Here is a 144,179-nt window from a genome sequence, read left to right as displayed (position 1 = left end):
AGTCCGTAGTCTCGCCCTCCATGGCCATGTGGGATGCAGCTCCCTCGCCTGATAATGCTAATGCACACAAGAACAGGGAGACCACAAAAAGGGGGGGACAGAAGAAAGACATGTTGAGTGCATGCATTACCGCTACCGTTGGCGGACACGACAGACACAGAAGCCCCCTCCACTACGCCGCGCTCTTGGTCTCCACTGTTCAATTCCTGGGAAATGGCCTACAAGGCTTTGGATGACATCTGCACACATAGATGACACAGGGGCATGACTAGGTGTACTTGGCACTCTACAGAGATGGGGTGGGGTGCCACATGGCCTACCTTACGGAGGGGCCTTGCATACGGAACTCGCCCTGGCCTAGGAAAACCCACAGCCCACCTCCCCCACCCAGACACCTCCACTGCGCGAAAAGTCAGCAGAATGAGAGTGTACTCACCTCTTTGTGTCTGCTGTGATGCCCTCAGGCGCCCATCCAACTCCGTGTAGGCCACCGCCAGGATCCTGAACATCAGGGGGGTCATGGTGCGACGGGCACCCCTCCCACGTTGGGGGGCCATCCCCTGCTGAGCCTCTGCCGTCTTCATGCTCTAGCGGCGAATGTCCTCCCATCTTTTCTGGCAGTGGGTGCTCCGTCTGTGGTAGACCCCCAGGGTCCGGACGTCCTTGGCGATGGCACACCAAATTTCTTTTTTCTGGTGGGCGCTGGCCTACATGAAATGTACAGGGGAAAAAGAGAAGTTATTACCAACTGCACCGTCAAGGAGATTGGCCCCCTACCTACCCTTGCCATGTGGCACATGCATTCAACATCTTTCATGCACGCAGCACTCTCCCCCCTTACTTCTTACATCCAGCCCTCTCCACACAGGCATAGCCCATACAACATGCTCCCTGTGTACTTACCTGTTTGTCTGGAGGACCGTAGAGTATCGTGTACTAGGGGAGGACCCCATCCACGAGCTTCTCCAACTCCTCCGATGTGAAGACAGGGGCCCTTTCCCCAGACACTCGAGCCATTGTCTCTTCCAGACCGAGGTCACAGCAGCAATTGCAGTGTAGGTCCTCTCCTGTCGAAGATCAGGTATTGAGTGATTGAACAGATGGAAAATGGCTGTCATGTCCGCGGCGGTGTGTACCGCCACCGCCGGCGTACATCGTCATTGGCTCCTGGGACCCATAGGGTCCAATGTTAACCAATGCAGCATTGCACCGCGGTCATCGACTGCCTACTGTGACGGTGTACAACGCCAGCGCAGTTACCTCACATCCCATTGTCCCACTTTACAGGTCAGGCAGCTGCCATTTCAGGGGCCCACATGGCTTCATTTTCAACTGCGTCACACATACCTAGGCCTACACTCTACACACATGCAGGCCATCTATTGTGTATGAATGGTGTTCTGTGTAAACTGTGGGTACGTACCTCTGAGTTGTTTGACTCTGTGCTCGTTGTTGTCCTTCATAGGCACTGTCCGCTGGGACATGTGAGGAGATGGCGGCATCCTCCGGGGAACCGACCGATAGTTGACCTGTCGACAATGGAGGAGCGACATGTGATTATCACATACAGGCTTGACCGTGCCACAATCCAGGAACTGTGTACCCAGTTGGAGCCAGACCTGATGTCAGCAATCCGCCATCCCACAGGAATCCCCCCTCAAGTGCAGGTGCTGTTAGTGCTCCATTTCCTTGCAAGTGGGTCTTTTCAAACAACAGTGGCCATAGCATCAGGGATGTCCCAGCCTATGTTTTCCAACGTATTGTCCAGAGTGCCCTGCTGAAACACATGCGGAGCTACATCGTTTTTCCTCAGGTGGAGGATTTGCCTACAGTAAAAGGTGATTTCTATGCCCTGGGACACATCCCCAACATCATAGGTGCCATTGATGGTACCCATGTGGCTTTGGTCCCCGCCCCACAGGAGTGAACAGGTGTACAGAAACCGGAAGAGTTATCATTCAATGAATGTACAGATGGTATGTTTGGCAGACCAGTCCATCTCCCATGTGAATGCCATGTTCCCTGGCTCAGTGCATGACGCTTACATCCTGCGGAATAGCAGCATCCCTTATGTGATGGGTCAACTCCAGAGACACCGTGTGTGGCTATTAGGTGAGCACCTGGAAGCAAGTCAGTGGGAATGGTTGTCTGGGTCTGGGGATATCCGGGTTAGTGCGTGTCTAACAGCTGTCCCTCGACATTTGCAGGTGACTCTGGTTACCCCAACCTGTCATGGCTACTGACCCCAGTGAGGAATCCCAGGACAAGGGCAGAGGAACTCTACAATGAGGCCCATGGGCGAACTAGGAGGGTGATCGAGCGGACCTTCGGCCCCCTGAAGACCATGGTTCAGGGGCCTCCATATGACAAGTGGATCCCTATTCTACTCACCAAAGAAGATTTGCCAGATCATCGTGGACTGCTGTATGCTTCACAACTTGGCTTTGCAATGACAGGTGCCTTTTCTGCAGGAGGATAGTCCGGATGGCGGTGTTGTGGCAGCTGTGGAGCCTGTGGACAGTGAAGACGAGGAAGCAGAGGAAGAAGACATGAACAACAGGGACACAGTGATCCAGCAATATTTCCAGTGAGACACAGGTAAGAGTACAGACCTGCCTACTACATGTACTTTAACACTACTACCTCTCTACTGTCTGTCGTTTTCACCCAGTGTATGGTCACTGAGTTGTCACTTTCCCTTACGATTTCACAGATGTGTGTCCCACTGTGTGACATCTGCTTAGATTCCTCATGGACTAGAGCTGTGTGACATAGGTATGTTGACATTACAATTGAAAGAGCATTTTGTCACTGTAATTGCTAACACACTATTTCGAAATCACAGACTGACTCCAGATTGTTTTGTGCTTTAAAAGTGTTTATTTTAGTGCTCAAAATTGAAGGGGGTAGCAAAATGGTGAGGGGTGATGGCGGAGGAATGACCATGTCATAGTCCAGTCTATTAGTCTCACGGGTGCATTGCCCAAATGGGCATAGGAAGTGGAGCTGGGGCAGTTTAAGTATGGACAGGGTGACAAAGTGGGACAGTAGGATGACCATCAGGGTGGTCTCATTTCTTGGCGAGGGTCTTGGCATCATGCTCTGTCTTGTTCCTGGATCTCAAGGACCGTTTTTGGGGTGGTTCTCCCTCTGCAGGGGGTGGGGTGCTGGTGTGGTGGTCCTGTGGCGGGCGTCCTGTCCACTAGCGCTGGCGGAAGTGGTGGGCAGTTCATCGTCCATACTTGTGTCAGGGGCCCATTGTAGTGCCACAGTGTCCCTCCTGGTGTTGAGTACTTCCTTCAGCACCCCTATGATGGTGTCCAGGGTGGAGCTGATGGTTCTGAGTTCCTCCCTGAAGCCCATATACTGTTCCTCCTGCAGGCGCTGGGTCTCCTGAAACTTGGCCAGTACCGTTGCCATCGTCTCCTGAGAGTGGTAGTAGGCTCCCATGATGGAGGAGAGGGCCTTGTGGAGAGTGGATTCCCTTGGCCTGTCCGCCCCCTGTCACACAGCAGCCCTCCCAGTTCCCCTGTGTTTCTGGGCCTCCGTCCCCTGGACTGTGTGCCCACTACCACTGCCCCCAGGTCCCTGTTGTTGTTGGGGTGGTGGGTTATCCTGGGTTCCCTGTAGTGGTGGACACACAGCTGATTGATGTGTCCTGGGGACGGAGGTATGGGCCCACTGGGTGGGTGCTGTGCTGGTGTTTCCAGAGGGTAGAAGGTCTGTGGTGGCCTGTGCCAGTGAGAGGGGAACCGACTGTCCTGAGGTCCCCGATGGGCCGGGCTGGTCATCTAGATCCAGTTGGACAGAGGTGCTGTCATCACTGTGGGCCTCTTCTGTTGGTGGTGTGGGCATGTGTGGACCCTCCTGTCCAGTGAAGTTGGGTAGGGGTCCTGCAGGGGTATAAAAGGATGGTTATTACATCTGTGTGTGTCATGGTGTGCAATGGGTGGTTGACTGTGTACCCCAGTGCTTGCATTCCTGTGTGTGACCTTGTGGGATGATGGTTTAGGGGGTTGTATGGGTATGTGCAGTGGGCATGCTTTAGTGATGGGTGTCCATGCTTTGTTGTTGCATGCAGGGCTTGGTGTTGGGATGGGTTGTTTGTGATGTTGGGACATATGTGAGGAGTTGGGGTGCGGGGGGTGAGGGTGAGGGTGGGGGTATGTGCTGGCATGCAGTTAGGGTGGGGGATGTAATAATTAAGATTTGTCTTACCAGAGTCCATTCCTCCACCTACTCCTGCGAGGCCCTCAGGATGCAGAATCGCCAAGACCTGCTCCTCCCATGTTGTTAGTTGTGGGGGAGGAGGTGGGGGTCTGCCGCCAGTCCGCTGAACCGCCTGGTGGTGTCTTGAGACCACGGAAGGCACCTTCCCCCGTAGGTCGTTCCACCTCTTCCTGATGTCCTCCCGATTTCTTGGGTGCTGTCCCACTGCATTGACCCTGTCCACTATTCTTCGCCATAGCTCCATCTTCCTTGCTATTGAGGTGTGCTGCACCTGTGATCCGAAAAGCTGTGGCTCTACCTGGACGATTTTCTCCACCATGACCCTGAGCTCCTCCTCCGAGAACCTGGGGTGTCTTTGCCATGCCATGTGGTGGTGTATGTGATGTGTGGGGTGGAGTGTGTGGTGATAAGTGTGCTGACATGTAGTGGTGTGTTGTGTGAGGTGCGTGGAAGTTCTGTGGGTGATGGCGTTGTGTGCCTGTGGATGCTGTTGTTCTTGCTGGTGCTGTCTCTCTCTGGCCTTCTTTCTGAATTTTTGGTGGTAGGGGTTTGTGGGTGATGTGGGTGTGTGTTTTATATTGTATTGGGTGTGTGGGAGTGGTGTGTGTATGTGTATCAGGTGTGTGTATTTTGAATTGTCCAATGTGGCTGTGTTTTGTATGTGTGTGTGTATTTTGAGTGCAGCGGTGTGTACCGACAATGGAATACCGTGGTTGAAACACCGCTGCGTGGATTCGTGTGTCGTGATAGTGTGGGCGTATTTCTGTTGGTGTGACGGTGGAGGTTTTGTTTTCGCCAGTTTATCACTGACCTTTGGTGTGGCAGACTTGTATGGGTGTCTGAATTTTGGAGGATTTCGTAATGTGGGTCATAATAGCTGTGGCGGAATTCCGCAGCAGTGTGTTGGCGGTCTTCTGCACGGCGGTAAGCGGCTTTTACTGCCAATGTTGTAATGAGGGCCTCTGTTTCCTTTATTGGATTTTTTTCATTTTGGTGTCATTTTATTTAACAAAATGTATTCTTTCTTTCTTTGTGATTCTTTTTGTGTGTTTGCTTTGACTTTAATTCCTTGTTGGTACTGATATGTACTTTACACAATGCATCTAATTTAAGCCTGTCAGCTATGTGCCCTAGCTACTAGTGGGTTGAGCTGAAATTTGTTTAAGGACTTTAGTAGTTCACTCTGAAAACAATTGTGTTTAGAATTTAGCGTAGGTAGTCGTCCCACTGAACTAATAACCAAATATCCTTCAATATATATTTTTTTAAAACATGAAATACATTTTCTGTTTATACTGCAGTCCAAAAATATGAAACTCAGTTGGCTTTTCTGTTGCTCATGCTTCTTACAACTGCTGGTTTTGTTGAATAGTTTTAGACACACATGCTATGGCATAGAATATTGGGTCCTCTGCAAAGTGCAGTACTCAGTCAGTCACTACTACTGTTGGTCATTTTAGAGTCCAACAAAAAGAGAAATATATCTCAAAGGGGCAATTCATCTTTCCTTATTTGGTGAAGACATTTTTTTCACTAAATGTGCCCACTGTGGTTTTCTATACAAGTCTATCACACGAATGAGGCTTCACAAGGCTGTTCTAATACTTGAAACAAATCTGTTCTTTTTATTGAAGATTTCATTCACAGATAAAAAGGCCAACATCCACTGCGCAACTAACATGTAGCTTCATCAGAGGCAGGTTTCATCAGGATCACAGCGATCCTGACTTTCCCACAACTTGGGTGGAAGATACTCGGCAGGGTGCTGCTTAAACTCTTATAGAGTGAAAAGTAATGCCTTGCTGCTGAGTCTGAAGCAAATATTTATACATAGGCTTTTCATACTAATGGATTGATATATCAAAGAAAAAACTGATAGAAATTGACCCTAATGAAGAAATGTATTGATCGTGAAGTTCATGTTTGACTTTTTTGTCTGGAAATGAAACCTTCAATAAAAGGAAAAACACAATGGATCCTCTACATCTTTCATCGATGTAGGTCAACTGAAATACTTTATAATTAAATAAATAGCTGAAATGAAATTGAAGCTTTCACTTCGAATTCTTCATAACTTTTTTATAGCTATGTGGGCTCTATAATGCTTTAAATTACTTCCGTTTCTCAAAGATTCTATTACCATATCCTGGGGAGATGTAAAGAGAAATTTCCAAAGCCAAATTCTAGATTTTTTTAAATTGTATTTTATACACAAGATAAATCCACATCAACAACTAATTCTTAACAGCGTTGTTTTATGCATACAAGCTTTAAAAACATCTTAATCTACAATATATAACTCATCTGTCTTGTTAGTCCATTAAATTCCATCTTTAAAATACATAGTTGGTTTCTGATACCATGAAACCATATTTAACCCCTTAGCTGCTCGGCCTTAACCCCCCCCACCAACTCTCTCCCCCCTGCCCCCCGTGCTGAGCCCTTTTTTGACTATTTGTGGTAATGTGCATTTAGGCCTTCACAACTTTTTGTCCACATAAGCTATCCACGCCAAATTAGTGTCCTTTTTTTCCAACATCCTAGATATTCTAAAAGTATCCAGAGTTTGTGGGTTCCCCTGGAGGAGGCCAAGAAATTAGCCAAAATACAGCCAACATTTCGTTTTTTTTCAGAAAAATTGGGAAAAAGGGCAGCAGAAGAAAGCATGTGTTTTGTTCCCTAAAAATGACATCAATAAAGGATTTGCGGTGCTAAAAATCACCATCTTCCCAGCTTTCAGGAACAGGCAGACTTAAATCAGAAAAACACATTTTTCAACACAATTTTGGCATTTTACTGGAACATACCCCCTTTTTACTATTTTTGTTCTTTCAGCCTCCTACCAGTTAGTGATAGAAATGGGTGTGAAATCAATGCTGGATCCCGGGCAGCTAAACAGTTCTAAAAAGTAAACAATAGTCTGAATTCAGCAAGGGGTCATATGTGTAGACCTTTCAAGGTTTTCTTGAAATTGAGATTGTGGTGAAAAAAGAGCCATTTCCGGCCACATTTTCTTCTAAAACTTTTTCCATCTATGCAAGTTTTTTAAAGCAATATACTGTTACGTCTGCTGGACTCTTCTGGTTGCAGGGATGAATAGGGGGTTGTAGGTTCATCAAAAACCCTAGGTACCCAGAGCCAATAAATGAGCTGCACCTTGCAATGGGTTTTCATTGTATACTGGGTTTCAGCAAATTATTTGGTGAAACATAAAGACTGAAAAAAAGGTATCAAGGAAACCTTTGTATTTAAAAAATGGGCACAACATAAGGTGTTGAGAAGCAGTGGTTATTTGCACATCTCTGAATTCCGGGATCCCCATACTAGCATGTGAATTGCAGGGCATTTCTCAAATAGACTTCATTTTTACACACTGTCTTACATTTGTAAGGAAAAAATGTAGAGAAAGACAAGGGGCAATAACAGTTGTCATGCTGTTCTGTGTTCTCCTAAGTCTCCCGATAAAAATGGTACCTCACTTAGTGGGTAGGCCTACTGCCCGCAACAGGAAACGCAACATGGACACTTCACAATTTTTTCATTGAAATCTGACATGTTTTTTGGAAAGTGCCTAGCTGTGGTCTTTGGCCTTTAGCCCAGTCAGCACCTAGGGAAACCTACCAAACCTGTGCATTTTTTAAAACTAGACACGTAGGCCTAGTGCCCCCAACAGGAAATGCCCCAAAACACAACGTGGACACATCACACAACTAACCTGTCACCCTATAAAAATGGTACCTCACTTGTGTGGGTAAGCCTAGTGCCCACAACAGGAAATTCCCCAAAACACAACGTGGACACATACATTTTTTCCAATGAAAACAGACGAGTTTTTTGCAAAGTGCCTAGCTGGGATTTTGGCCGCTAGCTCAGCCGGCCCCTAGGGAAACCTACCAAACCTATATATTTTTTTAAAGTAGGCATCTAGGGGAATTCAGAATGGGGTGACTTGTGGGGCTCTCACCAGGTCCCGTTACCCAGAATCCTTTGCAAACCTCAAAATTTGGCAAAAATACACTTTTTCCTCCGAAATTGGTGTTGAAAAGGTCTGGAACCTAAGAGGAGCCACACATTTCCTTTCACCCACCATTTCCCCAAGTCTCCTTATAAAAGTGGTACCTCATGTGTGTGGGTAGGCCTAGTGCCCGTGACAGGAAACGCCCCAAAACTCAATATGGACACATCAAATTTTTACATTGAAAACTGATGTGTTTTTTATAAAGTGCATAGATGTGGATTTTGGTCTCGTGCTCCGCCGGTACCTAGGAAAACCTTCCAAGCCTGTGAATTTTTTAAAACTAGACACCTAGGGGAACTCAGGATCGGGTAACTTGTGGCGCTCTCACCAGGTTCTGTTATCCAGAATCCTTTGCAAACCTCAAAATGTGGCAAAAAAAAAACCTTTTTCCTCACATTTCGGTGATGAAAAGTTCTGGAATCTGAGAGGAGCCACACATTTTCTTCCACCCTGCAGACCCCCAAGTCTGCTGATAAAAATGGTACCTCACTTGTGTGGGTAGACCTAGTGCCCATGTCAGGAATAAATCACACCACAGTCAACGTTGGTCCTTACTTGAGGGCAACTGTTGACCCTGTGGAGATCCATTCCTGACACAGGCATTAGGTACAGGCACTCAAGTGGGGGTAGCGTTTTTATCAGGACAGGTGGGGAAACACTGGGCGGTTGGAATTTTGTTGATCCCAGCATATTCCTGTAGTTTGTGTGACAGAAATGCAAGAACAAATAGAGTTTTTATTCAACATTTCAGCTTTGCAGGGTATTCTGGGTAAGAAAACTTTGGGGAATGCACACAAGTCACACCTCTGTGGACTACCCCAGATGTCTAGTTTCCAGAAATGTCTGGATTTGGTAGGTTTCCCTATATGGCCGCTGTTGGACTTTTTCCCTTACGCAGGGTCATCCCCAGTCTTTTTGCCTCCTTCCTCCTGGTTTTTCTGACCTCTCGCTGTTGGCTCTAGGACTCTGAGCACTTTATCACTGCTGACCAGTGCTAAAGTACAGGTGCTCTCCCATCTAAAGTTGGTATGATTGGCTGATACCTAATTGGCATACTTAATTTACCTATAAGTCCCTTGTACAGTGGTATCTCTATACCCATGGCCTGTAAATGAAATACTACTAGTGGGCCTGCAGCGCTGCTTGCGCCACCCACTGAAGTAGACTTTCAAACCTGTCTCAGGGCTTCTAGCGCAGGGCCTGTGTGTGCAGTTTTCTGCCACAGGGACCTGGCATCTAAATTTACTTGCCAGGCCCAGAACTCCCCTTTTACTACATGTAAGTCACCCCTAAGGTACGCCCTAGCTAGCCCTATGGGCAGGGTGCCATGTATGTAGAAAGGCAGGACATGTGCCAGGTTGTGTGGCCTGTCCTGGTAGTGACGAACAGCCTAACTTGGTTTCTCACTGCTGTGAGTGCTGTCTTCTCATAGGATTGCATTAGAAATGCCCTGCCTTATGTATAAGGGGTATTGTCTGATTTATGAGGGGTAGCATAGGCATGTTTGGTACGGTTGTGATGGTTATAATAAATGCTGCTTACTGATGTGGGTATATTTTTTATTACTGTCACAGAAATGCCACTTCTACCAAGTGCGCATTTATCTGTGCTTATGACTCTGGTGTTTCGCAGCTTGACTCCAATCCACTTCTGGGCAGAGTGACAGTTGGGGCTTTGTGCATACTTTTCAGACACCTGAACACAGAGAGGGTGGAGGTGTCACAGAGGTGCATCTGCATACTGAATAGACTTCCTGGGCTGAGAGAAGGGGGAGGCCAGGGCACAGCCTTTACAAATATAGGTGTGCCCCGGTTGTTAACCCCCCACTGATGTTTGGAGTCTGTGCTGAAAGGAGAGAGGGGGCACTCCCAGAACCAGTTGTAACTGGCTGGAACCTCCTCTCCCCACCATTGCAAAACATTGTAAGGACTGAGTATAAGTATTGGGGAATTTTCTCCACAATTTGGAGACTCTTGAAACACCTTGGAACTGGACACAGAACTGCTGGAAGGACTCACCAGGGACCGCCAAGGACTGCTGCTGCTGGGCTGACCTGTGACCTGCTTGGTCACTGAAAAGGACTAGCCACCTGCTGCATCCTCTTTTGTGCTGGCCTGTTGCTGGGCCCCTTTACTTGTGGGCCTTTTTCTGGAACTTTACTCCTCAGGGGCAGGGTGCTGTGGCCCCTGACCCCTGCATCCACCTACACAGCGAGGATTGCTTCTTTCTTTTACTGTATAACGCCTGGAGTGCACTTTGCGAAAATTAGCGCTGGGCACAAGAGGAGCACTTCTTCTTGTGCCCGTTTTTGCGATTGAAAGCGCTTTTACTGACGAAGATCACCGTCGCAAACCCAGGGAAGCTGTATCTACACAGCACGAGGGAAATGCGCTGACTAGTGCCCCCGGGACACGGAGAGAATCCTTCTTCAAGTAAACACGGAGCAAACGCACTCCTATGGGTGCCCCTGGGGTGAGGTCCGCTTGTTAGAGCTCCCCCGGGGCACCGGAAGGCCCTGCCTTGGGCCAGAGAGTGATCCGAGAGGAGAGGAGGACAGCTCTCCCTCGTCTGGTGAAGCCTCGGAAGGCTTAGTTTGTCCTGCGGGCGCGCAGCAGACTCATCTGAGGCTCACCGCGCCCTGGATCCTTCAGGGCCCCTGCGAGGGCCAGTCTTCACAGTCGAGGTCTCCCCCCTACAGTGGAGGGCCAGGACAGGCCCGGGGGAGACCCTTGGGGATCACGGGCCCCTGGAGGGGCCCACAACAAAGTCAGAGGGGGTGCGTGACGCCCCCTCCTCCCCCCTTATTGCGAGGACATTGGCCCCCCCTCGTGAGGGCCGGTTGAGGCCCGGGGGGACTCTAGTAATCACGGATCCCCAGAGGGGCCTGCTCACAAAAGAGAGGAGCGCCATGCAGCCCTCCTCGGGTCTGAAAAATAGAGGAGGCCCCCGTTTTGCGCACATGAGCGCCAGTGGCCCCATTTTTCACCTTCTTCGTTCCTCAGGCACTGGAGGTGCTTTTACCATCAAAACAGGTACTCCCTAAAAGGGGTCCATATATATAATCTAAAGTTCTTCCCACCGACATTGGCCGATTTGTATATTGCCTACCTGTTTTATGATGTTTTTGTTTACATGTGCAAATGTTCCTTTTCTGGACATGCTTGCTAATATGTTTTTTTTCTAACTTGACATATGTTTTCTAGTGTTCCTACTATGGGCGTTTTATGATATTCTTATGACAAGTGCCTTGGTGTAATAACATGTTTCTTGACTACAGCTTATGTTGCAGAATACTGGGTAACCTGTGTGTTATGTGTGACTACTGCTAATTTGCAGAGTAACTAATGTGTAACATTCTGACAACTACTAAGGTAGCAGGATAGTACTGATATGTGATGTTTGGTGTGATAATTGCGTTGTGTACAATACAGTATATTTTCTTATAATCTGGTGTTGTGTTTCCTTTGTGGTGGGGATATTGCATCACATGTGTTGTGGGTGTTGTCCAAACGCTTTACACATTGACTTTGGGATGAGCCTGACTGCTCGTGCCAAGCTACCAAGGGGGTGAGCAGGGGTTATCTTGGACGTGTGACTCCCTTGCCCTGACTGGAGTGGGTAAGTTCTGCCTGGCTGAGGTGCATACCCTAGCCAACCAGAAACCCCATTTCTAACAGCCGCCGAGCCCGGGACCAAAAACGCAGATGCCTGCCTTACAAAACCAGATGTTTTTGTGATAAATAATTTTGATGTCTCCACAATACGATTTGGGCGGTGGCATTTGGGGCAGAACTAAATTGGGAAGCTCCCAAGAGAGCACTCTCTCTGTGCTTGCCGCTGCATGCACCTGCTCTATTGGTTGGGCTAACCAGCTATTGTCCCTCTGCACAGACTGTACTTGCAAAGGGACAGCAGGACTGTCTTCATCACCTCCCTCATAATGACAGGAAGAGGAGTTATTGAATACTCTTCCATCTGAAAAATCTCTCCCAGTGTCTGCGCCATTGTCCTATCCCTCAGGTGCTGTCTCAGTATCTGCAGTCTCAGGCTCTGATCCTACGTCAGAGCTGTCCTCTATAACCCGAGTTTGGGCTTGAGCAGCAGTCATCCAACGAGGTGCCATTTCTGCTACTGGCTAAACTGTCATTCTAAAACACTAGCCTACGTGGACTGTCACAAAATTGCTGGTGGGTGTGTGTGTGATACCTGCAACAGTAGAGGTCACCTTACCTTTGCTTCTTCCTTCAATCAGCATGTTCTCTCAATACACTCAAAAATAAAAAAAGACACACTATTACTTCACCTTGTCACATACCATTCGTCACAGTCTTTAGCGCCTCGAGCGCCCAGTCCAAAAATCATTATTGCTTCTCCCACTTCCATTACATCCTCTTCCGATTCCCTCACTACCATCCAGCAAAAGTGAATTTCATCTCCCCATAGCCCTCCTCGCACATACACGCGCAGGTAATGACTGGCTTTACTAATCCACTCAGCTATTCACATATAATACAGTTTTGATCCTCACAGTAGGCATATAAACCTTCTGCGCTACTTTATGGCAACAAAAGTGCCACTAGACAAAAGTCAGATCCTTTTCTAGCAGAAACGTAATCAGAAGAGTTACTTGACATTTGTATTGCTGCCTAAAAGCTACAGCTGAAATGCGTGCTTTGCTGCATTGAAAAGCAACTAGTCGAACTGGATTTGTGCCGTCTCTCAGAATTGCCAGACGTAGAGTGTGCAGATTTAGGCAGACTTCCTGGGAGAGAACTGTATATAATATATATATATATATATATATATATATATATATATATATATATATATATTGGAATTAATGCATTAATATGAAATCATAACATTATAAATATCCTCGGGGGTACGACCTGACTACTGTGATGCAAGCTACCTATAATCACGTGGTTTCAGAAATCCCAATACAACATATAGTAAAATTACTGTGACATTATTGGCAAATTATCTAATTTAACCAACATGAACATAAAGTTTCTCATTCTGGTTCAATCCCCACAGATGTCTGCTATGTAATCGAATTATGTACTCTGATTCAATTTTTCTGAGAATCCGTTCCCTGTCACCCCACCTCGGGGTCAGCAGGACCCTGCCCATTCCAAAAAACAACATTTTATCAATTTGCCCTCCATGTACCTGGCCACAGTGGTGTGCCACCGGATAGTTCACATCATCATTTCTGATGCTCGCCAATGTTCCAAAATTAATTTTTTCATTAGAAAAATTGGACTCCCCACATATCGGAGCCCACATGGGCAACAAATTACATATATTGCAAAATCAGAATTACAATTTAAGAATTTTTCCATCTTGACTTCTTTACCCGTAGGTAACGTATACGTTTTACAAATCACACTATTTTTGAAAGCCTTACATCTGACACATTTGTAAAAGCCCTGTTGACTACCTAAGAAAGTCTCTCTATTCTTATTCAAATAACTGTGTACCAACATGTCCTGCCTGGAGCTACTTTTCCTGTATGTTATTCTTGGGTAAGGACTTACAATTTTTCCAATCACCCTATCTGTTCTTACAAGATGCCAATATTGTTTTAAAATTTTCATCACTTGATACGAATAGGCAATGTACATGGTAATACATCTCAGGGTATACTCATTTCCCTTCTTACCTTTGGGAACTAGTAGACTTTCCCTTTGTACCCTTGCCACTTTCTGACAGGCCTCCTTGATAACTTTCGTTGGGTATCCCCTGGATTTGAATCTCCATATCATGTTCATCTGTTCCAGCTGGAGACTCTGTGATGAGCTGCAATTTATTTTGGCTCTAAGATGTTCCCCAAAAGGGATACTCCACTTTAGTTTAGGTGGATGATGCGTACGTGCAGGTAGGATACTTTACCCTGCCATACTTTTCCTGAAAAGACTAGACTGAAGAGTGCCCCCTTCCACTGTGACCACCACATCCAAAAATTCCATAGTTTGCCTGTCCATATTGTGTGTAAAACTCAAATTAAACTCATTGTTAGATATCCAAACAAAAACATTGTGTAACATTACCTCTGGACCATCCCATATTACAAAAATGTCATCAATATATGTGGTCCAGAAAATAATGTATTTAGACCATTATTCTTTTTCGTCCAACATAATGGGGGTCATTCCAACCCTGGCGGTCGGTGTTAAAGCGGCGGCCAACCCGCAAACAGGCAGGCGGACAAAAAAATGGAATTCTGACCCTGGCGGGAACTGCCAACACAGACCACCACTTTAACACTCCGACCGCCACGGCGGGACAAACAAACAGCGCGGCGGTCACCCCCAACAGACAGGCGGCAGACAATGTACCGCCCACCCTATCACAACTCACCAATCCGCCACCTTTTCCGGGGCGGGAGCCCTGCCGATAAAAACACAGCGGAAACAGACTACGAACGGGAAAACGCTCACCCTACACACTCCACGAGGAATCTGGACAGCATGGAACCAGAACTACACATCCTACCAGCAATCGTCTACCTGCTCCTCTACCAGGAGCACGAACGCCGGCGCAGAAGACAACGGTGAGTACTGCACCTACGACACAGGGGAGGGGGGAGGAGAAAAGAATACGGGCACACACATACGCGACACCCCCCCAACTACCTACACACCAATGCAGAGCAACAACTCAGAGTGACACCCCCCAAACCCCCCGGAAGAATGCAAAGACAAAATAATATGTTATTGGAATTCAAATATATTGTAAGGCTAAGTAAATAAGTAAGTCGAACATCCTATAACTATATACACATATGTAAATTGTCCAGTCAAAATTGGCTTTCTGTCATTGTACGTGGGCCAATGGTCCTCAACACATGGGCAAAGCCCACACATGAGACCCTTATCCATTGAAGAAAACACTGCAGGGGCATCAGATAGGAAAACTACAGGCACCTTAGGGGGAAGGGAAGGGGGGGCACCTCAGCCACATGAGTCCACGATGCCAGATCCACGAGGGGCCTCCATGGCCACTGTTCAATCCTGGGGAGTGCAAAGCCACAGTCTCTCAAGTCCAGACAGTGGGTGGCTTGCCCACTGTGCCATCCTGGGGAGTGCAAAGCCACAGTCTCAAAAGTCCCTACAGTGGGTGGCTTGCCCACTGTGCCATCCTGGGGAGTGCAAAGCCACAGTCTCTCAAGTGGATGACAGACTCCAGCGGTACTGGAGGAGTCTTGGTGCCCAGAGTGTATCGTGCAGCCCTGTCCGACACTGATCCGGGCCTGCCCCTTCTGCCAATGTGTCAGCGGTGCTTGAGTTGAAGGGCCCAGCGGAGCGGTGCAGAGACGGCGGTGCCCAGCGGAGCGGTGCTTGAGTTGAAGGGCCCAGCGGAGCGGTGCTTGAGTTGAAGGGCCCAGCGGAGCGGTGCTTGAGAGGAAGGGCCCAGCGGAGCGGTGCTTGAGTTGAAGGGCCCAGCGGAGCGGTGCTTGAGAGGAAGGGCCCAGCGGTGCAGAGACGGCGGTGCCCAGCGGAGCGGTGCTTGAGTTGAAGGGCCCAGCGGAGCGGTGCTTGAGAGGAAGGTCCCAGCGGAGCGGTGCTTGAGAGGAAGGGCCCAGCGGAGCAGTGCTTGAGTTGAAGGGCCCAGCGGAGCGGTGCTTGAGAGGAAGGGCCCAGCGGAGCGGTGCTTGAGAGGAAGGACCCAGCGGAGCGGTGCAGAGACGGCGGTGCCCAGCAGAGCGGTGCTTGAGTTGAAGGGCCCAGCGGAGCGGTGCTTGAGAGGAAGGGCCCAGCGGAGCGGTGCTTGAGAGGAAGGGCCCAGCGGAGCGGTGCAGAGACGGCGGTGCCCAGCGGAGCGGTGCTTGAGTTGAAGGGCCCAGCGGAGCGGTGCTTGAGAGGAAGGGCCCAGCGGAGCGGTGCTTGAGTTGAAGGACCCAGCGGAGCGATGCTTGGGGAGGAAGGGCCCAGCGGAGCAGTGCTTGAGAGGAAGGGCCCTGTTCAGCGGTTCTTTTGACGGTGGTGCCCTGTTCAGCGGTGCTTGTCTTGAAGGGCCCTGTTTAGCGGTGCTTTTCTTGAAGGGCCCTGTTCAGCGGTTCTTGAGACGGCGGTGCCCTGTTCAGCGGTGTTTGTCTTGAAGGGCCCTGTTCAGCGGTGCTTGTCTTGAAGGGCCCTGTTCAGCGGTTCTTGAGACGGCGGTGCCCTGTTCAGCGGTGCCTGTCTTGAAGTTCCCTGTTTAGCGGTGCTTGTCTTGAAGGGCCCTGTTCAGCGGTGCTTGTCTTGAAGGGCCCTGTTCAGCGGTTCTTGAGACGGCGGTGCCCTGTTCAGCGGTGCTTGTCTTGAAGGGCCCTGTTCAGCGGTGCCTGTCTTGAAGGGCCCTGTTCAGCGGTGCTTGTCTTGAAGGGCCCTGTTCAGCGGTTCTTGAGACGGCGGTGCCCTGTTCAGCGGTGCTTGTCTTGAAGGGCCCTGTTCAGCTGTGCCTGTCTTGAAGGGCCCTGTTCAGCGGTGCCTGTCTTGAAGGGCCCTGTTCAGCGGTTCTTGAGACGGCGGTGCCCTGTTCAGCGGTGCCTGTCTTGAAGGGCCCTGTTCAGCGGTTCTTCACATGTGTCTCCAGGGCACCAGATCCGGCCAATATATGGTGTTCACTCGCCATCCGACTTCTCGCTTGCGGGTCCCTCCTGTGCTGGTGTCCCGTGCCCGTGGGTGTACTCCTTCACCCCCGGAATGAGGCTGGTGGAGCCCTCCTGGGCAGCTCGCCAGCTGCCGGACTTGTCGGCCGTGCTGCCCTTGCCATCCTTGCCTGATCCTCTGTGGCTCTTGCCTCCCTTTGGAGATGTGCCAGGTGTAGGAGGCTGGACTGGCTTGTAGTGAGTACCAAGGGGTACTTGCACCTTGCACCAGGCCCAGTTATCCCTTATTAGTGTATAGGGTGTCTAGCAGCTTAGGCTGATAGATAATGGTAGCTTAGCAGAGCAGCTCAGGCTGAACTAGGAGACGTGTGAAGCTACTACAGTACCACTTAGTGTCATATGCACAATATCATAAGAAAACACAATACACAGTTATACTAAAAATAAAGGTACTTTATTTTTATGACAATATGCCAAAGTATCTTAGAGTGTACCCTCAGTGAGAGGATAGGAAATATACACAAGATATATATACACAATAGCAAAAATATGCAGTATAGTCTTAGAAAACAGTGCAAACAATGTATAGTTACAATAGGATGCAATGGGGAAACATAGGGATAGGGGCAACACAAACCATATACTCCAAAAGTGGAATGCGAACCACGAATGGACCCCAAACCTATGTGACCTTGTAGAGGGTCGCTGGGACTATTAGAAAATAGTGAGAGTTAGAAAAATAACCCTCCCCAAGACCCTGAAAAGTGAGTGCAAAGTGCACTAAAGTTCCCCTAAGGACAAAATAGTCGTGTTAGAGGGAAAATGCAAGGAAAACACAAATCAGCAATGCAACAACGATGGATTCCTGACTGAGGGTACCTGTGGAACAAGGGGACCAAGTCCAAAAGTCACAAGCAGCTCGGAGATGGGCAGATGCCCAAGAAATGCCAGCGGTTGGTGCAAAGAAGCTCTTACTAGGCTGAAGAACTGTGAATACTGCAGGAACGACAAGGGCTAGAGACTTCCCCTTTGGAGGATGGATCCACCACGCCTTGGAGAGTCGTGCAGAAGTGTTTTCCCACTGGATGGACGCCAACAAGCCTTGCTACACGCAAATCGTGCGTTTGGCGTTTTTGGACGCTGCTGGGGCCCAGGAGGGACCAAAAGGTCGCAAATTGGACCTGCAGAGAGAGGGGACGTCGAGCAAGACAAAGAGCCCTCACTGAAGCAGGTAGCACCCGGAGAAGTGCCAGAAACAGGCACTACGAGGATGCGTGAAACAGTGCTCGCCGAAGTTGCACAAAGGAGTCCCACGTCGCCGGAGACCAACTTAGAAAGTCGTGCAATGCAGGTTAGAGTGCCGTGGACCCAGGCTTGGCTGTGCACGAAGGATTTCCGCCGGAAGTGCACAGGGGCCGGAGTAGCTTGCAAAGTCGCGGTTCCCAGCAATGCAGCCCAGCGAGGTGAGGCAAGGACTTACCTCCACCAAACTTGGGCTGAAGAGTCACTGGACTGTGGGGGTCACTTGGACAGTGTCGCTGGATTCGAGGGACCTCGCTCGTCGTGCTGAGAGGAGACCCAAGGGACCGGTAATGCAGCTTTTTGGTGCCTGTGGTTGCAGGGGGAAGATTCCGTCGACCCACGGGAGATTTCTTCGGAGCTTCTGGTGCAGAGAGGAGGCAGACTACCCCCACAGCATGCACAAGCAGGAAAACAGTCGAGAAGGCGGCAGGATCAGCGTTACAGAGTTGCAGTAGTCGTCTTTGCTACTATGTTGCAGGTTTGCAGGCTTCCAGCGCGGTCAGCGGTCGATTCCTTATCAGAAGGTGAAGAGGGAGATGCAGAGGAACTCGGCTGAGCTCATGCATTCGTTATCTAAAGTTTCCCCAGAGACAGAGACCCTAAATAGCCAGAAAAGAGGGTTTGGCTACCTAGGAGAGAGGAAAGGCTACTAACACCTGAAGGAGCCTATCAGCAGGAGTCTCTGACGTCACCTGGTGGCACTGGCCACTCAGAGCAGTCCAGTGTGCCAGCAGCACCTCTGTTTCCAAGATGGCAGAGGTCTGGAGCACACTGGAGGAGCTCTGGACACCTCCCAGGGGAGGTGCAGGTCAGGAGAGTGGTCACTCCCCTTTCCTTTGTCCACTTTCGCGCCAGAGCAGGGGCTAAGGGGTCCCTGAACCGGTGTAGACTGGCTTATGCAGAATTGGGCACATCTGTGCCCAACAAAGCATTTCCAGAGGCTGGGGGAGGCTACTCCTCCCCTGCCTTCACACCATTTTCCAAAGGGAGAGGGTGTCAAACCCTCTCTCAGAGGAAGTTCTTTGTTCTGCCATCCTGGGCCAGGCCTGGCTGGACCCCAGGAGGACAGCTGCCTGTCTGAGGGGTTGGCAGCAGCAGCAGCTGCAGTGAAACCCCAGGAAGGGCAGTCTGGCAGTACCAGGGTCTGTGCTACAGACCACTGGGATCATGGAATTGTACCAACAATGCCAGGATGGCATAGAAGGGGCAATTCCATGATCATAGACATGTTACATGGCCATATTCGGAGTTACCATGGTGAAGCTACATATAGGTAGTGACCTATATGTAGTGCACGCGTGTAATGGTGTCCCCGCACTCACAAAGTTCAGTGAATTGGCTCTGAACAATGTGGGGGCACCTTGGCTAGTGCCAGGGTGCCCTCACACTAAGTAACTTTCCACCTAACCTTTACCAGGTAAAGGTTAGACATATAGGTGACTTATAAGTTACTTAAGTGCAGTGTAAAATGGCTGTGAAATAACGTGGACGTTATTTCACTCAGGCTTCAGTGGCAGGCCTGTGTAAGAATTGTCAGAGCTCCCTATGGGTGGCAAAAGAAATGCTGCAGCCCATAGGGATCTCCTGGAACCCCAATACCCTGGGTACCTCAGTACCATATACTAGGGAATTATAAGGGTGTTCCAGTAAGCCAATGTAAATTGGAAAAAATGGTCACTAGCCTGTTAGTGACAATTTGAAAGTAATGAGAGAGCATAAACACTGAGGTTCTGGTTAGCAGAGCCTCAGTGAGACAGTTAGGCACCACACAGGGAACATGTACATGCACACCTATGAGCACTGGGGCCCTGTGTGACAGGGTCCCAGTGACACATACATATAGGCCACAAACCTATGAGCACTGGGGTCCTGACCAGCAGGATCCCAGTGACACATAACAACCATACTGAAAACATAGTGTTTTCACTATGAGCACTGGGGCCTGGCTATCAGGATCCCAGTGAGACAGTGAAAACAGTGACAAACACCCTGACATACACTCACAAACAGGCCAAAAGTGGGGGTAACAAGGCTAGAAAGAGGCTACCTTCTCACACAACCCCCCCCCCCCAAACGAAGGACAATAAGGCTAACCTTGGCCAGTTGAGACTTTATTGTCTAAGTGGTGATAAGTAGAGAGTAGCTCTGCAATAGACTGGTTACTCCCTTTATCATCCACTATATGGTTACTTCCCTGTGGGGATGTAAACCACCCTGTTTGAAGTTTTTTAGCTAACCAACAATGCGAAGATGTATTTTCAGAGTTTCTATCAGTAAGTTTTAGTTTAGAGCAGTGGGAATTATCCACTGAACCTATTTGTAATGATGGAAATGCCAGACAGGGATGCTGTCTCAGTAAAGCCATAGCTGGGCAAAAACTTTGTCCATATGGCTGGAAGAGAGAACAGGGATGCTGTTTCTCTTGGGTTGGAGCAGGGCAGGGATGCTGTCCTATCAGCTCCACACTAGGGCAGGGATGCTGTCCTAAGTGTTGTGAGGCAGTGCAGGGTGTCTGCACTATAGTTTCTCTGGGAGGGTTGGAGGGATACTCCATGTTAACTAAAATGGTGCTCTTTTTCTCACCAATGTTAGTTATCCCACAGAGAGGTACTTCCACCTCAGGGAGTACAGTTTTGCCAACTGATGATTCCCTTGGGACAGGTGCCACCCCAGGAGAGGTTTCTCCCACCACAGAAATAGTATCCTGAATGGTAGGGTGGTTAGGGGATACTGTGATACCCTTTTTACCTGTTGATGGAGAGGGATCCTGAGTTTTCAGGCCTTCTCACCTTTGCTTTTTCATTTCACTTGAAATGAGAGGGAACAATTCCTCAGGGATGCCCAGCATGGCTGCATGGGCATAAAACTCTACATCAGCCCAACCTGAGGCCTCTAGGTCATTACCTAAGAGACAGTCTACAGGTAAGCTAGGTGATACCACCACCTGCTTAGGGCCAGTAACTCCACCCCAACTAAACTGAATTATAGCTAAGGGAAGAAACTTAGTGGAGTTATGGACATCAATAATCTTATACTGTTGTCCAATGATGTGTTGTTCTGGAGGCACTAGGTTTTCAGTCACCAAAGTGAAACTGGCACCTGTGTCCCTGTAGGCCAAGGCCTCAACACCATTTATTGAAACTGTCTGCCTGTACTTATCCATTGTAAGGGGACAAGCAGCCAGTGTGGCAAGGCCAATGCCACTAGGTGTGACAGAAACTGTCTTGGGACTGATTACATCAGTTTCCACTATGGACCCATAAGTGAACCCAACTACACCCTTTGCTTGACTGTTGCCAGCAGTCCCACCACTAGTACCACTACTGCTAGGGGCACTAGAGCTTGATGTATTAGTGGTGGTAGGCTCAGGGGGTTTACCTGGACAGGACTTATCCCCTGGCCTATGGCCTCTGTTTTTACACACAAAGCAACAAGGCTTTTTAATGTGTGCAGGTTGGGAAGAAGAGGAAGAATTTGTTTTATCCCCACCCTCTGAAGAGTGTTTAAGATTTGAAGTGGGATCTTTGGTTTTACCCTTATCCCCATGCTTATCTTGAGATTTTTCACCATCTTTCTTCTTATTGCCATCTTTGTCACCCCCTGTATGAACTTTTCTGTTCACCCTTGTTCTGACCCATTTGTCTGCCTTCTTTCCCAATTCTTGGGGAGAAGTCAGATCAGAGTCTACCAGGTACTGGTGCAACAAATCAGACACACAATTATTAAGTATATGCTCTCTCAGGATTGTGTTATACAGGCTTTCATAATCAGTAACTTTACTGCCATGTAACCACCCCTCCAAGGCCTTCACTGCCTGGTCAATGAAATCAACCCAGTCTTGTGAAGACTCCTTTTTGGTATCTCTGAACTTTATCCTGTACTGTTCAGTGGTTAAGCCATAACCATCCAGGAGTGCATTCTTAAGAACTTGGAAATTATTAGCATCATTTTCTTTTACAGTAAGGAGCCTATCCCTACCTTTTCCAGTAAATGATAGCCATAGGATAGCAGCCCACTGCTTTTGAGGGACATCCTGTACAGCACAGGCCCTCTCAAGTGCAGCAAACCACTTGTTAATGTCATCCCCCTCCTTATAAGGGGGAACTATCTTGTGCAGATTCCTGGAATCATGCTCTTTTGCAGGATGACTATGGGGAATACTGCTGCTGCCACCATGGGTATCTAAACCCATCTTCTGTCTTTCCCTCTCTATTTCTAAAGACTGTCTATCCAAATCCAGCTGTTGCTTCTTGAGCTTCAGTCTGGTTTGCTCCACTCTCAATCTATTGAGCTCCCTTTCTAACAATCTGTCATCAGGGTGGGTGGGAGGGACATTTCTAGATACAGAGGTATGATGGGAATGAACAGAAGGAGACCTGTCCCTTACCAAGGGCACCCTAACAGCTTGGCTACCAGCATAATGTGAGAGCACATCATCAGTATGATGTGATTCAACCTCTGTACCAACTATGCTAGACTGTCTAGTAATGGGCAGGCTGAGAAGTTTCTTTCCTGAACCTTTTCCTGGGGGAGTCCCTGGATCAGATTGAGAACCATTAGCTACTTTTTCTACAGATTGGGCACTTATGGCCTTATCCTGTACTCTAAGCATATTAATTAACAGTTCTAAGGAAGGATTCTTCCCTACACTCAAACCTCTCTCTATGCAGAGACTCCTTGCTCCTTTCCAGCTAAGGTGATCATATGCAAGTTTGGACAGTTCAACTTTTTGGCCAGTGCCAGACATTTTTAGAGAGAGTTAAAGTGATAGACAAAGATAAAAAAGTTTTCAGAACTTTTTGGAAAGACAGAAAAAACTTTTTAAACTTTTAAGAACTTTTTGAAAGTTTAGAAGTACTTTTCAGCACTTAGAAAAGAGTGAAAAGAGGAAATGCAAAACTTTTTGGCTATGTGTATATACACTGACCTTGTTTTGTATATTTTTCTCTTATGAAAAGTACAATGACAAGAGTGGTAAGTAGTCTCAAAGCACTTATCCCACCGCTGCACAACCAATGTAGGAGGCTGGACTGGCTTGTAGTGAGTACCAAGGGGTACTTGCACCTTGCACCAGGCCCAGTTATCCCTTATTAGTGTATAGGGTGTCTAGCAGCTTAGGCTGATAGATAATGGTAGCTTAGCAGAGCAGCTCAGGCTGAACTAGGAGACGTGTGAAGCTACTACAGTACCACTTAGTGTCATATGCACAATATCATAAGAAAACACAATACACAGTTATACTAAAAATAAAGGTACTTTATTTTTATGACAATATGCCAAAGTATCTTAGAGTGTACCCTCAGTGAGAGGATAGGAAATATACACAAGATATATATACACAATAGCAAAAATATGCAGTATAGTCTTAGAAAACAGTGCAAACAATGTATAGTTACAATAGGATGCAATGGGGAAACATAGGGATAGGGGCAACACAAACCATATACTCCAAAAGTGGAATGCGAACCACGAATGGACCCCAAACCTATGTGACCTTGTAGAGGGTCGCTGGGACTATTAGAAAATAGTGAGAGTTAGAAAAATAACCCTCCCCAAGACCCTGAAAAGTGAGTGCAAAGTGCACTAAAGTTCCCCTAAGGACAAAATAGTCGTGTTAGAGGGAAAATGCAAGGAAAACACAAATCAGCAATGCAACAACGATGGATTCCTGACTGAGGGTACCTGTGGAACAAGGGGACCAAGTCCAAAAGTCACAAGCAGCTCGGAGATGGGCAGATGCCCAAGAAATGCCAGCGGTTGGTGCAAAGAAGCTCTTACTAGGCTGAAGAACTGTGAATACTGCAGGAACGACAAGGGCTAGAGACTTCCCCTTTGGAGGATGGATCCCCCACGCCTTGGAGAGTCGTGCAAAAGTGTTTTCCCGCCGGATGGACGCCAACAAGCCTTGCTACACGCAAATCGTGCGTTTGGCGTTTTTGGACGCTGCTGGGGCCCAGGAGGGACCAGAAGGTCGCAAATTGGACCTGCAGAGAGAGGGGACGTCGAGCAAGACAAAGAGCCCTCACTGAAGCAGGTAGCACCCAGAGAAGTGCCAGAAACAGGCACTACGAGGATGCGTGAAACAGTCCTCGCCGAAGTTGCACAAAGGAGTCCCACGTCGCCGGAGACCAACTTAGAAAGTTGTGCCTTGCAGGTTAGAGTGCCGTGGACCCAGGCTTGGCTGTGCACGAAGGATTTCCGCCGGAAGTGCACAGGGGCCGGAGTAGCTTGCAAAGTCGCGGTTCCCAGCAATGCAGCCCAGCGACGTGAGGCAAGGACTTACCTCCACCAAACTTGGGCTGAAGAGTCACTGGACTGTGGGGGTCACTTGGACGGTGCCGCTGGATTCGAGGGACCTCGCTCGTCGTGCTGAGAGGAGACCCAAGGGACCGGTAATGCAGCTTTTTGGTGCCTGCGGTTGCAGGGGGAAGATTCCGTCGACCCACGGGAGATTTCTTCGGAGCTTCTGGTGCAGAGAGGAGGCAGACTACCCCCACAGCATGCACAAGCAGGAAAACAGTCGAGAAGGCGGCAGGATCAGCGTTACAGAGTTGCAGTAGTCGTCTTTGCTACTATGTTGCAGGTTTGCAGGCTTCCAGCGCGGTCAGCGGTCGATTCCTTATCAGAAGGTGAAGAGGGAGATGCAGAGGAACTCGGCTGAGCTCATGCATTCGTTATCTAAAGTTTCCCCAGAGACAGAGACCGTAAATAGCCAGAAAAGAGGGTTTGGCTACCTAGGAGAGAGGAAAGGCTACTAACACCTGAAGGAGCCTATCAGCAGGAGTCTCTGACGTCACCTGGTGGCACTGGCCACTCAGAGCAGTCCAGTGTGCCAGCAGCACCTCTGTTTCCAAGATGGCAGAGGTCTGGAGCACACTGGAGGAGCTCTGGACACCTCCCAGGGGAGGTGCAGGTAAGGAGAGTGGTCACTCCCCTTTCCTTTGTCCACTTTCGCGCCAGAGCAGGGGCTAAGGGGTCCCTGAACCGGTGTAGACTGGCTTATGCAGAATTGGGCACATCTGTGCCCAACAAAGCATTTCCAGAGGCTGGGGGAGGCTACTCCTCCCCTGCCTTCACACCATTTTCCAAAGGGAGAGGGTGTCACACCCTCTCTCAGAGGAAGTTCTTTGTTCTGCCGTCCTGGGCCAGGCCTGGCTGGACCCCAGGAGGGCAGCTGCCTGTCTGAGGGGTTGGCAGCAGCTGCAGTGAAACCCCAGGAAGGGCAGTCTGGCAGTACCAGGGTCTGTGCTACAGACCACTGGGATCATGGAATTGTACCAACAATGCCAGGATGGCATAGAGGGGGCAATTCCATGATCATAGACATGTTACATGGCCATATTCGGAGTTACCATGGTGAAGCTACATATAGGTAGTGACCTATATGTAGTGCACGCGTGTAATGGTGTCCCCGCACTCACAAAGTTCAGTGAATTGGCTCTGAACAATGTGGGGGCACCTTGGCTAGTGCCAGGGTGCCCTCACACTAAGTAACTTTGCACCTAACCTTTACCAGGTAAAGGTTAGACATATAGGTGACTTATAAGTTACTTAAGTGCAGTGTAAAATGGCTGTGAAATAACGTGGACGTTATTTCACTCAGGCTGCAGTGGCAGGCCTGTGTAAGAATTGTCAGAGCTCCCTATGGGTGGCAAAAGAAATGCTGCAGCCCATAGGGATCTCCTGGAACCCCAATACCCTGGGTACCTCAGTACCATATACTAGGGAATTATAAGGGTGTTCCAGTAAGCCAATGTAAATTGGAAAAAATGGTCACTAGCCTGTTAGTGACAATTTGAAAGTAATGAGAGAGCATAACCACTGAGGTTCTGGTTAGCAGAGCCTCAGTGAGACAGTTAGGCACCACACAGGGAACATGTACATGCACACCTATGAGCACTGGGGCCCTGTGTGACAGGGTCCCAGTGACACATACATATAGGCCACAAACCTATGAGCACTGGGGTCCTGACCAGCAGGATCCCAGTGACACATAACAACCATACTGAAAACATAGTGTTTTCACTATGAGCACTGGGGCCTGGCTATCAGGATCCCAGTGAGACAGTGAAAACAGTGACAAACACCCTGACATACACTCACAAACAGGCCAAAAGTGGGGGTAACAAGGCTAGAAAGAGGCTACCTTCTCACACCAGGTGGCACCCTACTTCCTGACGGTGCCAGGGTGGTGCCTGTGGAGGCTGCCGTCTCTGTCCTCTCGCGCCAGCCCTTGCCTTTTTTTGATTTTTCCCCCAGGGGGTGGGCTGGCTGTCCCTTTGCTGCTGGCCGATGTAGCTGCCCTCAAAGGTGGTGGACTCCAATATCCCTGGACTAGGGTCCTTGTAGGTCCAGGGGTTGTGGTGGCTGAGGTGCTGATTGGACTTTTACGAGATGGAGGGGGTGGGTCAGGTGATGGAAAGAGGTTAATTTTGGAGAAGAAAAACTTTTTAGGAGCAATGGGAAGGGTAGGTGCAGTGGGTATGGGAGTGGAGGAAGAGGATGTGGTTGTAGGAGAGTCAAGTGTGCTGTCTTTGGGTGCAGGTGCTTGTGACAGAGGCTGTCGTGAGGTGGATGGCTGTTGGGTGGGTGGCTGCCTGCGTTTGTGTGGTTTGGAAGAGGGGGTGACAGACACACTGGGAGAGGACACAGGGGACGTGTAAATGGCAGTGGGGGTGGTGACTGCACGTGTGAGGAGTGTTCTGGTGGGTGTGCTGGTGATGGACGTAGTGGCTGATGAAGTGGTGCATGCAAGTGTGAGTGGAGACCTCACAGGGAGGGATGAGGGAGACGAGGAGGAGGGGGACACAGAGGAGGCAGTGGCTGTTGGTATGTCTGCATGTGGATGTTGCTTGTGTGAATGCTTGTGGGATGTGTGGTGCTTATGTTTGGATGAGCTGACCTTGGGTGTTGAGGTGTGTGCAGGCTGGTCTGTAGGTGTGTCTAGGATAGGCAGAGGAACAGGGGAGTGGGACTGGGTGGAGGGAGTTGGAGGAGGGAGGCAGGAGACAGGGACAATGGCTGCCGTCAGTGCTGAGGCCAGAGCGTTGAACGATCGCTGATGGGCAGCCTGACCCGAATGAATGCCCTCCAGGTATGCATTGCTCCGATGCACCTCCCTTTCCACCCCCTGGATGGCATTCAAAAGGGTAGACTGCCCAACAATGAGCGTCCGGAGGAGGTCAATGACCTCCTCACTGAGGGCAGCAGGGGTAACTGGGGCAGGGCCTGAGGTGCCTGGGGCGAAGGAGATGCCCGCCTTGGTGTGAGAGCGGGCACGGGGCGAACGCTGAGGGGCTGCTTGGAGGGCGGAGCTGGTGCGCTGGGTGGCGGCTGTACCTGTTGTTGCAGTGGGCACGGATGTTGCCGCCACCACAAGGGAGCTCCCTTCCGAGGACGTGTCAGTGTCGCTGATGTCTCCACGTGTCCCAGTTGTGGAGCCCCCCTCGCCCTCCGTCTCACTGGTGAAATCAGAGTCCGTTGCATGGCCCTCCGGGGCCATGTGAGATGCAGCTCCCTCGTGCTCCAATGCCACTTCTCCTCCGCCAGATGATGCTAATGCACACATGAACAGGAAGAGCAGACATAAAAAAGGGGGGGGGAGAAATAAAGACATGTTGAGTGCATGCATTGGCAACACAGTTGGCGGAGAGGACAGACACAGAAGCCCCCTGCACTACGCCGCGCACTTGGGGTACACTACTCAATCAGTGAGACCTTGCCTACAAGCCAATGGACGACATCTGCACACATAGGTGACACAAGGCCATGGATAGATGTACTTGGCACCCTACAGAGGTGGAGGGCGGGGGCACAGGGCCATGCCTTACGGAGGGGACTAGCCTACAGAAATTTCCCTGGCCTAGGGATATCCACATCCCTCCTCCCCCACCCAGACACCTCCACTGTGCGCTAAGATAGCAGAATGTGCTTGTACTCACCCTCTTGTGTCTGCTGTGATGTCCTCACGCGCCCATCCAAATCTGGGTAGGCCACCGCCAGGATCCGAGACATCAGGGGGGTCAATTGACAAGTGGCACCCCTCCTACATTGGGAGGCCATCCCCAGCAGAGCCTCCACGGTCTTTCTGCTCCCGCGGCGGATGTCCTCCCACCTCTTGCGGCAGTGGGTTCCCCGTCTGTTGTGGACCACCAGGGTCCGGACGTCCTTGGCGATGGCACGCCAAATGTCGACTTTCTGATGGGCGCTGACCTATGTGACACGTACAGGGAGAGAAAATAAAATATCATCATTTTCTGCATGCTCGATGTGAGTGTCCCCCCATCCCCACCCTTGCCATGTGGCACATGCTCTCATCTGTCGTTTTATGCATGCCTCATACGCTCCCCTCCGCACCATCGTTCATTCACCCCACTCAACCCAGGCATTGCCCACAAAGCATGGTCCCAGTGTACTAACCTGTTGGTCTGGAGGACCGTAGAGTAGCGCATACTGGGGGAGGACCCCATCCACGAGTTTCTCCAATTCTTCAGAAGTGAAGGCAGGGGCCCTTTCCCCAGTTGCAGCAGCCATTGTCTCTTCCAGACCGAGGTCACAGCAGCACTTGCAGTATAGGTCCTTTCCTGTGGATGATCAGGTCTCGAGTGATTAAGCTGATAGAACATGGCGGTCACGCCCGCGGCGGTGCGTACCGCAGCGGTGCGTACCGCGACCGCCGGCGCACTTCGTCATTGGCTCCTGAAACCCATAGGGTTCTATGTTAACCAATGCGGCTTTGCACCGCGGTCTTTGACCACCTACCGCCACGGTGTGCCACGCCAGCGCATTGACCTCACATCCCATTGTCACACTTCACAGGTCAGGCAGCCGCCATTTCAAGGGCCCACATGGCTTAATTTCTACTGCGCCACACAGGCCTAGGCCTTGCATTGCCACTCATACAAGCCATTCAATGCATAGCGAATCGTGTACTGTGCAAGCTGTGGGAACGTACCTGTGGTTTGCTTGACTCTGTGCTCCATGTTGTCCTTCCTAGGCACCGTCCGCTGGGACTAAGCGAGGAGATGGAGGAATGTTCCCATGTACAGACCGCTGGTGGACCTGTCGACAATGGAAGAAAGACATGTCATACTGACATACAGACTTGACCGAGCCACTATACAGGAACTGTGTGCCCAGCTGGAGCCAGACCTGATGTCACCCATTCGCCAACCAAAAGGGATTCCCCCTCTGGTGCAGGTTCTGTCAGTACTCCATTTTTTGGCAAGTGGATCATTCCAAACAACAGTGGCCATTTCATCAGGGATGTCTCAGCCTATGTTTTCTAAGGTTTTGTCCGGAGTGTTGTCTGCCATGATAAAATACATGCGGAGCTACATTGTTTTCCCTGAGGTGGGCGATTTGGCTACAGTGAAGGGTGATTTCTATGCCCTTGGACATATTCCCAACATCATTGGTGATATTGATGGGACCCATGTGGCTTTGGTTCCCCCCAGTGAAAGTGAACAGGTGTACAGGAACAGAAAAAGTTATCATTCCATGAATGTCCAGGTGGTCTGTTTGGCAGACCAGTACATCTCCCATGTAAATGCCAAGTTCCCTGGGTCAGTGCATGACGCGTACATCATGCAAAATAGCAGCATTCCTTATGTGATGGAACAGCTACAGAGACACCGTGTGTGGCTAATTGGTGACTCTGGTTACCCCAACCTGTCGTGGCTACTGACCCCAGTGAGGAATCCCCGGACCCGGGCAGAGGAACGGTACAATTAGGCCCATGGGCGGACTAGGAGGGTGATCGAGCGGACCTTCAGCCTCCTGAAGACCAGGTTTAGGTGCATGCATATGACAGGTGGATCCCTAATGTACTCACCGAAGAAGGTGTGCCAGATCATCGTGGCCTGCTGTATGCTTCACAACCTGGCTTTGCGACGCTAGGTGCCTTTCCTGCAGGAGGATGGTCCAGAGGGTGGTGTTGTGGCAGCTGTGGAGCCTGTGGAGAGTGAAGAGGAGGAAGACGACGGGGACGACACAGACAACAGGGACAGAGTGATACAACAGTATTTTCAATAACACACAGGTACGAATCCAAACCGCCATTGTACTTACAGTCTCCTGCCTCTCTACTGTCTGAGTTTCCCCCCAGTTTATGTTAACTGAGTTGTGACTTTCCCTTCCGTTTTCAGAGATGTGGGCCCCACTGCGTGACCTCTGCTTTGTTTGCCCATGGACTACAGCTGTGTGACAGTGGTATGTTGTCATCACAATGTAACTGAACATTTTGGCACCGTTATGTCTAATACATTTGTTCAAAATACAAGCTGACTCCAGATAATTTTATTTAAGTGCTAAATTTAGGGACATGCTTGAAAATCGGTGATGGGTGATGGTGGAGTAATGTCCATGGCAGAGTCCAGATTTTCAGTCTCACAGGTGCATTGTCCATATGCCTGTGGAAGGATGGAGCAGGGGCAGTTTAAGGTTGGACAGGGTGACAATGTGGGACAGTGGGATGACATCAGGGGGTATCCTTTGCTGGCGGGGGTCTTGCCATCCTACTCTGTCTTCTTCCGAGATCTCAGGCCCCGCTTGCGGGGTGGTTCTTCTTCTGCAGGAGGTGGGGTTCTGGTGGCCTGTTGTTGTGTGGGGGCCTCCTGTCCACTAGCGCCGGCGGAGGTGGTAGCCTGTTCTTGGCCCATGCTAGTGACAGGGGCCCTTTGTGGCGCCACATGGGCCCGCAATGCGGTGACAATCTCGTTAAGAGCCACGACGATGGTCCCCATTGCGGAACTAATGGTTCGGAGTTCTTCCCTGAACCCCATGTACTGTTCCTCCTGCAGTACCTGGATCTCCTGGAACCTGGCCAGTACCATAGCCATCGTCTACTGGGAGTGGTGGTATGCTCCCATGATGGAGGAGAGGGCCTCGTGGAGAGTGGGTTCCCTGGGCCTGTCCCCCCCCTGTCGCACAGCAGCCCTCCCAGTTCCCCTGTTTCCCTGGGCCTCTGTCCCCTGGACCGTGTGCCCACTATCACTGCCCCCAGGTCCCTGCTGTTGTTGGGGTGGTGGGTCAACCTGGGTGCCCTGTAGTGGTTGACACACCGCTGATTGATGTGTCCTGGAGACAGAGGCATGGGCCCGCTGGGTGGGAGCTGTGCTGGTGTTCCCAGAGGGTGGTAGGTCTGCAGTGGCCTGTGGCTGTGTGAGGGGAACTGACTGTCCCGAGGTCCCCGATGGGCCGGGCTGGTCATCTGGGTTCAGGGAGACAGAGCTGCTGTCATCACTGGGGGCCTCTTCTGGGGGTGGGATGGACATTTCTGGACCCTCCTGGGCGGTGTGGTGGCGTTCGGGTCCTGCAGGGGTATAAGAGTATGGTTATTGCTTCTGTGTGTGCCATAGTTTGCAATGGGTGGGTGGCCGTGTACCCCAGTGCTGGCATTCCCTTGTGGGGGCTGTTGTGACGGTGGCTTGTGGGGGAAATGGGTATGTGCAGTGGGCATGCTTTGGTGATGGGTGTCCATGCTTTGTGGACGCATGCAGGGCTAGGTTTTGGGATGGGTGGGTTGTGATGGTGAGCCATTTGCAAGGAGTTGGTGTGATGGGGGTGGGGGTATGATTTGGCATGCAGGTGGGGTGGGGGGAATGAAGTAGTGAAGATTTGACTTACCAGAGTCCATTCCTCCAGCTACTCCTGCGAGGCCCTCAGGATGCAGGATGTGTAAGACTTGCTCCTCCCATGCTGTAAATTCTGGGGGAGTAGGTGGGGGTCCGCCGCTAGTCTTCTGCACCGCGATGTTGTGCCTTGATACCATGGAACGCACCTTCCCCCGTAGGTCGTTCCACCGCTTCCTGATATCATCCCGATTTCGTGGATGCTGTCCCACAGCGTTGACCCTGTCCACTATTCTTTGCCATAGCTCCATCTTCCTGGCAATGGTGGTGTGCTGCACCTGTGTCCCGAAGAGCTGGGGCTCTACCCAAACTATTTCCTCCACCATGACCCTGAGTTCTGCGTCAGAAAACCTGGGGTGTCTTTGGGGTGCCATGGGGTGGTGTGGATGAGGTGTGGGGTGGTGTATGTGTTGTAGAGTGTGGTGAGTGTGGTGGTGTGTGGTGTTTTGTGTGTGGATATTGTGTGGGTGATGTTGGGATTTGCCTCTGTGTGATGGTGTACTCTATTCTGTGCCGTCTCTCTCTGGCCTTCAGTCGCAATTGTGGTCGTAAGGGTTTGTGGGTGATGTGGGGGTGTGTTTTATATTGTAATGGGTGTGTGGGAGTGGTGTGTGTATGTGTATCAGGTGTGTTTGTTTTGAATTGTCCAATTTGGCTGTGTTTTGTAAAGGTGTGTGTATTTTGAGCGCGACGGTGTGTACCGCCAATGGAATACCGCGGTTGAAAGAGCGCTGCGGGGATTTGTGGGTCGGAATGGCATGGGCGTATTTCTGTTGGCGTGACAGTGGAGGTTTGGTCATCGCCAGTTTTTCGCTGGTCGTTGGTGTGGCGGAATCTTGTTGTTGTCGGGTTTTTGGCGGTTTGCCAGTTGCGGGTCAGAATGACCGTGGCGGTTTACCGCGACCGCGGCGGTGTTATGGCAGTCTTCTGACCGGCGGTAAGTGCCTTTTACCGCCGAGGTCAGAATGACCCCCAATGTGTCTCCCATCACCCCATGAAAAGACAGGCATAACTTGGAGCAAAGGAACTCCCCATCGAAGTCCCTGTGACCTGTCTATGCCATTGATCCTCAAACAAAAAGAAATTGTTCTCCAAACAAAATCTCAACATTTTCAATAATAGTTTGGAATGTTCATAGAACCTTATAGGCTTGTCCCTAAAAAAATGCTTGCATGCCTGAATTCCTAGGTCATGTTGAATACAAGTGTACAAGGATACCACATCTATACTCACCAAAATATAACTGGATTTCCAAAGAATATCCTGTATTTTAGTAATAAAATCCATACTGTCTCTACAATATGATACCAGGCTAAGTACATAGGGACACAAGAAATAATCAAGGTAAATCAAGGTGTTCTCGAGGAGACTCCCTCTTGCCAATACTGTAGGTCTACCAGGTGGATCCCTGCTGTTCTTATGAATCTTTGGCAACATATAGAAACACTGTGCCACTGTTTTTTTAACTGTCAGAAATTGTAATTCATCACCCGTGAGAAGACCATAGTTGTAAATTTCTAACAGTAAATCATAAAAAGATGCCACTGAATTCCGATATGCTGTCACTGTTGACTTCTCATACCACTTTGAGAATAACAACTGTCTCCTTGCTTCTTGTTGGAATTTCTTTAAATCCCACAATACTACATTTCCACCTTTGTCATCTGGTTCGATAACAAAAGAAGTAGCTTTACTTAATGAAGTTCTTGTTCTTTGTTGACCTGATGTTAAATTACATGCATAGGTGTCCCTACTGTCCTTCCATAGTTTCATCAAATCAAAAACCACTGCCTCACGGAAAGCGTCAATATTGTCATGGGGGGTAGAGGGATTGAATTTCGATTTTGGCTTAAATTTACTATCACTTACATTACCCGTCTCGAAATCCCAGATCTCTCAGCAAATCAATTTCAGTATCCCACAATCTTTCCACAACTTCCAATTCTCTGAGGGCAGCTAGTTTACCAATGTCACCACTGGCGTTCTATTTTCTACAGTTTGTGACATATTGATGGGTCCTGATCCCGTAGCTGTGCACTGATTCCATCTGGTGAGTTCAGGAAGAAAGGCAGGAACTGGATGTGGTAAATATGTGTGTATATATATATATATATATATATACATATATATATATATATGAGAGAGAATTTTCACTAAAGTTTTATTGGGCACAAAATGCTTTTATGAGCAGCCTGTCCCTTCACAGTGTAAAAGCTTCAACCACCTCATTCCCCCGAGCTGTGCTGTGTTTAAAACTTCCTCTGGGTAGGTGTATTCCTATAGACAGCCCTTATCATATTTTTTTCTGAACAAATATGCACCGCTTCTCCTCTGAGATTAACATTTTGGTTCCCTTCTGGTAACACCGTACATCTATAAGTAGGCCTTACCTCATGGACAGCATGTACGACCCATACTGTACAGCTCGGAGTTCTTGTCAAGGGCCTGCAGCATATGGTTCTCTAACACAGAATGCTACGATGCCTCATCAAGCAGGTAATGGCCACTTATCAAACAGCTTCTGACTGACTATAAGGGAACTCCTGTAATGGTATGAAAGAGACATAAACACAGCATTTCTGATTAATAACTCATTTCTTTGCCGCAAAGTTCTAGGACAGGAGTGGAACAACAAAAATGCAAATCTTTTTTTCACCTGCTCAAATTGGAGTTTAGTTTAGGTAAAATAGTTATGATGTATGTGTTCTATTGCCTATTTCCTTCTGCAAGTGAGATCAGTATGTTCTTAAAATTTTCCCTTCTTCTGTTGAGTTCATGCACTGCTTAACAGATGCATACACAGACATGCCCGTATTAAAGCACTTCTAATATTAAAACCCACCCAAATGTTATTCACTGCTAGAACATAGATCTGCTTACTATTTCTTGTAAATAGTAGACACAGAGAAACAAATAGTACTACGTAATGTAGAATTGAATACTCATGAACAGTGAACACAAAGTTGTTCAGTATTCAATGACATTCTTTATTTATTGCAAATAGGTTATGGTCTAAAACAAAGATATGTTGCAGGAGTTTTGTGTATGAGTTTTCCTTTTATTTCTGTGTTAGCTGTCATTGCATTCATGCCTCATTCCCACTTTTTATACTTCTGATATGCATTTAAGTGCTGAAATCTTTAGTATTGCTACATCAACCAGTACACTGTTAATATTCTTTGCAGGCAACTTGTTTGGTGAATAGCTTTCAAGAAGCACGCCTTTAGGCTGTTTCATGTATGGCATGGAAGGAGTGGTTTTGGACTGTAAAAGCTATCTCACACAACTGGCAGCACTCACAAACCCCCACACCCTAGCAAGACAGAACTGTCACATCCCTCATAGACTAGCAGACTCACACTACAAAGTCTCTTAGACCGCAATGGTCACACAGTGTCAAAAACATTTACACGTGTGTCTGACTCAAGGAGCCTTCATTAATGCCCTAACTCTACCAAATACATGTGCTTGACAATACAGACCCCAGGTTCAAGCATAAGCAACTGCAGCCATTGGTGTAATGCCTACACTGGCATAATAATGATAATTACTTATCTATATTTCCCACTGTTTTAGTTTTTATTTCTCATCTACAGTTTTTCTCTTATATGTATACATGTTGTTTCTCTAAAACGTGTCAGAAAATACTCTTAATCCATCGGTGCCATCCGATGTATACACTGCATCGCACCACCCCTTTTATTCCAAACTTCTCCAATGCACTAGGTGGCATCAATTCTCTATTTACCTTGATTCAAACTTCCTGCTTTCTTGTCTTGACACAGGTTTCCCAGTCAACAAAAAAAGTAAACAATTCTTGCTGGGTTGGGTCAGAAGACGCTACAGGCACTGTACACCAGATAGTGATCAAACAATATCAGGTCAGAGAGTGAAGCAGAACACTGTATATCAACAAGGAAGCGGGTACAGTAAGTCACAATAGATGGCTAACAATATATCAGGTGAGGTATAAATTATATGATCTTTTCATGACATACGGATTAATAAATAGGATTGGGAAGTGCAGATAAAGACATAAAAGTGCCACTTTACCTCCAAAGAACACTATAGGGCAAAGAGTTGAAGACATGTTAACAAGAAATAGTGACATTTGTGTTTTGGTATTTTTCAATGAGTGGGATTTTACAGATTTCTTGAAGGTGAAGAACACAGAGATTTTTGATTTGTGTGAGGAAGGTCTTTTTAAGCTGCTCTTTCTTGTGATAAAAAAAGAGTAGAGTGGCAAGCACAAATAAGTCCTTATTTCTTAGCTTGTGTTAGCTACTTTATTAATAGTTATTTTAGTTCCAGTTTTTGCAGTGTTTGATTCAAGTGCTTAGTATGTGAACGAAACACTTCTGACTGCTCAGCATCCTAATTGTTTTATCTGTTCAAAAATAACGAGTGTCTGAGGTTTTTAATTTTTTGTTTTTGGAACCAAGCTCGTTGTGTACCATCCACACATGCATTAATAATTCACTCTTTCAGTCTCACAGGGAATGGGAGTGGATATTGCCCTAATTTCAGAATTTCTTAAAAAGCATCCTGGCCATGACACAATTGCAAAAAAGTTGTTGAGTCTGAAGCTAGATGTAAGAAAGAATAAAGAGTATTAAACTATTGACACAGTTATTTGTGAATGTATTATGGAGCTCATATCAACAGTTTGGAGAACATATTGAAAAAAATGGGACTCAGCTTGAAGCACCATTCAAAATAGATGTGAAGACAGAGAAGAATTATCCAAAATGTACTTTTGAGAATGTTCTGATGGTCCTTTGTCTGTATATCATGCAAAAACATGTCCTGCTTCCCAAATATTGGAGATCGACTATCGACTGCTAAAATATTGTGAAGGTAAGTATACAGTTTAGAGTAGGTAAAATTTCACATAAAAATAAATTTTTTGTATTCCTAATAACTTTGTTACCGTTAACAAAACTTCATGCAAATGTTAATAAAATGTCATCCACCTTGGGTACATAATGGCACATTTTCTGCATACCCATCAAGCAGGGCCCAGAGAAGGGGAGTCTCTAACTTGACATTTCCCAATTTACCTGCCATAGGATTCTTAGCTTCTCAGTACAAAAACAAAAGCAATTGAACAGAATTTCAATAAATGAAATACAACTTTACTCAAGGAACTACCTTTGGTTTATTTTGAGTAAATCAGCCAGTAATTTTCAAGGAAAAAGCATTCCGGTCTGGCATGAAGAGGTTACATTTTAGAGAAGTCTGGGCCCATATTGTAGGAAGTGCATGGAGGACGCCGTGGGCATTTGAGCACTCTTGTTGAGCCACAATAGGAGAGACCAGAGTTATTTGTGCATCGCTTTCTATAATACAGCGCACATTATAAAGCATTTCAATCACAAAGAGGCCATCCATAATTTTCATGAAAGATTAGCCCCATTTAAATGAGGAAACATTTTTCCTTTGCATCCACATCATGTTATAAACATGGGCAGAGCAACAAATTAGTGGTCAGGAGGTGCACTGAATTTGTGCTACATAGAGGTGGTGCACAGTCGAACTGCTGAGCGAACCACTCAGAAAATGGAAATAAGGGTTTCAAGGATCGTGCTTTTACTCCTCTGCAGGTATGTGCAGTCTTTCAATGAATTCACATGCAAGCAAATCTCTGCATACCTTTCAAATGCAGGCCGGGTTGTTGCTTGTTACCTTTCAGTGATGCGCTTCCCCAACAGTAGGTGTGAAATTGTGGTTGCACTGGAGACAGCAAATTTACTGTGAAAGGATGCACTTTCCCAGTATTCACCTGGTGCATCAATTTAAATATACTCCAAATCACAAACATGGCCAGCCCCCTTATATAGAATGTGGACCCTGCACCATTAATTTAAGTTCTTAAGCAAACTCAATTTTGAAGACCTATGTGGACCCAAAATTGAAAGAAAAAAATACTAGAATCTGATTGGACAAAAAAATCTTTGTTTTCCATTGTCCCTTTTCTGTTCTGCAAATCAATTCCAAACTCGAGTCTGTCGACTGTGTGACAGGGCACAACATTTGGAAAAATGTTGCACCCTCCACTACAAGATGTGGACCCTTGAATCTTGCATTCTAATGAAAAGTCCACATAAAAAAGATGTGTATATACACCCTGAACCGAGACCCCTTTGAGGGGACATAGAGATCCTTTTCTGTGATAAAAAAATAAAACAAAATCAGATTCTGGCTTGAGGTTCACAATTCCATGGCTGGATTTGCAACCCCCAGCATAATCCCTTGAATAGTTGAATCCTGGCTCAGGGCAGCAAACCTGGCACATATTTCAAGGGTAAGGACTGCAAACACATTCCAAGCTTCTTTAACCCATGGTGGCCCACTTTCCACTCCTGTGAATTGAAAACTAGCGGCCTGATTTATGAAAGGTTTGCACCGCCTTTGGGTCATTTTTTGGTGCAAAAGCGGCACAAATGTACAAAATACAATTATATATTTGTAAATGTGTGCCGCTTTTACGCCAACAAATGATGCTAAGGTGGCACAGACTCAGGCCCTAGGTTTATTGATTCAATGAAAGTTCTAACCTAGGTTAATAAAGGCATCATGTAGCGTGGTTGGTGGTTGTCAATCAAATGGGTACAAGGACATGTCTGGCAGATGGTCATGCACTGAAGCTGTTGGCATAACCCACAAAACGGCCAGATCCTGTATCCATCCCTTGCAGCTCATTGCCAAACGTACAGGGCCTGGCCAAATACTGTGTGCTGCATGGGTTAGCCACCTGTGGGAGACTGGCCAGAGGATTTAGCATACTGTCAATACTTGTGATCAGTCTCGGCAGTCAACCCCTGATGAATACATCTGAAGGCCATTTTGTACTACAAAGATGGGCTGTCCACAGTAACTATGGCACAGTAGAGGTTGATAGTGACCTGAGTACATGGTCTGCTGGTGACCAGGATCTGCTGCCAAACCCTCATCGTACATTCTATATTATTTAAATCAGTAATTTGGTTTTAGGAAGAACTGCTGATTTTTGTGTTCTATGCTTTTAAGGTATTTGTCTTTTTTTAGTTTTGGAAAACAAAGAAGAAAACTAAGGGGGTTATTCTAACTTTGGAGGAGGTGTTAATCCGTCCCAAAAGTGACGGAAAAGTGACGGATTTACCACCATCCGTATTACGAGTCCATTATATCCTATGGAACTCGTAATACGGCTGGTGGTATATCCGTCACTTTACCGTCACTTTTGGGACGGATTAACACTCCTCCAAAGTTAGAATAACCCCCAATATTTGTTTTGTTACACTTATGCATAGTAAAAATTGAAAAAGTGTAAACAAGCACTTGGTTAACTGAAATATTTCAAGCAACATTTGTCTGGAACAGAACTTGACTGAGGGAAGCACAACTGTTCTGCTTTCCATACACCATACAAAAGTATGATTGTTTAGAAGCAGTGATCAAAGCTGTGGAAAATTTGACTTTTCTGGGCCCTATTATTGATGGACTTAAAACTGGGTGCACTGTTGCCTCTGATAAACATCAGTAAGGACCCTGTTTTCTCCCTTTAAAAATAGTTGAATTGGCATACCCCTTATTAACATATTTATCTTGGCCTGTAAGTATATGATGTAGAAAATACTGCACAGGACCTGGAAGTTAAGTACTTCCTGTGAACATCAGCAAATATTGTGCCAGCCACTACAATGGCAATGGGAACATGGCTTCAGGCCTGTTCCTCCCAAATTCATCCTTTTAATATGTAGGAAAACCTAATCTCAAATATTAAATGACACCCCTAAGCACACCTAGATACTCACAACTTAGGGTGCATAATATTGTGTAGTTGGAAATGGCATGTTCCCAAGTGTCCCCAAGTGTCCAGGTCCAAAACAACAATACTTTTGGTGGGCACAACTCGCAGATTTGTACTCCAGGGAATTCAGTGGAGTTACCTAAGTTCAGTACGGAGTTCAGCCTGCAGCAGAGTTCAGCCACCCCTTCACCTTCACTCTGTGGCTAATGTCACAAATAAATGATTTCAAGACCTCTGTGACAAATATCTCTGTCACTCAGTGCGTTGTTGTACATTAACCATTGTCCATTTTACAACATGCATTTCTTGACATAAATCACCCTCTGTGACCAGACTCTGTTGGCGAGATGACATAATTCGGAAGATTCGCAGTGCACATTTTATTGCCACAAAATGCTGTTCACTCTTCTGTCCACGCAGATGTAATTTTTTAATTAACAAGTGTGACACCTATGCACATTTGCACAAGTGCAATCTAAGTTAACTGGCTCTATTAATTCCACCAAAGTGTTTAGCTGCTTTTACCAAATGTGATTATTTTCCATTTCAAATAAAACCTCACAAGTGGTCCCAATAAAATACTGTTGCAGATGTACCCACTGAAAGATAACCAAAGCCCTCAGCTTTTGGCTGCTGCTTTTGGAGGGGCATCAGCTAGTAACCCCAAGGCTGTACTTTTTTTAGAGGTTCAGTCACCCATGTAATGCAGAAGCCACTCTATCACCATCGTTCATGGAAACATAGGTGCAGGCCTAAAGTGCAGGACAGGCACTCTGGTCAGTCACACAAAAACCAGTAGGCAAGGAGGACGGGTCCTCATCTGAGTTGTGGGAACTGTTTGACCTCTCCCAATTGGAAAGATTGGCCAGCCAAGCCTGGCACTGAAAGAGGCCAAGGAGCTTTAGAGCACACAGCTGAGATGATCTTTGTTTTTCTGCAATATATCTGTCAGGATTTGGAATCAGCAAACCATGGTGCGGTTCCCACAATGCCCCCCATGCAGATCTCCTTGAAAAGGTACGCGTCTGTTGTGCCATCTCAAACCATAGATCGCGCTATTCTCGCCATCCATGTGGCATCCATGTGGCAAGTCTCATCTGTCTGGAGGCAGTACTTGATGGTGACTACGTTGTCCCCATTCTCAAGAATTCTCATTCATTGGGTCTTCAAATCCCAGAAGTCTTCAGCGGTAGCCATTTTGAAGGGTGTGGCTGTGCTATAAATACCAGCCACACCCAGGCTCCAGTGCTTACTATTTTGGAACCTTCCTGTGGGTGAGATCCTCGCTGGTTTGTCTCTTCCGCCTAAGTCGGAGCCTGAGTCGGAGATTCCTGTTTTAGCGAGTTGGACTAACTCGCTCCCGGTGAGTTCATTCTGACGGGGCTTCCCCCCGCCGGCCTTTCCAAGTTATTTATTGAATTTAGATGATTTGGAAGCGAGCGGCTTGTTGATACTTAGTTGCCGCTTCCTCTTTGATTCCAGAGATTAGCGGCTTCGGTGGAGATCATAAGTATTGAGGCTATTTGAACTTCGTTTCATAGTTATTCCGCCGCAATTTCTTTGCGATAATTTTCTTTGTAAGGATGTGACATTAATCATTGGCTAACGGACTCATAATTTTGAGAGAATGTGTGTATGTATTATTTGAAGGAATAATTCTACGCCAGTGTTGAATGCTTATGTAAATGTTCTTGTGCACTTTATGAAGATCGTGAATTATTTCAGAAAGCTGATTTTTGCTAATTTGATTTCCATTCAAGAAATAATTTGTATGACTCCTTTTGAGCTTCTGGCAAACACTCTTGGCAATGGAGTTTGGTGGTTATAATTTACTATAGTTGTTTTTGGTCTGGAGTGCCACTTTTTTGGGTTATTATCCATCTCTAGGGAAGTTTAATTTGTTCTATGTTAAATTGTGAATTCTAACACGAGGAAAAGTGTTCCATTGTAGAACGTTTTATATCAATGAGTATCATTGATATTTTTCTCTTTGCAAATAACCATCTTCCTTTGCAGATCTCACTCGTAGCTGTTCCCTTCCTAATTTTCCCTTGCCCCGCCTGGCCACTCCAATCATCAGTGCCATACCAGCAATCTGAGTTGGTGTTGCCAGGAGGTGGGCCCTTGGATAGCGAAGCACAGATCCCGAGGAATTGGGCCGTGACAATATCAATGAGTATGTGAAAATCTGCAGGGTAGCTTGAACAGAGTTAAAAAACAACTAGTTCATATAAAAACCCTAAAATACAGCATAGCAATCAGCAACACAGTACTTAAAACAATATCAAGACTAGCTGTCATCAGTCAACCAACTGCCTAGAGGTGGTGGCATGCCCTGTATGTGGTGGGCACTAAGATAGGATCTTGTACACACTTTCTTAACTGCAGACGTCAAAGCCCATGGCACCCCTTCTCATTTTCTAGGTCTGCTCTGTCTCCACCCAGATTTCCTTCATCAAGCCTACCAGCTACATAAAGACTGCCAGATGTGACATTACATAAGGAAGCTCAGCTTTCTACCATTGGCCAGCAGTAAAGCAAATAGGGTGACAACCTCCAGCACTGATTTAGAGAATGTGCTGGAGATCCACATGGGAGGAGCCTATAAGGTACTTACAGAAATGAGCTGGTCCATGAACAGGAGAGTTGAGGGCACTTCGAACACATGTGGGGTCATGACTGAAAAGTAACATTTTATTGCAGTATGCACCTGAATTGTCTGTTTATCCGTTAGCTTTGCAGTTTGTCTAAAATAATAGCTTTCTGTGCTGTGTAATAGTTAGAATCTAATAAACTAAGATATTAGTTCCACCTAGGCAAAGGTGTAATGTAGGACTATCATTCTCATTTTGGCAATAAGTGTGTATTTTATGGGATTATCTTCAAAGTGGAGCCAGGCGAAAGTATGGACTCAAAAGGAATAAATGCTAAAAATTTAACATTTTTATTTTAGTTTAATCAAGAATGGGCTGTGGGCAAAGGCACCGATAAACACCGACATGTGGCAGATGGGAATTTTTGATGAACTCTGTGCTCCAAGCAGAGTGTGGCATGGCAGGACTCAAAATATTCCACTGGCAGAGCAAAGTTTACAGCCCACACCTAGTCAAAAAGTAATTGGCACATAGGAAAATTCAAAGTATACATTATATAATCTATACCTTTTACCGTGTACCAGTTATATACTACCTGCAAAGAATTATTTTTATATTTATTAAAAATCCAATCTAATGGTGATGTCAGATTTTTATTAACTATATCGAAAATGTAACTTTTAGAAAGTTACCTTTATGCTACGTTAGGTTGCTGCAATCTAATTTGCATTAGCTCTCTATCATCTACTCAGCCTTTAATTGGCCTGAATTGTGTGAAAGAGGTACAAAACATAGCAGAGACAATATCATAAATGTGGAGAGGTGTTTTTCTTCCCATTGCAGAAAGCCCAGATAAGGTGGACCCAGTACCCATCAACTTGAAACAGGAATACCCCTTTCACAAGTAAATCTAAGGGAGACCTAGAGAAAGCAACATGTTGTCCCTCTAGTGAGATTGGAAAAAAACTTGATTATAAGAAAATGACCCCTAAAACTTTGAGTGAGTGAGTGAACTGCTAATTATCCCAACCACACCTTTGGTTGGGCACACATGTTCTCCACGAAGGGATTCCTCATCTTTGATTTTGTGAATAAGGTGCATTTTGCAATTGTTTGCAATAGGGCATAAAGGAACTGCTGCAAACGTGGGTAGTGTTGCTCCTATGAAACTTTAACCCATTGCTGGTGCTAGGCATAAATGAGGCAGTCCAACCCACCATCCGGAGAGCATTTGCTGGACCTGTAGCAGGAAAAAAGAGGGCTGGACCTGCGGTCCATGACCAGAGAGGAGTACTAAAAGACTGGACGTGCTCAGGGACTAAGTAGTAGGCTCCAAGGGTCAATTTGCTAATCTTCTTTGTGTCTATAGGGACACAACAAGCTTTTTCTCAGAAGTGCCCAGCTGACTAGTGGCAATGAGACCTGTGCTGGACTTTGCTGTTGGCCACAGACTGACAACCTGAGAGTCTCTCATTGCCTTTCCCTGAAGTCCACGGAGCCTTGGAAATGTACCCCTGTGTTAGACCTGACATGCCTTAGGGTGGTCACCCCTAACATTTTGCCTGCCTCCCTCCACTTTTTGGAGTCTGTTTTGCTGGCTTTTAGACTCTGCGCACTTTACCACTGCTAACCAGTGCTAAAGTGCATATGCTCTCTCCCTTTAAAATGGTAACCTTGGATCATACCTGATTGGACTATTTAATTTACTTATAAGTCCCTAGCAATGTGCACTATATGTGCCTAGGGCATGTAGATTAAATGCTACTAGTGGGCCTGCAGCACTGGTTGTGCCACCCACTTAAGTAGCCCCTTTACCTTGTCTCAGGCCTGCCATTGCAAAGCCTGTGTGTGCAGTTTCAGTGTCACCTCGACTTGGCATTTAAAAGTACTTGCCAAGCCTAAACCTCCCCTTTCACCACACATAAGTCACCTCTAATGTGTGCCCTAGGTAACCCCTAGAGCAGGGTCCTGTGTGGGGGAATGGCAGGACATGTACCTATGTAGTTTACATGTCCTGGTAGTGTGAAACTCCTAAATTCGTTTTTGCACTACTGTGAGGCCTGCTCCCTTCATAGGCTAACATTGGGGCTGCCCTCTTTCAATATTGAAGTGGTAGCTGCTGATCTGAAAGGAGTAGTAAGGTCATATTTAGTATGGCCAGAATGGTAATACTAAATCCTGCTGACTGGTGAAGTTGGATTTAATATTACTATTCTAGGAATGCCACTTTTAGAAAGTGAGCATTTCTTGGCACTTAAATATTTCTGTGCCTTACAATCCACGTCTGGCTGGGCTTGGTTGACAGCTCCTTGTGCATTCACTCAGACACTCCCCAAACACAGCCTCACTTGCATACATCCGCATTTTGAATGGGTCTTCCTGGGCTGGGAGGGTGGAGGGCCTGCTCCCACACAAAGGACTGCCACACCCCCTACTTGGACCCTGGTAGACAGGATTGAACTGAAAGGGGACCCAGTGCACGTCTTAGCCACTCTTTGAAGTCTCCCCCACTTCAAAGGCACATTTGGGTATAAAACAGGGCCACTGCCCTACCTCATCAGACACTTGCTGAAGAAGAAACCTGAACCAGAAACTACATCCTGCCAAGAAGAACTGCCTGGCTGCTCAAAGGACTCACTTGTCTGCTTTCTACAAAGGACTGCTGCCCTGCTGTTGGCCTGCTGCCTTGCTGAACTCTTGTCTGACTGTAAAAGTGCTCTCCAAGGGCTTGGATAGAGCTTGCCTCCTGTTCCCTGAAGTCTCAGGACAAAAAAGACTTATCTTTTTCATTTGGACTCTTCGTGCGCCGAAAATTTCAACGCACAGCTTGCTCTGCGGCGAGAAAATCGCCGCACACCGACGCAGACCGACGCGACGCCTTCGGGGCGACCGGAACTTCGACACACGGCCTCCCAAGGACAACGGCGCCCGACTTCCAGAGGGGAAATCGACGCGACGCCTGCCGTGAGAACGGAAATTCCACGCACAGCATCCCGGAACGACGCGCAGCCGGAAAACATGCCGAAGAATCCATGCACAGACCCCGGGAGATCTGGTAATGTCGCGAACCACAGAAAGAGACTGTCCGCGTGCCAGAAAACTATGCCCGACTTCCCCGCGTGAAAAATAACGACGCAACACCGTGTGTGCAGAGGAAAAATCGACGCACACACCATTTTCCACGTATCTCTTCTTCTGCGGCCCTTTGCGGAGATTTTCCACTTTAAACCAGGTACTTTGTGCTTGAAAGAGACTTTGTTTGCTTTTTAAATACTTAAGACACTTTGGGGGTCATTCTGACCCTGGCGGCCGGTGGCCGCCAGGGCCACCGACCACGGGAGCACCGCCAACAGGCTGGCGGTGCTCCCACGAGCATTCTGACCGCAGCGGTTCAGCCGCGGTCAGAAGCGTAAAGTCGGCGGTCTCCCGCCGACTTTCCGCTGCTCGGGGGAATCCTCCATGGCGGCGGAGCGCGCTCCGCCGCCATGAGGATTCAGACACCCCCTACCGCCATCCTGTTCATGGCGGAAAACCCGCCATGAACAGGATGGCGGTAGGGGGTGCCGCGGGGCCCCTGGGGGCCCCTGCAGTGCCCATGCCAATGGCATGGGCACTGCAGGGGCCCCCATAAGAGGGCCCCAAAAAGTATTTCAGTGTCTGCTTTGCAGACACTGAAATACGCGACGGGTGCAACTGCACCCGTCGCACCCCTGCAACTACGCCGGCGTCCTCGCTGCAGGGGCATTTCCTCTGGGCCGGCGGGCGCTCTTTTGGAGAGCGCCCGCCGGCCCAGAGGAAATGTGTGAATGGCCGCCGCGGTCTTTTGACCGCAGTGCGGTCATTTGGCGGCAGGACTATGGCGGACGGCCTCCGCCGTCCGCCATAGTCAGAATCAGGCCCTTTATATCACTTTTCAGTGATATCTCTACAATTTCACATTGCATCTTTATTTGTTTTGACCTACAATTATCCTGATAAATATTATATGTTTTTCTAAACACTGTGTGGTGTATTTTTGTGGTGCTATATGGTGTTATTGTATGAATTATTGCACAAATACTTTACACATTGCCTTCTAAGTTAAGCCTTACTGCTCGTGCTAAGCTACCAGAGGGTGGGCACAGGATAAGTTCGGATTGTGTGTGACTTACCCTGTCTAGAGTGAGGGTTCTTGCTTGGACAGAGGGTAACCTGACTGCCAACCAAAAAACCCATTTCTAACACCCTGTAATTGTTTTGGCACCAGAAGTAAGTTGGGAAACGGTTGAAAACGTTTCCTCCAGAACCTAAGCCGGACTTGGTGGGAAAATTATTTGACTGGCACTTTGTTAGTGTCAGCTTGAATTTCTGCTTCACCCTGCTCAAACATCCCTCCTCTTTTGAAAAAGTGACTATGTCCCATTCTGTTGTGGGATTTAAAAGGAAGTTCAAAACTTTGCCTGAAAAAAGGTGAAAAAGCCCTTTTCTGAAGTGATGCTTCAAAAACATTTCAAACTTTTTTTGACTTCCAGATTTTCTCTGGTACTAATCCACTTGGTGTATCTGAACTAGGGTCTATCATTGTTGGTATGAAATTGTGCCTAGGTCCCATTCTACTACTACCATAGACTAGACTACCATTAGTGGTTAGTGCTTTTCGACTTTAAAAAATAATGTTTTGATTGATTTTTGTTGTTTTGGTGGTTGTTTAGTCAAGTTACATTTTTGTTATTTGGTTTGAGAATTTATTTGCTTGGCGCTTTGACAGTAATATTGTTTTGATTAAGCTTGTCAGCTCTTTGCTACAGCTACCAAGAGGATGAGTTCAAGTTAATTTAGTAAATTTGAGGGTTTATCCTGATGCATAATGTTATTATTCCTTAATTTGGGCAGTCACCCATACCACGTCCACTTTAGTACATATACCATCTTGTTGCTCCTGCAAAATATTATTTGGTAACATCTCTCTAGCAGGGAAGTCATATTGAGAAGATGTACTTAACTCGTTGACATTTCTCTTCCAATTTATTTTCTCAATTATGAAATCTTTTGCATGCCAAGCATTAAGGGGCTGATTTAGATCTTAGTGGATGGCCTGTCCTCGGCCAGGGTGAGGGAGTAACCTACTTTGTCACCCTGAGAGAGGTACTGCCTGAAACATTTAAAAATATCCATGGTCCTGGTGGACATTTGAAGCATCAACAAGAACCACCATTTCCATCAAACATGATGGAGCCATTTGCCAAAGTTATACCTTTTTTTTAAATAAAATAAAATACCAAATCTGGATTTATTAAGAAAAAATAGAATAAAATAAACAAAATACTGCCCACCTTACTATGTGAGTTCTCTCCCATGGTGCGGGGGAATTGTACACTTTTCAGAAGGGCACTGAAAATCTGCTATATGACCACTTATCTAAATTAGGGGAGTGGATATAGAGCCAAATCTCATTTTGGCAGTCAGAAATTTTTTACAATAGTAGGGCATTGTAGTCTCTCCTGTCATTACAATATGGTATGCTTTATTCAAAATTGCATGGGCGGACAAAACGTTTGGCTGAGAGGAAACTCAGTCCACATTGAAGCAGAGTTACCTCACCACCAACATTTAAATCAGCCTCTAAGTTACATATGCATGTAGTTGCTGCTAAACTGTACTTGCCTCTGTCTCATCTGCTAATTTTCTACCACGAAAAAAACAGGTGATGCACTTTGGTGTAAGTTTGTTTTCATCACATGGAAAAGAACAACATTTCTCAACAATGGGTTTTGGATGATACTTTGAAACTTCAGTATCCACAACATCAACTTCCTCTTTTTCAGGATTTCTCTTCTCCTATTTTTCCTGCCATTTCAAAAATTCAGAAAGATTAGGTTCTTCATGAAACCAAAATACCTCCTCAATGATTTTGGAGCCCATATTACAGCTGCACTGCAATGCCTGGGTCTGCATAAAACTAGGGTCAGTTCCAACGCACCCAGAAAAATCCCCACCACAAGGGTGTCAAGCACGGGTGTATGTTAGTCCCCTTCTATTCAACCTGTTCATTGCCAATTTTTCTCAATCTCTTGACCTCATCAACAGCCACTTCCCAAAGATTAGTGGTGAATGGATCAGTAACCTGTAATGTGCATATGGTCTTGTTCTATTCAGCTACTCAAGAGTAGGGATACAGTATTTATTAAACCAGCTGCATTCCTATACAAATACCAGTAAACTTCAGGGCAACCTGAAGAAAACTAAAGTAGTAACATTTAGATGGAAATCATGCCTGGGTGGCTGATTTTACAACAACAACAGGTTTACGATAAATCAATCATACAAGTATTTGTGGGTCCATATGGACGCAGGAGGTTTGTTTGCAAGGCAACTGAAGGGAGGTGAAGCAAAGGCCCTGACCCTCCATGTGGCTTTATCCAAACTATCAAACTCATTGCTGGGGCCAAACTTTCTCCCCTCCTGGAGTCATGCGGGCAGGGCCAAGATCTCTCCATCATTGTCCTGTGGCAGTTTCATTTTACTGGGTAGTTTGCTGAACAAACTTGTTATTAGAATGCACAAAAAAGCCACTTTGATTCTCCCCTCAATTGCGTATTTTAAAAAAGGAGTGTAAAAGACTTGAAAGGAGATGGAGGAAAATGTACAATGATGTTTCCAAATTGGAATACAGATAATCGGTCAGATTATATTATATGGAAATCAAATCTGTGTAGGCAGTTTATTATGCTTCTAGAATAGAACAGTCTCTAATTCGCCTATTGATCTTCTCTGTATTGAAGGACGTGACTAAGAAACCTGTTGCCTCCAGTCTTATAGAAACTTCCAAAGAACACAGCAATAATTTAGTTTGCTTTTTTCGTAATAAAATTTCTGAGATCCAGTCAACCTTTTTTAATGACTCATCTAAAGAGCCTAAAACATTATCTCAGATTGAACACCAACACTCCAGACCCTCTCCCTCAGTCATCCAACCAATAACAGGCGATCTACTTGGAAATTATTTGTTGAGAATAAAATCAGGATCTCCTTTGGATCCTGCTCCTCCAGCCATTTTAGTTCAAGGTTTGGATGTTATAGCGCCGATTTTAGGATTCTTTCATAGTTGGGAGTCTACCCCAAATTTGGAAACACACTACTGTATTATTAAACCTCTACTGAAAAAACCTAAGCTGGATGCATCTCTACTAAGCAATTATAGACCTATTGTTCTTCTACCTATAGCATCCAAAATAGCAGAAAAGCATGTTAGCAAACAAATTCTGGCTTCTTAGAAGAACATAAGCTTCTACATCCCACTCAGATGGGTTTCGGACCTCAACATAGTATGGAAACCGCCCTTTTGGCAGTGACAGAAGAAATTCGACAACAACTAGATACTGGTGGCTATGCAGCAATTATTTTATTAGACTTAAGTGCAGCATTTGACACAGTCGATCACAAGATCCTTCTTTAAAGAAGTGGGATTCGAAGGTACTATTTTTAACTGCCTTTCTTCCTTCTTAGAAGGTAGGAGGTTTCAGGTTTTGGACAGGTCTTTTTTTTCTGATATCCATTCCTTTAGCTGTGGAGTTCTTCAGGGCTCCTTTCTAAGCCCCTCTCTTTTTAACATTTATATGTCTTCCTTGGCTAAAATTGTGGAACCCTATGATCTCTCTCTGATATCTTATGCTGATGATACACAGCTGGTCTATTCTTTTAGCATCAATGTAAACTCTGATCAAGAAGCGCTATTCTCCTGCCTTACACACATAGCTAACTGGATGTCAGACAGTAAGCTAAAGCTACATGATTAAAAAACTGAAGTAATGTTGGTTGGCAATTTTTCCCTACTTAAATCTCCCATCTCAATTCCAGAAGAATTGAAAAGACTTCCTCCTCCAAAGGAAACCATAAAAAAGCCTAGGAGTATGGCTGGACTCCCATCTACCGATGGAACATCATGCAACAAAATTAGCGGCTTCTTGCTTCAATCTTCTAAGAATGCTTAGAAAAGCTGTAAAACCTCTCCCCTTTCTTGCCAAAAGACTTATTATTCAAGCGCTCATATTATCCAGCCTAGACTATGGGAATGTGCTGTTCCTGTGTTCTCCCATCTGTGTATTAAGGAGACTGCAGATAGTGCAGAATGGGGCAGCCCGGCTACTCATGGTTATCCTAGAACTGCATCGGCCAAACCAGCATTAGCATCCCTCTATTGGCTTCCTATCCAGCAAAGGATTAATTTTAAAGCTTTGTGTATGGTACATCGAGCTATTCATGATAGGGGACCTTCTTTTATCAAGAGCATGATCACACCCTACACCCCCCAGAGATCCATTAGATCCTCATCTTCTGCTCTAATTAACACCTGCCATGTTAAAGAAAGAAGATGGGGAGGTAGGTCCTTCACATTCAAAGCTAAAAATCTATGGATTTCCCTCTCCTTGTCACCTCAAATGGACAATTCAGAACTCTCTTTTCAAGGTAAAATGAAGAGTTTACTCTTTCAGCATAAATTCTCACTGTGATGCCTTTGTCCTCTTTCAGCACTGGGAGGCCTTTGGTAGCCATGCACTTTATAAATCTATTAAAATAAACTAAACAAAGGTGTCCTCTGCTTGCCAGGATCCTATTCCGCCGCCAAGGTCAGTCTGTAATTGGGTCTCCCTCACCAGTGGGCAGTCAGTGCATGTAACTTATCACAGTCTGTGCCACAAAATACGAGTGGCCAGGAGTGGCTACCTAGAGGTGCCACTTTGGAATAAAATTAACACCAGTGGCCCAAGGCAATCACACCATCAGTTCCTTGAGGACTGCCAGCGCTCTTGGAATCTAAATGATGTTTGGGCTACTAGCCTGAGCCAACCTGCATTTAAACAAGGTATAAAAAAATGTGTAATCCTCTGGTCACATCATTCTGATCAGGGGTACCTTAGCCAAGCTTAATCATGCAAGGGCCATCCTCAATACTTATCAGCCAGCCACTCAAGTTTGGGGAGTGGGTGTTCTTGAAACACCTTGCCAGTTGGTTTCAGTCTTTGGGAGAAACAACCTGTAGGGGCTGTGGTCAGTGTAAGGAATCTCTTGAACACATTGCCTCTGCCCAGCTCTGTTACACTAAGGTTTGAATGGAACAAGCTGGAAGTCTGTTCATTTTGGCAGGCCATTATTGCCTCACTTAACCCAGACAACTTTTTAAACGTTCTGTTGATCAAATTTGTCTCTGGCCATCAACATGCTCAGCTGTCCAAGGCTAACACAGGAGAATTTGATTTCCTCCTCGGCACTTCCTCATCAGGCTCAACTTGGCTGGGAGGGTCCTCCAATAAAAAGAGTTGTATGTGCACCTCTTCTTGTCTGGAGTTTAGTGTGTCCATTAAGCACTTACTCTGCTGCTATTGAATGCTGCCAGATATTTTTTCTCATTCAAAGAACCGTTGTCATTCACTGAACTCTGTGTGCTTTGTAAATCTGTCAGTAGCTTTTGAGAATTTAAGGTTTGAACTTTATAGATATTTCAGGCTGGTGTGGTACTGCAAGACTGTCGGATCAAAAGATAAGATTGGATCTACAAGGATGTTTGGCAGTCATTTAGTACTAGGGGACTCAGTCCTGATGTCAGAAGAGGACAAAATAAAAAACATATAGCGGGCAGAGGAAGGCTAAATCAAAAATGTGTTTTTTTGTTAGTACCGTGGTACCGCAGGATTTTTTTAAAATGCCTGGACAACCTGTTTCAATTAAATTCAGCCCAGCTGGGCCACAGTCTCAGTGGTTGGTGACTTGAAAGTGTTTTAAAATTATTTAGGAAGGGGTGTGCTTCTGCCCCCCTCTCAAAAGTGTCATCTGACCCCATGGGCTCTTATCTCCTCGGAGGATGCCATGTCAATTAAGAGATCAGGGGATCCCATCTTCGTAACTCTGAGGTACTTATAAAACAAATTTAGGGAGACGTTGGGCATTGGGCCTCACTCAGAAGTGATTTGTGCCGCAGGGACCCTCATTTCCCCACAGACTACCATATGAGTTAAGATGTCCCGGGACCACATCCCTGGGAACCCCAGGGCAGATACATATGGGAGCAGTGCTCCATTGCAGTGTGCTCTCCTGCCCCTCATTACCGATGGAATGGGGTGAATATGACAGATGTACGCCCTTCCAGCACGAAGTGGGCAGAAAGCAGAAAAGATCAGGCTTACATGCCAGAGCAAACTGTTCTGGTCAGACAGGGAGCCACATACATGCTCCCCCTTCCTGCATGGAACAGGTAGAGAGCAGAAAGTTGCTGGCTGCTGTGCCAGTATGGATGGTGCTCTCCAGGCGGGAGTTGATTTAGAAGCATGGGGTGGGCTCTTGCACTGTCATGAGTTTTAAAATAAAAATGCTCTAGGTGACCAAGTTAAGACCAAGGCACCCAGATTTTAAAATAAAGGAAAGAAGTTGAGGCCCTGCTGCTTTCCTGCTCGTTAAAATTCATTGCACCCCATATTGTTCTGGAGCACCAAGGTGGGGGCAGCAAATTGCAAGAAGCACTGCAGCTCTTTCAAATACCTCTTTTACATTCATTACAGCATGCTGAGAACATATGCTCCTTCGAGTTTCACCACCCAATGCAGCTTGAAATACATGTTGTGGAACTGTTTCCTCCTCATTTTCATCCAGCCACTCTTTTTTCATTTTTGCTTGGGGGTACATATCCGGGTACATACCTACATTGGCTGATAATTCTAATACTGCCAACAAAGTATGTCAAAGGATGACTATCCTCTCGGACCTGGTCACAAAAATTACAAGTCACCTTTCATGTATTTACTTTCTTCTTTCCTCTGGTATGGGGTTGTAAATGTAAAAGAGGTATCTGACAGATGATCAAACTATGAGCCAGAACCAGAAGAACATAGCACTAAGCTTTATTCACATGTTTAAAGAAGTGAAGAGGAAGAAAAGTATTAAAGGCTCACAAATACTTTAAACAGAATATATAAATAAAGCTGAACATACATTAAAAAAATTAAATAATGGTTCCACTACAAGAATCGTAAAAAACACACTAAGGGCCAGATGTAGCAAAGTATTTGCACCTCGCAAACGGCGAAAATCGCCGTTTGCGAGGTGCAAATGCCTCTTTGCTATGCAGAAATGCATATTGCGAGTCGGTACCGACTCGCAATATGCATTTCAGAATCGCAAATAGGAAGGGGTGTTTCCTTCCTATTTGCGATTCGGAGTGGAATGCAATACCATTTGAGACCGCATATGCGGTCGCAAAGGGTATCGCAGTTACCATCCACTTCAAGTGGATGGTAACCCACTCGCAAATTGGAAGGGGTCCCCACGGGACCCCTTCCAGTTTGTGAATGGACCCAAAACATTTTTTTCAGGGCAGGTAGTGGTCCAAGGGACCACTGCCTGCCCTGAAAAAAAACCGAAACTAAAGGTTTCGTTTTTTTTTTTAAGTGCAGCTCGTTTTCCTTTAAGGAAAACGGGCTACACTTAAAAAAAAAAAAAAACTGCTTTATTGAAAGCAGTCACGAACATGGAGGTCTGCTGACTACAGCAGGCCTCCATGTTTGCGAGTGCCTAGACTCGCTATGGGGCCGCAATTAGCGACCCACCTCATTAATATTAATGAGGTGGGTCATTGCGACCCCATAGCGAGTTGCAGACGGTGTCTGAGACACCGTTCTGCATACCAATTTGCGAGTTGCAAATTGAGAGTCGGAATGACTCGCAATTTGCAACTCGCAAATTGGATTTTTCCTACATCTGGCCCTAAATCACAGTAGGGCAGTTGGGCACTATCTGGTGCAAACAATCAAAGAAAATGCATATTACTTTTAGCCTATCCGCAGAAGGTTGGTAGAGGGTGGGGATAGAGGGCACACCGGCACACAAATCCCCACTCTGCCAAAAAATGCACACAGTGAGTTTGACCGAATGCAGCTGGCTGGCTGCAGAACCAGCCTCATGTCAGGCCTGTGGGTAAACCTCACTGCACACAGCCAATGACCAAGCACAGGCAGGGTTGGCAGTTGGCACAGATAGGCACAGGGCCAAGATTGAAGTGAGGCCCCGCAGCCAACTGCCACTTCACATGGACAATGGGCAGGCACACAAGGGGGTTGGATCTCTGCTGCAAGTTCAGTCTAAGGCCTGGCCTTAGGCGAGGATGGTCAATATGTGTAAAATAAAAACTAAAAAGAAATTGACTAAAAACATTTAGAAACCTTATGATTCTAACTTCAATGTGACCACCCACAGAAATACATGAATTGTGACTTCTAATGCACTATATAACTTATGTCATCCTCTTGTGCTATGTATTACATAAAACATGTCATCATTAATTACATCACTTCTGACAACATCACTGACATCACTGGTGACATCACTACAATTACAAAGAAAATAAGGCAGAAAAAAAACAGGAAAATGGATTCACGTGTGTTGGCAGGGCATGACTGCAGCCCAGATAAGGCAGCACTCCTCTGTATTACAGGAATGAAGGATTTGTTTACCAGGGTTGGGCCCCAGTTGTTCACTTGCTCAGTGTTTACCAGAGGGCTTGAATATAGGCAAGGTACTATGGCAAATAATTACTTTGCATGTTCTGCTTTTGAGGTGGCAGTCTGAAGTGGTAATTGGACCCTTTTCCCAGCCCTTGCATTGTACTTGGGCCGTGGACATCAGGACTTGAAAATTAAGAGCATGAAGATCACTGAAAAAAACAGCTAAAAACAGAGGTATTGTTTGCAGTATAGTGCAAAAACCCACTGAATTGTATCTGTTATGCTTGGAGAATCACACAACAAGTCGTAACGCAGATTGTCTGAAATTCTCAAGGTACCAATTTGATAGCAGTTAATAAATAAAGGAGCAAAAAAAGCTATTGAGAGAACAATAGGGTAATCGAGCTAGGGTAATGCATGTGTGGTGCCTATGTTTGAACGTTGGTATGAATTGGTAAAAAAGATAATCAATCAAATGTCAAAACAAATTTGAAATGGAGCTAAAAGACAAAACAAACCATTTAAACTAAGACATTGTTTGAAAAAAACCTACTGTGAACAGAGAATCAGCGATTTCATCAATGATGTTAGTGGAGATGTCATAAGTGATGCCATATATAATTTCACTGGCGAAGTCATTACTGGTGCAATATGTGATAGCATATGCAGTGCAAGAGGGTGGTGTGAGTCATGATTTGCATTGTGGATAGCTAGCTAGCTAGCCTTGGCCCTTTCTAAATCCATCAGCTTCAAAACCCAAGTCAATTATGGACCTTACTTCTGTAAATATGTTGCCCATTTAGATTTTTGACATTTTCCTGCTACAGATGTGATTCAGGTTTGGGATCACATTGTTTACCTTCAATTGAAAAGTTGCTTTCAGTAAGGTTTCTCCAGCACCTACACGTAGACGTTTTCAGACATGGGAAAAGTGGGCTCTGGCTCAGGGCCCCGCCTTTATGGGCGGTTGGGGGGTTGGGTTCAGGGGGGCTGACCCTGACAAAGGCTACTCTTTTCTTCAGAGAGTGTTGTCCCGATGCACTTGAATAATTCTTCAACAGATTGTTTCAAATACCGTTTTCTTTTAAAATAGTTTTTAATTTTGTTTGTGTGAGAGTCTGTTGCTTGTAGCAGAGAAATGTATTTATGATTCATGCAGCAACCAACAAAAAGTTTTTACATCAAAAAAGGACCTCACATATGAGAAATGGGAAGATGTCAGAGAGCTTATTTGCAGTAACATCAGTGAGCTGCTAATGTGTTTCAACATTGAAAACACAGGTCATCAGTAAAGACGGTTAGCGCCCGATTCACAAAGGTAAATGTACGCTTTGTGTAAATTGATGATTGTTTACAGTTCACAAAGCAATTTTATGAGTTCCACCTTTATGACTGCTTATCATGTTATCAGTGGAGTCTCTGCCTTTTTATGTGTGGAGGCTTTTTTTACAACTTGTAAAATTCGGTTGTTAATTGAAAAAAAGCGTAAACTTGCACAAAAGTGTAAGTTTACCCTTGTGAATCATAACCTTAGAATTTGGACGAGTATGCCTGTGCCCTGCCAGGCCTGGCAAAGAGGACATGAAAGAGCTGAAATTAGTTCCGACCAGGGGCCTCAAAATAAGTTTGGCGGGGGGGGGGGGGGGAGTGGCAAAATCCTTAAGATGCCCCTGCATCCACAAACGTACCCTCAACTCTTTGTGTTCATATTTACATGAACTTGCACTTTCTCAGCACAGGCATTAAGAATGCAAATTCTGTGTTTTCCCTTAACGATTGATGCTTGTACTTGCACTGTTTCTGATCCCTGTGCCTGTTTACCTACTGGAACACCGCCACGTTTGCATTCTTCTCTTAATGATTCCTATTTCATCAACGAACGAGCTCTGTCTCTGAGTCCAATTACAAATAGCTTCTTCACTATCGCTCAGAAACTGATATTCAGCTGGAAAATGCAATCACGATTTGTATAACAATGTCTGTACAGCAATCAAAAAAGGTTAAATAAGGAAAGAAGAGAACTAAAGTCGAACTCAGTCAAGCGAACGGTTTAACAATGTTCCAATAAAGTTTCAATGAACAAGGTCATTTCTTCACCGGACTTGTATCTTCTGGAGAGCTCGCCTTTAAAGATGTCAAGATAGGTCCTGTTTGATATAATTATAGAAACGGAATAAGTATTTTGTGTTTTAGCATACGGTTTTCTAAATCTTGTCTAAACTGTACATATTCATCAGAGTTGTTTTAAATTGTTATAGAGTCAGTTATATTTCAGGTGCATTTTCCAAGTATCATTTTTTTTATTGTCTCACTTTTTAATTGTCTCACCTTCAGGGTAGTGTGTAGGGAAGTGAAAATGTATGGTGCCAGAATCTAAATGTTGTATGATGAAAATTAAGGGCCATGTTTATGGCCTAGTGTGTTTCACTTTTGCACCAGGCAACTCAAACCTTAGGTGAGATGTATGAAGGGTAGCCCTGGGTGGCTTCATAAATCGTGAGTAATGTAAAGCACATGGCACAAATTGCTGCATTACATTACTCTGTACCAGGGAGTCATTTCCATGGGTGTTGTGTGGATGTTCTTATCTAACATCAATGGATTTTGACGCATTCCCAGATTTACAAGTGTTTGTAAATCTGCGAACGCCAAAAAGATAAGAGGATAAATATTTGTATTTCTTCTTGTGTTTTCCTCTTTCTATGTGCGCTATATTCTGCATGTCAGAAATGGGGTCTTTGGTTGGCAGTCAGGTTACCCCCTGTCCAAGCAAGGACCCTCACTCTAATCAGGGTAAGTCACACACAATCCAAATTATCCTGTGCCCACCCTCTGTTAGCTTGGCACTGAGCAGTCAGGCTTAACTTAGAAGGCAATGTCTAAAGTATTTGTGCAATAAATCATACAATAACACAATATAGCACCACAAAAATAAACCACACAGTGTTTAGAAAAATATATAATATTTATCTGGGTATTTGCAGGTCAAAACGATAAAAGATGCAATATGAAATTGTAGAGATATCACTGAAAAGTGATATAAAGTGTCTTAAGTCTTTTAAAAGCAAACAAAGTCTCTTTCAAGCACAAAGTACCTTGTTTGGAGTGGAAAATCTCCGCAAAGGGCCACCGAGGAGGAGATACGTGAAAAAATGGTGTGTGCGTCGGTTTCGCCCCTTCACACACGGACTTGCGTCGTTATATTTCACTTGCGGAAGTCGTGTGTCATTTCCCGGCGCGCGGACAGTCTCCTTCTGTGGGTCACGGGATTACCAGATGTCCCGGGGTCTGTGCGTGGAATCCTGGTCTTGTTATCTGGCTGCGTGTCATTCCAGTGGGCTGTGCGTGGAATCTTCTCCCTCACGGCAGGCGTTGCGTTGATTTCCTCTCTGGAAGTCGGGCGGCGTTGTCCAGGTGGAGCGCGCGTCGAAGTTCCGGTCACACCGCAGGCGTCGTGTCGATCTTTTCCTTGCGGGGTCGAGCGGCATCTTTCTGGATCGGCGTGCAGTGAATTTTTCACCGTGGAGGAAGCTGTGCGTTGAAGTTTTTGGCGCACAAGGCGTCCAGTTAAAAAAGAGAAGTCTTTTTGGTCCTGAGACTTCAGGGAACAGGAGGCAAGCTCTATCCAAGCCCTTGGAGAGCACTTCTGCAGCAAGGCAAGAGTTCAGCAAGGCAGCAAGGCAATAGCTAGGCAGCAGTCCTTTGTAGAAAGCAGTCAGGTGAATCCTTCAGGCAGCCAGGCAGTTCTTCTTGGCAGGATGCAGGTTCTGGTTCAGGTTTGTTCTCCAGCAAGTGTCTGTGGTGGTAGGGCAGAGGCCCTGTTTTATACCCAAATGTGCCTTTGAAGTGGGGGAGACTTCAAAGAGTGGCTAAGAAGTGCACATGGTCCCCTTTCAGTTCAATCCTGTCTGCCAGGGTCCCAGTAGGGGGTGTGGCAGTCCTTTGTGTAAGTGCAGGCCCTCCACCCTCCCAGCCCAGGAAGACCCATTCAAAAGGCAGATGTATGCAAGTGAGGCTGAGTACCCTGTGTTTGGGGTGTGTATGAGTGAATGCACAAGGAGCTGTCAACTAAACCCAGCCAGACATGGATTGCAAGGCACAGAAAGATTTAAGCGCAAATAAATGCTCACTTTCTAAAAGTGGCATTTCTAGAATAGTAATATTAAATCCAACTTCACCACTCAGCAGGATTTTGTATTACCATTCTGGCCATACTAAATATGACCTTCCTACTCCTTTCAGATCAGCAGCAACCACTTCAATAATGTATGAGGGCAGCCCCAATGTTAGCCTTTGAAGGGAGCAGGCCTCACAGTAGTGTAAAAACGAATTTAGGAGTTTTACACTACCAGGACATGTAAACTACACAGGTACATGCCCTGCCTTTCACCCACACAGCACCTTGCTCTAGGGGTTACCTAGGGCACACATTAGAGGTGACTTATATGTAGAGAAAGGGGAGGTTTAGGCTTGGCAAGTACTTTTAAATGCCAAGTCGAAGTGGCAGTGACACTGCACACACAGGCCTTGCAATGGCAGGCTTGGGACAAGGTAAAGGGGCTACTTAAGTGGGTGGCCCAACCAGTGCTGCAGGCTCACTAGTAGCATTTAATCTACAGGCCCTGGGCACATATAGTTGCACATTACTAGGGACTTATAAGTAAATTAAATAGTCCAATCAGGTATGATCCAAGGTTACCATGTTTAAAGGGAGAGAGCATATGCACTTTAGCACTGGTTCGAAGTGGTAAAGTGCGCAGAGTCTAAATACCAGCACAAACAGTGTCCAAAAAGTGGAGGGAGGCAGGCAAAAAGTTAGGGGTGACCACCCTAAGGCTGTCAGGTCTAACACTGCAGAACACATAGAAAGAGGAAAATGCCTCTCAGGATTGTTTTTGCACACCAAGGTGTCCCTGCTTACACAAAAACAATCCTGCATGCAATGCAGGCACCCTTGTACCATGGTACAAGGGTGCCCGCGTCTGTGCTAGGCTGTTAAAAAGGTACCAGAGCAGGAATGGAGGGGCAGGAATGTGCCATATTGGACAAATATGGCACATTCCAGCCATTTTTCTGTGATGCAGGGCATCACAGCAAGGTGACTTGCTGCACTGCCCTGTGACACAAAGCACATAAATATAGGTCACAGTGTCGTAAACAACTACCTGATGAGAGGTCTTCGGTAGTCACAACATTTTAATTTTCCTTCTCAAAGATTTTACTGGCGAAACCAACAGCTTTAAAAGGACTTTGTCTAATGGCTATCTGACTTCAAGATGGCTTTGTCTGGTACAGCCTTCAACCTTCCACCGCTGAAGGATCTCAACTTCCACAGTGGACACTAAGGGGTATATTTACACCAGCTATGATGCACCACCTTTCTTGCGCCCCCCTAACATCACCATGGTAGCATCATATTCACATTACGATGCTCCTTGCCGCACGTTAGCACAATGGAGTCAAACATGTTGACATCATTGTGGCACATTGGTCTACTAGCGCCAACAAGTGTGGCGCTAGACCAACAATGCATGGGGAGCCTATTGGAAAGAATAGGAGTGTTATGGTAATGCCTGCCTTGGCAGGCGTTAAAAATGACAGAAAAATGGTGCAGTGATATTTCGTAAATTTCACTGCGCCATCTTTCTGGACCTTCTAATGGAGGAATGCTCCCCATGCAAACATTGTGCCTGGTGCAGACATAATGTGGTGCAAGGGATTACAAAGTGGTGCAGTGCTTGCATTGTGCCACTTTGTACTTCTGGCGTGGGGAAAAGGTCTCCTTGACACCGCCTTAATGTAAAAAAAAAGATGCTAGGACGGAGGAGGAGGCACTAGGGGCTTGTAAATATGCACCCAAGATCTTGATTTAGAGTTTGTTAGATGCGGGCAGTCTATTAAAAAATGTCTTTTGACCAGTCCACTAACATGAAGGTCTATTCTTCAGCTTCATGGAAGTTTGACAGATGAAAGTCAGTCGACTGTCCACTGCCTCTGCTTCATTTTCTTTCCTCCACCAATAGCAGTGCACTCTACCTATGACAGAGGTAGTGAGAGGAAGCCACTACTCCATCTATCATGTTTAGAATATAATTTCTGCCAATGGAAATGTGGCAGTTCATCCTTCTAGCCTGTGCCTTTTTAAATGTCCTATGTTAAGTATCAATAATGGCACTAAACGTAACATCAACAAAACAATAGCTAAGATCAGTTTACACTGTCTCTATGTCTAGTCCCTTGCCTCACAGTAAAAGCCATATTAAATACTTACCTAATACAATTTTGCTACCCACCCCCTCACCACAAGCCAGAAAATGAATGCATAATATTAACAAACCTAAAGGGGAAGAAAAACATATCAGTTTAACACTCTGTAAATAAGCAGTTTTAAATGTTTTTCAAATAATATCTGCCTTCTGGTCAGCATCTGCTCAGCTCACCTGTTGCTGCTACCTCTGCCACATTTCGAACTGAGAACCTGCCTGACTCTCCATTTGAGGCCCACCTCCACCCGCAGGATCCCGCCTGCGCCTCATCACTGGTGACCTAGTGACCATCTGCATGTAAGTATCTTGCTGTCTCTTTTTACTTTTGCCTATTTTTCTGTAATCTTTCCCGTTTATTTTATCTCTTTTTTGTCTCTTTCTCTCTCCTTCAGCCTTTCACTGTCCTCACGTTTTCTGTGTTCACTTCCCTTCTGCTGCTGCCCTTGTGGCCCCCGCCCGTCTCTCCCTGAAAAGTGATTTCCTGCCCTCCTGCCTCCCTTTCTTAATGGCAGCCGCACCAGAGGAGTGCCAAAAGCAAGACCTCCCGTGCCCATCTGCACCTAGACAGCACCCAGCACCATGAACCCTGGTTCTCCGACTTTCCATCGTTACAATTCGGAGACCCTCCAAGCACTGAATACAGGACGCTCTGCTGCCTGCCAAGTGGCATCACCCAGAGACACCCGTGGACTGTTCTCCTTCTTCTACTTCCACCGTACCCTCACCCCACGCCAAGAATTGGACTCCCATGCCACTGAGCCATCGCACCCCAACCCGGTGTGCCTCAGCTGCATTTTCCTTAACATTTGCTCCCTTCACAAACATGCCGTAGAACTCTGGGACCTACCAGCCTCCACTCGCCAGTACATTGCCTTCCTCATCGAAAGTTGGACAAACCCAGCATATGCACTGGACATCACCATTGCCATCCCCAGCAACTTCAAACTGCTTTGCAAAGACCAGCCTTCTCAGCCAGGTGGCATCATCCACTCCAGAGCCTCTACGGACCCCTGTCCTCAACACATTTACAAAAAAGCCAACACCTCCTTTGCACGAGTTCTGCCACACCCTCAACTGCTCCACAGAGACAGCCACCTTCCCAGAGGACTGGAAGCATGCCAATATCTGCTCGCTCTTGAAGAAACCTATGGCTGACCCCCTAGACCTCAAGAATTACTGCCCCATCTCTCAGCTGTCTTTCCCAGCCATGGTCATTGAAAAGGCCATCAACGCCCAGCTCCGTAAGCACATCGAGGACAACAACATCCTGGACACGTCCCAGTCAGGCTTCAGAAACAACCACAGCACGGAGACCGCCCTCCTCGAAGCCACAGATGACATCCGCTCATTCTTCGATAGTGGCTATTAAGCAGCCCTCATTTTACTGGACCTATCGGCTGCCTTGGACATGGTCTCGCACCCCACCATCTGCTCGAGGCTCCACGCTGCTGGCATCCGCAGAAAGGCCCTGCAATGGATATGCTCCTTCCTGTCTGGCAGAACTCAGAGAGCCAGTCTCCTGCCTTACCTGTCAGAACCAACGGAGATCAGCTGTGGAGTTCCACAGGGTTCCTCCCTGAGCCCCAAACTCTTCAACATTTACATAGCCCCGCTTGCATCCATCATCAGGAACCACAGGTGGAACATCGTCTCCTATGCCAACGATACCCAGCTGATCATCTCACTCATGAAAACCTCACTACTGCCAAGAAGAATTTTCATTACGGGAAGAAGCAGTTGCTGCCTGGATGAAGGACAGCTGCCTGAAACTCAGTTCTGACAAGACCGAGATCCTCATCCACATCAGCCTGGGATGACCCCTGGTGGCCATCCACCCTCAGCACACCCTCACCCCTACTAACCACACATGCAACCTCAGCCTCATTCTAGACTCATTACTCACCATGACCTGCCAAGTCAACTCAGTTGCATCATCCTGATTTCACACACTCTGACTTCTCCTGAAGGCCTACAAATGGGTCCCAAATGACTGCTGCAAAGCCATAACCCATGCCGTTGTTACAAACAGACTTGACTATACCCTGGTACCACGCAGAAGAACCTGAAAAAACTATAGAATATCTGTAACACATCCTCCAGACTCATCCTGGTCATTCCCCGCCACTAGCACATCTCCAGTCACCTAAGAGACCTCCACTAGCTCCCTATTGAGAAAAGAATTGACTTCAGACTCCTCGTCCATGCATACAAGGCCCTCCATGACCTAGGACCTGCCTACCTCAACCATCACATCACCTTCCACTTCCCCACCAGACCTCTCCCGCTCCGCTCAACAAGAACTAGCCACTGTACCCCACATACAGAAGACCTCAGCCTCGCTTACCTCGTGGCAAAGAGATGGAAAACCCTCCACCTCAGACAGACACCATTGCTACCTAAATTCAGTAAGGACCTTAAACCCTGGCTCTTCAACTGAAGCTCAGAGGACAAACCCCCTTAGCACCTTGAGACCTTTAGAGGTGAGTAGTTGTGCTCTATGAACCTGATTTGATTTGATTATTCTTTTAGCTACTGCCAAGAGGGGTTGGCCACAGACCTCAGAATCTGATGTGCTAGTTGCCTTCTGTCCAGCCCCACAACCCTCATTATCACATGATTCCTTTGTGTCAGTGACTGCATCTTCTGACTCCCATTGGCTCTCCTGCTGGTCCCCATAAATGTGGCCAGCATCTCCTTTGCTTCCTCTGGAGGAAAGTGAAAGCAGACATTAGTACACATCAGTTACGTTCTAAAGAAGTCATTAGCAAAAGGTCTGATAATTATACATTTTAGCATATTAAACTCAGTAAAGGGCAGACAATGACATTACAAAGAGCCTGATTTTGATTTTTGGTGACTCGTTGCTCCATCACAGTTGCCATGGATATTGTGTCTGCCTTTTTACAAGTGCATTAGATTATCTACTTGTAATAAAGCAAACATAATACCCTTTATTTTTGTGACAGACTACTCATCTGCAAAACTGAAAATCATGCACTTCATCTGATAATGAATTTCAAAGAAAGCTAATTTTTTGTAAGTATCCATAATTATTATCCAGTCACAACCAGAAGTCATGTGAATCTCATGAACTACTTGATGAAAAGGACAGACTACAAGTTTTTTTCATGGCATAATCCAACAGCGACTGATATTTCATCAGCAATGTCACAAATAGATTATCTACTTGTAATAAAGCAAACATAATACCCATTATTTTTGTGACAGACTACTCATCTGCAAAACTGAAAATCATGCACTTCATCTGATAATGAATTTCAAAGAAAGCACATTACTTGTAAGTATCCATAATTATTATCCAGTCACAACCAGTACTCATGTGAATCTCATGAACTACTTGATGAAAGGACAGACTACAAGTTTTTTAGATGGCATTATCCAACAGCGACTGATATTTCATCAGCAATGTCACAAATACAGTATAAATTGTGGTGGCGTGTCACAAATTTGATGGATATTTCAACCTCCATATTAAAAGTACATTATATTCAACTGTAATTGTAAAAATGAGGATAGGATATCTGCCATGTTTGTGATGAAGTAGGTGTCCAGCAAACTCTAAATCTAGGCCAAGCTCTTTTATATCCTATAGCGTTTGTAAAATGAACTTCCTTATTTTAAAAAAAAAATAGTGACTTTGTATTGCAACTTCAAAACTGTAAATAATGATAATGAACAAAATGCATATTTTTTCATGTGAATAACTATCCCCCATTGTTACTGCTTCATGGCATTGTGCAGTGAATGCAGTGCCACTTGAAGACTCCCTGTTTGCTTCTTTGCCTGGCAATGACATGCCAGATCTTCTTGTTGTTGTGGGGGCTGATCTACATAGAGGCATATTATAAAAACAATATAATAATCATTTTTAGTTATACAATACATGGTATCAGACATAGATATGTACATATGATTTATTTTTTATTTCCATAGTTTGGGGCAAGTTAAGATTTTGTTTGCCATGTTACTGCATCACTACTGTGATGGAAATGTTGTCTGAAGTATTACAAGTGTGTGATATGTTATAAATTGAAATAAGATTGATGGGATTTCCAATATGCTGCGATGTGAATGAGTAAAATGTTAAACAACTTACAAACCTTGACAATTTTTTTTAATAGTGTTTAGTAAAGTGTATGTATGTCACATGGTGCCATTCAGGACCACACTCAGCATTTTTTTAACTTTGGACAACTTACTTTATGAAAATATGATGAAATAATCTCACCATCTTATAAAAAGCGCCTCACATATTGTTGTAATTTAATAGTGATTAGATTAAGCATTAGCAGAAGACATCTTGTATTTAGCAACTATTGTGAACATTTGGCGGAATCCATTTTGTATTCATGGCAGCCATTTTCTCAGCCATGTGCTCGCCATGTGCTCTGTCCTACCTTTCTGTTAACTACTCTTGAAAATCTGTCTAGTGACAAGTTATATTTAGCACCTCCCACTTTCGCACATGCCCAGTAAGATCTGCAGCTGTTAGTAATCAGTAACAGACAGTAATGTGTCAACTAGTCCTTGAAACTGTTAGCCCCTCCTACCTCTTGACTGTGCATTTCCATATGACCTTACATGTATGTAAGTCTTGCTTCTACCTTCTTTTAGCCCCTGCGTGGGTTTAAAAGGATCATGCTCTCTTAGTTCAGTGTGCTACTACAAACATTACCGAAGGGTGCTGTTTGAACTGTAGTACCACCTCATGAGGTTTAATAAACTTTGTCTTTTATTTCAGTTTCTGTGCCAACTTCTTCCTATATGGTCTGAAGACTTTGTGCAGAGAAGGGCGAACCCCTTGCACTAGCATGCCTTGCTGAGGCTTACTTCAACAATATAACTGGATGTATCAAATTATGTTTAAGGCCCTCATTACAACCCTGGCGGTCGGTGATAAAGCGGTGGTAACAAAAATGGAATTATGACCACAGCTAAAACTGCTCAGACAGACAGCCACTTTAACACACCGACTGCCATGGCGATAGCAACAGGCACCGCCAACAGCCAGACGGAAGACAATGTACCGCACACTGTATTACAACAGGCCTATCTGCCACCTTTTCCGGGGCGGTGCCAATGACATCAAAAGCACGGTGGAAACAGTACACAGAAAGCAAAGGACTCACCCCTGGAGACACAAGGCAGAACCACGCCGCCATGGAGCCCAAGTTGCAAGTATTCCCCATGCTCGTTTATCTCCTTCTTCACTATGAACACCAACGCCGGTGAAGACGACCACGGTGAGTACTGCTGCCTAGCACACAGGCAAAGGGGGGGAGGAAAAAGAGAGTGACACACACACGCAACACCCTCACCCGCAACACTATACACATAACCAGATGCAGTAACATTACATATTCACCCCATACCCCTCAAGAAATATGCAAGGGCAAAAGGAATTGACTAAAGTGAGTGTAATAAAATAAAAGTGTAAAAAATCGTTCTTCAAAATAAAAAACAGTATCTATATATACAGGGCCACATCACACAGGCCACATCACATAGGCCAAGGCCCTACTTGACTCCTGCGACAACACGGAGAGAAAACCGCAGGGGCATCAGGTCCAAAACACACAGGCACCTCAGGGGGATGGGGAACGGGGGGGCACCTCAGCCAGAAGATGGTACAACACCACTGGTCCTGGAGGGGGCTACATGCCCTGTGCAATGTCCTGGAGAGTGCAAGGCCACAGTCTATCAAGTGGGTGATTTGCCCACTGTTTGGTCCTGGGGAGTGCAAAGCCACAGTCTCTCAAGTGGGTGGTTTGCCCACTGCTTGGTCCTGGGGAGTGCAAAACCACAGCCTCTCAAGTGGGTGGTTTGCCCACTGCTTGGTCCTGGGGAGTGCAAAACCACAGTCTCTCAAGTGGGTGATTTGCCCACTGCTTGGTCCTGTGAAGTGTAAAGCCACAGTCCCTCAAGTGGGTGGTTTACCCACTGCTTGGTCCTGGGGAGTGCAAGGCCACAGTCTCTCAAGTGGATGGCTTCTCCACTGGTTCTGGAGGGGGCCTTGTGCCCAGTGTGCTTCATCCTGGCAAGGATGGGGTGAGTGGATGGCTTCTTCCACTGGTTCTGGAGTGGGCCTGGTGCCCACTGTGCTTCATCCTGGCAAGGATGGGGTAAGAGGATGGCTTCTTCCACTGGTTCTGGAGGGGGCCTGGTGCCCAGTGTGCTTCATCCTGGCAAGGATGAGGTGTGTGGATGGCTTCTTCCACTGGTTCTGGAGGGGGCCTGGTGCCCTGTGATGCAGCACTTGGGGAGCGCAAGGTCACAGTCTCTCACCTGGGTGTCACACCCACATGATTTACAGGATGCACTACAGTCCTTGGAGGCAGGACCATACACTGCCCGCTGGCGGTGACAGCTGCTCAGTGGTGGCAGTGATGGTGCTGGTGTCAGTGCTGGCAGTGGTGCTGGTGTAGGTGCTGGCAGTGGTAGTGGGAGGCTCCAGCCCTTTCCCTGCAGCCACAGATGGCTGCCCACGAGGGCTGCTGCTGCTGGCAGTGGTGCTGGTGGCAGTGCTGGCAGTGGTGGTGGGAGGCTCCAGCTCATCCCCTGCAGCCTCGGACGGCAGCCCCAAGGGGCTGATGCTGCTGGCAGTGGTGCTGGTGGTGGTGCTGGTGGCGGTGGTGTTGAGAATGCCAGTGGTGGGGGGAAGCTCCAGCCCATCCCTTGCAGCCTCGGACGGCTGCCCGCTCGGGCTACTGCTGCTCGCAGTGGTGCTGGCAGTGGTGCTGGTGGCGATGCTGGTGGCAGGTGGAGGTGCTGGTGTCGGGAATGCCAGTGGTGGAGGGAGGCTCCAGCCTTTCCCCTGCAGCCTCGGATGGCTGAACTGCCATTGTTGGTGTTGGGGGTTCAGAATCAGTACCAGCACCAGGCCTTCTGTCCTTCCTGCCTGCAGGGGCAGGCCCCTTGCCCTTGTCCTTGGCAGCTGGTGGGGCCTCCCTGCCGTTGGCAGCTGGTGGTACCTCCTTGTCCTTGCCCCTGGCAGCTGGCAGCTGGTGGTGCCTCCTTGCCTTTCCCCTTGGCAGCTGGTGGTGCCTCCTTGCCTTTCCACTTGGCAGGTTGTGGTGCCTCCTTGCCTTTTCCCCTTTCATATGGTGCAGGCAAACTGTCATTACTGATGACTGGTTCCCTGGAGCCTCTCACACATGTAGTAGCTGCCAACACTACTGTGGCCGTCGACTGGGTGGCTGAGGTGAAGACAGGGAGGAGGGGTGGGGAAGAGGTCAAGGGAAGAGAGGAAAAGCTTCTTAGGGACACTGGTGCAGAAAGAGGGTGAAGGTTTGGGAGTAAAGGAAGAGGGAGTGGTTGTAGGAGGGGTCTATCTGCTGTGTTTTGGTGCATTTGAATAGGCTGGATGCTGTTGTGAGGTGGATGGCTGTTGGGTGTCTGATTGCTTGCGTTTGTGTACTTTGGGAGGAGGGGGCACAGACACAGTGGGAGAGGACACAGGGGACGTGTGGATGGATGTGGGGGTGGTGACTGCCAGTGAGTTGTGTGTGTTGAAAGGCGTGATGGTGATGGGGTAGTGGATGAGGATGTAGTGCATGCAGGTGTGAGTGGAGACACTACGGGGAGGGTGGTGGGAGAGGAGGAGGAGGGGGACACAGTGGAGGCAGTGGATGTTGGTGTGTCTGCATCTGGATGGTGATGTGTGAGTGCCTGTGGGATGATGTGTGGTGCTTGTGTTTGCTTCAGCCACTCCTGTGTGTTGACTTTGGTGCATGCTGGTCTGAATCCTTGCTTGGGATAGGTTGGAGTTGAGGGGAATGGGACTGGGTAGAGGAAGTTTGACAGGGGAGGCTAGAAACAGGGACAATGGCTGCCATCATGGAGGAGGCCAAGAGCGTGGATTTATCTCTGTTGGGCCGCCATGCCAGAGTGAATGCCCTCCAGGAATGCATTTGTTTGTTGCAAATGGCCTGCAAGCCCCTGGATGGCATTCATTATGGTTGACTACCCAACAGAGATGGATCGCAGGAGGTTAATAGCCTCCTCACTCAGGGCAGCAGGGCTGACTGGGACAGGGCCTGAGGTGCCTAGGGCGAAGGAGATGCCCACCCTCCTGGATGAGCAGGGAAGGGAAACTCGCTGATGGACTGCTGGGAGGGCGGTGCTGGTATGGAGGTGGCAGCTGACCTGTAGTTGCGGTGGGCACAGAGGTGTCCGCCACCAGCAGGGAGCTTCCATCAGAGGAGGTATCACTGTCAGAACTGTCCCCTCCTGTTTCCGCCGTGGTTCTCCCCTCGCCCTCCATCCCACTGGTGCCCTAATCGTTGGTGGATTTGGCCTCATGGGCCATGTGGGATGCAGCTCCCTCCATTGCTGGTGCCACTGTTCCTCTGCCAGATGATGCTAATGCACATAAGGACAGGGTGACAAAACAAAAATGGGGGGGAAAGAGACAAAGGATACACTTGGTCAATGGCTGCCCCAACAACACCGTTGGTGTATACAGCACCCTCACATAGGGAACAGGCCAACGCACTGTGAAATACACTACCAGTCACAATGCTAGTCACCAGCCCATGGACAGGAATACCACGCCAATAGCAGCACACCTGACACACACAGACCCCTGCCCAGTAGTGGATGCCTAATAGCTTTGTAGGAGGTGTTGTTCATCAGCCCCTTGCCCAACATGGGACCTACCCTACATTGTCGGGCCTGGCCTAAGGACACCCACAGGCCCACATCGCCCACCCGAAGACCACCCCACCACGCGCAAGTAGTAGATTTGGAAACTGTACTCACCCCCTTGTGGCTGCTATGATGCCCTCAAGCGCCCATCCAGCTCTGGAACGGTCACCGCCAGTATGCGGAACATCAGGGTGGTCAGGATTCGACGGACACCCCTTCCTCGTTGGGAGGCCATCCCCAGCTGGGCCTCTGCTGTCTTTTGTGCTCGTGTCCTCCCACAGTTTTCGACAGTGGGTGCCGTAGGTACCTTTTGGGTATCAGCAACTCAATCAAACAGAGGCCAGTAGGCCCAAGCAGGACCGGTTGCAGCAGGTCACATTGGCAGTTGCAGGGAGACCTCTGTAGGTTGTTGTGTCCCTGTAGCTCAAAACAGGAGGTCAGCAAACTGAAGCTTGGAGTCGCTCTGGTAGTCCTGGGTGCAAGGAGATGGTCACATCTACTTCAAGCAGCAATGCAGGCCTCAAGCAGCAGGCAGTCCTTTGAAGGACAAGGCAGATCTCAAGCAGCAGGCCATTCTTAAGGCAGTTCTTAAGCAGCAGGGCAGTCCTCTGACAAAAAAGTAGGCCTCAAGCAACAGGATAGTCCTTTGGTAGCACCAGAGCAGTCCTCTAAGAAACAAGACAGGTCTCAAGCAACAGGACAGTCCTCTAGAGGACAAGGTAGTTCCTCTGTAGTCTACCTCAGCTCCAGGAGTAAAATGAAGTGTATATCTAAGATCCACTATTTATACCTGGTGCCATTGTTAAAGTAGAAAAATCTTCAGGAGTTTTTCAGATGGTTCTGAAGTTTCATTCCTCTCTGCCACTAATAGGTCAGTTTGAATAGCAGTCAGTTTTAATCCAACCTAAATTATCAATATCTGTGAGGCAGTGTCATGTTGTATTTCTTGATAAATATACAAAAAAAAATTATTGGTTCTTTTATTTTCCGGATTCTTACTGTGTTAGAATTGGAGTCTTTGGTTGTCAGTCAGGTTACTACCCCCTTCCAGGCAGGGACCCGCACTCTGGTCAGGACAAAGGAGAAACACAATTGGTTAACCGCCACTCACCCCCTGGTAGCTTGCCATGAGCAGGAAGGCGTATCCCAGAAGCAATGTAAAACATCTGTACCAACACACACAGTAATACAGTGAAAACACTACAAAATGAACACCACACCAGTATAGAAAAATAGGTAAAAACAAGACCAAAATGACAAAAATCTGACATACACAAGTCAAGATATGAACTTTCAAAAGAATAAGAGTCTTACTCCATGCTAAACAATGGAAACAATGAATTTACACAAAGTACCTGGTTTGCATAAAAAATAAAGTCGCACAGGCGAGTGTGTGTCGGGAAAAGTCAGCGATGCGTCGATTCCTTACTCGCAAGAGTGGCCGCGGGTCGTTTCTTCTCCAGTTGGCTCGGCGATGAGTCATTTTTGTCCCTTACAAGAAAGTGATGCATCGATTTCCAGATGGGACACCTCAGTTCTGTGCAGGGTCGGGATGGCTTGGACACCCAGGAACGATGTATATGAGATCTGGTCACACGGTGTTAGAAAACCATGCTCTGTGGGGTTTGCGTCGTTATTAACAGCTACAAGCGGGTGTTGTGCATCATTTCTTGGGCTGTGATATGTCACTCTCCCATCCTCAGTGCAGGTGGAGTGATGATTTAAGCTGCGAAGCCGGTGGTGTTTCATTTGTCAGCCTCGTTGCAGATGGTGCATCGAAAATTTCCCCGCACCACGGTCTGTGCATGGACCAGCTTCTGTTCTGCCAACTTCACCTTTCAAGGGCCAGGGACTGGATAGGACAACACTTGCGGGGCAGGAGTCTCAGCAGAGAGTCCAAGTACTGGTTGAGGAAGTCTTTGATGGCCCTGAGACTTCAAAACATGTGGCAAGCTCAATTCAAGCCCTTGGAGATTCTTCCAAAGCGGGAATGCACAACAAAGTCCACTTTGTCACATTTCACAGGCAGAAGCAGCCCAGCAAAGCACAGTCATAGGCAGGGGCAGCACTTCTCCTCATCTCTTCAGCTCTTCTCTTTGGCAGAGGTTCCTCTTGAATCCAAAAGTGATCTTGAAGCAATCCGAAGTCTGGGATTTTGGGTAACCTACTTTTACCCCTTTCTGCTTTTGAAGTAGGCAAACTTCAAAGGAAACTCTCTGTTGTTCACAAGATCCTGCCTTGCCCAGGTCAGGCCCCTGACAAACACCAGGTGGTTGGAGACTTCATTGTGAGAGAGCACGCACAGCCTATCAGGTGTAAGTGACCACTCCTCCCTCCACTCTAGCACAGGTGGCTCATCAGGATATACAGGCTGAATCCGGTGACGCCGCCTGTGTTCAATTCCGTGAGCTTTGCTGGAACGCGACAAACTTTGCAGGCCCAATGCCACTGCAGCCCTGCTGAAGTCTGCGACTCCGTGGAAGTCGCTGCACCACGTCGTGACTGATGCTGCTCGAAGTGTGCGGATTCAACGTTTCACACAGACGCTGCGATCCCTGACCGCGCATCAAATTGTTTTCACTCTTCACCAAAGGTACTGTACTTGGGGGTCTACGCGACTCCGTGTCTGGCGCCACTGGTGTCGGCTTGTTGGGAACGACTCCATCACAACGCCGTGTTTACACCTCATCGAAGAATTTTGTGTTTCTAAGCGCTATCTGAGTTTAATCTTTAAAAATTCATAACTTCACTTGTGTATGTCAGATTTTTGTCGTTGTGGTCTTGTTTAGATAAATATTTCATATTTTTCTAAACTGGTGTTGTGTTATTTTGTAGTGTTTTCATTAAGTTACTGTGTGTATTGGTACAAATATTTTACACCTAGAACTCTGAAGTAAGGCCTATCGCTCTGTCAAGCTACCAAGGGGGTAAGCAGGGGTTAGCTGAGGGTGATGCTCTTTTACTCTGACTAAAGTGAAGGTCCTTGCTTGAACAGGTGGTAACCTGACTGTCAACCAAAGACCTAATTTCTAACAGTGGGTCTGAGGGCCTCTCTGTTGGATCCTGCCTTCAAGGGGTCTCTTGGAAAATCAGCTTCAATAGATGTCACGTCGTCTGCTTGACTAGTTGCCCTACTTGGTGTCTCCTCCTAAATCCTTTAGATTTCTTAACATATCCTGTTCTACCTCATCATTACATGAGTCCTGTGGAAATGTTTCCTACGCTACTCTAGAGGCCCTACCACTTTTGCTACTTTCCTGTTGTTTGTCCTGGTTTACTCTTCAGCTTCTCCCTTTGAAATTGTACACTTCCTCAATAACTCTTTTGCCTGCTCTTCATAACCCCTGATCTTTCTTGTTCTCCGATCATCCTTCTTTAATGTCTTTGGTCATGTTTAAAGCCTGTGGAAAGAGAAATCCTTCTTTTTTTTCTTTCCAATATTCATTTTCATTAGTTTGTTTACTGTTTTAGCATTGTTTATATCTTTAATTTTAGGTGTTGGGATTGCTGTGGCAGACTACTGGAGCATATCAGCTAAGTCTATTTCTTTTGTAAGGTCTCCTTCATGACAGATAGGTTGAAATTGCGACTCACTACAATTGATGCCATCAAAGAGATGGTGGTCTACTGGGGCCTACAGATCAATCTGTCTGTGACTGTATTAAATTAAGTAAAGTTTAAAAAATATATAGATAATTTTCCTGGACCACTACCTGCCTACCCGCGACAAAAAGTTTTTAAAACATTCAGAATAGAGACCAAATGCCCCCTTCCCTTTTGCAACTAGATTACGGTTGCAAAACATTGATACATACCATAGCAAATACCCTAAACACACCTGTTCCAAGCAACAATTTGTTATCCCTTTCTAAACCCATTTTCTCATTTGGTTACCTATTACTGAACAGCCAAAAGGTTTTAGGCCCATATTTATACTTGTTTTGCTCCGCAGTTGCGCCGTTTTTGACGCTAAAACGATGCAAACTTACAAAATACAATTGTATTTTGCAAGTTTGCGTCGCTTTCGCATAAAAAAATGATGCAAATGGGGCGCTAAAAAAGTATAAATATGGGCCTTAGTGCTTTAAAGAAGCCATTTTCAGGTTGCAAACCCTGTCAATTTGGGGATCACAGGCTTTGCAAATGCAAAAGGGCTCTGTGCACTTGGCCCATGGCCTCTCAGTTAAAAAGAAACAATTCATCAAGATGTTGGCTTATAACAAAGTCTTTAAGTGAGTAAATGCATATATAAGTAAACTGAATAATAACTAGCCTGTGGAATACATTTTGTTAAAGCTATCTAATGCCTTGTCTGCAGACCAACACTTCAACAAAATTTTTAAATGAAACAAAAATATTTTTACCTACATATATATAAACTGCACCTTATACATCAGCAGAAAAAAAGAAACATCTTTTTCTGGAGCTATATGTATTGAAAGTAGAAGGTAAAGATTTTGGCAACTACAATAATCTTTTTGATCCTAAACTGTAAGTGGTTCTTTTGGCTAGAGCGCTATACAACGAACGCATTCAATATAATGATTTCCTGTAATTCGTCACCTTCTTTAAACTTAATTTACTCCGTATGGAATTAATGCAAGGTAGAAAATGCCAGGATTTAAGACATCGAGGGACGGGTAAAGGCGTTCCTTTAATTAAGCCGTTATGTGTGGTAACTAATTATTTTAAAGGTCTCGTGCATTTACCTATCATTAGTACTCTAACACAAGTAGGCATTTTATTAATTTCATACCCTGCAGGTGAGAATGATTGATAAATAATATAATGACTAAAGATTTGTCTGACCGAAATTATTGAAATGTTTGCATATTTAAAATGACACTGTTAGCGGTTGTTTGGTCGAAAATGACATGGAGTTACCTTAGGTGCAGCCAAGTGGACTTCATCTGCTAGGAATGAGTAATTATCTTAAAAATTAACCATTCCATTTAAAGTTGGATTGCTGACTGAATCATCCATTTAAACCTGTTAAATGTTCTATTCTTTTGGGAGCTAGTGACACATATGTTTAGCAACCTGCAACATTCGTTAATATTTGATGATGATGCTGCAAAAAGATCACGAAGCTGGTCACCTCCCTTTGTTGCAGTTTTTGTGTTTTTCTCAAAGTTTCGTGTGATCTTTTGTCTTTCTGATCCGGACACATCTTCCAATTTATGTGTATTAAGACAAATACATCTTTCTATTAGGAAATCGATTTTCTGTGTTGGCATAATATCTTTATGTTAGTACCAATAAATTTTTAATAATGATAATGCGTAAAATTGGTTGGTAAGACGCAGTTTGATGGTCCACAATATTATAAATTATGGGCCACATCTATCAAACTTTAATGCAGCACAGCAAGCCGCTTTAGCTGCTCTGCGTTAAAGTGTAGGAATTCGCGGTATTTCACATTATACATCACATTCCTGTGCTTTCCTTGCCCTGACACCCTTTTGATGCCTAATGCCAATGCAGGCCCTCTTACACCCTGATGACCCAGGGTGTCTGGGTTGTAGGAAGGAGTTTTATCGTGAATAGTAAACTTCCTGCACAAAAACAGCCTTTAGTGGCATTTTCCTCCTTCTAAGTGCAGTGCAAAATACAGTAATCATAGAAAGAGACAACAACAAGGAGAAATAAAGATATTTCTCCTCATCCTCATTGCACCTCCCCAGGAAGGCGTAGCTTTTTTACGCCTTCTCAGGTTTCATAGTGTTGGTATATATGGAAATATGCTAAAATTCATGGATGGATGCATGTGAACTCCCTGAGGCAGAGTAACACAAGGGAGTGATTTGCGCTGCCTTGCGTTACTCCAATTTTATCACTCCACTCAGTTCCCCTTGAAGGTGGCCTTGTGTGGCTTGATAAATCTCACTTAGGCCCATATTCATACTTTTTTAGCGCCGCATTTGTTTCATTTTTTGATGCAAAAGCGGTGCAAACGCACAAATAAAAAAATTACACAAATGTGGCGCTATTTTATTTTGTAAGTTTGCACCGCTTTTGCGTAAAAAAATGATGCAAATGCAGCACTAGAAAAGTATAAATATGGGACTTAGGGCCATATTTATACTTTTTGATGCAAAACTGTGTGGACGCAGTTTTGCATCAAAAAGTTTAACGCCGGGTAACGCCATTTCCTTGTGCCATCCGGGCATCAAATTTATACTTTGACGCTCGGCGGCACAAACCACTGGTTAGAGTCATTCTTTTTTACTCAAACTAATGTGCTACGTCATAAAGAAAAACTACGTTAATGCAGCTAAAATAACTTTAATCCGGTTTACGATGTCGCAAACTGGATATGCGCCATTCACCGCAATAGCGTCAAGAAGCGGTGCAAACACAGCAAAATGTGCAAAGGAGCCCCAAAATGGATCTCAAAAGCCATGAGAGACCCCAGGACGATGACAACTGACCAGGAACTAGCCAGGAGGACCCACATAAGACTCAGGAGAGGGAGAAGAAGAAAAGGAAGTATTGGTTCAGTGCAGAGGAGCATGAGATACTGGTGAAAGAGGTGATGGAACACCAGCATCAACTTTTTGCCACCTCTAAATTGCAAACTGGTAGGAGAGAGGCAATTTGGCAACACATTGTTGATAAGATCAACAGTGTGGCAGAAGTACGGAGAACAGTCACTGAGTGCAAGAAACGCTGGCATGACTGCAAGTGCAGGACCAAGGAAAAAATGGCAAGGAACAGGAAGGCAGCACTGCAGACTGGAGGTGGGAGTCCAGCACCGCAGGAGGCCCTGGACCACATGGAGGAGATGGTGGTAGCCGTCATCCCTGAGGAGATCGTCACAGGGATTAAAGGACAGGACAGCGCAGACTACCAGGATACAACACAGATGCAGGGTAAGTGGCATGGGGAACAAAAATGCCTAATTGTTAACTGCAAGCGGCGGGGGGACATACCTACTACACAGTGCATAATCAGGTAGTGGAAAGGGCAAAGGGGCACGGCATGGATGCATGGGCGGTGCAGGGGAAACCTGAGGCACAGCACAACACTACACCAACAACCTTTGCATGGGGGTACTCGCTGTGCCAAGGATGTTGGAAAGGCAAAACCAGTCAAGGATGGTAGGGTACAACGTAAAACTGGCCTGTTGTCACACGACAGCTGATATTGTTGCTACAAGAACTAGGGCTCAATTTCCAGTCTCAGGTCATATCCGCAAGTGGTAGTTACCAATGACAACAGCTGCAACTAACACCTCTGCTGTGTGTGCAGGTCAAGTAGCTGATGGCAGTACGTGCCAGTGGATCAAACAAACCCAAGTTAGAGGGTTCAGGATAACAACGTTATCAATCCCCTGTAATTAATAAAAATGTGCAAATCCTGTCAAATGCTCATGTCTATAGGTGCTACAAACATCAGGTATTGTATTTAACATTATGAGATATACAGCAGTAGTGTCATACCCATGCAGCACATGTCTGGGTCTACCCCGTGCCTGTGTCACAACAGCTGCAATGCCACCATGCAACATCTCAAGTGTCATAGTGCTAAGACAACAGCATTGAGGGGGAGGACATATGTTTCCAGCTACTGAAAAACACCCGCACAGTCATAAGAGGAAATGGAACACTGCTAGGACCATCAGTGCAATCCAATGTAGCACACATTCCCCAACATCAGCAGTACACACTACCAATGATGACACCTGTATCGTGCCATGCCAATGCTATACATAATATATGCTAGGTCTCAGCAACATATAGGGGAATGTGAAATATCAGAGACTGGGTCAGTTCCAGAATGTTAAGTGTGGTGCAAGTGCCATCAGAACACCCACAGCTAGTGAAAGCCACACCATGATAATTGAAGTAGACGCAGGGTTGAGGAGTACAAGAAGGTGGCAACATACAACTTGAGCAGAACCTACACCTAGAGGATGTGACACAGACATTTCCCCAAACTGCCCACACTACATGTGACATTCAGGTGAGGCATAGGCCTGGGAGAATGCTAATCTTTATGACAGTAACAATGAACAGGAACCAAGATCACACTGTGCAACTAATAGGAAGTCAGGCACTTCACATTACTAATGCCACAACACAGACAGACTAATTGTACAATATCTCATTGCAGAGGACGATGGCTCTCCTGGGGATAAGCCTGTCCTGGACTTCCCTGATGACATGAATGACAAACATCAGCCAGCAGATCCTCCAAGATATCCTTGGAATCCTCCAGACCCCACCTTCAGTCGCAAGGAGGAGCCCCGAAGTAGCAGCCATCACAGAGGGCCCACCCACCACCACAATTGTACGACCTGCCAGCTCCAACCCAGCTGAGGACTCTGAGGACACTGGCACCACCTTTGAGAGGACTGTAGTTGGAGCACAGCGGGAGCTGGCCAAGGAGGTGTGGGTGGGGATGCAAAATATGGCAGGCAGCCATGAGGGGATGCGTTCATGCATGATGTCATCTGCAGAACAGGCAGCAGTCATGCAAGCGCGAACATCTATCTTGCAAGATCTTCAACAAAGTGTAAAGGAAATCACCACTGCAGTAAGGGAATTGCCACAACACCTCGCACACCAAACCTTTTACTGCGTGCACGAATGCAACCATGACCCCCTCAGGGCCGACCTGGATGCCTACCACAGTGATGTAGCTGCTATACTTAAGAACCAGCAGCACCTCCTTGCTGCGCTACTGCCCTTAATAGCCCCACAGTTGGCAGCTACCGGGATTTCTGACTCCACATCTTCAAACACTGAAGTGTGTGTTGGCCCTTCAAACCCACCACCTCCAAGGTCAGAGGAGACGACACACACATCAGAAGATGAAGACGTGGAACAGATCACCTTCACCCGTAAGAGTACCCAGTAGCACAAGTCCATGTCACATGGGCACTTATATCCTAGGTCCTGTGCTGATTAACATGCCAGTCTTCCAACAGCTGCTCACATGCACTGTTCTCCAGCCCACTGTTTACCTTGACACCATGCTCTGTGATTGTCTCTCACTACCTCATTGGCAATTCATGTTCCTCTGTACTGTATGGCACTTCACCCCAGCATGTCCAATGACATGTCCCATTGCACCTGTTTAGTATCACAATAGAAGGTGTCACACTAATGGACTCACAATCGTGGACTATGTAAATATTGCAGTACAGCACTTTAAAATAAATACCACTTTGTCTCTGTGTAATGTGACACATCAACTGTGTAGGAGATTAGTGATGTATGTCACATGTCAATGGCCATAAAATGTCAATACAACTGCGTTGAAATATAGTGGGCTGATAACTATGCACTGGGGTCTGGATTGTATCATCATCTGCGCTTCCTGAGGGTTATTTCTGAAGTAACTAGAAAACTAACAGTATAATGCTGTGTTGGACTGAAAAAGTCCGCTTCAAGGTATGTTTAAGCTGAAAATCAATGTGTTCAAAATTCCATTCAAGACAATCTTTATGTATGTGACATCTGACTATAAACTTTCATCACACACACACACACCAGACAGCAGGAAGAGATGTGTACGAGTATGTGTACAAATATGTAACCTAGGAGTACAATGTAAGAAATGATATGTGTGAGCTATGCATACAATACTACATAAGATTATACCATCACTCACCTTATCAGGGTTCACATGAACAGCAGGCTGCAGGTAGATGTACCACAGTGCCCAAGATTCCAAATCTCGTCTCAAACGATGACAGATTGAAAACACACATCCAAACTTAACAGCACATTGGGAACCATAGTAATCTTGAGTGGTGGGTGCAATGGATGGCAGATGCATAGAGAAATAGCTTTGGTGTAGCTGCCAAGGTGACAGCTCAGTTGGAATTTGGAATAACCATGTCAGTAATGTGATTTGGATGCAGGATGGAACAGAAATGTAAATACTAAATTAACACTGTTCACCCATGCCAAGGCCCTGATCCCCAACCATGTGACACATACTGTAAAGGAGTACCTAAATCTTTATCTACCAGTAAAAACAGACAATAAAACTAGGCGAAACACCTTAACTAACCTAACCTATCCTAACTACACATTACCCACAACTGGCCCTAACTACCCTAATCTAAACATACTTACCGCATTTAACTAAACACTCTAAACATCAACCCCCCACCCCCTTATATGACGGGTCACATGTAGGACAACATATACTAACCTAAACACATACTATCTTATCCTAAACAAAATATATATACATATATATATATATATATATATATATATATATATATATATATATATATATATATATATGTATTTATATATATATATATATATATAATATATGTATTTAATATATATTTTTTATAATTTTTTATAATTTTTTATTTTTATCCACTTAAACCCCAACATCATCCCCACCCACAAAAAAACACATGTTAAAATATAATCCCCTCCACCCCCAACCCACTTGTACTAACTAAACTAACAGCCTATTCTAACCTAACACTAAGCCCCCTAAACCCACTAAATATAAGAACCAGGAAAGAGGAGGGAGGGGAGGGAATCATGGCTGAGGGTCACAAAGTTATAAGTTTGCCCTCCGCAGGATCTTCTTTATCCCACACAGTCTCCTGCTATTGCGGGACACCTCTTACTGCAGCCTGTCCATCCTGTGCAACATTCGTTGCATGTCACGTCTCATGTTCATAAATTCAACATTGTCTATGACTGCAGCAGGGATTGTCTGTGTGCCACTAGTGGATGGTTGTTCTGGTGCCGGTGCGGTGCTTGGAGGGGGAGGTGCAGGAGCTGCTGTCTGTGGGCCTGGAGCTGATGAGGAAGAGGGACTTGAAACAGTGGCTGTCATCCTTTGTGTGACTGTTGTTGGAGCTGTTGTGCTGGTGGTGGTGTCTGTTTTGGGCAAGGATGTCCCCCCCTTGGGCAAATGCCCTCCAGACCTCTGTGGCTCTCTCATGGCGATAACGCCGTGCCATGTTGTGGAACCCAGACTCCACATCTAGAATGTGGCGGTAACGCATCGCCCGCCTCTGGAATTCTCTGATCTGATTGGCATCCATGTTGGCAGCTGTCAAAATAGAGAAAGTCAAACATTAGTGACATCATTGTGTGATACATCTACTGATGATATTCTAACACTTCCTCAAAATTAGCTTAAACAGTCAAATCACAGTACAGATCATAGATTGTCCCTGAGGAATTACATGCCAACGCAGCCTACATATCTCCTATCTAACAGCACAGTAATGCTTAAAAAGGTGTGTACCTGTTTAAATGATCTGTGCATCATTGTTCTACCATTAGTCACATAACAAATTCTGCAAGTACTCCACATGTGACAGGCCAACTAATGACTATCTTCTGGATGACAATCAAGGCCCACAAAATCTCTGATTTGTAAATGGAAATGCCAGGATGGTGTGCAGTCGCTAATTATGAGGGGATATCCTAGGTTGGAACAAAGGAATGTTGGAATTACATGTCTGTCTTCTACACTGGGATTCTCGCACCTAGGTACACATATTTCATAACTCTAACCCTGTCCATCAGGGGGTGGTGGACATGCAACTCATACTTTCAAACATCAAGGACAGCCAGGAAGCTTTGGACAGCTGTCCATGGGTTTAGTCAGTCCACCACAGGTAAGGAGGGCTGCCAACTAGGATAGACTTAAACATTGGACAATCACTTCCACATTTAAGTTCCTAATTGTGGACAATTGTCAACATCTTTTGATCTCACTAATACCATTCCAAAAACAAGCAGATAGATGCAAGCAGCCATCTGGGCTTGAGCTGCATGCTCACCTATGACATTCTACTCAAGTGCCACATAAATGTACCACAACATGTGGAGCTAGATGATGCTAGGAAGTCAAACATACAGTCCTACATGTTATTAGTTCACAGGGAGGCTCAAGTTTGTGGGTAAAACTTCGGCACCACTGGTCTGTGTGAATCAGGGCATGACTTGCTGACTAAATCATGAACATGGCTACCTCCAAAATTTTCATTGGCATAAATGTAGCAGTAAATATCACCCTGTTAACCTGCCCATGCCTACAGCGCAGCACCAGAATCCCTAAATATGACTCTCCGCCACTGATTGTCCAAACCAAAAATGGAACAAAATGTCAAAGTCCATTCAAGTCACATATCAGTTCATGTGCCAACACATCATACCTTGCTATGTATCCAACACACAGGAGTCAATCACACAACAGCTGCAAACACAACACAGAGCTAACATATCAACACTTACTGGATATGTGTGGGTCAGCAAATCAAGCCACTTCTCCAATTGTGTAGGGGGCTGGTCTACCTGTAACACATGGAAGCGGGACATGGGCTCAATGTCTGCTCACTGTACAAAACGTGGAATAACAAATCACTGTGTGTGACATTTTATATGATAGAGCAGCATCTCAGGCGTGTACACACCCCAACAGACATACTACTGCAAACATGTATTGACCCTGTCACTCCGGTGAGTGATAGACACTCATATGCACACATGCACTGACCCTAACAATCATGTGGTGACAAACATGAATACTCAATTTTGTGCTGAATTATTTATAGAGGGTACTCAATTTCTACATTTGTTGTTATGAGAGACATGCAAAGTCACATTCCTGGTGCACTACAATACCATTCACTCAGGTATTGTGGCTTGTGCATCAAGGGATAATCAGTTACTGTGTGATGCTCATGTGGGTTGAGTTTAGCTCATGAATTATTGTGCTTTCTATGGTCCATCATATGTGGGCCTGGGTTGTCTGTAGGTTACATATGCCACATTACCAGTGTACCCAGAGCCGTATATGCCCCCTATGACACCATGATGGCATGGGTCCTGTGTGTTACTTGATGACAATGTTATGCTAAACATGGATTGGCCATTTATCTAAATCAAAACAACAAAGAAATATATGCTGACAGTGTCTATTTTGATCATCCGTGACAGAATGCATGGGTACAGGTGTAGTCATTGCACCTGAAATGTGTTACTCAGGGCCCTGTGTACCTATATCAGGTATTGTAAATCACAGTTAGCCACATTCATCAACTTACAATTGCCAAGTTGGGTGATCTGTGGTTATACGATGAACTGACACTGTCCGCTAATTGAAACATGGTTTACTAAATGTCCTACTGTTGCAATCTTGATGAGGTAGGTCTCAATTTGTGTTCACCTTGGGAATGGCAGCAGTCACAGGAATGCCGGTCTGCTGATCTTAGCATACACCCATGTCTGTGAGAGCCTTCATACTGAGAAGTTAACAATTGTAGATATGCGGCACTAGATCAGCAGGGGTGCACCAAACGTTAAGTAGCAAACTGTTTCCTCACTTCAAATGTATGATGGAAGCAGTCAGGGGTCCCTTGCACAACATCATGCAAATAAATAACTTGTGACCATGCATTCACCAAGTTCAGGGATCCCATGATGACCCATTAACTTATGAAATTTGCTTGGCAATAAAGTGACACAGATGGCAAATGCATCAGCTCTGTACCAGTAATTGTGCCCAAGGCAAATTAAAACACAAAGGAACTAAGAACATGCCAGATATTCTTTTTTTTAAATGTGTGGCATTTGCTTCATGTTTTTACGCTACAGCTGTGGAAAGTAGCACCAAACATTTAGATATTATCCAGTGTGCATTACTTTGGCATCCATAATTAATTTAAATGCTGCACAAATCAAGTCAAGGCATCAGCCTGAGATATTACCAGATGTTAGGAGGAACTTTGTACGTATGGCCATAAATACAGTTCAGAAATGTATTCCAAATAATTGGGGACTACATTCATTCCTTGATTTAGCATGTGAAATACATCTTATTCCTGGTACACTCACAGGCTATGAATAAAACATATGTTTGAGCCACATTACCATCATCTATTGACATCAAAGCAGCACTAATTTAAAAGCTCAATTTGTGTTTTGTAAGTTTGTGCAGCATTTGCGTCAACAAATGACGGTAATGTTTAGCAAATATTGTATAAATCAGGGCCATTGTATATTTTTGCATTCCACATGTCCACAAACATTGCATGCAGCATATCAACAGATCTGCTACTGTCAATAGAGAGCATTGAAATGTGCACATTGGTCTGATTTGTACTCACCAACTGGGCCACCAATCACCACACCCAGGTGGTCCAGCAAGTATTTCTCTCTTGCCACAAGGTCAGCCCAGTGATGTTTGAGTTGGTGGTCATTGCACTGGCTGTTAAATACTCTCTTCAGATGGAACAGCACCTTGGACCACCTGAGCCTCCTCCCCTCGGTGTGATACCCCTGTATCTCCCTGCCACCAGCCTCTAACATCAGGGGGAGGAAGTGGCACACCAGCCAAATGAAAGCCCCCAGCTCCTCCTCACCCATTTTCCCCAGACGAGGCCTTCCTAATGTGACAAAAATAATAGGGATAAGAAATGGAAAATAGGAGAATACAGGGAAAGAAGGTAGGAAAATGAAACTTAAAGAACCCACAAACAGCCCAACAATACCCCAACTAACAATACCCACTACAAAGGAAAAATTAGACTCCAAAAATGACAAAAACACACTTACACTGATTTACTGAGACAATTACAAAAATAACAGATGGCAATTAGAATGGCACATGGGAGATAAAAGCACAATTTGGACAGACACAACTCTCAACACAGCCACACAGTCTAGAAGAATCACAGACTGAAAAGTGAAAGTGAAAGTACACCCACTGTACAATTTCTGTAAACAGGATATCCTATTACGTCACTTCCTGTCTCAAATGCAGTGCGTTTATATTATGATGTGTGAAAATGTTATGATGCTTACGGGCTTTGCGTCAATATTTTTTTACTCATGTGCTTAAAAATTACCCTGCATTCAAAGATCAATATATTTTTCGTGGATAACCAATTTCATGGGGTGCAGTGTTGGAATTACCGCTAGGGACCAATCTATGTGTAATGACTGTGAGCGTCATTTTTTAATGCATATGCAGCATATTTTGATGCATATGCGTCTTTTTTATGTGTTTGCGTCCAAATACCTGTCTTTAACTGTGTTTGTGTCATTTTTCTAATTTTTAACATGTATAAATCTCTAAATATACAGAGATAGGTTGTTAGGGCCTGTTGTGTGTGTTCCAGTGTTTGAGCACATGTGGCAGACCACACTACTGCGGACCATAATACTCATGTTGTTATGCCATATTAGCACTCTTAACTGACGCAACAGCAACCCAAACCTTTGGGATAAAAATTGGTATTCCCCAGTTTGAGCAGGTGGTGCATCAATAGAGGATAGCAAGGCTTCGCAGTTTAATACATTCACTCATGACCTGTGCATTTATGTCTGTGATTTGGCTTTTTCAATTGTTGTTCTGCCTCTGTGTGAATGTCACAAGACGTGTTTTGCATAATGTGCTTGTATGCATGTGTTGTAAATGTGGATAACCATCAGATGCCATTCATTGAGGTACATCAGTCAGGATATCTGTTTGTCATACCCATAGCATCTTATGCTTTGTGAACTTCCCTGACTTTGGGGACAAAACATCTCCCATGACAAACTATGCACAGGATAGATAGAGGACGGTTGATAATGACAATGTTACAAGGGTAAGCCATCACATGTACTGGAATGTTGGATATCACGTCCTAGCCACTTGTTTGTATACTACCCATGAGTCAGGCATTTGAACATGCTAGGTAGGTACATTGTTTGTAACACAAAGTCCCAACACCAATCCAAAACAGTTATGGTACACTACTGTTTGAGTCATATAAATGACCTATGTTTCTCCTGTGGCAGTGGAGGACCAGCAGTCTATGATGCATGTGTTCACATATTTCCATGGGTTCATTGCACAAAGGTGTCCAGTTCAAGTGTGTGGACATGTGTACCCTGTGTCAGTATTGCCCTCCATGTTGTCCCAGTTATGTGCAGATCTAGTCATGAGTCTGTGGAGCCATTCCATACATTAACAGACTATCCTTCAAAGCAGAATTGACCTAAAGCTAAAGATAAATTGACAACACACATGGAGATAGTCCAGCTAGGGCACTGCAGAACTTTTATAAGGCTGATAACAGGGCAACCTTGGTGTGCTCAAAAAATTAATGGTTCAGTAATAGGAAACAGGCAGGTTTCATCACAACATTTGTACACAGGGTGGCCTCTACAATTCCCACTGCAACAGGGAACATCAGTGCCTCAGTGTTGATTAATCTCACAGCTAGTCACCACGCACGCCCCATCAATAGGTGGGGGCTGATGTGAATCTGTGTGTGGACCACAGGGCACAGACATGTTTTGTCCTTTCATACACATTAGCAAACATTGTTTGTTGTGCTGGAGGCACCGTACCGAATCCATGCATACAGCCATAGTACCCTGTCACTGTTTGGCCCTCATGAATACATGAAACCCAGACAAGGGATGGGGGCTGGATTAGGCAATTTGAATACATGTCCCAGACTTTAACACGATAAGTAAACTGATTGAACTATACTGTACATTTGAGGATTCATCGTGGACCTACCAGATCCAATACCCTAGGAGGAAAGAGAGGGCATGGAAAGGAACTATGTGACAAATGTAGCCACAGGGAACCTCAATGGTTAACGCAAAGACAGGAACCAGTGAGGCTAACAGGATGCAGGCTCTGTTAGGAACAATCATGAACAAGGCAAATACACAGACAGCAGACTCTGACTGGGAAAAGCTGGAACAACACTGTGGGAACTAAAGCTGTATTTGTGCTGTGGGCTGCAGCGTTACACAATCCCCCAAGGGCTTTGTTACACAAGTGATTTATATGGCAATGCACAACAAGGATATTCAGAAAATGGCAGCTTCTAAGCTATTCCAGCCAGTAGCAATGGCTATGCAGGTTCAAATGACTGGTCTGCATGGAAGTGCTCACAGGTGTGTGCAGCTTCAGGCTCTCACAAGTCCTGTAGTTGATAATCAAGTTCAAAAGGCCAACTGGACCTTTCACATGGGAAGCAATGGACAGCTGGTTACAGATCCTACCGACTACTAGGCAGTGCATTATCAGACCTGAAGTCCATGCAGACGGATGAACTATGACTATGGCATGCCATACTGAAGAGGGAAGCACACAGGAGTCAGAATGGGAGTCTGGGTGTGTGTAGATGAAGGTTATCAGGGTACAGATAGTCCATTATAGGGCCCCCTAGAGAAGGGTGGGGAGAGACTTAAAACATGCAGTGGCAGTACTTAATACCTGGTATGGACTGTGCAGGGCATGTCTTGTGAGCAATGCTTGTCATACCTGGGGCACTCGTGCTATCCCTTTTCAGTATAGTTGGACTCCTTGTCACACATGCTCCTTGCAAAGATAGCTGATGTCAAACGTACTGCTGTCAAGGGTCTGGTCATACATTCCTGTTACCAATGCAATAGCACATCCACTGCCTCAAATATGAAACACTGTTTTACCTTATGATTGATGGTGTCTTAGTTGTGTGTCATGTGCTGCAATGAACCATGTTGGCAACATGGATGTGTGTCATAGTTGTGGTCCTCTGATTTTGCCCTTCACATGTGAAGTAGACAGGATATATGTCATTTACACTGTGTGATAATGGCTATACATTCATATCCATCAAATGTGGTGTGGCTTCTTCAGTATCCTAATCTGTATTTCTGCAATGCTCCATGAGGCTAAACTCTGATTATGATTCCTAGGGGTCAGTTGATGCATAAATAATTACCCAGACCATGATTGAGTAATGATGTGAGGTGTTTAATGACATATGGTAAGAAGGTGGCGATAGTGACTAGAGTTAAAAGAAGTTTTGTACAATGTGTTGTCTCTGACGCAATCCTGCTGCAGTGTTTGGATGGTCCCTCTCATGTTGATGAACAGCATCCTCCTCTTCCTCCTCTTTAGGCATTTGTGGGTCTGGTTCATAGAGGGCAATGTTCCTCCTTACAACAATATTGTGCAGGATAGCACAGGTCAAAATGATCTTGCAGACTATTTCAGGTGAAGATAAGAGGCTGCCTCTGGTGATGTCAAGGCACCTGAATCTTGACTTCAGGAGGGCAAAAGTCCTCTCAACTATTGTGCGTGTCCTCCGATGTGCCTCATTATAGGCACACTCTGCTGCTGCTTGCTTGGGTTTGCAAATGGGGTCATGATCCATGGCTGGATCCCATAACCCTCATCAGCTGAAAGAAAAAATGAGTGTAAATAATTGGATGTTGCTTGCACCTTGATTATCACTTTGCACGGCAGTTGTTATCTTGTGTTGTCTGTGACTCATCTGTGTTTGTGTTACTAAGTGGGATCCTAGGCTTCTAGGATGTTCTTTCAGCATTGGGTTGTTTATTTATCTAAACTGGTGTTTGGCTGATTGACCGGATATCAGCAGTAGATTTGTAAACTTGCAGTTCATTGTGTATCTCCCATGCATTATGTCATGTGAAAGAAGTGTCCATGGCCTTCACTAGAGGTGACATGATACTTCCACACATAGAATTGATTCCACTGTAGTGGTAACACGGTTGCACTATGCAGCCTGAACATCCTATCCAATTTAACATATGTAATAGCACGTGAAAAACCAACAGTAAGGCCCTTTGATTTGGCTAGGTGACAATGTACAACACATCTCCATAAGTTTGCAGCACAGAAGTGTTCACAATTGACAATGCACAATTATCCCATGTGTGACACGTTCTATGCAAACCTATTTTTGTGCCCTCACCGAGTTGGCTCATGTGCAAACTTGTACCTACACTACTGAACCTGGTCCAATTAAGCTGGCTAACTTCGTTGTGGGGGTGAAGGTTTAAGTGTCAGAGGGTCCATATGCCTGTACATCTGTTGTGTAATTGTCTCAATCCGTATATGTAGCAATGTGCACTTTGCAATATTGTCACATCAATATGTGTTCTTAGCACAGTCCACCTCCTTATTGCTAGTGGGCAATGTCACCCCAGGAGTGATGTGAGACTTTGGTACTGCCTCAATTATTCCATGCCACCTTCATTCGAGCCATCATCATCATGCTATGTGTCTCATGGTGTTTGACCTGCAGAGAAACACATTACACACCCCTTGCACAGTATGTATTGCTTGGAAGGGTGTGTGATTGAGTGTTATTGATGTGATATTGTAAGGTTAATCTTCCAAGTTGTACTGCCAGGTAAGGTCACGTCATTGTCACTGTGTGGTTTTGACTTGGTCCCTTGTGGCTCTGGAGTGGCATCTGTTGTTATTTGCATCTGTCATTTGTCCATAGGTGTGTATTCCATTAGGTCAGGATATCAAACATGACTAGCAGTGTCACAACCTCAGTGTCTTCCTGGCCACAATGTAGTGGTGTATGTGTTGTGTGTCCTGCAGGGTTGCTGTGCTGTGTGTACATAACTAGGTTTCTGTACTTACCAACAAGTAGGCCATTTCCATATCGTCCATCCTGGAAGTGTTGATTGATGGTGCAGTGGCAGAAGATGAATGAATCATGTACACTCCCAGGATACTTTGCCACGATGTTGCTGATCGATCCCCGGTGATCCACAATGGCCTGCTCTTTGATGGAGTGTTGTGTGCTTCCTGTTGCGGTATAGATGCTCGGTTGCAGCAGGTGGCACAATCCGTACATGTGTGCAGTCATTGGCACCAAGCACGTGTGGAAAACCATTGATTTGGTAGAAGCCCGGTTTGGTCTCCTGCTGCTTCAGCTGTGTGTTGGGGAAGCTGATGTGCCGGGGTGTGAGGGTGATGATGGCATCCAGTACCTTGGGTAGGAAGGCAGAGAATGAGGGCTGTGAGATACCGGCGACCGGGGCACCAGTGGTTTGAAAAGAGCCCCTTGCTAACATGTTGAGGACAGCTAGGAGCTTGGTCTCTGGTGGAATTATGTGGGGTGTCTGCAAGCTGGGTGCCAACTGTGGCTCAATGTGGCGCAGCAGCTGCTGTATGGCTTGCCAGTCCTGAATGTCTTCTCCTGCCTTCTGCATTGCCTTTGGGGTCCCTGCTGATGTGGTGGAAGTTGCTGCTGTTGCTCCTGTGCTCTGGGTCTTCATGCATACTGGATGAATAGCGCCTCTATGTCTTCCATTTGGAGCTCTGATGTTGCTTCTGTGTGTTTTCCTTAAGTACTGGTGTGTTTGCCCCATTTTAACACCTGCCCTGACCCAGGCGTGAATTTTTTATGCAAATCGGGATGTGTGCCATTTTTTGACTCTGCCTCCCAGCCGTGCGGGGTTTTTGCGCGGTTGGATAAATAGGGCGCACAGGTGTTTAAGTAATTTTTTGGACGGGAACACCTACCTTGCATGTCATTAATGCAAGGCGTTTTCACGCATCCAGAAAATGACGCACACTGAGATATTTTGACATTAGCGGGGTCTAGCGTCAAAGTTTAAACATGGTGTTAGTTAGTTAGGGTGTGTAGGGAGCTCTGGGTGTGTTCAGGGAAGTGATTATAGTGCCTTTGATGCATTTTGAATGTTGGGGTTTTGAGGGCATCTGGAGTGTTAGCTTACAAGGGTTATTTGGTTGAGCTTCTGGGGCATTATGGGGGTGCCTGGTATGTGTTATGTAACTTTCAAGGGTGTTTTATGCCTGTTGAATTTATATATAGTGCCTGAATGGAGGTGGATGCAGTTCAAGGGGTGGAATGAACATATGCCTGTGCATAGTATTAGGATGTGCACCAAAGACTGTGGCCCTTATTACAACCCTGGCGGTCAAAGACCGCCAGGGCTGTTTTGTCGATTGCACTGCCAACAGGCTGGCGGTGCAATCTTGGGAATTATGACGCCACTGTTGCACCGCCTGGACCGGCGTTTTTCCGCCACTTTGGTCCCAGTGGATTTAATCCTCCAGGGCAGCGCTGCCGAGGGGATTACGAGTCCCCCTCCTGCCAGCCTTTTCATGGCGGTAGGAACTGCCTTTTAAAGGCTGGTGGAAAGGGGAGTCGAAGGGGCCCCCTGGAACAGCCCCATGAAGCTTTTCACTGTCTGCATAGCAGACAGTGAAAAGCGCGATGGGGGCAACTGCACCCGTCGCACCGCCGCAACACCGCTGGCTCCATTTGGAGCCGGCTCCCATGTTGCAGCCGTCATCCCCACTGGGCCGGCGGGCGGAAACTCGGTTTCTGCCCGCCGGCCCAGCGGGGATGTCGAAATGGCAACCGCGGGAGTGCGTCCACGCAGCGGTTACAACTTGGCGGGCGGCAATGAGGGCCTGTGTCTTTTTGAAAGGCTTTCAGAGAGTCTTTGGGGGATAGATGGAGTCAGAGGATATATTGAATGTGTGAGTAGGTTGTGGGTATTCCTGTAGGATCTGTGACAGCCACTGGGATGCTTATGAGGGTGTCTGGATGTGTTGTGATAGTCTTAGTGTGGAGCATTGGGGATTCCTTGGGTCTTGATTGTCCAAAGGTACATAGTGAGATTCCATGGATAACATTGTGCAGCTGCCTGAGAGTATTGTGATCATGTCTGAGGGGTGGTGGTGTCTTGTGGAGGCTTCAGGGTTCACTGACGTTTTAAAAGTGTATGGTGGATTGTGAAGGTTAGGGTTGTTTGGAATGTTATGGTGGTCATGGGGAAGCTTTATGCACCTCTCTAGGGTATGTAGTGGGTCTTTTTAAGGTGTTCCATTTTGGATTGTTTAGTGATAGGAGAGATGCCTTGTAGGTTTATGGAGAGCGCCTGACTATTTTAATGGTGTATGAGTTCACATAGATTTTTCTTGGATTGCTGGGAGGGTGTGTTTGTTGGCATACTTTGGGAGCGTTTGGCGTTGTGAGGAGGTCTGAGAGTGCTGATGGTATCTTGTCAAGTGAAGACTGTGCCTGAGGAATGTTGCAAAGCTGTATGGGTGCATTGTCAGAATTAAGGAGTGTCTGGTCTGTGGTAGGGGTTTTGAAGGATGTTGGATGGTTTTGGGGACATAACGTGGTTAGCTGACAAAGATGTGTGACTATCTATTGAGCATCTGTGGTCTGAAAAGTGTTGCGTGCATCTCCAAGGGGATTTACGAGCATATCTGGAGCATTATGAGGGTGGTTGGTTGGACTGTGAATGTCTGAGCCTCTCTGGGGGTTTTGGCTGAGTACCTGGTGATTTTGTATGGGTACCTGTGGGATTTACAAGTGAGTTTAAATATATTTGAGAGTCCCGGCAGGAGTTGTGAGGGACTTTGAGAACTTTGTGAAAATGTGTTGTGTATTGTCGAGGAGCCTAGATGATGTCTAGTATCTTGAGGTTGTACAGCAATGTAAGAGTGAGTGGGTGGCATTGTGATGGTATCCGGCGCATTGCATACATGTCTGGGGGCTGGTAATATAATCTCTGAGTATATTAAGGGCCCTCAAGAGGCTTTTTAACCTTGTAATAGAGGGTGTTGTAGGCGTCTGGATTGGATATTTATGGTTTTTGGGAGCATTATGTTGCTGTCCAAGGTGTCCATGGTAATTATTTAGTGTTGCCCTACTGTAAGAATATCTATTTGGATTGTGAGAAGGAAGTCTGGGGCATTTTAAAGTGTATAGGAGCATTGTGAGAACATTTTGGTTGCATTGTGACAGTGCTAATGATGCATTTAGGAACCTTCTGGGGAAAATTTAGAGGGTGTCTGGAGATATTTTGAAAATTTAGAGATTTTCCAAACAGTAAGAGTTTTCTGATGAACTGTCATCTTGGGAGTCTCAAGGTAAGTAACTCACTACACTTTCCCTGCTTTAGCCCATATGACTATTATTGTGTTGAGTTTCATCTAGTCCTACCTAGTTCCTGTCACTAACTCCTACCTCCGTATAGTGGCCTAAACAGCCATATTTGCTTCAGAACATGTCTCCACTGAATTACAATATGCAAACTGGCACCCTAGTGCTCTGTTCATTTGTAGGGATGGTGTGTGAGGGTATCGGAGGAATCATGAGAGTGTATGGAGTGTATTGTGTTGGAGTCTGGATGTGTATACCAGTTTTAGGTGTATTCTGATCATTTGGAATCTAGGAGTGTATGTGAGTTATTTGAGAGTGAATATGTGTCTTATGATGTTTGGTGTGGATGTTGATGTGTGTGTGTGGCAACAGTGTTCAGGTCTGCAATCTATATGTCTATATGACTGCCTTCTGTCTCAGACAACTGAGTCGTGAATATTTATAGAGAATGTCTATATGACGGCCTTCTGTCTCAGAAAACTGAGTTGTGAATATTTATCGAGACTGACAGCCCTGATAGCAGCCACCGATGACATCAGGGCTCTCCTGGACTGCAGTGAAATGGCGCCCCTCATCCTCCTGGACCTATCAGACGCTTTTGACACTGTCTCGCATCACACACTGATCAACAGACTCCACCACGTGGATATCCAGGGACAAGCCCTCAAATGGATTGCTTAATTCCTTTACGGAAGAACACAGAAGATCCGTCTCCCACCATTCAGATGAGAGACCAAGAAGATCATCTGTGATGTGCCCTAAGATTTGTCACTCAGCCCCACACTCTTCAACACCTACATGACTCCTCTGGCACACACCATCAGATCACACAACCTCAACATCATCTCATAGGTTAACGACACAGAGCTCATCATCTCACTGACTGACAACACTTCCACAGTCAGAGCTAACTTCCACACCTGCATGCTGGACGTCCTCAAATGTATGAGAGACAACTGTTTGAAACTCAACACAGACAAGACAGAAGTGCTCATCTTTGGGAACAACACCTCTGGAATTACGAATGGTGGCCTGCAAGCTACGGCCCACCACTGGGCCCAGCAGACCACACCCACAACCTCAGCATCAACCTGGACAGCAAGCTCTCAATGGAAAAACAGGTCAATGCAGTCTTATCATCTTGTTTTCGCCCCCCCCCCCACATGCTCCACAAGATCTTCAGGGGGCTCCCAGTCAACAACAGAAGGACCATCACTCAGGCCCTCATCACCAGCAGGCTGGACTACAGGAGTACACTTTATGTAGGAATCGCATTGCGTCTCCTGAAGAGGCTTCAGACAATACAGAACACAGCGGCAAGACATCCTCAACTTGCCCAGAAGGACCCACATCACCCCCCACCTCAAGAAACGACACTGGCTCCTGATGAAGAAGAAATGCCAGTTCAAGATGCTGACCCACACCTACAAAGCCCTACACAACAAAGGGCCGGCGTACCTCAACAAATGACTGAACTTCCTTCAACCAACCATACGCCTCCGATCTGGCTCCCACTTCCTCGCAGACACCCCCTGGAACTGCCAAAACAATAGCAGAGGATTCTTCTTCTCACACCTTGCAGCCAAGGCATGGGATTCCTTTCCCCTATACATGATGATGGTAATTACATGAATAGGAGAATGTGTCCCTGTGTCTGCGCCTCGGGCTGATGATTTGGCTACATTTTTGTTAGTGCATGCGTTCGAGTGTGTGTCAGTATGCATGCATTTATCAACCAGTGTTTTTACCTTCTACAAAGCTCCCCTCCACTATGCATACCACATTTTTACAATGGCCAGAGCCAACACTTATTGTTTTTTGTGAGACCCATACACAGGACCAACCAATCAAAGTTCCTGAGTGCCAACTTTTGTGATCATCTCTTACCAAGCTAGCCATTATCAGTACTATCCTGTGTCTCTGTCACTGGCGGTTCTGTGTGAGTGCTCTGCATCCATTTTTTTAACACTGTTGGTGTGTTCACATTTATTAGGTTCCTGATGTGTATAGTTTTCTGGGTTGTATGTGAATGTGAAGATAAGTTCTGATGGTGTGTGTCTGCATTAGGGTTGCAGGATCCTTGTGGTTGGTAGAATATTTCCATTAGGTGAAGTTTTCAATATCAATCGCTTAGGACAAGCAAGGTCTGCACTTCCTCCATTAATTTTTTGTGATCTTTTGTATCTCTTTTCTTTGCTGGGAGGTAGTTCCATAGTGGTGCAGCTTGTGGGGAGAATGAGGTTCCACACATTTGTATATTGCTGCAAGGGGGTGGTCAGAAGGGTTGTTAGTTTGGAAGGCAGGGTCTTGTTCTGAGAATATCTTTGGCACTTAGCTTGTATAAACCATGGACTTTGCCTTGCATGACCTTGTGGACAGTGTAGAGTCAATAGCACTGCTCTACCTAGCATTAGAAATAGCAGTCTAACTTAAAAGAAAATGATCCAGAGAAGCATACTGTGTTGACTGACAAGTGGGTGGATAGAAAGCAGTAGCAATTCAGTCATGGTTGATGTGGAAGCGAGAGAGAACCAGGTTGATCTATTTCTTTTTGTCAGTGGTTTGTTTGCCCTTGGTTTAGCACTATATGGTTTCACTAATACCAACTGTAATGTTTGTTGTGTGAGTTAGTAATGACGGAACCCTTTTGGATCCTGATGGAGTCTGTTGACCAGTGATGTAGGTATTAGAGGGCAGTGAATTGAAGATAGGTTTAGAGTGTTGAATTTGCGGTTACACGCTGATGAATATAGATATGTAATACTAAGCTCAGTGTGTGGCATGGTCATTTCCGTGGGCCCAGGCTGCCGAAGAAGCTACACCAAGCATGTCCTGCATGAGAGTTTCTGATGGGATGCATTCATACTGAAAGTGCTCCTTAATATCCAATTCTGCGTGGCAAGAGGGTGAGTGTGAAAGAAATGGATGGGTCTGATTTGGGAATGAGTGACTATTAGTATTTAATCAACAAATTATATTATTTCTTCACATGGTGAAAACCGTACATGTGAGAACACTTTGATGATGATTATGATGGAGAAGAAGAAGAATATGAACGATCACGTTGCCCCGCTGGCAAGTAAGTACGACGTTGCCAAAGACGCATCACCCAAGTAAGTCGGTGACTAGAGGGTATACCAAATCTGTAAAAGCATCTTGGTATATGCACTAGGAGTCTGATCTTACTCTTTCAACATGAGAAGCATAGTGTCAGGTTATAGGCATACTATTTTTTCCCCTCTTGGTAAAGCAGGAACTTCAACAACCATCAACTAGGCGTATGTATCATAGGGACAGTTTTTAGGTTAATTGTTTGCAGCTTGCCTTGAGCTAATGCCCTCACTGGTGTGCTTTTACTGCCAAGAAACCCATAGCACCACTTGTACAGTTGGTTCAAGGCAACCTATCTCTCCTTTTGTTTCTCCAGGCTGAATTAAGAATGCTTAATACAGGGACAGCTTGAAGGCATTCTACCTCTCTTTTTTCCTTTCTAGGAGGACGAGGAACTTCAACAACCGTCAACTACACATGTGTATCCTAGGGACAGTTTGTAGGTTCATGGTTTGTAGATTGCCTTGAGCTGAGGTGCTTTCGCTGACAAGAGATCCACAGCACCACTTTGTTTAGTTGATTCAAGGCAATCTCATTCACCTTTTGTTTCTTCTGGCTGTACCAAGAATGTTTAGTACAGGGACAGGTTGTAGGTACACTCTCTCCATTTTTCCCTTCTAGGTCGACCAGGAACTTTGACAACCATCACCTACACATGTTTAGCCTACAGACAGTTTGTAGGGTCATGATTTGCAGCTTGCCTTCCTCCAATGCCCTCAATGATGTATTTTTGCTGGCATGAGACTACCAATACCACTTTGTACAGTTGATTCAAGGCAACCTTGCACTCATTTTGTTTCTGCTGTCTATACCCAGAACCTTTAGTTCAGGAACAGGTTGTAGGCACACTCTCTCTTTTTCCTTTCTAGGTAGACCAGGAACTTCAACAACAATCAACTACACATGGTTAGCCTAGGGACAGTTTGAAGGTTCATGGTTTGCAGCTTGCATTTCTCCAATGCCCTCACTGAGATGATTTTGCTGGCATGAGACCCACAGCACCACATTGTGCGGTTGGTTCAAGGCAACCGCACTCTAATTTTATTTCTCCTGTCTGTAAATGAATATTTAGTTCAGGGAGAGGTTGCAGGCACACACTCTCTCTGTTTTCCCCTTATAGATGGACCACGATCTTCGACAACAATCAAATACACATGTTTAGCCTAGGGACAGTTTGGAGGTTTGTGTTTTCCATTTAACCAGGTCTAAGTGAGGGTGCCCAACTTTCATATTAAGCTGATTTACCGACCTTTGAGTGGCATCCACCCACTAAGAAGGCAGGTGGCACTTAAAGTCCAATTGAGGGTAAATTACACCATATTCACAGTACAACTAGAAAAAGCAAGGCCTCAGAGATCCCCCCAAAATATAACCTCTGTAACCTGGATTTTATCTAACTGGTCATCCAGGCTATAAATCATATGTTCATAAGAGACACATTTTAAATTTTATGCAACCAAGATTGCGAGGGGTAGGGCTACGTTTAGTTTCCCAAAATCTAAGGATGCAGACCACTGCAGTGGCTAATGCTGTTGCAGTCTGTCATTTCCATTAATAGGTAATCTTGTGGTACAGGTAAAAGTGACATACATGGTACATTCCCAGAGCACTGATGGAGTATGTATAGTATTTATGCCAATTGCAACACCAGCCAGTAAATTAGTATGAGGCAGCTGGAGGCCAATGCTTTTGGTTGCCTGGTGTAATATATACATTTTAAAGTTTGGTTTTCACCCTCCATATATGAAAGTTTTGAGAAAGTTTAGACAGTGTCATTAGGTGTAGAGGGATAAGCAGTGGCAGCAGATAATCTAACTAACTAAAATGAGGCATCAAGTTCAACCAACTAGCTTTGTCTTACCCATCGTCGAAAAACTGAATTGGGACCATCGTGCTATGTCAGTAAATAACAGACTTATATTGCATTCTAAAATGTCTTCTAGTCCTGGCGTCACTTCAATCTTCATTTTACATAAATTGTATAAGGGCCATTAGAAGGGGTGATCCCCTCATGGTACTGCTGTGGCTCATCTCATGAGTGATATCAAAAGTGATCATGACTTGTCTACGCATGGAATAGGGTTTGCTGGTGCTTTGATTTGTTCCCAATGGACCATTGCCTTGTTACTTCTTCTAACTAGTTCAGTTCATCTACTGACTGATCAGGGTGTGATCTGTCATGTTGGTCTGCGGGCTGGTCAAGGTTTTTCTGTCCATTGAAGGTGTCCATGTCTGAGTCAAACAGTGAGGTCAAGAAACTTTCCAGCTAGCCCGGGTTGTAATATTTTATTGTCTTGTTCACATGACTGATTAACATTGATTTAGGGCCTTACATGCCATATTGGATGTCCATCTTCTAGAGACGGGGCCATAGCTTCAAGCATCATTTGTGTCTATGCAATGCTTCCTGTGAGAAATTTTTGAAGATGACTATTATGTATTCTTCGTAGGGCCCCTTTTTCTTTACTTCTGTGATAAACATATGCACATGTTGGTGTCAGGGAAAACAAGATACTATCTTAACTTGGTCCTACCATACATGTCATATGTCTACATCAGATCCTGTGAGCCTGTTGGAACTCATAAAGTTTGTGACACTTTGTATAAAACGGGTAAGGAAGGCCAACATGTCATTTACCTTCCTGGTTCAAGGGCACGTCAGGAAATCATAGATTGTCTCTTCGATATCTGTCTTCCAGCTCCAAAATCTTTTATTGCACGTACCAGCAGTGGTCATGCTCCCAGTTGATCGAGAAAATTATCTGTTCTGCAACCCGATCCACTCTGTCTTCGGTGTCCTGAAAGGGTGCATTGGAGGAATCAATGTCTGTTCTAAAAGAGAGGATAGCTGCTGAGGATTTTGTTATAGTCATTGTTGCTCAGAGTGCTATTATTTTCTTTAATGTGGTATCCAGGGATGTGTCCTTTAGTGGGTCCCTACTGTCAGCCATTGCTTTAGAAGTTTTACCAGAGACCTTTTCTTTGAAGAGGATTTGTCTGGCTTTTTTCACATCTTGCTTTGTTTAGTAACAACACTCAAATCCTCACTTTCAGTGGTTGTTTTGGTCCTTTAGTAGTTGGCACTCAAACTGAGGAACACAGCTTGAGGCAATTACCTTTGTTTATCTGTTGGGATGTGAGGGGTACTATGTGGTGTTCATCTATCTTGATTTCAACTCTACTGGTTGCCGCCACAAAAGTGAAGCATGTATGCTAACAGGTCCTATGCACAATGGGGTTATGTATGGACCCACATGAATTTAACATGATCTGTCCTACTATGGCTCAGGAAATGGGCCATGCAAATCCTTTCCCATTTGACACCCCAGGCAGTGAGGGTGCACAGTCAAAAGCATCCCAGTGAAGATATTTACAGAGCAGAGACTCAAAACTTACATTCAAACAACAGCCACATAAATTCACTGTGCAGCCCGGTGTTTGTCTTGGAAAAAAAGAAAGTAATCTAGTGTCACAAGGAAACTATTTTCTACACACATTACTTGTAGTTTCAGCAACAGTGTTCTACAATCTCACCTGCTTTTTTTTAGTCATCTACTGTGATAAATCCCATTTCTCGGGATTTCCCAATTTCTGTGGTGGCTTAGCACATATAACTGTTCATAGGCTACGTGTAGACATGTGAAAGCAATCATCTAGTGAGTCAACCAGCAGATCAGGTTATTCATTTCTTCTGCAAAAGGGTTCATGCTGGCAAATGTTTATTTCCTAATAGAAGGCTTATTTTTGTGAGTTCAAGGCACAATTTCTCAGACTTTTCTCTCAGGTATCTGTTGCCCGTTGTTCAGTGGTGTGACTTGGTGAGGCATTGGATAGAGTTCTCATCGACATCACTTCATCATTTACTTCACCAAAGGGAGCAAAATCCTAAACGGTCACCTCATTTATCACTCTAGATCATGGGTCTCCAACAAGTAGCTCAAGAGCTACTGGTAGCTTGCGAACACCATTGAAGAAGCTCTCCAAAGAGAAGCTGAACCTAGTACATTAGTGTGAGGGAATATGCACAATTAAAGACAAAGGCACTGCTCATCCAAAGACCCTTACAAGTGACAGCCAGCAATAACAATGAAAGCACCTCATGCTGAGATGTAAATGTACACTGTGTTGGCCTACAAGGCCTGAAACATAACCTTTTATTTCCACACTCACTCAGTAAAGTCACATGAAGATTGGCCCCATTGTAGGCTCCACCCTATCAATCATACTGGGTTTCTGAACAGTGGTCCAGCAAACAGAGGGCCTGCAGTAACTAGAGTGGAGTCACATATGTATGTGCAGGCAGGAAGAGACAGACAGAAAGTGGGTGAGTTGGGTGTATGAGAACCTGGGGACAGCAGAGGCTGGATCAAGAGCTGAAATCCTCTTTTGATAATCACTGTGCAAGCATCTTTGTGTATGCATTCATCTGCATATTTATGTGTGTATGTATCTATGTGTGTGTTTTTGGCATTTTGTTTCTCCCTGACACTCAATGTTATTTGCTGGATGGAATGGCAGAAGTATATAAATGTGAATAATTGAGTTTGTTTGCCATAAACGGAAGAAGTATTTGACAGAAAAAAGAAATCTGAAAAAGATATGCTGATTAAGACACAATGCATTAATTTCCAAACCATATTTAAACTGATAGTCGAGTGATAATATAATCTGAGTTGGGGAGAGTCATTGCTGTGGTTATGACCCTTGTGCCATAGGTAGCACGTTGCTTTGGCTGTTATTTCATTAGTAGTTTTTATTGCTAAGAGTTTCCTGACATTTTTGCTGGTAACTCCACCTAACTTAAGATGTTTTGGGGCTCACTAGTTCTATTGTTAATGAACGTGGTCACTAATGTAGAGTGATAACATTTTTAAGCAGTTCGCAATGATTTTCTTGAGCGGAAGAAGCCCTCATTTTAGAAAACGTTGGAGACCGATTGTCTAGTTATTGGCATCAAGCAGCATGCAGGAGTTGACCAATATTTGTGACATTTTGGCTGTTTTACTAGGCAATGGCACAGTTGACACTTGAGCAGGGTTTTGATATCTTGCTATGATGATGGTTTAGTACCAGCATTCACAACCTCAATTTGAGCCATCTTTGTCTTCCGTTAGTACATTCATACAACTGAGTTTGCATTAGAGGGAGGAGACGGACTCCGTTTAGTAAACTCAGGAGGCCACATTGTCAAAAAGTAGGTTGAACTGAATATTGCTCTATTTGCAGCAGTCAGCACTTGATTCATTGAGAAATTAACATTGTTGCCGTTGAAGAAGAGAGATAGCATTGTTTTGTTGTCCAGGAGACAAAGGCCTTACTCCAGGTCATTATGCTGCAGCATGGACTTCTCGGGCTCCTTATAGAGCCGCAGCCTCCCATTTTTCAGTTTTACCAGGTAAAGGTACAGTTGGCAGGAGAGCAAGGTTAGACTCCAGTTTTGTGCCTATGCACTTAAAGTGGAGTATCCATGTACACATTTTCTCCTGAGTGAAAACCTGTTTTTTCTGGCCATGCTGTGAAGAAGATTCATTATTGTCCCTTACTTTGGGCAACTGGAAGTACATTGCTCATTGATAATCAAGTCCTATCTTCTTTTATGTTCATCTGATTAGTATTGTAAGGGGACCCGAGAGTGCAGGCCTTCTGCCAATGCAGGTGCCCTTGCGCTGTGGTGCGAGGGTGCCAGTGTTGTAGGTTGGATTGCTTTTGTGCAGGAAGTATCTAATCACAATGGATTAATGACCTTGAAAGACATATGAAAAACGTGATTAGAGGTCAAAGGTCAACAGGCATGACATGGCAGTATTTATCAAGACAATTACAATAATGTGACACTAGTAACAAATGATCTAAGGGTAATGCAATAATGACCTTGAAACACTTAAACAAGTTTAATTAGAGGTCAAAGTTCAAAAAGCATAACCCCTTCCAGCACAGAACCCAAGTAGAATGTAAGTACTCATCAAGATGATTCCAGTAATGCCTCACCTGAACAAATAATCTAACAGTAATGGATTAATGACCATGAAAAACTTAGAACTGTGAAAATAGAGGTCAAGGGTCAAACCTCATGGCACCCCCACCAATTTAACTAAGCAAAATGCAAATACTTATCATGACTATTCAAACGATTCACCACTTGTAAAAATTGATCTAACGATAAAGGAATTATCACCTTGAAACACTTACAATACATGCAATTAGAGGTCAAAGGTCACATGTTATGACCTCTCCAACAATTTGAACAAGGAAACAGAAAGAGCTTTTTATGTCCAAGTCCAAGAATACCACACTTGGAGAAATTGGTCCAAGGGTAGTAGAATACAAGCTAAAAAAGTTTTTAAAATGTGTATTTGGGGGTCAATGGTCAAATTTTGTTGACCTCTCACACAGTTTGACTGGTTGACTTGTGAGTTCAGACAATGACCTTTCCAATGATACCTCATATTGTCAAAACAAGTTCACTGTTACAAAGATACATCCTTTGCACACTTCCAAGAGCTACAATTTAAGGTCAAAGGTCAAGAACTGTGACCTTCAAGAGACTATGCATGAAATCATATGTCACCTTTTCACAAAATATGCATTATTACTGAACATAAAAGTTAGAAAATACATTTTGAGATGTTGAACATATCTCCAGTAACAAGACTGAGATCATTACATGAAAAACATCAATGCACAAAATAGCATGTCGGCCACTTGTAGCACGTAAAGTGCTGTCAAAAGCAGCAAAAATACGTATTTTCATATCTTAGCTAACACTACTCTCTGAAACATTCATTTTACTACTGTGAACCAATTCTGCTAGGCTTATACCTTAAGATTTTGTACAACAGTAGAAAGACATGAAAACTGTGTGTGCCTTACATATATGTCATAGTATGACAATTAACCACAAAAAACACAAAAAAAGAAACAGAAAATAAAAATCTGCCTATTTACCCAGCTAGCAAACAGAATAATAAATATTTCTGTGCATCTACTTTTGCAATATATTATTTTTTTTATTACCCTACCAGCGCAGTCATTTACTCTTATCATTTCCACAGTTATCTGTCGGCCATCTTGAATTGTGTCATGTGACTTCAGGGTGTTTTATAAATGTATGTTTTATATATAAATTGATAGTACAAGAAGAATTGAAACCAAAAATATATAGTTTCCCAACATTATAATCATAATTTTATAAACTACAGCATGTTAAAGCAAAGCACTTGAAAAGTCATTAAATTGCTTTGCACTGAAGGATTTTCAATTGGCACTAATAGGGTTAAAGGGCCTCCTATTTATTTTTACTATGACTCGTTACAGCTTGTGTCTCCTGTTGATGTCATTTGATATTTTGAGATTCCTGCTCTGATTTGCCTATATCATCTAGTATTACCATAATTCGTTGGTCATTACTTTTTATATCCTCCCCATTGGAGTTTGGGTCGATTTCATTTTTCTTCTTTTGGTTTTGGATGATTTGGCCCCCCGCTCTAGTGTTAAATAAAGGAAACAATTTATCTGCCATTGAAGTACTCTTTAAATTTGTCACGAGGTCTTTGGAAATTGGCATATCATTTCTTATGACCTGGCTTGAGGAGGAATTCAGTTTTATAGCCAGGGGGCCCATGATGGCCACCCCTTTTTTATTTCTCGCTTTCCGTTGCTTTTTCTTTTGGCTTTTTTATGGGTGGCTTTACTGATTGAAACAGTGGCACATCTGATTTTTAAGAGACAAGGGAGCCTATAATTTCTTTACATGCGCCTTCCTGATCACATATAGATTTTTCAAGGGGTTCTATCGCTTTGTCCTTTGATTTCAATGTACACCAATTCACTCTGTTCCCCAAGTTTTTGGTTCCCCCCACCTCCCTCTGTTATGAGGGGGATCCTTTGGTTATAATTTCCTCCTCTTTTCTCATATTTAGATTTTCTTTGAGGTTTGTTATCAATAAGTTTAAAGCTTCTGGGAGAGTGGCTAACTTATCAATTATTGAGTCCCAAGTGCATTCTATTATTGGTATTTTGGCAAGATTCTGAGCTCACTTAATCAAGTTGTTTAGATTTGCCAATTTCTGATCAATCCCTGCTACTGATTTAGCCATTGTGTTCAGTATATCCACCTGCACATCCATTTTTGAGGACTGATAGGACAGAGTGTCCAGTGTTAGCTGTGAGGTTTTAAATAAGATGTTCCATACCGCATTTTGATCCAGTTGCTTATAGTTATTTCGTGCTTGTAGTGAGTTCTCCTTATTTTCATCCTTATCTTCAGATTCACTTGTATTTTCATTTAATGTAAAGGATGCATTTAGGGATCTACATTTAGGGACCGAGATATCCGTTTGTGATTCCAAGACTGCAATTTTATCTTCTTATCTTCTTGCAGGGACACTCCTGTATCTTTGTAAAACGGGTTGTAAAAGATGCACGTAGTGCGGCTCAAATGTTTTTTTTGGCAAGAAAGATTAAAGTTTAACGAGTCAGGATTATTGAGATTTTCTGAAATATGATTAGATTCTGACGAATCATTCTATTTCCTCACTTGGCTATGCTCCTGTGGCCTCACAACAGGTTGAGAATGAGCCATTCGCCCCTTTGATAATGACATTTACCTCGAATGGAAGTTGTGTACCTAGATAGGGAAAGCTAATTTGATTTTCCAAGGATGGAAAATTGGAAGTAGCAGGGGAAGGTGAAGATGAACTGACATTCCAATAATTCTAGGTCATTAATTCTAGGTCATTAATTGAGCCCCAAACATTTTCTTTAGGACTTTCTTCAATTTGATTGTTATTTTTTCCGAGTGTAGATTTTCCAAACTGGCCTTCCTCCTTAAATCTACTTTTATCATCTTGCTCATATAGCAGGCTACATTCACTTTTTATGGGGGAGATTGGATGAGGTAGGATCACAGAGCCATTAGGTAGAAAAACAATTGCATCCAAAGAGGCCTTTAAAAAATCAGATTTATGATGAAACCTTACCGATTTTTGAAGCCTGCTGAAGAAAGGGGTTATAGGGGAGATCAGGGGTTGATGCTTTGTCTTCATTTTTTCTTCCCATTTTAGTGTTAATGGTGAAAGTATGGGTTTAATTTGATTCTTGTTTCTCTTGGATTGTGGCTGAAAAGCCCTTTACTTCCCTGATCTCATCTTCACCGTCTGCGAAGATTTCCTTTATATATTCCTCCATGCTTATCTGATAGTGCGTACCGCCACACCTCAGAGGTGAGGGGCAGGTACACGCGTGATTGTCTTCAAATGCTGCCCAAATGAACTCCTGGATCCTATTAAAGCCCAAACAGTCTTCTTCCTTTTTCCTTTTCCGTTGAATGAACACGCCGCCACACCACTTGGTTGAGGGGCACGAGCATGTGTGGTCCTCTTCTGATACTATCCCAGCCAAGATACGTTTCAAGTCAGGCGGAGGTCTGTTGAAAGGTGTCTGTGATTGAGGTAGCAAACCACACCACGAGGATTAGTAGCCTCTTCCACTGCCCAAAAGAGCTGCTGGCTCCTGTTAAAGTCCCAAAAAATCTTCTTTCCTTTTTTCTTTCCCGTCGAATAAACATGCCGCCACACCTCTGGGTTGAGGGGCACGAGCACGTGTAGTCCTTTTCTGGTACTATCCCAGACAGTACGTTTCAGGTCACCGAGGGGTTTGTTAAGGGGAATTTGTAGTTGAGTCATCAAACCACACCATGGGGATCTGTGGCCGCTTCCGCTGACCGGTCTCTGTTGAACACTCCTGTTTGTTCTATCTTTTATGAAACCACCCCTCTGGAGGTCTGGGATCCCAGTAGTCTTTTAAATTTGTAACCGTTTAATATTTGAGTTGGATTGCCAGTTGGTTGGATAGCTAGGCCTCCCACCTTTGAAATCCGCATCTTCATGTCCTTCGGGGGGCAGCCTGACTAAGTGCAATCATGACAGTCTTGCAATTTGTGGCGGAGGCAGGCTGTACAATATTTATTATTGTACTCGGGTCAGGGGTCAGGAGCTCGGTTGCCAAAACAGAGGTGGAGGGATGGCTTTCTACAGACTCCAGCCGGCAGGTCAGGTAGGGCCAAAGAGATATGAGGACTGCTGGAGTGCGGAGGGTGGGGAGGGGTACTGGGAAGCGGGAGAGCAGGAGCACAGGAGAGTAGGAGAAGCCCAAGTGGCACTTCTGCCTCTTCTTCCTCTTATCGTAACTTTACTGACACTGATCCCGTTCCATTTGTCCCGTCCGTCTGCTTGCTTCCTTGCCCCTTCCCTGCCAGTGGAGCGATCTCGCTGTTTTCAGCACCAACACCAACAGCAAACCGTGTCCCGCAGTGCTCCATGCCCCCCTGTCCCCTGTCTGGCCCCCCTGCTGGCTCTGTTGTTTTTACTGTGCTGCGGCTTTCCCGGCTCGCCCCTCACTTTATCCCGCGTGTGGCTCCCACGTGGCTCTCTCACCCTGCCGCCACTGCCGCCGTGAACCGGAACCGGAAATGGATTCCTCGAATGACCTCGAATGACCTTACCACTAGAGGCTCGGAATGCTGCCGGAGAGACTGTTGCCTTTTTTGGGGGGAAGGGCCATTGCCATACCCATTCTGGGCACCCCCAGCCCTACACTTACAAAAAATAGTCCTTTGTGTCTGGTGAGCTTTCTGCCCCCCCCCCCAAGGGGCAGATCAGGGGTAATGACCTCCATCTGGCTCCCAAGGGTGGCAGAAAGACTGTGCCCACTTGTCTTTGGGAGGTGTTGGGTTATCGGCATGCCCATTTTGGGCACCACCCACCCGCATGTATTAAGAAATAAATCCCAGGTGCCTGGTGGAAAGACTTTAGTCCCTATATATATATATATATATATATATATATATATATATATATATATATATATATATATATATATATATCAATACAGCTCTGCTCTGTTTTTTTCTTTTTGGAGTTTTGCTTTTCAAGATGGTTGCTCCTATATTAAGTTGAGCATCTGTATGTGTAGCTACATTGAGGATTCCAACGAATTGTTGTTGCTTTTTGTGGTCTTAAATCTCATTATTTTGATTATTGAAGTTCAACATGGACAATCGAAGGGCATTATGGGAACAAGCAGCCGTTACCCTATTTGATAATGCTCAAGTGACATCGACAGTTACAAATCCTCAATCTCACACTTTATCCAATATTATTTTTTAATTGGAAAAGGCACGGATTTGAAATTGAAGTCTCCCATTTATAAAAAATTCAGAGCCAACCTATCCGTGTGCTCCCTCTAACTCTTTGTATATGCACCCACTTTCACTGAAAGATCCTTAAATTCCAATAGACTATTATTTGTTATACTTGCCATGTTGCAGCGCCAACACAGACATCCTTGCACCACAGTGCAAGGGTGTCTTCATTGAAGGGAAGAATTGTTTATGTGCAGGGAGGTGTCCCTTTCTGCACATCATCTACAATAGCACTCTGGCACTTTTATGCAATTGTCATTATTTAATGATTGTCTATGTGCAGGAAAGGACAACTTCCTGCACATAAACAATCATTCATGGCGGTTTTGGACTTTCTGTGTGTGCTGCAGAGTGCAGCACATATAGAAAAAGCAAAAATTTGGAGAAATTAAGGGATTTCTTCTCATTGCGCCTTGCTAATGCCACCCCTCTGTACTGAGGTGGGGCTATGAGACTTGTAAATATCCCCATAAGTGTTTTGCACACTTCTGTCATAGGGCAATGCTTGGGTGACACTTGGGTGAAATTTGTGCAATATTTGGGCTCTTTTTTCCTCTGGTATCTATTTTAGGAGACTTATTTGTTATGAAGCTCCCTAATCTCCTCATTTACTGTAGTATCCTCATTCAGAATATTTTAATGAAATAGAAGAGGACGATATTTGAGAACTGACTTAAAACAGGTCCAAATTGTTCTTTCTACAGCACTAACAATAATATATATGACAAAATGAAGCCCCTCATTTTGTTCCTTTCTAAATTAAGTGTTTTAAGTTTTATCAGTTTGATTCAATCAAGATGGCTTCATGTGTGTCACAATTTCGTCATGAGTAAGACTGTTAGCACTCTAATTGTTCTTTAGAACACTCTGGGAGGCTGCAGTAGAACACAAGTGAATCAACTGACAAACTGCTCCTGTTAGAACTTTACTAAAAATGTCAGACTTCATTCTCATATGGCTGAGAAAGATAGTGCAAATTTACAGAAAATATGCTTTCATTTTAGCTCCTGGAGCACCTTCCATAACCTCTGTGGAAAATTAATGAGAAAACAGTTTTCTTTCAAACACGATTCAGGAAACACCAGCAGCAAAAAATCACCTTGCTGCACACCACAATTCCTAAAATGTGTATGGTACCTACTGGTGGTTGCCAGTAGGCAGTTATAGTTAGGACCTTGTTTCCATAGAAAAAGTGTTTTTTGACTTGCCTATATCTTTGGCACCATTTGACGAATCTTTGTGAAATTTTCCAAATAAAGTGCCCTCTAAGTTATTGTTGTGCATGGAAAGTTTTTGGAGGAATAAGCGTGGACCGACAAAAGGGAAGTCAAATAAAGTGTTTCCTATATTAATTCCCATAGCCTCTTTGGACATGGCTGTTGTTAGAACCACTGGATGGAATTAAACCAAATGTGGCAAAAGGTAGCTTTTGGTCCGCAGATTGCCCTATTTTATTTGGTGTAAATCTGTTTGGTGCTTTTTTTAAATATTAAAGGGGAAAACATTGTATATCTAGGGCCACAATTCCGGGGAGATCTCCTGCAGAGATCTGATTAGCTGCCAACACTTCAAACAAGAACTGTTGGCAACCATTTTGGAACTTACCCTACCCACATAGCCTTGATCCTGGGGTCCACTGGGTGGCCCCAGGGCTATAAACCATTTGTTTAAAACAATGGAGAAATCTGTGGCTGGATCCATGGACGTCTCTATGATTTGAAAAGAAAAATGCAGTCTCATGCTTTACTGAATGTAATGGCCCCTGGGTGGGCCAGGTCCTGGGGGCATTGCTGGTTCATAAAAGGAGGGGGACACGGGGCTCTCCTCCTAGGGCCTTAGGTAGCCCCAGGGACCACCACCTCCCAGGGCTATGATTCCAAAATATGCAGGGGGACTTGCATCCCCCCTGCACCCCAGGAACCACCACCTCCCATGGGCAAGATATTATTATAATAATTGGGGGTCTTGTGGACCCCTCAAGACCCAGGGGAATGCCACCTCCCTGGGGCAATTAAGCAAGAATGTAGGGGGCTGTGTGAGTGCGCTGGGGACTGCCACCTCCTTGGAACAATGAATAAAAAATGCTGGGGTGCCGCACGGGCTACACACGCCCCAGGGAACTGCCACCTACCCTGGTCAATGAATGAAGAAAATGCGAGAGGTGCAGCGCAGGTCCTTGTGCCCCAGGGACTGGCACCTCACTGCAGCATTGAGTGAAGAAAATGCAGGGGTGAGGCACAGGACCTCCCAGTTCCCTGGGGCCACCAACTCCCAGGACAATAAACCAAGAAGGCAGGGGGTGCCATGTGGGTCCCCAGGGACCACCACCTCCCTGGGGCAATGAGTTATCAGAAGGTAGTTAAGGTTACTATAGCTCACACCCTCACTATGCACTGCTAATTACCCCAAAATTAAAGCACTTATGACATCTTTGATAAAATCATTGATAATGTCACTGTAACATCTGCAGTAAAATTATTGATCAGATAACTGTGCATGGCAGGGGCGCGAGTTATAGTTATCTCACTTGAGGTAACTTTAACTGTAACTGGTGAAATTGTATTGTTTCGTACATTTACAATGTGAGCCTAAATACAACATCCCTGTAACCTTTGTTTTCTTAAGTGAAAATATATATTTACAATTTTGTTTTTAAATTTAAATATTACAGGTAGTGAAAGCAATGGCAACTAGTTAAAGAACCATGTAGGTAGCAATTGTCCTGACTTTTTACAACAGTGGCTAACCTCCAGATCTTCAGCATCCATTATTAATCATGGTCTAATCATTTCTTAATAAAATTTGCCATGGGCAACTTGAAGCATATCTTATCAGACTTAAGATATGCTTCAAAAGGAGTTCTCCATCTCCTATGGTCATCACTCTACATGTCATTCAACTCTCTATGTGCCATATCAATTATTTTGATGAGGCCTAGGTGTGGGTGTATTTGGAGTGGTGATTTGTTTACCTAGGTTTTTGTCATTTTAGCTAAGTCTAAAGCAACATTAATTTAAGTGTAACATTTTTTGAACATCATGGCTTTTGAGGTGTTTATGACTTGCAGCTGTTGATAAATGTGTGGAATAGCATTGCTTGATTGAAAGATGGTGATATTGTTGGAATAGATTAAAGGACGTTTCTTAGGACTGATTTGTGATGCCTCTGCAATTCTTGGGATGTATTTCCTATAGTCTTGTAGTCGCCTAGTTGTTAAATACTGACAAAGTCCTGCCTCTGGGTGGGCCTTTGCATGTCACAGTGCTTCATGTGTTCTCCACCTGTGTCCCCATTTTAATATTGCCCTGCGACAAGATCACAGTCACAATATCAACTACCAAAATATTGTGAAGATATTCATCTAGAGGAAGGTATACATTTAAAATTCTTAACTTCCTATGGATACTTCAAGATCAAGATTCTAGATGTGGAATTAGTAAATATATATATACACTTATGTTCATAATATAGTGATATTGATATTTTGGCAGGTTGATATGTTTGTCCTTTGTTTTATGCAAGAAATGTGATATTGATTGAGGGGAGTGGAATCCCTTCTCAAGAAACAACCACAATACCCATCAGGACGAACCACAAAAGTGACTAAAATAACCTGTGCTTACCCTCTTGTATCTTGGTAAAACAGCAGTCAGGCTTAAATTATAGGCACTGTGTTAAGTATGTATGTAGCACACAACCAGTAATAAAGTAAAAACACAGCACAAGAAAATGATCATACCAATTTAGAACAATAGAGAACATGTCATTAAATACAATGACACAAAACTATGTCCATTCCGATCAATAGACCTGGAGTTATGCATTGTTAAAGTTTCTAGTTCACAACTACAGGTATGTGGACATGCAAGATAGGGTCAAAGTCAAAAGTTGAGGCTGGCCCTGCTGGATCTCAGTTCGGATACACATAGGGGGTCATTCTGACCCTGGCGGTCGGTGATAAAGCGGCGGCCAACCCGCCAACAGGCCGCCGGTCAAAAAAATGCAATTCTGACCCTGGCGGGAACCGCCAACACAGCCCGCCGCATTAACACTCCGACCGCCACGGCGGAACAAACAAACAGCGCGGCGGTCACCGACAACAGCCAGGTGGCAGACAATGTACCGCCCACCCTATCACGACCCACCAATCCGCCACCTTTTCCGGGGCGGGAGCCCCGCCGATAAAAACACGGCAGAAACAGACATTTCCAATGGAAAACGCTCACCTCGAGACACTCTACGCGGAATCCGGACAGCATGGAACCCGAATTGAACATCATACCTGCTCTCGTCTACCTGCTCATCTACCACGAGTACGAACTCCGGCGCAGACGACAACGGTGAGTACTGCACCTACGACACACGGGAGGGGGGAGGAAGAAAGGTTACGGGCATACACATATGCGACCCCCCCACCCCCCCAATATGTACACACCAATGCAGAGCAGGAAGTCACAGTGACACCACACAAAGACCCTTTAAAAATACAATGACACAACCAAATTTGGAATAAATTTTCATGTACAAAAAAAGCACCTGGAAATAATTGAGCAACCGTGAAAAATATTTACAAAAACCAAAAAGATATACACATCAGTGTATCACTGAAGTAACAAGTCCTGCACATCCTACGAATCTAACATGTCCGTGGGCCAAGGTTCTGCGAAACAAGGGCAAAGCCCACACACGGTGGGTGGATTGCCCACTGGACCATCCTGGGGAGTGCAAAGCCACAGTCTCTCAGGTGGATTAGAGAGTCCACTGGTCAAGGAGGAGGCATGGTTGGCACAGTGAATGTTCAATTGAATTCTCACGGTCAAAACTCAAGGCCATAAACTCATTCTCCCATTAATTGGTGTCAAGGTATATACATTTGGGTGACGAGTATCTCCAACTTGGCACTCTTTTCCTTTTTGTTCTCCCTACAGCACCACCTTCATCTCCACTTTGATTTGACTCTTCAACTGCCTCTGATATAGCTGCGAGTTTATCAGCAACCAGTTCATGTGCAGCTGCAGGCCATTTGTCTCCTTTCACAGTTCTCTTTTTGGGTGCAACTGCATTCACAACGTATGCTGTGCTGGCAGTAGTCAGTTGACTTTGACATTGCTAGCCTGCACCATTGTCTGCATTCAGACTGTTATCACTTTCACCACTTTACATGTTTTCTGATTCAGCCACTGGTTCTGTCCTTACAGTTTGGTCAAGCCGAAGCCCTTCTTCATCAGCATTCACTTTTGCAGGATCAAACTCTGGGGCATATTTATACTCCGTGTGCGCCGAATTTGCGTCGTTTTTTTCGACGCAAATTCGACGCAAAACTAACTCCATATTCTAGCGCCAAAGTTCATGGAGTTAGCGTCATTTTTTGGCGTGAACACCTTCCTTGCGTTAATGAGATGCAAGGTAGGCGTTCCTGTCTAAAAAAATGACTCCCAGGCATGTGCGTGGTATTTATACTCCCGGGCAAAAATGACGCCCGGGAGTGGGCGGGGCAAAAAACCCTGCATTTGCGCCTGAATTTAACGCCTGGGTCAGGGCAGGCGTTAAGGGACCTGCCACCCTTGCCCACCCCAGGAGGACACCCAAGGATGGAGGGACCCATCCCAGGGACATTAAGGTAAGTTCCGGTAAGTATACTTTAAATTTTTTTTTGTGGCATAGGGGGGCCTGATTTGTGCCCCCCTACATGCCACTATGCCCAATGACCATGCCCAGGGGACAGAAGTCCCCTGGGCATGGCCATTGGGCAAGGGGGCATGACTCCTGTCTTTGCTAAGACAGGAGTCATTTCAATGGGGGATGGGCGTCGTAAAAAAATGCGCAAATCGGGTTAAGGCGATTTTTTTGACTCAACCTGACTTGCCCCATTTTGAGACGCCCATACGCCATTTTCCCCTACGCCGGCGCTGCCTGGTGTACGTGGTTTTTTTTCACGCACACCAGGCAGCGCCGGTCGGCTAACGCCGGCTAACGCCATTCTATAAATACGGCGCCCGCATGGCGCTTCAGAATGGCGTTAGACGGCGCAAATTTTTTTTACGCTAAACTTCGTTAGCGCAGTTTAGCGTCAAAAAGTATAAATACGGGCCTCTGTGTTTTCAAGAGGACACAGAACTTTGCATCTATGACTTGCATGAATCCAGTTCGGAAAATCAGCACACTTCACAGCTGTTTTCCTCACAAAGATAACTTGAAAGGGTCTTTTCAACCTTGGCTCTAGGCAAGTCTTGTTGACATGCTTCTTAATTAAAATCCAATCTCTAGTTTTCAAGTGGTGACACTGTTCTTAAGCCGTTTAAATTGTTGCTGCTTCAACCTGATGAGACAAAGAGCAAACCACATCAGCCAGCCCTTTGCAATAATCCAGCACTAAGTCATCTGTTCTGTTCACAAATGCATTTACAGATACTGCTGGTAACCTCATTGAACACCCCATAAGAATCTCGAGGAGAGACAGTCCTGTCTTCCTGTCAGGGATGCTATGCATGCTCATCACGACCAGTGGCAATGCATCAGGCTATTTCAACGCTGTAGTGGCACAAACATTTGCCAATCAAGCTTTCAGTGTACCATTCATCTGTTCCACCAATCCAGATGCCTCTGGTCTATAACTGCAGTGCTCCATGTTCAGTGCTTCACACAACAACTTTATGATCTCATTATGAAAATGAGTTCCTTGATCTGATTCCAAAGTAGTCGGGAACCCAAACCTGGGTATCAGAGAATTTGTAAATCGCACTACTCACCTGTGAGGGTCTCAAGGTGCTGAGGGGGTGGGGTGGCTGCCACTGCTCAAACAGTCATGTCTTGAGATGTCTCCTGAAGGTAAGGAGGTCCTTAGTCTGACACAGGTGAGTGGGAAGAGTGTTCCACATGTTAGCGGCGAGGTGCGAGAATGATCTGCCACCGGTGGTTGTTCTGTGGATGCTTGGGACGGTGGCGAGGGCAAGGTCAGCAGAGCGAAGATGTCGGGTCGGGGTGTAGAAGGAGAGCCATCTGTTGAGGTATTCTGGTCAGGTGTTGTGCAGTGCCTTGCGAGCATGGGTGAGGAGTTTGAAGGTGATTATCTTGTTGACGGGGAGCCAATGCATGTCTCTCAGGTGGGCTGTGATGTGGCAGTGCCGGGGGATGTCCAGGATGAGGTGTGTGGAGGCGTTCTGGATGCGTTGCAGTCTTTTCTGGAGTTTGACCGTGGTTCCTGAGTAGAGGGCATTGCCGTAGTCCAGTTTGCTGCTTATGAGGGCTTGGGTGACTGTTCTTCTGGTTTCAGTGGGGATCCATTTGTAGATCTGTAGATCTTCCAAAGCAAGTGGAGGGTGTTGAAGCAGGAGGATGAGATGGCACTGATTTGCTGGGTCATAGATAATGAAGAGCCCAGGATGAATAGCAGGATGAGTGTGTGGTCGGTGGGTCCAGTGGGAGAACATGCACACAACAACCAATACATAATTCAACTTATTGCATGCAGTCATCTCAATAAAATCAAGTTGCTTTCTGGTAAATGGACCTCCTGATCTGCCTTAAAATGGCTCAAATTAACCACTGTGGGTTTCCCTATGTTCACTTGTTGGCATGTAACACATCCATGACAGACGGCTTCAGCAATCAATCTAAATCTGGGGTTGTACCAAGTCTGTTTGAATGTGTGAATCATTGCATCTCTGCCAAGATTAACCTGGCCCTGATAATACCTTGCCATCTAGTTCAACAATTAATCTGTCAAAACAACCTTCCATTCATTTGAAATCCAGACTTAATTTTCCTTCCTTTGGACACAACCTGCTTTTATCCAACCTCTGTGTTCTTTCTCTGTTGCCTCTTCCTGTAATCTCTTAATTTCTTCCCAGTTATCAACCACTGACAACAAGAAACTTTGTGTCACCGGTGTCACTTCCACCACCCACTTTTCATTGAAGGGGACGCAATGAGTGCACAATATCTGTCATTTTGGTCAGTATAGGCATTACCAAATGATACATACTAATCTAACTTCTGGCTGGTGGTACACTTTACAACCACAATCCTCTCAGGTAACTGCAAAGCATTTAACAAACTATGAACACTTTCACCATTTTAAATGGGTGATCCTGAAACCTTGATGGTGCCATAACTGCCCAAAGTCATGCACAACACCAAATCCATAGTGACTATCTGTGAATATTGTCACTTTGAGCTGCTTTGATATGCAGCATGTTCTGGCACGAGCAACCAATTCAGCTACTTGGGCAGAAATGATTCCTTGAAACCTTGAGGCCTCAACCACTTCTGAGAGGGTGCAAACTGCATCACCAGCTCTCAGAGTACCTTCACTGTCTCTTAAACAAGAGATTGCAACAAATACAACTTGGTCATTCTCCTATTAAGGAGTACCCTGAATTTCAGATCTGGGATTGGTGCATAGTTCAGTGACATAAGGCAGTCATGTTCCATTTCATTAACATCATTTGAATCATTAGCATTGACTTGCAATAATGTGGCAAGGTTCATACAACACATTTCTTGACCACAACATCAGTGGATCCAAGAATCAATAACTCATAACAGGTAAGACAGGCACTGGTCAAATATTGGGTCTTTGTCCTCGTCAGGGCACTTCAACTGAGTGTGGGACAAAAACGTTTAATGGGTGTCCTTTCATAAAGCCTTCGCATTGCCCTATGCTTACACCAGTGACCGCCACTGCCTTTAACCAACCAGTAAAAGCAGCCGTGACAGGATCTAATGTAGCGGAAAAATATGCCACAGGTAGGTTTGTTCCTCCTTGAAACTGTATCAAAACAGAAAGAGCACAACCATCATATTCATGACAAAACAACGAGAAGCCTTTCATGTAATCATGCATTCCCAATGATGGACCTCTGCACAAACTCTTTCTCCACTCAGTGAAAGCATTCAAGCATTCTCTGTGTGCCAACTTCTGCAACCGTTAGCAAATTATTATTATTTAAAAAAAATGGGATCCATTGGCAGCAGTAGCTCATCATTCCCAAAAACTTTCTGTAATGCCTCAGTGTAACTGAGGCATTCATTTGCATAATTGCTGCAACTCTTTCTCAGGACACTCTCAATTTGGTGACACAAGTACTTTTCTTCTTTCTGACAATACTGTAATATGATTGGGAAAACCTTGTGTTCGTTTTTCCCCAAATGATTCAATAACACTATGGTACCTTATATGCAAGCTTCACGTGTATTGAATGCAACAATTAGGTCACCAATGTACTGCACCAAAGCAGACTGATAAGGCATGTTCAAAGACTCTAAATTCTTTTTCAGAATCTGGTTAAAAATGGAGGGTGATTCTTAAAACTCCTGTGGAGAGGGAAACCATGAATGTCAAAACTGAATGAAAAAAGGTACTGACTACCCTCATGTAAAGGCATGGAGAAAAATGCATGTATCAAATCGATAACTGAAAACCATTCTGCTTCACATGGAATCCGGAAAAAAATCACTTCCGGATTTGGCACTTCTGGACAACAGGATACCACAATTTCAAACACCTTTCTCAAATCCTGTAGTATGCGATATTTCCCACTTGGCTATCACAGTCCCATAATGGGAGAATTAGATGGGATGCCCATCATCTCATTTAATATTCCCTGCTCAACAAAACCTGCATTTACTGTGGTAATACCTTCAATTACTTCTGGGGTCTGAGGAGGCTTGCCTGGTTTGTAGTGGGTACCTATGGTACTTAAACCTTATACCAGGTCCAGTTATAACTTATTAGTGAAACGTGGACAGTGTCTAGAAGCCACATTCTCTAAAGGTAGCTGTGAATAATCAGCCAAGGCTTATCTAGGAGACGTGCAAAGCTCATGCAACACCACTGTAGTTACACAGTACTCACACACGAAAGAAAATACTCAGTGTTACAAAAATGAAGGTACTTTATTTTGGTGACACAAACATCAAAAATATCATAGATACTATACTCACTTAGGAGGTAAGTAATACACAGATTATATACACTAGTATGAAGAAATAGGCATAAAACAGTAAGAAAACAGTGCAATTAGTGAAAATCAAAATAGTAAGAAATGGGACTGGGGAACACAAACCATATACTAAGAAAGTGGAATGCGAAAGTCGGTTTCCCACCTAGGCAAGTGTAGTGTGTAGAGAGGGTGCTGGGAGTACTAGAAAACCCCTAAGGTAAGTAATAGAACCCACACCATTGACCAGTAAAGCAGAAGTAATTCACAGTAACTTTCCTGGAACACACACAGGAATGAAAAGAAGGATTATGCAAGAACCAGAAATGAGTGCAAGACACCAAGAGTGGATTCCTGGACCTGAGGACATGTGGAAGAAGGGGGCCAAGTCTAAGAAACACAGAAGAGTCCAGGAAGAACAGGAGCCCCTGCTAACCCTGATGAAGGTGCAAAGTAAGACCCCCCGGTGGAGAAGAACAGTCAGTACTTCCTCCAAGAAGACGGAGTTGGGTTCCTGGTTGGTGCAAGTGATGTCCCATGCCGGATGGAAGATTGCAGTCTTGTTTGTGTCACTGAAGTCCGCCAACAAGCCTTGGCAGATGCAAAGTTTGCGGTTAGTAGAAAATGGTGCTGTCCGGGACCAGGAAGGACCTGGTGGATTCTACCCAGAAGGAGGGTGCTAGAAGGGTCTCTCTGCAACTCGGAGAGCCCACAGAAGACCAGGCAGCGTGCACAGGAGTCCCACAGCAAGGGGACAAGTAAGGTGCAAAAGAGGCCCATGCAGCACTACAACAAAAGCTCCCACGCTGCTGGAGAACCACTCAGGAAGCTGTGTGTCGCAGGATAGAGTGCTGGGTGTCAGAGCTGCAAGATGCATGGAGAACTTTGTGGAAGAATGCCAACAAGCCTTGGCAACTGCAAAACAGGCCATGCCCGGGGTTCTGTCTTGTGTTGGAAGGCAAGCTCTTACCACAACAAAAGTTGGGTAGTTGGATGTGAGGACCGTCAGGACCACTTCAGTCCAGCACCGGAGATGCAGGATCCACGCAGCTCAGCAGAAGAGGAGATCCACACAGCCGGTCGTTGTTGCAGTAGGTGCCTGCAGAAGTAGGGGAGTGACTCCTTCACCCCAAGGGAGATTCCCTCGCTCTTCTGGTGCAGACTGAAGACAGACTGCACTCAAAGGATGCACAGCCAGGAAACAGCTGCAGTTGCAGGTAGGACCTGAACATACAATGCTGCAGAAGGCATCTTGCTTCTTTGTTGCAGTTTGTAGAGTTCCTGGAGGGTCCAGAGGCAGTTTCTTCAGTGACAAGCTGAAATGGAGGGTGCAGAAGATTCCTGCTGGAGTCTTGCAATCAGATTCTGAAGAACCACCCAAAGGAGAGATGCTAAATATCCCTGAAAGGGGGATTGGTCAGCTAACCAGGTAAGCACCTATCAGGGGAGGGCTCTGACATCACCTGCTGGCACTGGCCACTCAGATGTTCCCAGAGATTCCTTCCAACCTTGAACTCAAGATGGCAAAACCCAGGGACCCTCTGGAGAAGCAGTGAGCACCACCTCTGGGGTGGTGATGGACAGGGGAGTGGTCACTCCCCTTTCCTTTGTCCAGTTTCACACTAGAGTAGGGACTGGGGGTCCCTGAACTGGGTTAGACTTTATGATGCAAGGATGGCACCAAATGTGCCCTTTGGAGCATTTCCAGTGGCTTGGGGAGGCTACCCCTCCCAAGCCTGTAACACCTATTTCCAAAGGGAAATGGTGTAACACCCCTCTCCCAAAGGAAATCGTTTGTTCTGCCTTCCTGAGCTCAAGCTTTTAAAGCAACAGGAAGGCAGAAACCTGTCTGTGAGGTGGCAGCAGCTAGGGCTGCCTGGAAAACCTCAGAAGGCTGAAATGGCAGCACAGGGGGTCCTCTAAGGAGCACACAGAGTGCATGGAATCATACAGCCAATGTTTGCAAAAGTCTTGGGGTATGATTCCAACATGTTTGATACCAAACATTCCTATGTTCAGAGTTACCATTATGTAGCTGGATATAGGTAGTGACCTACGTCCTGAACATGTGTAAAATGGCACCCCGTAGCCTGGGAAAATGGTCCTGGAGGTCCGGGGGCACTTCTACTAGTGCAGGGGGGCCCTTACACACAGGTACTTTGCACCCCCACCTCAGGGATGGAGCTCCTGCTATAGGGGTGACTTATAAGTTACCTGGTGCAGTGTAAATGGCAGAGAAAGGGTGCTTGGACCTTTTCACGCAGTCTGCAATGGCAGTCCTGCAGAAGCCTTTGCATGGGCTCCCTATGGGTGGCAAAATATATGTGCAGCGCATAGGGATCCCCTGTAACCCCAATGACCTAGGTACCTAGGTACCATATACTAGGGACTTATCAGGGGACACCAGTATGCCAATTGTGGGTGAAATACTTTGTTAACAGTATCCTACAACCAATTTCAGAAGGAGAGAGAAAAACTACTGGGGTATTGATAGCAGGGTCCCAGTAGACACCATCAAGCACTCTGACATCTGGCAGAAAATGGGGGTAACCATGCCAAGAAAGAAGGAACATTCCTACACAACCCCCCCAAACCAGGGACAATAAAGCTAACCCTGCCCAGATGAGTCTTCATTGTCGAAGTGGAAATATCTTGAGAGTCCATCTGCACTGGAGTGGTTACTCCCAGGTCTATGTTCCACTGTAAACTCCATACCCTGTGTGGAAATGGACCACCAAATAATTTTTGTTTTTCTCATTTTATTTGCTTTAGCCATAAGGGAGGTTTGTGGTCTGTTTGAACAAGTAAGTGAGTACCAAAGAGGTATGGTCTCAACTTCTTCAAGGCCCAGACCACAGCAAAGCCTCCCTCTCTATGGCTGACAAACACTTTTCTCTGGGGGTCAACCTTCTACTGATAAAAGCAACTGTTTGATCCTGGCCCTCTGTATTAATCTGTGACAGAACTGCCCCAGCCCCTACCTTTGAAGCATCAGTCTGAACTATGAACTTCTTGGAGTAGTTTGGGCTTTTTAGGACAGGTGCAAAGCACATGGCCTGTTTTAGATCCTCAAAAGCTTTCTGACAGCTGGCTGTCCATAATACCTTTTTAGGCATTTTCTTTGAGGTGTGGTCATTAAGAGGAGCAACTATGGAGCCATAGTTCTTATTGAACCGCCTAGAAAGGCTCTGACCTGGGTCTGTGTTATCGGGGGAGTCCAATCTTAACTAGTCTGGATCTTCCCCTGCAGTGGCTGAATCTGTTCCCCACATACTAGGTGTCCCAGATAAACCACCCTCTCCTGCCCTATCTGGCACTTTGAAGTCTTGATAGTAAGGCCTGCCTTTAGCAGAGCCTCAAATGGTCATCCCAGGTAGAATTAAAGACAGCTATATTATCTAGATATGCTCCACTAAAGGCTTCCACACTTTGGAGGCCTATATTCACCAACCTCTGAAAAGTGTCAGGTGCATTCTTCAAACCAAAATTCATAACTGTAAACTGATAATGCCCTCCAATGTTTTAGAAAGCAGTTTTGGGTTTTGCATCCTCTGACAATTTGATCTGCCAATACCCTGCAGTCAAGTCAAAGATGCTTAGATATGGCAGATGCCAGTGTATCCATTAGCTTATCTGCCCTGGGTATTGGGTGAGCATCAGTCTTTGTCACTATATTGAGCCCTCTATAATCTACACAGAGCCTCATCTCCCTTTTCCAATTCTGTGAGTGCGATTTTGGTACCAGCACCAGTGGGCTAGCCCAGAAGCTGTCAAAGTGCTCAGTCACTCCTAGATCAAGCATCATCTGCACTTCAGCCTTGATGCAATCCCTAACATGATCAGGTTGCCTTTTAGTTTTACTTTTAACAGGCGAACTGTCTTCTTTGTCAATGGTATGTTCACACCATATAGGGCCTGATTACAACTTTGGAGGAAGGTGTTAATCCGTCCCAAAAGTGACGGATATACCACCAGCCGTATTACGAGTCCATTATATCCTGTGGAACTCGTAATAAATAATACGGCTGGTGGTATATCCGTCACATTTGGGACGGATTAACACTTCCTCCAAAGTTGTAATCAGGCCCATAGTCTGACCAGGTGTGTTAGAGAGAACAGTTCAGAGAACTGGCTTAGGAGGTTCCTACAGTCTTCCTTCTGAGTTTCGTCTGCTAGAACTACTCCATACATTGAGCCATCAGCTGCAGTGTTGGAAAGGAGATCAGGGGGATGGTCACTCTCTTCCTCCTGTCCCTCATCAGTGGCCATGAACAGGGTTAAGTCAGCCCTGTTATAGTAGGGCTTTAGGCGGTTCACATGAAGTACTCTCAGAGGACTTCTTGGAGTGCCAAGGTTAGCTAAATAAGTGACCTAACCCCTTTTCTCCACTGTAATGTGTGGTCCACTCCATTTGACTTTGAGTGCTCTTGGTTCTACAGGCTCCCGGACCCGCACTTTCTACCCTGGTTGGTACACTGTCAGGACAGCTTTCAGGTCATGCCTTTGCTTCTGCAATTCTTGGCTTGCCTGAAGTGGCATTTTTCATGTACTTAGCCATTCTGGATCTTAGGCCAAGCACATAGACCAGTATTTCCTGTTTAGAGGGCTTCAGGGGTTCCTCCCAACCCTCCTTTACAAAAGCTAATGGACCTCTAACAGGGTGACCAAAGAAGAGTTCAAAGGGACTGTAGCCCACTCATTTTTGGGGTACCTCCCTGTAGTCAAAGAGGAGGCATGGTAATAAGACTTCATTTCTCCTGAACTTTTCAGTGAGTCCAATAATCATGCCTTTGAGTATGTTATTAAAACGCTCACCCAACCCATTTGTCTTGGGATGGTAAAGTGTGGTAAATTTATAGGTTACATCACACTCTTTCCACATTGTTTTTAAGTATGCAGACATGACGTTGCCTCACCTGTCTGATACAACCTCTTTTGGAAAACCCACTCTGGAAAAGATTCCTGGTATGGCTTTGGCCACTGCAGGAGCTGTCGTGGTCCTAAGAGGTATGGCTTCTGATACCTGGTGACATGGTCCATTACCACCAGAATAAATCTGTTTGGAGAAGCTGTAGGAGGATCAAGGGGCCAACAATATCAACCAACCCCTACCATTTCAAAGGGTACCCCAACCACTGGCAGTAGGACTGAGGGGGGCTTTGGAGTGCCACCTGTCTTGCCACTGGCTTGACAAGTGAGCGAGGAGCAACAAAACTCCTTGGTGTCTTCAGACATGTGAGGCCAGTGAAAGTGAGGGACCAGTCTGTGGTCAGGTCTTACTTTGCTCCAGATGTCCATCAAGGGGAATATCAGATGGCAAGGTTAACAAAAAGTCTCTCCATTACAAGGCAATGACCAGTCTCCTGATAGCACCAGATTTAAGATCCCTTGTCTCAGAATATATGTGATTGTTCTCCCAGTACACCCTGTGGGTGCCACTGATATCCCTGCTTCTTCTTTGACAGCTTGCTGTCTCAAACCCTCAAGTTTGGGACACGTCTGTTGAGCCAGACTTTACTCATCCCTGGCAGGCCCCCCTGCACCTAAGAGTTAAGTTGTATCAGTTTGAAGGTCTTCAGGTGTGGTTTCTGACCAGGGAGTTGACTCTTCCTCATAGGGGGAATCATTAGTGGAGGAAAGGATAGTAGATAACTTTCCACCCATGCTTTTGGGAAGCTTTTGGTCCATATTTTCAGGATCCAAGTTTCTCTGTCCTCTGTGCTTCTTGACCTGATTGCTTGTCAAAGTAAAGATATGCCCAGGAATGCCCAGCATGGCTGCATGGGCCTCCAACTCCACTTCAGCCCAAGCTGAGGTCTTCAAGTTGTTCCCCAGTAGACACTCTACAGGTAGGCCTGTGGATACCAAAACATTTGTAGGACCAGTAAAGGCCCCCTCCCAGTTGAGATCAACAACAGCCATGGGGTACCTTACAGTGTTGTTATGGGTGTCAGTTACTTGGTACTGATGATAAAGGAGGTGTTGCTCAGGGGGCACTAGTTTCTCAGTCACCATTCTGGCACCTGTGTCCCTGTAGACCACAACCCAAACACCATTTATTAGGGGTTGTTGCTTGTACTTATCTGTACTTATCCATACAATAGGGACAAGTAACAAGGGTGGCAAGGTCAATGCCAGCATCAGAGACTAAAACAGCCTCATTGGTTGCCCTAACTAAACCAACCCCCACTGCATTTCCCAGAGTGTTCCCTGTTGCACCTTTGGACTGACTATCTGTAGAGTTACTTTTCCCATCCCAACTGCTTGTAGCAGTGGGAGTAGTGGTGGTAGGAGGTTTGATGCTTTTCTTAGAGCAAGAGCTGTCCTGTGGCCTTTATTCCTATAGATATAGCATAAGGCTGTTTTATTCTGATGGTTGTGAAAAGAGGATTTAGACCCACCCCCAGAAGAGTTTTGTGGGCCTGATGAAGACTCTTTGTTTTTATCTTTTTCACCACCTTTGTTATGTGACTTACCATCCTTCTTCTTGTCCTTGTCACCCCCTGTATGAGCTTTTCTGTTCACCATTTTTGTGACCCATTTGTCTGCCTTCTTTCCCAATTCTTGGGGAGAGGTCAGATCGGAGTCTACCAAATATTGGTGCAACAAGTCAGACACACATTTTTAAAAAAATGCTCTCTCAGTAACATATTGTATAAGCCCTCATAATCAAACACTTTCCTGCCATGTAACCAGCCTTCTAAAGCTTTAACAGAACAGTCCACAAAGTCAACCAAATCCTCTGAGGCCTCTTTTCTGGTCTCCCTGAACTTGATCCTATACCATTCAGTGGTGAGACCAAACCCTTCCAAGAGTGCTGTCTTTGAAATACTGTAGTTGTCTGCATCCTCTTCTCTGACAGGGAGAAGTATATCCCTCCCCTTGTAGGAGAAGGACAACCAGCGAATAGCAGCCCACTGCCTTTGAGGGACCCTCTGAACTTTACAGGCCTTCTCAAGTGCAGCAAACCACTTGTATATATCACCCCCCACCTTGTATGAGGGAATACGTTTGTGCAAGTTCCTGGAATCAATGGAGTCCTCCCTGACTCTATAATCCCTGAAACTATTGCTGCTGCCACCATGGGATGTTAACTGCAACCCCTGCCTTTCCCTCTCCACTGCCAAGGCCTCTCTATCAAGGGCTAGCTGTTGCTGCTGCAGCCTCAGCCTGGCCTCCTCAAGTATCAGATTTCTGAGCTCTCTATCTAAAGAGTCATCACCTGGAGTTGTGCAGTATGACCCCTCGGACACTGAGGTGATGTGGGAATGGGCAGAGGTGGATCTTTCCCTAGTACTTGTGACCCTAGTTACCTTAATCTGGGTGTAAAGGGAGCCCTACCTGAGTGACTTCCCCTCCCACTACCAGCTACACTAGTTGATCTACCAGGTGCAAGATCTTTGGAAGAACCCTCCCTTGAACCTGGACGATTATTCTCTAAGTCAATGGGTGTAGAATCTTCCTCCTCTTCATCCTCCTGGCTACCAACTTGCTCCTGTTCATCCTGAAGAAGGAGTGGCAAAAATATTTTCTTATTGGGATTCTTCCCCATGTCTAATTTCCTGTCTGAACAAAGCCCCTTCAATTCCTTGAAGGTTATACCCTCACAGAGAGAGTCCATGTCCTCAGAGCTAGGTCCAGCTGTAGACATATGCCCATATTTATACTTTTTGACGCAAACCTGTGTTAGTGCAGGTTTGCATCAAAAAGTATACTGCTGTCTAGCGTCATTCCTGGGTGCCAGCTGGGCATCATATTTATGCTATGAGGCTAGCCGGTGGTAAGGCCCAGTTAGCATCAAAATTATTGACGCTAACCAGGTGGGGAAGGCATATGGAAAACTGGAAGTTGTATGTGAAAAAATAGCGTTAGTCAGGTTAGAGTCAAAAATATGACTCTAACCTGATTAGCGTAATTTTTTTCCACGCACAGCCCCCACAGCCATGACTCCTGTCTAAGCAAAGACAGGAGTCATGACCCCCAGCCCAATGGCCATGCCCAGGGGGCCATGGGCATGGCCATTGGACACAGTGCCATGTAGAGGGGCCCAAGTTAGTCCCCCCTGTGGCACTTTGCCATACAAAAAAAAATACTTACCTGGACTTACCTGGGATGCGTCCCCACATCCTTAGGTGTCCTCCTTGTGTAGGTGCGGGTGGATGGGGGTGTCCCTGGGGACAGGGAAGGGCACCTGTGGGCTGTTTCCATGGTCACTGTCCAAGGAAAAGGCCCACAGGTCTCCTAACGCCTGCCCACACCTGGGCGTTAAATAATGGCGGTAAGCAGGCTTAGCACCATCATTTAAGGCCCTCCTCCTCCAGTAGGTGATTTTTGCACGTAGAATAAATTAGGTGCTAGGGTCTTGGAGTCATTTTTTGCCCGGTAATGTCTACCTTGCATCTTATTGATGCAAGGTTTTTTTCCACAGGCAAAAAATGACTTTAACTCCAATATGTTGGCGCTAGACATGTCTACCTCTAAAATATACATATGGAGTTAAATTTGTGCCGGATTTGCGTAAAACAAATGAGTATAAATATGGGCCATAGTGTGTGTGTGTTAGGGTGGTGTAGGGTGTACCTAACTCACCTAGCCTCCAGTCTCTCAGAAAAGAAGGTAAGAGACTAGATTCCTGTACTAGGTATAATGTATATCTCTAGGTATAGAGCACCAGGTGACAGAGTGATAAGGCAATTGCAAGTACTTATCCCATGGCTGCAACCAACGTAGGAGGCTGGCTGGTTTGTAGTGGATACCTATGGTACTTACACCTTATACCAGGTCCAGTTATCCCTTATTAGTGAAATGTAGTTAGTGTCTAAAACTCAGGCTCTCTAGAGGGTAACTGTGGATGAGCAGCCAAGGCTTATCTAGGAGACATGCAAAGCCTGTGTAATACCACTGTAGTCACACAGTACTCACAAACATGAAAGAAAATACTCAGTGCTACAAAAATAAAGGTACTTTATTTTGGTGACACAAATAACAAAAATACCATAGAGACTATACTCCCTTTGGAGGTAAGTAATACACAAATTATATACACTAGTATGTAGAAATAGGCATAAAAACAGTTAGAAAACAGTGCAATTTCCAGCAAACAGGAAAGACGAATATAATTTCTAAAAATTCATCTAAGGCAGTTCACAAAAAAATTATGCTTGTGCAAGTATCTCAGCTTAAAAAACAAATTTTATTCTATCTCTCCTCATGGGACAGCAGACAGGAATATCTCATGAGAATGAACGGCCATTCTTCCTGACGTCAGTTGGGAGCAGCATCAGGACAGTGCAGCAAATGGGCTAAACATTGGACAAGGCAGCAGCTAAGAATTCTTTGGGCGTATTAGTACTGAACAGCATTAACTAATAGCGCAATTAAACCAAGAAGAAACTCATCAAAAGGTTTGAAAGGGACTGAAGGTGACAGCAACAGACTTCAAGCAGAATTAGATGGACTCTGGCAGAGTTGCAGGCAGACTCGAGGCAGGAGTGGACTTACACAAACTAACTCATAGTTTCCAAATTCCTCACTCATTGAAAATATTCATAGTTCTTTGATTTTTCCTTCAGGTCAGCTCACTTCAGGCATCAAAATCACTGTTTAATGATCATCAATGACTCCTCCAAGTTTGCAACTATTCCAGATTTTCTCAGCAAAAGTGTGTTGTCATTTTAATGAGTTACACAGTTCTGCCAAAATATAGCATTTTCCTGTTATTTGTTACCTACAAATTCTCTCTCACGACACACAATATAAACTAAACATTTATCATAAGAATCATAGGTTTCCTGTCTTGTTCAACAGCTAGAACAAATGATGTTACATCTTTTAATAATAAACATGTTCTTTGCTTTCAATCCAATAAGACATTCAACATCACATAGGCAACCTAGGAAAATAATTCAGGACAAAAGGAACAGAATAAACAAGAGATTTTCCACCACTGCTGCTGGAAAATGAATCTCTCAGGCCTATTTGAACTAAGAAAGCCTAAATGCACATTCAAACACATAAAAGTCCTTTTGCACACCTTACAATCATAATCGAATATGCAAAGCAAACAATTTAATTGCAAACATTATTTACGACATGTTAGAACAATTTTAAACGTGCATATTTTTCTGCACACATGCAATTCGCATTAATAGAATTAATAGAATCATTTAATCAGTATAAGTACAATTGGTTCATGTTCATTTAATACTTTCATTCTGATATTAATCTTTTAAAAACTCTTAACGTTAATTCACATGAATACTTCATTTATTGCATTTTCTCAGGTATATACTTTTTTTTAATATATTTTTATTAAGCAGGTGAAACTTTACATTACATATATGTATAAATCCAACTTTCGTCATTGCCTACGTTAATGTTTTGACATATTAACTTATAGCATACAATTGAATTTTTCATATTTTTCAATTACTTAATCTCCTTCCTCAACTTCCCCTACCCTCCGCCTAAACTTCAGCCGAATTGCTCATTGTGGCCCAAATCCCATGATATCTTTTCATGGCTCCTCTCCGCTAAGCATACAATTTTTCTCTAACCCTTGTAAATTCCATTTTTGCCTCCCATAGTGCGTATGACGGGGGTCTGGGGATTTCCATGCCTGCAGGATAAGTGATAACGCTACCACTGTACCTGCAAATACCATCTGACTGGATGCATTAGAAAGATTTATGTTTTGCGTTATGCCCCAAAACGCAACCAATGGGCTAGGGGTGATCACATGGCCTATCCAGGAGCTTAACCTCTGAAAAATCTGCTCCCAGTACCTCACCAGAGATATACAGCAAAAGCACATATGCATCCAATCCCCCTGAGAATTTTGACAGCGTGGGCAGGAGCCTGATGTCTCTGGATGCATATCTCTTACTACAGCGGGGGTATAGTGCAACAACCACCTAGAGAATACAGTAATCTTTTTTAAGTTGGCCCCTCTAAGCGCTTTGTATGACACCTCATTGTGTTTTCTCCAATGCTATATCTCGATCTTACATCCTGTCATATTGGCTATTCGCACCAAACGTTGGGTAGTTACCTTGGTTGCCCCTGCGTCCTGAAGTAATTTATACCATTTTCCAATACCTGGTTGGTTACCATAGAAGGCCTGAGCGATGGGTTTATTTGCGCAGTTCGAAGGTTGTCGCGCTGGATGCAAGGAATGTTGAATTTGACAATATGAAAATTTTAAGTTTTCTGAAATGTCGCTTGCGCCCATTACACACTGTGCCCATGTTTTCAAATGATGCACTAAGTAAAAATCCTCTAAAACCCAGCTCTTCCCATTGCAGCATATTGCTTTGACTTAATTCCACTCCTAAAAGCCCAATGTCCCTTACTCGTACGAATGAAAATGCCTTATCAATTTGGTATTTGCGCTTTAACTGTGATATAATTGCTTGAATCATAACTGGTAATTTATACCTGACCCTTTTTGGAGGCGAGGGAATTTCAAAAAGCACAAAAAACGAACATTTATATCTAACATCATCAGATTGAGATAAAAATTACATTTTGGCTTTTGCGCTACTCTCGACACCCAATCAAATACAGCTGCTTCATAATAAGCTACCATATTGGGGGGAGCTAATCCTCCGTCTTCAACTGACAAAGACAACTTAGCCAGTTGGAGCTGGGGCTTCTTGTAATTCCAGATACATTGTCTAATTAATACGTCTAGGTTATCAAACAAACATTTCAGAACTCGCAGAATTACACTTGAAAAAACAAATAGTAGTAGCGGAAGGATCGACATTCTGACCAAAGCAGTCCTTCCTATAATAGTCATAGAAGTCTCCTGCCATTTAAGTAACAATCCTTCAATTTTTTTAAGAACATTCATGTAATTCAGTTGAAACAAATCTGCCGAACTCGGAGACACGTATATACCAAGATATCTAATGGGATGCGAAGCTGAAGATACAACACAAATACCTTGCGGCAGGACCAACATCCCTGCATTATACAGCAAAGCCTCTGATTTAGGTTGATTAATTTTGTAGCCCCCTAGCTCGGAGAATGCCCTAATCTTTGCAAACGTTCTATTGATATTCTGTAGTTCCGCACTAAGATACAAGATCATATCGTCTGCATTATAGTTTTACTTTGGGAGCTAAAGGTAGAGAGGCTTGAATATTTAAGTCCTGTCGAAGCGCTGCAGCTAACTGCTCAATGAAAAGTGCAAACAAAACAGGAGAGAGAGGGCAGCCCTGATGCGTGCCTCACGTGATTTGTACTGATCCTACTGTCTGAGCATTAACTGAAATTATTGTTTGAGCCCCTGTATACAGAGTCTGTATAGTCTGAATAAATTTCCCAGGAAAACAAAACTTTGCAAGCACTGAGAATAACCCTTGCCATTGAAATAGGTTGAACGCTTTTTCGGTGTTGAGCATCATAATTAACGCCGGATGGTAGCTATGCGATAGATAATCTATGGCCTGTATTAAAAAATTAGTATTGGTGGATAATAGCCTACCCGGCAGAAATCCGCACTGATCCTCGTGTACCAATGCTTGAGCAACCTGAGCTACACAAACTGCCAGAATCTTAGTAAAAAGTTTGTAGTCCTGGTTTAACAAACTAACTGGACGATATGAACCAGGATCTTTCAGTGGTTTGTCTTTTCTGATAAAACTAACCACAATTGTTCTTGAAAACTCAAAGGAAACCTTTACTCCTTCTAGCATTGCATTGAATACATTTGTTAATATATCAGATATTTGATCTTCCAGAATTTTATAAATTTCTGCCAGGAGTCCGTCCTCACCTGAAGCTTTCCCATTGGAAGCATCCCTCATTACTCTAATAACTTCTTTGGAAGTAATAGGAGATAATAATAAATGTGGTGCCTCCGCATCTAGCCTAGGTAGAAATATTGTATCTAGATATTGTTGGATTTGTAAATCATTTACTTCTTTTTCCTCTGTGTCTAAATTAGAGTAGTGTGAGAGAAATACTTTTTCGATCTCCCTAGAATGTGTGACCATCCTGTCCTGTTCTTCATCGAAGACAGCTTTTACTAAGCTAATACTGGCACACTTTTTAATTGACCAAGCAAGAAATCTACCAGCAAATTCACTTCCTTCATATTGATGTTGATAGCTAGTATGCCTATTAAGTATTTCTTTAGAAAGAAAGAAATTTCTTAAATTAAGCTGAGCCCTTGACAACTCTTGTAGTGTCTCCGGACTAGAAAGTAGTTGCTTTTTTCTTAGTGCCTGTTCTAACTCATTTTGCAGTTTAGAGCTCTTTTCACAAGCTATTTTACCTAGATGGGCTTTAAAGGAGATAGACTCCCCTCGTATCAGGGCCTTAACAGCCCCCCAAATATAAAAAAACAGGGGTGGATCTCTTATTTATCTCCAAAAAATCAGTTACTAACACTTTGAGGTTGGTTACCCAGTCTTCGTCTGCCAAAAGCGACCTATCCAGGCACCATTGTGAACGACGATGCTGATTAACCGAATCCTTGAAGTCATCAAAATTGACCCAAGGAACGGAGTGGTCTGAAAAAGAGTTTGCGAGTATTCCTGTTCGCTGCCATTTTAATCTAAATGAGACCAGAATAAAATAAATTCTTGATGCCGTATTATACCTTTTAGAATAACACATATACTCTTTAACATACAGATGGTCAGTGCGCCACGCATCCACTAAGGCTAACTCTTGTAGTAGTTTTGCCAGATATTGAGAGGTTTTTGGTTTCTTCTGTGCTTTATTCTTGTGTGATGAGTCCCACAAAGTATTTGGCATAACATTAAAGTCCCCTCCTATTATGAAATACACTTGAAGAAAGGAAATATGCGTATATAATGTCTGCATTGGTTTTATATCGTCCTCTATCGGGCTGTAATAGCTTACCAAATGGACCTCCTTATCTGCCATTGTTGTGAAGACTATTAGCCATCTCGCCTGTGGGTCTCAGACAACCCTATTTATTTTCCATACGAATCTCCTGGAGAACAAGATTGCCACGCCTCGTACTGCGGAATCCAATGAAGCATAAAAAGAATTGACAATGTATGGCGGACGTCTAGGTAGCTTAGCATTAAGCTTTAGGTGTGTCTCCTATATAAGAAGCACTTGAACCTGTTCCGTTTCCAGTCAGCTAAGTACAGCACGAAATTTCACATTGTTGTTGGCCCCATTCTGATTACTGGAGGCTACTCTTAATTTAGATTCCATCCTTACACAAAATGCTATTCCTTCCTGCTAAATCCCATTGCCCTCATACACTTAGTTTGACTAAACCTTTGTCTTGTGTTTTTTCCTCAGGCAAATAATTAAGTTGGATGACTAGCACCTGCATTTTACGTTCTGACTCCCTTCTGGACACCCCCATCCCCCCTGTGAAGCTCCCTCTCCTCCCCCATACCCCGACAGATTCAACCCATAATGAATCCATCGGACCGTGTACCACCCCCCTCCCTGTGAACAAAAAAAACAGCAATAGAGTGCATTTACGTGGCACCGCTAGAGCCTTAGCCTCAAAAGGAGCAGCAAGGCAGAGGAACCACACTGACACCGGCATACAAAAACTAATTGTCCCCTAATCAACAAATACCTTGAGCAACCCTAGCACTTCCCCCCTCCCCTTTGCCTCCCCCTCCCTTCTGCACATTTCGCATCCCCTACACCTCTTGTCAAGATCTATTATCCTTATGCCCTAGCTTTCGAAGACAAACGGATATAAGTTCCTGCTAAGCCATGAGACAAATATATACAAACATATAATTTCAAAGGCACCAAAATAGCAGCACATAATATGCAAAATATGGCCTGGCATATTAAACATGAAGACTTCTCCTTTCACTAGCTATTTCCTTGCTTTTTACGTGCTTCAAGACATTTCTTGCTTCCTGGACATTTTGGAAGACTTTCGTTTTGCCCTTGTATAGTACTTTCAGTTTCGCTAGTTGCACTACTCAATTAGTTGGACAAACTCCCGACGCCAGTGAGCTGCTGCCACTGACATGTCTGAAAACACACAAAAGCTAGAACTATCGTCCAGTTTAAATTTGCGTACTTTCCTGGCTTGAAAAATAAGTTGCTACTTTATTCTAAAGTCACCAAAATTAACCAGAAGAGTACGTGGATACTTTGAATTAACAGGACGCACAAAGGGTACCCTCTGGGCCCTCATAATGGATAAGTCTCCTTCCGGTTTTACCCTGTCCAGAAGAACGATTTTACCAATAAGTTCGGACACCACCTTGATTACAGAAGAGCCTTCTTCCATCGCCTCCGGGACCCCTACGAATCTAAGGTTGGAAAGCTGTGATCTATTTTCCATCTCATCCAGCTTAATTTGAATGTCTTCTAGTTCAGATTGGACCCGAGATGTTGTTGTCTCCACTTGGTTTTTGGTGTCCTCTAAATCCAAGACCCTTTGTTCCACCTGTGATACTCTAGTCGAAAGAAGAGTTATATGAGTATTAAGTTGATTCAACTGATCCTTTGTTTCCCTACAACTTTCTTCCTGAGAAACTTTTATGGCTCGAAGTTCCACTAAGATCTGGCCCATCAACTCCTCCATTGTTGCGGTAATATTTGTAGCGCTGTCTTATCCAGGTGACTGGTTGACACCTGTTAGGTATAAGTCAATAAGGACGCTCAATGAAGACCACACACCAATTATAAATACAATTTAGCTTTACTAGAATTGCAGGTAAATGTAGGCATTTAGCACATTAACAATAGTAGAATAAAATAGCAATGAAAAGCATCTATTTTATAAAAGTACACTACAAAGAGCATCTATGCATGTATATATATATGTATATATATATATATATATATAAGCAAAGAGATCATTGACGGACATAAGTTTTGATTAACTGTATACCAAAATGCATCACACTACGATGTTCAGGAAGCAGAATATAAATGAGTTGAATACTTCAGATAAGCTTTGATTTACTTCACACCAAAATGCATGTTTCAATTACTGCAGCAGCCTCTCACTACGATGTTCAGGAGGCAAAATATAAACGAACTGAATACTTCAGATAAGCTTTGATTTACTGCACACCAAAATGCATGTTTCAGTTACTGTAGCAGGTTCATACTACGAGGTTTAGAAAGCAAAATATAAACAAGCTGAATACTTCAGGTTATAAACACAGTGCAAGCATAAATAATCAGTCATAATAATAGAGCAGAGAAACAAAGGCCTTTCATCCCTGTGTGGAACTTAAGTTAGTCCACGAAATGCTAGGAAGCCCTCTACTGCCTGCTTGGACCTCTCTCCCCCTTAAGCATCATGGTCAGCACAACAGGGAGGCAGCGCTGGGCCATGGCAGATTTCACAACTCAATCTGCGAGCTTCAATTCCCTCACCCACCTTTCAGTGTTTAAGTAACCTTAAGCTTGGATTCTATCCCCTTCCTGTATTTTCTAGCTATGTTATCAGTACATGTCTCTTGGCCGCCTTGCCATTCCCTGGCCATTGTTTTCATTCCATCTTTTACTGTGGTCTCGTTCTCAAGGTTGAGACTGAATCTCCTTCACAGCCTGTTTCTCACACATGCAGCTGCGAATAAGTTTATCTACGGAATGTCAAAAGAAAACAAGCTTGAAAGCGAACATCGTGAATTTCTCCCAGGTTGCTCTGGCTTTGGCAGGCATCACGCTCATCTACACTGTTCAAGCTAATTAACCCTTCGCGTCACAATGTCTTCCGCACCTTTCCCTATACTGATCACTCCACCCCTTCGATGAGCGTGATGCATGCTGAAACGGATATCATTTACTTTGACATTCCGCAAGCTAGGTTGCTACTAATACTGGTCAGCGTTATTCTACGCGCCTGCATCTTTAGTATAAAGCTGTTTTGTGCATACATATAGTCTACATAGTATAGTCATTAGCGTAACACAACTAATCAATATCCAAATTAGCTGTTGTAACACTATATTTAGGCCCATATTTATACTTTTTGACGCACAACTGCGCCAACTTCTGTGCGTAAAAGGTTTTACCGCCGGCTAACGCCATTCCAACGCACCATGCGGGCGCCTTATTAGTGGAATGACGTTAGCCGCCGCTGCGGACTGGTGTGCGTAAAAAAAAATGACTCACACCAGGCAGCGCCGGCGTATGGGAAAATGGGGGTTGTGCGTCAAAAAATGGTGCAAGTCAGGTCTGAGGCAAAATTCAGGCCTCAAACCGGATTTGCGCAATTTTTTTTGACGCCCAGCCTCCATTGACATAACTCCTGTCTTAGCAAAGACAGGAGTCATGCCCCCTTGCCCAATGGCCATGCCCAGGGGACTTATGTCACCTGTGCATGGTCATTGGGCATAGTGGCATGTAGGGGGGCCCAAATCAGGCCCCCCTATGCCACAAAACAAATCGGAAACAAATACTTACCCAAACTTACTTTTCCTTCCCTGGGATGGGTCCCTCCATCCTTGGGTGTCCTCCTGGGGTGGGCAAGGGTGGCAGGGGGTGTCCCTGGGGGCAGGGGAGGGCACCTCTGGGCTCCTTCCGAGCCCACAGGTCCCTTAACGCCTGCCCTGACCCAGGCGTTAAAAAACGGCGCCCATCAGGCTGTGCGCCGTTTTTTAAGGCCCACTCCCTCCTGTGCGTCAAAATGACGCCAGAGTATAAATAAGGGGCACAGTCCTTAAAGTCATTTTTTGGAAGGGAACGCCCACCTTGCCTATAATTAATGTAAGGCTGGTTCCCCCTTCCCAAAAATGACGCACATGGTGGAATTTTGACCCCCACGGGGTCGGACGTCAAAGTATAAATATGGGGCAGGGTTTGCACCGATTGTGCGTCAATAAATTTGACGCACATTCGGCGCAAACAGAGTATAAATATGCCCCTTAGCGTCTCCATAGCTCCTAGTGCCCAGCCTAAGAAGATGTCATACCAATGATGCTCAGTTATTTGCTGGATGCATGAAGCAGTGTGCATAAGCTGTTTAGCATTTATGGTCATCAGTATGGCCGTATCCTTGGTGTATTTAGCTGCCATATCAAATTTAGCAAAGGTAACGTGTGTGTAGTGCCAGATTGCCTCTAATCTGGGTAGCTTAACAACAAGCGAGATGTTCCACTCTAACTGCGCACGCATTTGCGTCTGTAATATGGTTATGGTGAACTTAGTCGGTTGGTACAAGATGTGAGTGCTTATGTCAATAATGCTGGTAATATTGCACATACACATTACTTGCTCTACGGTGGTTTGTATAAATCCGTTAATAAGTAAGGGATGATTCATGACATAACATATACTCTCTGTCCCTATCTGATATAAGTGCCATTTAATAGGATAAGGTAACCATTCACATTCTCCCGATATTGTGTGAAGACATGGATCTAGCACCCGTCCAGTGTGGGTAAATACCCACCACTAGACCAATCTGCACATCTAGTGGGATCTACAGTGTGATTTGTTTAATCAATCTACTTTTTGTCAGTGTAAGGTATCCACCATTCTTTTACTCATCACTACGGGGAGCAATATAAAGGGGCACCATATGTCAGGAGGAAAATCACTTCTTACTATATCAAAAAGAGCATAACACATTTCTTCCTCACCGTGAAACTGTAAGGGCTTTACCCATATTTCTTCAGGCAAATGCAATTGTTGTCTCCAATATTCACCCTGAGGCTGTCCCCATTCTGCGTTAAAGTCAGCATACTGTAGATTAACAATGCTTTGCCATAGTATGCACTGGATGCCCTTGGACACTACTTGACGGATTTAAAAGCTTTTTTTTTTTTTAATTGTTCATAAGTGAAATTATGCCATTGCCAATTGCGATACAACCCACACAGGACTTTCCATACTTCTTGTGAGTGTGTGGGCCCCCATTGAGAAATTACTTTTATGGCCTCTCCTATACTATATCCTGTAGAAGATAGCTTATTTCTAATGGCTTCAACATCAAAATAATTCAGGGCCCCTACCCCGATTCCGGTGGCCCCAGCTATCAAGGACCCTAGATCTTTTCTATTGCGCAACTTTGGCAAGGGCTATAACTGTGGTGTCCATGGTGCACATAATGGATCATACTTTGAGACATTCCCCTTGGCAATATTTATCTGTAACACAATACGATTAATTATGCTTGCATGCAGAGCTTGCTTACATCCTATTCTATATCGTACTATAGAAACGTTGCTTAAGTTGTTAACCATACGTCTTTCGGTTACATAAAACATGAAGACTGGTGTTCTATTATTCATTGTAACAACCACCATGTGTCCTGGTATCACAATATTTACATATCATGTTTAGCATATAACTCAAAGCCTGTACTGTTGCTGGCGTCCCCTTCACCTTGTTCAGTCCGTTGGCATGTCGGATTTGCTGTCCAGTTACCTTCCAGGTCACAGCTTTGGCAGCCATCCACTTGCCTCCAGGCACCTCCACGTTGCAAAGTGAAACATTTCCCTGGTCATCAGTTACGTTAGTGGCTTGAGGTGCACAAGTGACATGAAGGTCCGTAACGGCATTCTCTGCTATCATCAACGCAGATATCATCGTTTATGACTGTGGGGTAAGTCTCACTGCAGGTACAAATACAGGTACATTAGAGTTCTTTAAAAGTACAATATACATACTCCCCACCCCTCGACTCAATAGCTCTCCTGCCTCTGGCTTTTTCCCTGGATGGTTCACCCATACTTTTCTTCCTGTGCTTCCAAATACTCCCTCACCTCTCTGGGTGTTATCGGGGGGCAGATCTTTCTTCAATGTGGGGGGTGTACGCTTGTTCACAAATCACTTGTGCAAGTCTGTCATGTGCTGATAACTTTTTTAGCTGTTCTTTCAACCATCTGTATATCTCTCAATCATGCCTACAGCTTGTGGATGATAACTAAGGTGCACAATCCACCGAATTCCCAGTTCCTGCGCCCAGCCCGGCACTGTTTTCCCTGAAAAGTGTGTGCCCCTATCTGTTTGGATCTCAACAGGTGCCCCATAATGTTTTATCAGGTAGTTTAGCCCTCGCAAAGTGGACTTTTGGTCTGCATACTTACTGGGCATACCGAACATAAGGCCAGAGTAGGTGTCCACCATGGTCAATATGTAGCTCTTTCCTCCTTCTTTTGGTAGCGGCCCGATATAGTCCAATTTCCACACTGTAGTAGCTGCAGTTCCTCTTCTGAAATGGCCGCTAGGCTTCTTTTGCAAGGGCATTTGTCTAATCTGGTTGCATGTGGGGTACTCCTTTACTGTTTTTTGCACTTGTTCTTTAGTGACTGGAATTTGTCGTTGCTGTGCCCATGCATAAGTGCCATTCTCTCCTAGATGTCCGGATGTTGCATGGGCCCTGTTTGCTAAAGCAGCTTCAGTTTCCTCCTTGATGACCACCGTTCGCATTTTGGCCTTTTGATCTGCTGTGTTGTTGAATAGAGATGCATGTGAGGTATCCGATGGGCAATGGGTATCCACATATCCCACATAGATTTGACATTTTTGCCCTTTCTCCTGCATCTCTTCCCATAGCTGCTCGCCTCCCCAAATGGGGGTGCCTTTGATTTTCCATCCATCCTTGCACCAAGTCGGGGCCCAGCTTACTAGTCCTTGGTAAGTGGCCCGACTGTCAGTGTACACAAATGTTTTCTCTCTGATGGGGGCTTGTTCGATCACTGCTGCTACCGCCTGCAGTTCTGCAAGCTGGATTGATTCATTATCCCCTTCTCGCAGCAACATCGTTTCTGTAGCAGGCTGGAATGCGACTGTTTGCCATTGTCTTTTTCCTTGATAGTACCGGGCGATACCATCTGTGAACCATGCATTTTGCTTTTCTTCTTCGATGAGTCGTTCAAAAGGCGGGGCTGTCTTAAATGGTGAGGATTCCATTTCAGAGGGCTCTGGCGCAGGGGCCATTGCCTGCAAGTCCACTGCCCCTAGCTTATCTTCTTGTAACTTCAACACGCCTGCTGGTCCTGGTTTTACCCTCTGCTGCAGATACCATTTCCACTTCACGATGGCAAACTCTTGTGCTCTGCCTACTTTATTGCCAACCCCTCCTTCTCTTGTCCAACCTAGTAAGGAGACCCATGTTTTTAAGGTGACCGGCCGATCATCAGTTATGTGTTCTATTTCCACTAAGGCCCAATCTTGCGGCACCCTCTTTTTTCCAGCCTCTGCCATAGGCACCACATCACTACATCATTTACATCATCTTGTACTATCATTTCCAGCTCAAACGGGTCTCCTTCTGTGATGGGACCTAACGTAAAAGGATTCTGTAGTGCATCTTTTGCTCCAGTGTCCCACGATCTCACCAACCATTTAAACAAAGGCTCTGCAGGCATCTGCCTAAACATACGGGTTCCCTCCAACAACTCACTCTGCGTATAATCACTTACCAAACAAGAATTCTGTATTTGCCCACTATTAACTCCCTTTTCACCTTCAATTTCACCTACACGTCCTTCTCCACTTTCAACTCCACCTAGTTCTGTTACACGTACTTCCACCTCATCCTCCCAAGTATGTGGATCCCAATTTTCTTTGCGTACCAATGCCCTCACTTGCACAGTTGAGGGTATTTTAGGCTTCTGCCTACTCTTCTGTTTGCGTACCAGTGCCCTCACTTGCACAGGTAAGGGCATTTTAGGCTTCTGCCTACTCTTCTGTTTGCGTACCAGTGCCCTCACTTGCACAGTTGACGGCATTTTAGGCTTCTGCCTACTCTTCTGTTTTGCTACTTGTACTACTAATGCGGTGCACCTTGCCTCCATTTGATCACCCCGAGTCACTGCACTTTCTATATTCTCTTTCATAAGAAACTGCCTTTCCTGCAAGGCTACAACCTCATCCCGCAGTTTTCTTATCTCTGCATCTTGTGCTAATGTTTTCCTGTATACCGTACGGAGCGCAGACAGGAAAAGCCATCCCACTTGCCCTGCTGCTTTCAGCTCCAGCTTCGCCCCTCTTAGCTTCACCCTCTCATCCGCATCTTCCACTAAGAGAGGAGTCACTTTCTCATCTAATGCCTCCCATAACACCGGCGCTGCCCACTAGTTCAGGAGTCCTGCCACACCAGGGAACGGGTCAGTTGCTAACCACCCGGTAATGGATCTGGCTTCTACCCCATGCTGACTTCCGCTCTCTGCCTCACTTTTCTTACGTCCCCAAAGAGGCATTATTGACTTATACCCCACTTCTGGTACCAAATGTCTTATGCAGGTGACTGGTTGACACCTGTTCGGTATAAGTCAATAAGGACGCTCAATGAAGGACCACATGCAAATTATAAATACAATTTAGCTTTACTAGAATTGCAGGTAAATGTAGGCATTTAGCACATTAACTATGGTAGAATAAGAATAGCAATGAAAAGCATCTATTTATATATAAGTACACTACAAAGAGCATCTATGCATATATATATATAAGCAAAGAGTTCATTGACAGATATAAGTTTTGATTAACTGTATACCAAAATGCATCACACTACGATGTTCAGGAAGCAGAATATAAATGAGTTGAATACTTCAGATAAGCTTTGATTTACTGCACACCAAAATGCATGTTTCAATTACTGCAGCAGGCTCCCACTACGATGTTCAGGAGGCAAAATATAAACAAACTGAATACTTCAGATAAGCTTTGATTTACTACACACCAAAATGCATGTTTCAGTTACTGTAGCAGGTTCATACTACGAGGTTTAGAAAACAAAATATAAACGAGCGGAATACTTCAGGTTCTAAACACAGTGCAAGCATAAATAATCAGTCATAATAATAGAGCAGAGAAACAAAGGCCTTTCATCCCTGTGTGGAACTTAACTTAGTCCACGAAATGCTGGGAAGCCCTCTACTGCCTGCTTGGACCTCTCTCCCCCTCAAGCATCACAGTCAGCACAACATGGAGCTTCAATTCCCTCACCCACCTTTCAGTGTTTAAGCAACCTGAAGCTTGGATTCTATCGCCTTCCAGTATTTTCTAGCTATGTTATCAGTACATGTCTCTTGGCTGCCTTGCCATTCTCTGGCCATTGTTTTCATTCCATCTTTTACTGTGGTCTCGTTCTCAAGGTTGAGACTGAATCTCCTTCACAGCCTGTTTCTCACACATGCAGCTGCGAATAAGTTTATCTACGGAATGTCAAAAGAAAACAAGCTTGAAACCGAACATCGTGAATTTCTTCCACGTTGCTCTGGTTTCGGCAGGCTTCACGCTCATCTACACTGTTCAAGCTAATTAACCCTTCCCGTCACAATGTCTTCCACACCTTTCCCTGTGCTGATCAAGCGCCTTCTGTATTCACCGTAATGAGGGAATTTTGTAAAGAGCTGGATGTCAAAGCCATAGTATTGGTTGCTAGGTTCTCTGAGGTTGGATTAGATATCCTTAATCCACTCAACACCACAACAGCGGCATTGCTGGTAGGTACTGTGATGTTAGTTACAATTTCTTCTTCTGGCAGAATTGTTCTCTCGGGTCCTCCCTCTTTTGATGAGCCTCCTGCTGTCGCTTTAGGTGGTTCTTTAGCATTGCTAGTAAAATTTGAAAAATGTGGATAAGCAAGTTTTGCCAAAGATTTCCCATTATATTGAGAGGATATCGTAGAGTGAGCAGGAGGGAGATTGTCTAATAATACTGAGGTTGGTGATGAAGAGGAAGTCGCACCCGTCGAACCATCTTGAAAATGCGGATCACCCGCCTGCACTGCTGATTGTGCAGAACCTTCTACTATGCCGGGCTCAAACATGGCAGAGAGGCCTGATGAAGAAGATGTAAAGTCCTGGCTCCCCGCAGAGTCTCTACGAGAGACAGATCCGTCTTGTTGATGAGAGATATGCCTATATCTGCCCAAGGCAGGAGTCAGGGGTTTAGATTTTACTCCTCTCGTGTGCTTTACCACTGTCCGTGCTTTGAGGACACCGTCCCAGGTCCTACGTTTCATCAAACTCTGGGGAGCAAAGACCCTGTGATGGGGATAGGGCCAGAGAAGACTGAAGTGGGACCAATAAGGCTATGGGGGGTGGCAGCCTAATAGGTAACTTAAATGCCCTAAATACAGGGTGTAGAAACCAAGAAAGTGAGTGGCACGGTGGCAGCGGTAGCAGGGGTTGTAGAGGGCACTGGGGAGAGGAGCCGTATCTACATAAACATAAACCACTTTCCGTCGTACTCCCCAGGCCCCTGCAAGATAAACCCGGCTGGATGCCAGACAAGAATCAAAAAATGGTCAAAGTTTTCCTCCTTCTGAGCATGCTTGCGACGCAGCTGATTTACTTTACTGATTATTTTTGTTGTTTATTTTTTTGGGGGGAGGCAATACTAGATTTGAAAGGGCATCTGATGGTTGGTTGTAAAATGCCCCTGCCCGCACCTAACTTGCCACATTTGACCTCTCTCACCCCTGCCAGTGACTGCTTATTTCCACTTTTTTTTACAGCATTTTTCGCTCCTTCAAATCAATGCAAAGCGTCTACAACAGTCTCCTTACACTGGCCACCACAACTTCTTATGCTGCCAACCCATTCGCCCAAACCACATTCCGCTCCAATGCTCCACTTATCTGTCTGTCACAATTCGTAGTAGTTCGTAGTAGTTTGTCTCCCTCCTCTCTCTCTGCTCGCCCATACCTTCGTGTCTCCTTGCGTTCCCTTGAGATGTTCAGCCAAGTAATGGAAGGGGGGCTGTATTGACAAGAAAATAGCGACCTTTACACCCATAGAGCTATATTACACTCCTCCTCATGTAGCTTCCAGTCGCCCAATACCAATGCTGGAGACCGCTGATTCGTGCCTTGCACCTTCAACAGATGACAAAATTCTTCGGAAGTATCTCCCAACCTCCCGATAGTTCTCGGATCGGGGGGGCGGCTCATCACCAGCCGCTCAGCCGCTCAGCCGCTCAGCCGCTCAGCCGCTCAGCCGCTCAGCCGCTCAGTTCAGTGCGGCGCTATCTTCAGTGCATCGCATCCGCCTGCCATTCCTGCTCCAGGCAAAATCTCTCAGTCACGGATCATGATGGGAGCTCCATGTGACCGAACATCCCAGACTCATGGCCATCAGGTATATAATCAGGTCAAAGATGATCTGTTATATTAAAGGCTTTATTACAATCCCAAAATCAATGTAACATGTAGGCCGCACAAAACTAAGTTGTAGACATAAATGAAAACCATTAGCTGACCAAAACATCTGAAAAGATTTAACCTGCTAAACATCAATACTGTTAAACACTCCAAAAGAATAACATAGATTAGAAAGACTACAATATGCATAATATATTTGTATTGATGATAGTGACATTGGTCAATCATCAAAATACAATTTTTAACAATCAAATTTCAGAGCTGAGCCTTCCTCATCTCTATCACGAATTTGGTCTTGCATGTGTGGCAACAGGCTAACACGTGCAGGCAAAAGCAAAAAGGAAAGACAAAAATAATTTCTAAAAATTCATCTAAGGCAGCTCACAAAAAAATATGTGTGTGCAAGTATCTCAGCTTAAAAGGAAACAAAAAAAACAAATGTTATACTACCTCTCCTCATGGGACAGCAGACAGGAATATCTCATCAGAAAGAACGGCCATTCTTCCTGACGTCAGTTGGGAGCAGCATCAGGACAGTGCAGAAAATGGGCTAAACATTAGACAAGGCAGCTGCTAAGAATTAGTTGGGCGTATTAGTACTGAACAGCATTAACTAATAGCGCAATTAAACCAAGAAGAAACTCATCAAAAGGTTTGAAAGGGACTGAAGGTGACAGCAACAGACTTCAAGCAGAATTAGATGGGCTCTGGCAGAGTTGTAGGCAGGCTCAAGGCAGGAGTGCACTTACACAAACTAACTCCTAGTTTCCAAAGTTCCTCACTCATTGAAAATATTCATAGTGCTTTCTCACGTCAGGCATCAGAATCACTGTTCAATGGTCATCAATGACTCCTACAAGTTTGCAACTATTCCAGATTTTCTCAGCAAAAGTGTGTTGTCATTTTAATGATTTTACACAGTTCTGCCAAAATATTAAATTTTCTTGTTATTTGTTACCTCCAAATTCATTCTCACGACACACAATATAAACTAAACATTTATCATAAGAATCATAGGTTTCCTGTTTTGTTCAACAGCTAGAACAAATAATGTTACATTGTTAATAATAAACATGTTCTTCACTTTCAATCCAATAGGACATTCAACATCACATAAGCAACCTAGGAAAATAATTCATGACAAAGGGAACAGAATAAACAAGTTATTTTCCACCACTGCTGCTGCAAAATGAATCTCTAAGGCCAATTCGATCTAAGAAAGCCTAAATGCACATTTAAACAATTAACACATAAATGTCCTTTTGCACACCTTACAATCATAATTGAATATACAAAGCAAACAATTTAATTGCAAACATTATTTACGACATGTTAGGAAAATTTTAAACGTGCATTTTGTTTCTGCACACATGCAATTCGCATTAATAGAATTCATTTAATCATTATAAGTACAATTGGTTCATATTCATTTACTAATTTCATTCGGATGTTAATCTGAAAAAAAACACTCTTAACGTTAATTCACATGAATACTTCATTTATTATAAAAGTCAAATATTTCATGTTAAACTTATTGTCTAATGCAAATGGCAGCCACATGGTCCACCTTATTTCAAACATGCACATTTTACATTTCCACATGAATTTCTCTGTTAGGCTTCTAAATTAAGGTTAATTAGTCACCATATGCTATCTTCCATGCCACTAATGTATTAATACAATTTGATATCTACCAACTATATGAACAACATTATTTTAGTAATTTATATTGCTGTAAAAATATAATTGGGTGTGGTGCTTAATCACTATGGTCTAGATGTACTACAATGTTTATTATTATTCCCTAATTACAAATAATAGAGATGTGCAAATAGGGAAACACAAAATGTATTGTACTAACATTAGAATTCATTCTTTAGCAATTTCCTAACTTTTCCAGGCTGCGTGCAAAAGATAATAAATAAACCTTTTGGCAGCACATAGTATGTACCAATGTTCACATTTAGCAGACAAACAGTGGCTGATTTGGGATTCCTGATATTTTCGTACATCTGGCCCACCAACTTTTAGTGAAAATCGTTCTTTTTGAAAAAAATATGACTTTCCATCAGATGTACAAATAGAACAAGTATTTCATTTTCCTTTAGGAATTTGGAATGGCAAAATATTTTTTGCACTCTGCAGAGAAAGATCTGAGTGAGGTGAAGATGTTAGGAACATTTCTTGCAACAAATGAAAGGACTTCTGTTTGATTACATTTGAAAATCTTTAGTGCGATTGCATTTTCTCAGGTATATACTCAGGTCAAAGATGATCTGTTATATTCATTTAAGAAAGAAAACAAGTCATAAAGAGCCTATCGAACGCTTAGAGTGTAATATTGTCTACTGCTGAAACACCAAAAGGTTATAGGTTTTATGAGTGATGCAATAGCTCCACAGACAGTGATATTACAGGAATAAAACGTGTGTTACAGCAAGAAACATTCTAAAATGTAACCAGCAGTTACGAAAATGATTAACCTTGAGTAAATGTAACTAAAAAAACAAGAGGAAGGAATTACACTGACATATAGATATATCTTCCAATGTAATAGACAGAAAGAGGCAACACCCAGTATATTTGTTGCTGAATTTTTGTTATTGGAGTGTGAATTATTAAGACTATTTGTGCT

This window comes from Pleurodeles waltl, chromosome 8, assembly GCF_031143425.1.
Source record: "Pleurodeles waltl isolate 20211129_DDA chromosome 8, aPleWal1.hap1.20221129, whole genome shotgun sequence".
Taxonomy (NCBI): domain Eukaryota; kingdom Metazoa; phylum Chordata; class Amphibia; order Caudata; family Salamandridae; genus Pleurodeles; species Pleurodeles waltl.
Note: the sequence above shows the minus strand (reverse complement) of the source record.